The sequence below is a fragment of the Sander lucioperca genome, chromosome 4 (assembly GCF_008315115.2).
Source record: "Sander lucioperca isolate FBNREF2018 chromosome 4, SLUC_FBN_1.2, whole genome shotgun sequence".
In the NCBI taxonomy this organism is placed as follows: Eukaryota; Metazoa; Chordata; class Actinopteri; order Perciformes; family Percidae; genus Sander; species Sander lucioperca.
This window is the reverse complement of record NC_050176.1, coordinates 13,908,161-14,031,344: the sequence shown is the minus strand read 5'-3', so window position 1 is coordinate 14,031,344 and position 123,184 is coordinate 13,908,161. Positions and strand designations below refer to the sequence as shown.

Genomic DNA, 123,184 nt, shown 5'->3' with positions numbered 1-123,184 from the left:
GTGCTGAGTTGGAGCAAGGACAAGAGATGACCTGGTAATGAAGCATATAAGAAAAATGAGAGGAAGATATGCATGGGAACTACTGTGAATTGGATGATTCAGGTATTCCAGCATTAAAATGAAGTCTTATCATAACCTTCAGAAACTTAAAATATGTTTGAATTCCATTCCACATACTGACTGTAAACAGCAGTAGTGGAAGAAGTACATCAACAAAAAAATACCAATGCAACAATGTGAAAAATAATCCATTACAAGTTTGCCACACATATTATAGATGACATATATATATATATATATATATATATATATATATATATATATATATATATATATATATATATATATATATATATATATATAAATTAGTTAAACAAAAGTCATTTATTCATGTCCCTTGTTTCTTCTTTGTTGGTCCAAGACACCGTCATCCTGGTTTCGGTGGTGATGTATTTTGACCAGAGCACCCAGGGGAATGTTCTGAGTATATGGGTACATTTTCCGTTTCCAAACTGAGAACACAACAATAGAATAAAGCTCATTGGGGTATAAAAAATAAAACAAATTAAATCTGTCTCCCATTCATTGTCTCTGAAGCAGCTCCAAACTTTATACTTGATGTCATTACAAGTTTGAGAGGTTACTTCTCTAGTTTCTGGCTTTGAAAGAGAGAAGCTCATGTTCACAAATATTGATTGACCTTTCCTAGGCCATGGAAAAAAAAACATATTGGAATTCTTATTTAGGTGGTGTTTCCCTTTACGTGAAAGTGTTATCAACTAAATGTAGCCTACATAAAGTAGAAAAAGTACGCATTCTGCAGAGAAATGCCCCCTGTGAGATATTTTTTTTAAATGTTCATACATGGGAGGACTTCCGGGCAGCTGCATGGAGTAGACGCAAGACGCACGTGCTCCTCCTCGTTTCAAACCTTTTTGCTCCTACAACCATTTTATTTCACAACCATATTATTAAAGAATTTGCGCACTTATTTTATTTTACACGCACTTATTTTATTTCACGTGCACCTGTCTTAAAATGGCTTCAAAGAGTGGCAGATCCGGAAAAAAGAACGACTCGCCGACTAGCTTAACGATGGAGGCTATCTCGGCGCTCCTGGACCAGCACCGCTCGGCATTAGCAACAGACTTCAGGACCTCTTTTAGCCTGCTGGAAACGAAATTCGATCAAGTCCGGGCCACCGTGGAAGACCAGGGCCAACGTCTGAGTTCTCTCGAGCTTATTTCAGAGGACCTGAGCCAGCGTGTCAGTGAGCTAGAAAATGCATGCTCCAGCCTCCGTGAAAACAACTCCAAGCTAATGGCTAAAGTCATTGACCTGGAAGGTCGCAACAGACGGCAAAACCTATGCATCCTTGGCCTGGCTGAGTCTACTGAAGGTGGGCAACCTACCAAATTCTTCTCGGGTCTGCTGGGTGAGGTTTTCGGGAAGGGGATACTTCCATCTCCGCCAGAGATTGACAGAGCCCATCGTTCACTGGCACCTAAACCAGCCCCGGGACAGAGACCGTGACCGGTCATCCTTCGTCTACATCGCTACCAGATATAAGATCTTCTGATCCGTGAGGCTAGGACGGAGGGGGAAATTGGACTACTGCAGCCAGCAGATCTGCATTGTGGAGGACTACTGCCCAGAGATTTTGTCGCCGTGGTCGTTTTGCCTCCTCCATCATAGTCAAGGTAAACATGTCAATTAAAGCTGCGGTGATGTGAGTATTTTCCTTTTCTTTAAAGTCAACGGACTATCCTGTCTTGGTCGGAACAACACTGTAAAGTTCACAAGTATTTTTGCTAAGTAACAGTTTATATGTGTAGCTTTCTGTACTGTTTTCAGGGCCACATAGGAAACACTTTGGGGTGCTGCGTTTTTTCCCCCTATAGGGCGTGCGTTCAAAAAAAGATGTTAACATAAGAGCGTAGTTTATGTTCTGTATAATAACAGGGAGCTAAAGATGGTGCTACAGGAAGATTTTCTTTATGTGGATAATAGATGTTTTGAAGAGCTTGCTGCTATGTTCTTTGGCAGCTGTGTTGTTGTGGGAAGGGGAGGTGGGGGGTGGGTTTTTCAGCCACGCACATATTTTGTGTCATTTTGTGTTCAATATGTTCTTGAGACTGTTACCTGTGCTTATCAACCCATCTTTTCTGCTAGGGAGAATGGTTAGTCCCTTAAATTTATTGAGCTGGAATGTCAAGGGTTTAAATCACCCTGTTAAAAGAAGAAGGGTTTTTTCACACATCAAGCAATTTGGAACAGCCATTGCTTTTTTACAAGAAACACACATCCGTGGTTCTGACAATTCATGTCTGATGTTGCGGTGGGCAGGGCAGCATTTTCATTCCACTTTTCAGGTTAAGGCTAGAGGGGTCTCCATTCTTATTAACCATAATATTCCCTTTGAACTCCATAACGTAATATCAGATACAAATGGTCGCTATATCATTGTCTCAGGGAAATTGTATAATACTAAGGTAGCGCTCGCCAATGTATATGCCCCAAATGTGGACGATGTGGATTTTCTAAAGGGTTTCTTCTCTTCTCTTCCTGACCTGAGCTCATACCATCTCATACTTGGTGGGGATTTTAATTGTTGGCTCGATCCTGTGCTCGACCAATCTTCTCCGAACCCCGGTATAATGAGTAAATCTGCATTACTCATTCAGTCTTTCCTAGACAACTATGGTGCCACAGAAATATGGCGATATCTCCATCCAAACGAACAATTCTTCTCTCATTCCCACCATACCTTCTCTAGGATTGACTACTTTCTTGTTGACAATCAACTGATACCATTTGCCCGTTCCTGTGACTATCAGAGTATAGTGATATCATGACCCTTCCAGACCTCCCATTTGTAGAGAGACATTGGCGTTTTAATTCAACTCTACTGTCCAATAATGACTTTGTGAAATTTATGGAGGAGCAGATAACCCTCTTCTTTGATATAAATACATCATCTGAAACCTCCAGCCTGACCATTTGAGATGCTTTGAAAGCCTACCTTAGGGGGCAAATTATTTCTTTTACTGCAAATATGAAAAAAAGAGCTCAGAAAGAACGAATAGAGTTATGTAATCAAATTAAAGAAATAGATCAAAAATATGCTCACATCAAGAACCCTGAACTATACAAAAAAACGTGTGGAACTCCAAACTAGATTTGACCTCCTCTCAACACATTCAGTTGAACGGCAATTATTGCGGAGCAGGAGTCTATTTTATGTTCATGGCGACAAATCTGGTAAAATGTTAGCCAATCAGCTGAAGGGATTTAAGGCAAAACAGCACATCACAAAAATCCAGATGGATGACGGCAACATCACCTCAGAAACCTCTAAAATCAATGACACATTTAGGATTTTTTATTCCAGACTTTACACTTCTGACCTCCCAAATGACACATTGATGGAAAGTTTCCTAAATCGCTTACATGTCCCCACACTTACCCATGACAATATGACTAGGTTGGACGAGCCTATATCGCAGGGGGAGATAGCGGCTGCTATCTCCTCATTTTACCTGATGGGTTCTCGGCAGAGTTTTTCAAAACGTTTTGAGGGTATACTACCACTGATCATATCAGAGGATCAAACTGGATTTGTAAAAAAATGGCACTCTTATTTCAATATACGTCATTTATTTGACATTTTGTACTCACCCTCTGAGGCAGTTCCAGAATGCGTCCTTTCTCTAGATGCAGAGAAAGCATTTGACCGAGTGGAGTGGAAATATTTATTTGCAGTCCTAGAAAAATTTGGCTTTGGACCAAACTACATTAGATGGATTAAACTGCTATATACAAGTACAACTGCTTCTATCCTTACCAACTCTCAACGGTCTCAACCTTTCAATCTTCACAGAGGAACCCGTCAAGGGTGCCCTTTAAGCCCACTACTTTTTGATCTGGCCATAGAGACACTAGCAAACGCGTTTCGCAGCTGCAAAGATATTTCAGGGCTTTTGAGGAAAGGAAGTGAACTTAAAGTGTCTCTGTACGCCGATGATCTTTTACTTTTTATATCAAACCCAGATACCTCTTTACCTGCAATGTTGTCCTTACTCACTCAATTTGGCCAGGTTTTGGGATATAAATTGAATTTACACAAGAGTGAACTTTTTCCTGTGAATACGGAGGCACTTGCCTTAAAGTATACCAACCTCCCTTTTAAGATTGTGGGACATAAATTTACCTACCTCGGCGTTATAGTTACAAGGAAACACAAGTGTCTTTTTAAAGAAAACTTTCAGACTCTACTAAATCACGTGAAAGAGCGCTTGATGCAGTGGTCACCCCTATCTACATCCCTGGTGGGCTGGATCAATTCTGTTAAAATGAATATTCTTCCTAAATTTCTATATCTCTTTCAATCTATACCAATCTTCATTCATAAATCTTTCTTTGACTCATTGGACTCAATCATATCGGCTTAGTCCGACGGTTTGGCATACAGTGAGGGTGTGGGCTCAGTTCAGGAGGCATTTTGGTTTCCATGATTTCTCTCTCTTGAGTCCTATTCTGTCCAACCCTTTCTTTCAACCTTCACTATCTGATTCTGCATTCCAAGAATGGTGCAGAAGGGGCATCGAGAAGTTTGAAGATCTTTTTACTGGTAATAACTTTGCATCATTTGCACAACTGTCTGAAAAGTTCAGCCTACCAAATACCCATTTTTTCAGATACCTGCAGGCGGGACACTTTCTCCATTCTCAGATACCTAGTTTCCCTGAGGCAACCACTGCGACCACCGCCGATGTGTTACTGGGTCTGCATCCATTGCGCAAGGGCTTAATATCGGTCATCTATGACAAATTGATGGGCATAAATCAGGCTCCTGTGGACAAAATTAAAACTGCTTGGGAGCAGGAGTTAAACCTCTCACTGTCAAACGATGTATGGGATTCCATTTTCAGGCTGGTAAATTCAACATCTCTCTGTGCACGTCACTGCCTGTTACAGTTTAAGGTGGTGCACAGGGCACATATATCTAAAGTCAAATTATCTCACATGTACTCAGATGTTGATCCCTTGTGTGACACATGTAAGAGAGGTGAGGCTTCACTTATTCACATGTTCTGGACTTGTCCCAGCCTGGAAAGATACTGGAGAGATGTTTTCCAAGCCTTATCCCTCATTCTTAATCTTGAGCTAGAGCCCAACCCACTGATTGTCCTTTTTGGCACCACTGGGGTGGATGACACGCGTCTAACTCCAACCAAAAGTCGCACACTGTCCTTCGCTTCTCTTTTGGCTAGGCGAGCAATACTACTAAGATGGAGGGATGCTGCTCCGCCCATACACGCTCAGTGGCTTAGGGACATCATGTCCTGTCTAGACCTTGAAAAGATCCGCTACTCAGTTTGTAACTCAGGTGGGAGGTTTCAGAGGGTGTGGGGACCCTTTCTGAAATACTTTGAGTCTTCAGTCAAACTGAAGGTTTTTTCTTTCCTCTGTTTCGCTTCTTTGCTTGTCTTTCTGTCAGTTACATAGTCTATATTTGTCAATGTCTAAATCCGCCCTCTTCTACCCATTTATCTTAATTTCTCTGTCTATTCATTCTGTTTTTGTTTGTTTTTTTCTTTTTTTTTAATCAATCTATTTTTAATTTTTAGTATTTACAATTGCGGTTTGGTACTTGACTTCCAGCAGATTCCTGCAGTGTTCCAGGTACAGTGCTCCGTGGGAGGTGTCGTTTGTGGATGTGGCTAGTGGGAGGGGAGGGGGGTTTGTGCTTTGACACTTAGAAAGAAAAAAAAGGAAAATGTGCATTGTATGAGCATTTCTGTGTTTGTGATTGAACTTCAATAAAAATATCTGAGAGTAAATGTTCATACATAACATTAAAACATTGTTAATACATACAAATAGCATTTTAAAGCTGATTGATGTGTAGCCAGTATTGCCTGTTCTATATACATTTAGGTAGTTGAATATTTAATACTGCATTGTATTTTATTAGTGTATCATATTAGCCTGGGAACCAGACAAATCTGCGAGCTCATGTTTTATTTGCTCTTCCAGATGCGTCTGGTCCCCCTCCCGTTTACCTTGTAACCTCGCTGCAGAGATGTAGAAGTGTACATGTGGTCAGGACATTTTGACATCACTGTGGGATGTGGTAACCGGTGCAACTCAAAGATAAAGATAAAAAGTAATATTCTACAACATATACATCTATAGAGAATCAATTGTAGCCAATACTCTCATTTAGCATGTGATTAGTGTGTGCATTCAGGCAGCAGTGGTGCACAGTGTGGTTGCAGCTGTGGGGAAGAATATCTGTTCACAGTACAATACAATGATGTCGCTGTCTCTTGAAAACCTTGTGTTTCCAGTTTCTGTAATTGTTTCCAGGTTTTTTTATACATTGTAGGATTGCGTGTAGTCTATGCGACCCACTGCACTCATAAAATCTTTCCAAGTCTCATTTATATGTGTCAGAAATGCATTTTCATCCAAGTAACACCAAGGCTGAGTCTTAGCTCCTAAAAAGATGTGGATCTTGGGAAAAGGGATGTGGAGATACAATGATGTTACATGATGAATATATTCAGAGCAAGCAGTCACAAATGGCGTCAGCGAGCTGTAGTTCATTACACAAAGAGAAACCATTCACAGTGCATGTTTTAGTGGGACTCAGCGTGCCACCTTGCCAGCATGACAGATCACTCCTTCACACTGAGAGATGGTGGTGGTTGGAGTTTGGTGCTGCGGCTGAGGGATGATGCATCCCACACATTATACAGCAGAGCTGCTCCCACGGAGGAAGTTAATGTCCCCACCATGCGATAATGACACTCAGTGCGGTGTGACATATGATGTGTGTACAAACAGTAAGCACATAGGCTGGGCGGCCTTTTGACTGTTTTATGTGGGTCACACACGGTGTACTGGGGCGCAGCAGGGGAGAAAGGACGTTTTTCATGCAACCCATAAAGGAAGAAAAAACAATGCCCTTGAGATGTGACTGCTTGTCTCACAGAAAATCACCATGCAGAGTTATGTGGTACACGTCCATGACATTGAACCATTAAAAAAGTTGCGCTCTTATGTGCATGTTTCTTACTTTTCTACCCTGCATTCAGAAACCTTTTTCCCCTCTGAATGTTCTCTTTTCATTGAATCTCATTTTGCCAACCAGGAATGTTACAAGGGTCTTTTAACGAGGGGGAAAATGGTGCGTAAAGCAGAAGTGAAGTTGCACTGCAAGTGTAGGCTTTAGATTTTCCTGTCATATGGTTTGTGTTTCTCTTCAGGGAATGAAACAGGGCTAACATCACAACTTTCATCACTTAAAATGAGACTATTACTACAGCTACAGTATTATGGCAAGGACAGTTTTGGTCATTTGGTCATGGAGATAATAGCTCTTAAAAAGATGGAGAAGAGAAAAGAATCTGAAAAGTAAGAAAATAGTCAGTTCAAAAGAAAAAGCAGACAACAGAAGACAAGTGAGACCACAATGGAAAATAAGCCTTTGGATTTGATTGTGTTTTTATCCTCTGTGTTTTTTTAATGCTGGCCTATGTAGTTACTGCTATGCAGTGTTATATGTGGTTATTTTTTAATCATAAAAAAAAAAAACAGAACACTGGCATAGCAGAAAAAAAAAAACTTTTAAAAACGACTTTATTGAACAATAAAACAAAAAAAAAACCTGATCACATCAACATTTAAACAACAATTTATGGGAAAAGAAAAACATAAAATGCAAATTTTCTCTCATTAAGACAAAACATTAAAACATGTACATAAAAGAGCAGAAGAGAAGAGAATCGGTTGTTTTGGACAAAAACAAAGAAGCTAGACTGGAGGGGAGGAGAATTTTACAGTACAGAGGAGATGAAAGTCGGAGGGAGGAGGAGATGAAAGTTGAAAAGAGGAAAGCGAGAAGCTGGAGAACCAATGAATGCTCAAATTCATTTGTTCGCTGCCTCTGTCTACCTGGTTGCGCACATCTTCTCTCCGCTCCACCAGCCAGTGTTCAAAGCTATAAATCTTGGAGTGGCATTTTGGCCGGCAAGTCCCACGTAAACACGGCCGGCGAAATGTCAGTGCGGAAGGCATACAAGCCTGACTTAAAAAGAGGGAGAGTAGAGGCAGTAATGTCACCACACTTTAACGCACCCGCCATCAGTCTTCATGACATTTAAGAGATCTATCCCTCGATCCCTCTGGCCACAACACGTAATGGAAGAGTTTGGAGAGGAAGCTGCGAGGACCTGATGAGTCAGGGGGTTTAATGGGTTGATCTGATCACAAACAAAAGGCTATTGCCCTCGCTTCATGTGTAATCTTTCTTGTTATACCAGTCAGCAGCTTTCCTAGCCTTACAACTTAACAGCTACACATTCAAAATGAGAGGAAGAGTGCACTCTGGAAGGTAAGTACATGACGTATTTTTATTGTTATTTTTTACAACCATTTTCTTTTTTTACAACCCTCTCCTTAATCCAAGCAGGTCATTTAAGAACACATTCCTCACACAACACATGTGGTTTTGTCTGTTAATTCTCAGCCTAGCTTTACCTCTTCAATAAAACAGAAATGAGGACAGTCTGGCCTCCCAGGCCACAACATGTGTGACTGATAATAATTATAAATTTTCAGGCAAAAATAATACATTTGGAGAAAAGCTAATGTCTGTCTTATCTCAGTTCTTAATGTATTCTCAGGACATGCAATTTAAGAGACACATTTTTTTTTTTTAAATGTTTTTGCCTAACTGTTGGTATTTAAGCTAGCTGCAGGAGTCCTCGTGTTCCCGCCTTAGAGTCCAACTGTTTAGACTCTGTGTAGTCTATACGACATTCCACTCCGGAACGTCGTATCGTCCGAAATTCCGCCGGATCACGCTTTTTTCGTCCGGATGTCCGTTACCTTCCGCTTTCTTTGTGTTAGCATTTCAAACTCTGGTGGATTTATGAGGACTATGGTTAATTGCTCCTCAGATCTCTGCAGGGTAAATCCAGACAACTAGCTAGACTATTTGTCCAATCTGAGGTTTTCTGTTGCACGACTAAAACAACTTTTGAACGTACACGTTCCACCCAAACAAGTTTCTTTCCAAGGCTATTTTGCAGAGGCCCGGTGGCTCCGTGCGGTGCTTAGCACCGCCCATGAAGATTGTGATTGGTTAAAAGAAATGCCAATACACCAGAGCACGATTTTCTCCCATCCCGGAATGCTTTGTGGAATAGCCAGACCTTCCTCCGCAGCGCTGTGGAGGAAGGTCTGGCAAAGTGAGACTACACATTTAGGCTAGTCACTGTTTACATTCATATACTGTATGCAAGTGTTTAATGTATCACTGTGTCTGTTCTAGAGAATGGATACCCAACTGAGCCTGTCGGGACCCAACGGTACCTGACGGGCCGGGCTGGGTTCTGACAGATATTTAGAAATGATGTTTGGGTTCAGGTTGGGCTCGGTCACATCAGCGTGATAAGGCATTGAACATTTTAAATTTAAAAAAGCTTATTATGTAGGTGCGTGCCTGTGTTAACGTGCTCTTGTTGCCCCGTGTGTGTGACATTTCCGAATGCCTTCCTACATTTGCTTAATAAAAGCGGGCTTTCCACACCAACAAACGTACATGTGTCATTAGTATGAGAAAAAAACGAGATTTTAACTGGGTCGGGCTCGGGTCTGGCTCGGACATAAATATCTTAATGACTGTCGGGCTCGGGCCGGGTTCGGTTACTGCTCTGTCGGACGCGGGCCCGATCCGCACTCTAGTCTGTTCCTATGTAGAGTGAGCTATACACGTTGAAATGTATTTCATAAGTAAGACTTAATGCTCTAGTAGTATTTAGATAATTTAAAAAAAGTTAAAAAGATAATTTAGTCATGATAACTGTGGTCCTGACACATAGTGTGTTATGTGGGAAATGTATGGGTTTTGTTTGCTTTGTTAAAAATCTGACTCAATTCAGAGACGAGCGAAGTGCGATACGTGTGTTTATTCATCTCTTTCCCTTACTATTCTCCAGTTTAAGGGGCACAACCCATGCACGCCCTTTTTCTCAACATTTTTCTTTAAACAACTCTGGTCCAGAAAGTACAGTTAAGGCTGTTTGGAAATTAGCAAATGTAACGGGTCCCAGCTTGACACCCGTTAGCATGTTATTGAGATACTCCTGTAACAGCAGGAAAACCTACACAGAAAGAAGTGACACAGGACGTGTTGTTCTTTCTCCATTCAACTGGATTATGTTTATTTCTCACATGAATACTCTTCTTTCTGTTATATTATTTTTGCATAAATGCACTGGTCAAAACCAGATATAGCTCTTATAGCTCTTAACAAGAAAATATAGCGGTACATAGACCAATTTACATCTGTTACATTACTACAAAACATACTCATTCCTCATTGACACAATGATAAATCCCTTTTCTATACAAAACATATCATATATGTCTGTCTTTGTATATTATACCTTCATTGAGACTACTAATGCAATATACAGTACAGTAACACATCAACCTTCTCATTAAGGTGTGTCTAATGTGAATACTTTCACCATTTCTCTCACTAATAGTAAAACATTTACCTATTAACTGCCTAACATAGAGTAAGGCTGAATCTCATTTCTCTGTCTTCCCCCTTCCCCTTCCCATTCCCCCTACTCCTTCGTCTTACCCCTAGCCCTTGTCCCTCGAAACCGAGTGGTAAGGGGTAGGGGTGAAAACATACCCCTATGAAATGAGACGGCACTTGGTTACGTTTATGTCATCATACATACTTAGGTCTGTTTGCAATAAATATTTGTATACACACTGCATGGTGTGTTGTATATCTGTTTCAGTTATCACTGTTTTGAATATCATTGATGTTCAGAAACACTTTCTTTGTTAACAAAAAGCTGTCTTTATTGCCCAATAAATAAATAAACATAACATTATTACAACTGTTATAACCATAACTTACATGTCACACACATATAAAAAAGGCACTAAAACGTATAAAACTAAAAGAAGACACACAAGACCACAAACAAACAAAAAAACTACAGCTATTCTGAAATTCCAGATCACAGTCTGATGCCTGTTGGCCAGTAACCTTTCCCTCCAACTCCATTTCTTTAATTAGTGTTCTGTATCATAACCAACAACAATGTACAGGTGCATGAACAGGAATGTATTACACATGATTACAATAATACAGTACCAATACAATAATGAATGGCTACAACATGAACGCAAGAAACTTCTGCTCGTTTTCAGCCCAAAAGTGGATCAGCTGCCGGGTTTCCTCATGTTTCTTCCCTGTGTGATACAGGACGGTAAATGTAAAACACGTATCGATTTCTCCAAAGCAAGTAGTGTTATGCACTGATATCAAACGAAATAGGCTGCTAATGGAGTTTAGTTAACACTGTAGACATGCATGGAGTCCATTCAAGGCAGAGAAATGCGGGACAGTTGTGCAAATAAGCATTGTAACGTTAGCGTTAGCGTTAGTGTAGCAAACTAGCGATTTTAAAAACGTTTCAATTGCAAACATGGTTGCAAATATATATGTATGGGACTGCGTAGAGCACAAAACAAGACTTTCGTAATTTTTAAATCAATTCTTTAAGCCGAAAATACTTACATTTATGGGTCTCTCTGGTCAATCTGGTCGCCATTGTTGCCGGCTGCGCAGTGTATTCTGGGTACCCCTTGCTTTCAAGTAAGCTCGTGACTTTGCTTAAAACTAAGGGGTATCTAACCCTTCCCCTTAGCCCTACCCCTTGATCAAAACGAGAATTGGGATAGTCCTTACTCTCACGTGAACGCGCAAAACTAAGGGTAAGGGGTAATGAGAAATGAGATGCAGCCTAACTCTGTGACCCAAATACATGAGCAAGAAAACCTGGTAAGTCCATATTGAAACGACACTGGCGGGAACGACTAAACAGCAAATGCTACACGAACAATAGGCTAACCCATTAGCTCAAGTTACTGTAGCCGGAACAGGAATAGCAGTGATTAGCTTGGTAAACAACTATAACCTAATAATCATTGCGCTGCAATAATGAGCTGCTACACATTGACTTTTTTTATTTTACCAATGTCCAGGAGCCACTGACAGATAAAACACAGTAGAAAATAATAGCATGTAGCTAAATCGGAAAAATAACAAGTAGACATGACGCCATTACGGGACATGCGAGGTTACCGTTACTTCAGTTCAAGTTCACTTTTAACTTAATTAGCAACACATTAGCGTGCCGATATCATCTTGCTTATGACTAGGATCATCTTATAAATGTCTGTATTGTTTTATGTGGTAGAAACTAACCTGTAACAGCAGGAAAAAGTACACAGAAAGAAATGAGACAGGACGACGTGTTGTTCTTTCTCCATTCAACTGGATTATGAACTCACGTACGGCAGTCACAAAGTGTACCGGATGCTGTGGAAAGCTATTACTGCCACCTACTGGCACAATATGGAATAGCATGTCCTTATTTTTCTCATTACTTTTAAATTATCAACCTATAAATTAAGGTACCCAAAAATATGAAAACCCATCTTCAAAGCAAAACAATAAACTATTAAAAAAACAAATATACCTTTGTATCACAAAACCCTTTTTATGTGTATCACACAAGCATCCAGAGCTAAATAATTGATCACAACTTAAAAATGAAATCAGTTGAAATTCTATCATCATCGTTCTTTCTTTAACCTCCCTCGCTGCTGCTGCATGGGGGTTGTATTGATTTCCAAATGAATAATTGAGAAAGTCGGCTTAACTGCCCTTTTGAAATCTCCCTGGCCTCCTCTTTGATTCACTTTGCCTCCCTCCCGCTCGTCTTTCTCCCCTCATGATCTAAGTCTTTCCCTTATCGTTCCATCTCCTCCTTTCTCACCTACTTCTCTTGTACCCTTTTCTCTCTCCTCTTCTGACCTTCCCCTCCCCTCCCCTCCCCTCCTTTCCCCTTTCCCATCTCTCTTTTCTCTCCTCTTCTCTTGTGCACTGCTGATGTGGATCCTGTTCTGTGACGGGTTGTTCAGGAGGGAATGGGTTGTTCGCATGGCTGGCCAGCCGGCCTCTGAGTATCATCCGTCAGCAAGACACGCTGTTGTTTTAGAGTTCTGCTGGGAGCTGTCTCCTTGTCACTGTCTCTTTCACACACACACACACACACACACACACACACACACACACACACACACACACACACACACACACACACACACACACACCTCTCCTGTCTCTCTCTGTCTCCGTCTCCTTCTCAGTCTCCCTCCTGACTTATTTCCACTGTACATCTTAACTCGAACACAAAGCTGATCAGCATTTTAAAATCGACCCCAGGCTCTTTGCTCTGAGTGAATCGATGGCTGAGTTAGACTTGGACTGAATAATCCTAATGTGTTAATTCAACAGAGTGGGCTTGGGAAAATGTCTGATTTGTTTTAGAATAAAGCCTGTTAAAAACAACTTCCTCTTGTCTTTTTCCTGTACAGTTGTTTCAGTTTAATAAGAGGCACATTTTTTTTACAGGTGTATTGAATTTCAATTTTAAAGTATATTTTTGTATTGTTTGGTGTTATCTACAGTAAGCATAGACACAACCTCCTTTTCTCAGTTTGATTAGTTTGAACATTGTCATATTATATCCAATTGGGCATTGGACAGAGGTCTCACCCTTTACAATAATGTACATGAAGTCTTGATTTAGGACAAAATCAGATCAAATCAAATACACTAAATAATAAATATCCAACAAGTATACAAGTAACATTTAACAAGTAAATCGTCATGGTCGGTGCTAAGCGCCAGACGGAGCCACGGTGCCCCTGCAAAATAGTCTCAGGAAGGAACTTGTTTTAGTGGAACATGTGTCCGTTCAAAGGTTGTTTTAGTCATGCAACAGAAAACTCAGATTAGTTAGCAGTTAACCATAGTCCTCATAAATTGACCAGAGTTTAAAATTACAACACAAAGAAAGCGGAAGGTAACGGTCATCCGGCTGAAAAGAGTAACATCCGGCGGAATTTCTGGAGGCACCGGAGCAATCCTGGAAGTGGAACATCGTGGATATTGACTAGTGCCTCCTAAAACCGTTACAAATGACCAATACAACAACTCTTGCAAACTCTGGTTTAGTTTAGTCAACTAAAACTACTTGGTCACGGTCGACATGAATGACAATTTTAGCATAATGGTAAATGCTGAAACATAAAGTCAGCAAACTGACTCAGTAATGTCAGTTACACAGCAATATCTATCTAAAGTTTGCTAACACTAGCTACCAAAAGCTATACTGGTCTAATCTACGAGACCAAGTAGCTATAGCAGTAAACCCATTCAGTACAAAATTGAATTAATTAAACTTAAATTAAATTAAACATTTTTAAGAAGAAGAAAAATTACTCAAAAAAACCCAACAAATTCTCACTGGATTAAATTACTTTCCATTTGTGTAGCTCAACTAAAGTATCATCCCACCAAACATTAGAAGTAGCTTTGGCTGAGAATAAACCATTTAGTTTATGCACACACACCTAATTAAATTATCAAAAACATGTTAATCATCATATTTAAAGCACAAATGTGTCCCAAGAATTAGGATGGAGAAAGTGTTACGTTACCCAAGTATATAAACTAGCTGGCATGTGACTAGCCACTAAGCTAGCAAACTTGGCTAATAAACTCCAATAGTTTTACTTGTTTGAAACTGTGAAGTCATTACTTACGTATTAATGGAGTTTCAGTTTTATATGGAAATATTCCCCAGCATGGTAATTTTTTCCCAGCCTGGAAATAACCCAAATGTAACAGTTCCTAAATGTTAAGGACAGCATGATATTACATAATATCCTGCATTATATATCTGTCTGTCAGCACTGTCCAGAGACAGACTTATTCCTGTCATATGGCATGCACAAAAAAATCATGCTACAGCTTGCCATCACTGGTGTGTAAAGTAGTAACTGTACTATGAGACCTACCATCACCAACAATCTATTGGTTGGAAAACATGTGATCTTCTATCAACAAGATAGAAGATCAATGTGAAAGAAAAATACTGTTCCTTTTTTTCCTTGAGATTTAAGGTGGTACAAGCTGGTCTCTTTGGGCTACTGTAAATATATACAGAGACAATGTGTGGTCTACACAAGTGTGTGTACGGGTCAAATTTCCAGCCCAGTTGAACTTCCTAGGACACCTGGGGCATATTCTGGTTGAAGGATGGGTAAACAAGGGGGATGAAACTGCCAGATTTGTGTTTTTATGCCGGATTCCCCTACTGTTTCATGATTTGGGTCCAGACTTTGAAATGTACAGTCTGACTAGCACTGAACCAGAATGACAGGTTCTTGTATTTCTTCAAAGGAAATATGTCTCTTTGTCCAAGATCTATAAACCTTCTCCACTGTTGTTTTTATTTTTATTTTATTTCTTTAAATTTCATGTCTGCTTGATGCACGGCATATCTCTGCGGATGCTTTCCATTCTTCTCCTCCATACATACATTTATGAACCTGTGTGTGAACTCACATTAATCTCAGCTGGATTTCCTCACCTGTGGTCATGTATTTTCCGTGAGAGTAAAAGCTTGTCTCTACCACTCACTCACACACACACCTTGTACCAGCAGGTGTATAAGTGGAGACTCTACGAATGCTTTCCCCCAACCTCTCTGATCATGCAGCCTTGGCCCACGTACTTCTGGTGTTGTTATCCGTCAGATTGCTGATGTTTTCAAACCTTTCCTCACGTAACACTGGCACCCACCTGTCACCACTCACTGCTGCTCCCACAGCGTCTAGCACCAAGCCCTGCTACATTTCCTGCTTGCTCGCTCTCTTTGTCGTTGTCAGTGAGCTGTTGATAAAATATTTAATATTTAGCACCCACTCCAGCTCACAAGCGTACACTACCTTTCTTCTCCCTGGCTGGAAATATATTGACCCGGCAGTATAAGTTGGAGCTGTGCAGCATGGCGGTGCTTCAAAACGGATTTGACTGTTAAGGATCTTTTTGTAGTGTTTTCTAACGGATGTGCGGCTAAGAGCGTGCTGCGCTGCATGGAGCAGCAGGGGCGTGTTGGCCCTAGAAAATGATGTCATTATTCTGTCCACTAGAGAAGAGATAGGAGAGATAAGTGTCATTACCAGACAGCTGGTGATCAAAGTCTAACCATTTCCATCTCGTTTAAATCTTTTAGTGGCTGGTGATAGTGGTTTCAAATGGTAGTTTCCCCAACCCACAGTTTCAGATCGATTCTCATCTCAGCTTGAGTGTTTCACTGGCCACAGTGTAGATTTTTTAAAAGTCGCAAGGAAACAACATTTTCAGTGGTGCTGATGAATGTTGCAAGTAGGAATTGTTCAAAAGGGCATAATAGTGGGGTTGGACCATAACAAACACGCAGGAAGAAAATCAGTGAAGCTGATCGCATATTCAGTGTAGCTGATGAAAGAATAAATAGCCTTGAGCTCTCACAAATTCTTTAAACTGAATAGATTTCATCCTCTTGGATGCATCAATAGTGTCATAGGTAAAGGAACCCAAGTTTGGGGGCGTTCAGGGAAAAATGTAGCCTAGAAATCTAGACACACCCTAGCGACAGCAAATGTAATTTGCAGCCAGGGTCAGTCTAGCAACTCTCCGTTGGCTTGCGAGCTGGAAAAACCAAACACATTGTGTATAGAGTCGGTGGGTGGGCTTAACATAATGACGGCAGAGTTGCGATCACAGTCAATGGTTGCAACGGTTCCGCGTGAATTCCCTGTTACTTGAAAACAAAGAAGATGGCTGCTGCTGCTGGCGAACAGCGGTCTTTCGAATCAGCTTAGGCCGCAACTCTGGAAGACTTGGAGTTAAGCTTTTCTTTGAGAAACTAACAAAGAACAGCTCTGAAGTCATTCTTAAAAAAGGAAGATGTGTTCGGAGTTTTGCCGACCGGATACCGCAAAAGTTTAATCTATCAAATAACGTTGCTCTGGTTGGTTGTAGCGCTATCCTATTGCGTGCAGAGGGAATTTGAAAGACAACTGTTTATCCCGCCCCTCGGATTGAGCCCTGCCAATGGTGAGTTCCCACACCCAACATCTTGATGTGGGTCTGGCTTGTCAGGCTAGGAAAAATGCATTCGTCACTTTAAAAAGCTTTAGGGTGTTTGTGATTGAGGGAGGTTGTTAAAGACAGTGATGTGACTAAGGTGTGGCCTATATAACTTCAGTGCATGTGTCTGACTTTGATTGACTTAGTTGATTCTGAAGGTCTGAGGGCCGAAACTTCACCTAAATAAAATAGAGATATAAATAAAATAGAGCCGGGGGTCCAGCTAAGAACCAGAGCCTTGATCAAGAGAGCTAGAATAGTTTTAATATTAAGTCAGATCTGCATGTGCTGGTTAACAGTGGATTGACTCTTCTCGCCATCTGCGAGTTGGCAGGCCGACGGGCATCAGTGGCCAGATGGATCGGATTGACACCTGACTTGGCTGCCAGCTTCACGGTCAGACGGCCGCAAGTTTGACTGATAAAGTTTTCATTGTTTCCAAATGCAAAGTGGCTTTTCGAAGTCTGGACATCAAGCAAAGCACAATGTCTGTGATAGAGTTAGAATAATATCATTAAATATCAACTTCTCTGTTTTCTCTTCTCTGTTGCTTATACTATAATATATATCCTGAACTTTGCACATCCCTCAAATATATTTTTGTACATCCTGCACTAATCCATGCAGCCTCTTTTTTCTTTTTAATGTTATTTGTTATATGTATGTATTATTTGTTTCTGTATTCATTGTTTGTTTATTTCATATTAATGTTTAAATATGTTTATACGTATGCACCAAACCAAAGCAAATTCCTAGTAAGTGCTACTTAACTGGCAATAAATCTTTTCTAATTCTGATTCTGATTCTGATTCTGATGAAGTTATAACAATCAGCTCGATTTCATTTGACACACTAAACAACAATATTAAAGAAATGTTCTCCACATAAAACAATCATTTTCAGTTTCAGACATTGTCTCGTTTGAATGACCTTCATCTAGTTTTCCATAGATGGAGGAGGCTCCTAAGCATTAGCCACATAGTCTTTGTTTGAATATTGAAACTACAATTTCTTAATGTCATAAATCTTTGATATTTTGCATTCAGCGTACCATGAGGATGCTGGCTTGGTTTGAAGATAAGTGCCTGCAGAACAGTTTTGCCAGCTGGAATGTAAAACATCTTGATGCTCAGTATCTCAGAACTGCAGGCTACATAGCAAGAGGATGAGGGATGAAAGCTGAAATCAATTATCAAGTATCTCACTATTAGATGGGGGGGTTTAGTGACTTCAAATATAAGCTTATTACATTGAATTTAAGTAAACATTAGTGGAGAGAAGAGGAGTAATGTGCACATACCATGTATGATATTGTATATCACATTTATAATCTTTCATATAAGGCAAGTATACAGTATGATGGAGAGAAGCAGAAAGATGAGGGAAGGAAAGAAAATCAGAGGTAACAGAAGGATTTCTAAGAAAGAGGAGTGAGGAGACAGCATCACATAAAACCCAAATCTCCGTTGTTAATGAAACACACAATTATATCAAACAAAATAGCCTACTTTTTATGGTATTTGATGACAAAAATATTAGACCTATCATTTTACTAATTTGGAGAGAATCATAGTTTTCTTTTTTATGTAGAAATTATATTTTTTATATTCACAACAAATCAAATATGAACATTGAAATGCATCAGGGTACTAGTGCAGTAAGTAAAACCATACATCTTACACATCATCTGTAATATCAGTTAACAGTGGTGTAATACAATGAACAGGTTATCAAAAAGTAATTTTTCATTGTAAATATATTCAGTGGTGACAAACGTGGCTTCACCAGCTTTCGAGTGCAGATGGCCACAGCAGAGAGATGTCTATTATCACTGTTATTACAATCCTTCTCCGATTCAGGGGTGTTAATTAATCAGGCAGCATGTGTCATGAAGCTAGAGTTAAAAGCTGAAAATGATCATCAGGGTGTTTATCTGCCATTAATCCGAGTCATTTCCTCCCAACATCAGCAGGATAGCTTTTAGTGTTTCACATTGCAGTTGAGCAAAAATAATACCGCTCGTCCTGCCGCAGGTGAACAAGGTCGCACATTTTTCTTTTACAGCCGCCTTAACTGGCGCGCCCACACTTAAACGCAATGTATTTTTGCTTTTGTCACTTAAGGCCGTTTTATGCTTCTGCGTCAAATCAACAGCGTACCCCTGCAGACCCTGTCGGTACACGATCCGTTCTGCCTGCACGATCCGTTCTGCGCATGCGCAAGATAATACTGTTTTACCGAGGATACGACCTGCACGATCTGTTCCACGCTAGCCTATGGCTAGCCTCCACCGGGAAGCTAACATTAGTTTAGCTAACAGCTAATTCGGCTAACTGCTAGCTGACAGCTAGATTCAGTCTAAAATAACGTTAACTCAAACGTAATGGGAAAAGCAGGCTACAGCTAAATTAAGACTTCACAGTAATAACAATAAAGACAAGTATTGAGTAATTGTATTTTAAATGAGCACAAGCAAAGTAGAACTGACGTAACAGCTGTTATATATGTTAATGGTTATTTTCACGTTTTATTTTGAGGGTCTTTTAAAGTTATTACATGCTGTCTCAGCTAGCAGTTAGCCGAATTAGCTGTTAGCTAAACTAACGTTAGCTTGGTTGTCGACCGAAAGCGTGGAACAGATCGTGCAGTGTCGTAAATCCTCGTACAACAGCATAGACGCAGAGGGGTCTGTCGGTACACGATCCGTTCTGCCTGCACGATCCGTTCTGCGCATGCGCAAAATGTTCGCGCATGCGCAGAACGGATCGTGCAGGCAGAACGGATCGTGTACCGACAGACCCCTCTGCGTCTACGCCAGACCCTACGCCGTAGCCTGACGTGCACCTCTCGAAAAATGTAACTACACGTCGCAGCGACGCACGTCGCTCGGCCGTGGCTTAGTAGCGTTGCATTTCCCCCTACTCATTTCCTGGTTCTCCTTCTCCATAAACAACATGAAATCAAGGAGAGGGTTAACTGTTCCTGCTGAAGATGTCTCACCATGGTCAGAAAGCACAGGGGAGACACTTTGTTTCTCTCACTATGACTCTAGAGTCGGTACTCACTCCGAAGCTAATCGCCGTCACTCTCTCACTTTTCCCTCGCTCTATCACCCACTCCCCACACACACACACACACACACACACACACACACACACATATGCCGGCTCGACGCACACACCAGCGCACAAGTATAAACACCAGGGCACTTACGTAGGCTACGGCGAAAGCTCTGTGTGAAGCCTCCACAGAAGCATAAAGCTTTAGGGACCGTTTGGTATTTATGGAATGGACCACCGGAGGAAAATATGTATTCTTTGTTGAGGGGAGGGTCACCCAACATGTTTTAGTTTAAAAAAAAATTGTTTTTTAAACAATGAATTTTATAGATATCTTAAATAACACAAAACAACTAAATGGTGGTAGGTAATACATCTGATTTCATATACTGCTTTAGTAAAAAAAATATGACCTGGCTGGACATCTTGCCGTGCCAACCTTGCAGTAAAGGTTTCCTAAATGCCATGTATATAAATGTGATGTCAGCTTACTAATTGATTGCGGGTTTTGTGTAGATTTGGACTTCTATACGTTTATTCCACTTTGTTTAAACGGCGAAGTGGAGGCCTCGTTCACCTGTTTGGAGCTGGCTGGTGAATGTGACGCGCGTAGGCCTTGCTGGATACACTGTGACCCTTTTTGTGGATCTACTGATCGCTGTGGATTACTTTTTTTCGTGTCATTGGATTACGGCAAAATACAGATCTTTTTTCTCAACGTGTCTTAACGTTTTCTGGTGTGACTGCGCTTCGTTTCTGCGTTTGGAGAGGCATCTCAACAGACTGTAGGTCGAACACTCATTGTTCACTGTTACATTTTAGTTGAATTTAAGTGTCGGGGCATTCCGCCACCGTCTGTCTATTGCGTTCCATGACAGCCGTGCCGCGATTGGATTTCATAAGGGCGAATTGTTAAATTGTTACAATGTAATTTAAAATCTGCTTTAAAAATAAACATATATGTTTTGGAATATAATGTTCAGCTTCGGCAGCTTTATCTATGTGATAAAATATACAATGACTGAGGAAACCGTTTTAGCCTAAAGGTCCCAAAACTCCTCTGGTGGCCCCTTAAATAAATAACGAACAGTTCCTTAGTGACTCACTTACTTGCTTACTCAGGAAACACACGCACACGCACACGCACACGCACACGCACACGCACACACACACACACACACACACACACACACACACACACACACCAGAGCAAGTCAGGACTAATTAGACCGCCTGTCCCAAGTCTTATGGGACGGTAAATGAGATCTGTTGCCACTGTAGTGTTCCTTTGATCAAGAACTGTCAAACAATGTGTTGTGATAGAGAGCCTCTGGGACACACACACACACACACACACACACACACACACACACATTAAGATTCCTTTCTCTATTGACAGGTCTCTGCTATTGTTCTCAGAAGCTGTAATAAAAACAAGTGTAACTGCTCTTCATAGCTGTATTTATGGGTAATTAGAATGACTTTGGTTGCCCTGTTTATAGGAAGTCATCATTCATTTGAAATTCCCTGTGGCCGCATATTAGGGAGCTGTGTTATGAAGTGGGCGTCGGGTGAGAATCTCTGCGAGAGGACAATTGTTAAAGCTAATTTGGTGGAAAACATATGGGAGCAACTAGCTGTACCCACAGTTAACAATTCAACTACCTCAGTTTGACTGAGGGAAATACTTCAGGCATGAAGTGATGGGTAAAGCACAAAATGATTTCCAACTGTGAGGCGTATAGAGATTGGACTTCAGGGAACATCTCTAAAGTATTGAGTTTATAGTACAGAAAGTGAAAAGTGAAAAAAATATCTTCCTTTAAGCTGCTAAATGTTCATTATGTTCACCAGCTAGTTGCTTAGTCTGTCCGTTGTCTGCTGCTGAGCAGGGAGTGTACAGTGAGTTTTTTTGTTGTTGAAAACAGCTGCCTGCTACAACTGGAAACAATGAAAGCCGTAGAACTGAACCCAAACAGTAAAGTTGTGGGCTGTAAAAACCAAAACAATGAGCTGAAAGTTGCTAAAACGCTCTTTAAAGATGAGGGGAACAGCAGAGTTGGATGATAATTCTCTGTGGGATTGTCCCTATGAGCACTACTACTAACAACCACTTTGGCATTACACATAATTTGATCCATTGTTAATATAAACATTTTAATTAGTGCAGCTTTAATGTAAGTAAAATCACATTTTGCTAAGCCTGGCTTGTGTGTAAGCACTGGTATTTTCGAGACATACAATACAAGGAGTTGAAACAAATTAAAATCATAAAATAAGATTCAAGTTTAATGATTTGTGTGAGCAAATACACAATATACTGTCTTAAATGGATTATATTACCCAGTGAAATGGACTTGGACTATATTTGCAAAGCAACTTATATTTAATAAGCAATAGCAGAGTAATAGTGGAAAGATGCTTCAGCAGGCTTAATGTTTGAGCTGTTTTTCCATAGACTTTTATTTTCAAAAAGCAGTCAGAGAAAAGTAAGACAAGCCAGTCAAGTACAACAAAACAAATCCCTCAAAGGGAAGAAGAAAAAAAAAGAAAAGCTGATGAAGACAGAAGGCCTAATGATATATACAACAGCAGACATCTTTTTTGGTGTTGCAGTACCAGTGAATCACTCAACAAACTCATGGTATTCTTCACATAAGGTCAAAAACAAATAAAATAAAGGTTTTTCTTTTGATGGACAGAGAAGGTTCTAAAAGTCAGCTAAGGCACACAGAGCCTCCCCGGAACAAAATAACGGGGGAAACGTCAGTTCAGAGAAGTTTGTGCAACAGTTGCTCAACAATACATTCCAGCAAGAACAACAACAATCTGACATGTGATTTTCTCTGAGAGGCAAATAGGACACGGTTGTTGTCCAAAAACATTGAAAGAGGTTATGTACTTAGATCAATAAACACCATCAATTCATCAGTCATTTTACCACATCTGTATTTACATGTACAATACCTTTGAAACAATATTTCAATACAAAATACCTATGTACATCTTCGTCATTTGTTAATAATTTTGTTGCAAAATAGGACTTCCACATTGAGTTACATTTACTTAATTCACCTTTTTCCAAAACTGTCACTGAGCTTACATAATATTATGTATTGTGTGAAGTAGTTGTTCTGAGCACGGTGGTACGATAAGTTAAAAGGTGGCAGCAGAAAAAAAATAAAATTGTCCTCTACAACCCAACCTCCGAAACAGTGTAGATTTGAGTGGGAAGGAGTGATAGCAATTAACACATCCGACATAGAGGCAAGGTGAACTTGACATTTATGAACAGTAATGTCTCTTAATTAGCCGGTGCAGAACCACGCACTTGGCTCGTGTGGTGGCTAAACAATGTTGACAATCACAGATTGAGCTCCTAATTGGCTTCAGATGAAACTTATTTCAAAGTAAAACAAATATCTGAGCGTACCTCTTGTGGATGGGTGGATCATATTTGTGGATGGGTTGTGGTACAGAGCTTCCCTCAGTGTGATTAACTTGTCTCAAATGTCCAGGGATTGTCTTGATGGCAGAAAAGGTACTTTGATAGAGCTGATCTAATAAATTATGCATTTTGCAATCAAGACACGATATAATAGTCACTTGAAATTGTACAATATTGTCACAGCATGAAAATCACTACCACTCACTATCATTCTGAAACTGACAGGAACCATCAAACACCAAAAAAAGCACAGTTTCTCCTTCGATCCAGACGGTGTCCAATGTGTTCGGTTGTGAAAAGTGTTTTTGTTCACCTTCGCTGTTTGGTGAGGTTGTTAGCGGTAGCTGAACTCTGACCTCACAGGTCAGGGTGGCTTTCTCTTGTGATGCACTTGGTAAACAGCCATGTAAGAAACCAAGACAAGAAGATCTATTCAGACAGGACAACACTGACTAACACAGAGGTGCGGGCCATAAAAAGGTACAGTAAAAGTTTGGGGTGTTGGCCTTTGTAAATAAAGGCGGCTTTCTATACAAAAAAATATTTATCATGCTGCCAAGGCAGCGTCGCAGTTATTTAGTCACTGACTAAAAATATCAGTATTAATATAAACTTATAAATAAATAGTGACTCATGGACTCAACCCCCCCCCCCCCCCCCCTCTCATTCACACAACTTTTGAGACTTCTTGTATAATCATGTACTACATAAAATGTCATCGAAATGACTGAAAGAAAGTAAAAAAGATGACACTGAAAATGAGGATGAGTATTTTAAGGTCAGTTTGAGATAATTGTGTTTCAAGTTTGAGGCAGGTTGGTAAGAAAACCAAGACGCCCTCTGCCTTTAACTGTAAAAAAACATCTGGGTTTTTATTAAAAACAAACCTACACTATGTGGAGTCTTAAAATACTATTGTACAACAATCACAAATGAAGCATTTATGAATTTAGAACACTAAAATCTCTACATTAAATTTCTATTATAATCCAAATAGGTTTAATTATTCTGAGAAGGCCTCTGTATTTGCATTTCTCTATTTCCATATTTACGAAATGAGACTGCAGCAGATGGTTACAACAGTTCCACATCCTGATCAGGCACTGAACTAGAAGAAGTTGGGCTGCTGTTACTGATTTATTCTAATTTCTTTTAATCTGATTTACAAACTGAGCCACTGAACTATCAGAAACTCAAGATTTTCGAAGTAATTAGCTTTAATAATGCTAAAATATTTGTTCTCCATAAACGGGAAATTTGCTTTTAATAGTGCTGCATTTGAGTCGTATCAAAACAATCTTTTTTGACTGTTTGGGTATATCTGAACACTCAGATCTCATCAGATTTTGTTTATGTGTACTTGCACTTAAGGAGGAACATTTAATTCAGTATCAGGCTACCTCCTCGTGTATGTCTTACAGCTAAGGCCTTTTCGCAGCAGAACCTCGTCTGCTACCAGTGTCGCATGACCGCTGTGCCCCACGCAGGGCTTTAAAAGCTGACTTCATAATTCATTCAACGGCAAAATAAATGCTCGAAAATTGCAACGTTTGATCACAGTAAAACTCAGCCATGAGAAGAAAAATAAATACACTGAGAAACTGAAATAGCAAAGCCAGCATAATCCCCTAAAAGGAGGAACCCCGTGGGAGGATCTGAAAATCATTCGCCCCGTTTTCTGTCCAGACACCCTCACCAACCTCCCAAGGAAATCCACTTTTTCTTTTGTTTCCCTCTTCTCCCGAGACAGAGGAATAACACTTTTCCTTTCTCCACCTGCAGCAAACCCCTTAAATAAATAAAAATCAACAGTGAATCTCCTGTGCCGTGGCCTCCTGTCCAGCTGGAGGCCTCGCTGCTACCTGATGCGCCCGTTTGCGCGTGGGGTTCCCAGCTGGGATTTGGGGTCTGGGCTCAGGGAGCTCCAAGGGTTCTTAGGGCAGGCCTGCATGACAGGGCAGGCTGTAGGGCCCACGGCGCAGATGTCGGCAGCCTCCCACAACTCGCCCACCAGGCTGTCTAACCAATGCTCGAGCTCTGGGCCGGTCAGGGCCGCGTTCCTCTTGGCCTGCTCCACGTAACCCAGGCTGACAGGGATGTTGAGCACCGGGTTGAGGCCATGGAAACTCTGCTCCATGTAGCTGTTCTTCGTTGGCCCGTTGTGAAGCTTCAGAGCATCCTCTGGAGATACGTGGGAAGGAAGAAAGAGAGAACAGAGAAGGAGGTAGATGATGTGTGAAAAGTTGATAATAAGTGGTCAAGGGAGGGAATTGTATGGAAAGGAAGGGGAGAGATGGAAACAAGGGAGACATGAATGGTAAAATATCAAAGCAGAGGACATGATTTGCTTTATTATTTTGAAAAGCTTAGACTGGTTGCTAATTAACTTGGATTGAGTTTTACGACTGGACTCCCTAAATTCCATTCTTTGATGTGGTATGTTACGCCACTGCAATGCTGACTTTAAGGAAACGGTCAGACGCGCCCTCATTCTTTCTTCCCATGACGGTCAAACCCGGCAGGAAGACAGAAAACATAGACACAACTTCCCCTTGAAACACTGTCTCCACCCTGAGCTCCACTGGAGCTGTAAATTCCTCACTGGTACTCTAACTGGGGCGCTAGCCATCCTTTCTAAGCATGGCTGAGCACACATCAGTGCTTTTCATGCACTGGCGACAGAAAAGATGCATTCAGACATAAGGTGCTCCACCAGGCAAGTTGATGTCCATACCATGCCAGCTAGCTTTGTGGTAGCAGATAGTGTTACGGTATGAAGTCGTGCATCAGTGTAGAGTTCTGTGTGTGTGTGTGTGTGTGTGTGTGTGTGTGTGTGCATGAGTCTGCTGCTGCCAATGCGGGTGGAAGGCCTTGTCATAAAGTTTTACTGGCACTGCATGTACAGTAGGAGTGAAACCTGGTGCCAGACATGGCAGTAAATTAAAGGCGGGTGGATGGAACGGCTAAGACTAAAGCACACATTACAGCCCACAGTAAGCCAGGCATTCACGAGATTATTACATGATGACTATAAACTCCACTTAAAAAGTAGATAAGTCTATCTAATAATCTAACAATTATGTATCCTTAAATTATAAAATATATGTTTATGATTTAACCATACTTAAAGGTGCAGTAGGTAAGTAAGTCATATTTGCTTAAACTGATCCTATGTTCGAGTAGAACTACATGAAGCAGGTCATTAAAAAAAAATCTGGCTCCTCTGGCACCACCTACAGCCTGTAGTGCGATTTGCAAAAATCCACAGCTCCCTGTTCAGATACACCAATCAGGGCCACGGGGGGGGGGGGGGTCTAACTGCGTGTCAATCACTGCTCATGCACACGCATTCATTCTCCCTTGTGGGGGGAGGGGCTTAGGAGGCTTTAGCGGAAAGGGGGGAGGGACTGAGAAGTTGTCGATGTTCAAATTTTTTGGCTGAGTCCTGGATCTTCACAATCCTACCTACAGCACCTTTAATGTCAGCCATTTCTTATGGTGTTAATTAAAGAGTGTGGTCTAGACCTACTCTATCTGTTAGGTGTCTTGAGATAACTCTTGTTATGATTTCATACTATAAATAAAATTGAATTGAAATTGAATTAAAGGCCCAATCCTTAATCCAAATGTAAACCAAGGGTAGCCCAAACACCCATATATATGACTGGAGCCCGCTATCACTCCCTAATCCATTGGTATTGTAATACACAGTCTAACACAAGGCTAGAAAGCATCTAAAACATCACATGTTCTGATACAAAGTGTGACTATCACTTTTGCTGAACAGCAGCCACTGTGGCCACAAGTGGAAACAACAGCACATAGGAACATTGAAATTCCAATTATTTCTGGTGAGGATTGCTATGTTTTATTTTTGCGATAAAATTGTTTATCTGTTAAATGCTAAAACCTAGTGTAACAGTAGCACATAGAGATTAGAAGAGTCCTAAAGTCAGTGAACTGACTCAATAATGTCAACAATATCTATTTACCGTCTGCTAACATTAGCCACTATATACTATATACTGGTCATACCAGACCAAGTGAGGCTGTAGCAGGAATATTCTTCTATTGAATTGAATAAAGGTGCATTTCATTGTTTATGAATGCAACTTTTCATTTGTGAGGTAGATTGGGTTATTTCTTGCTTTAAGTATGCAATCACAGTAGTAAAACAGGCCTATATTTACTCCACTACTTTAATGATGATCAGAGTTAGTACTTTTGAGATTTAGTTTTTAAAAACCAAACCATGTTCACGGCATATTGGTCTACAGGAGACTAAGTGACACTCACAACAGTAAAATGCTGCTACACAGTAATCCAACATCACATATAGTAGTATAATAATCTCATTCTGCAACGAGCAGTCTGCATAATGAGTACTTTCCCTTTTGATACGAGTGAATTTACGTAGTTGGTAATACTTATGTACTTTTACTTCAAAAGTGTCAAGACTTAAGGAGGTGTTGATTCAGGGTATTTTGGGTTGGAGGCTGAATTGTGTTACTTCATGGTACGAGTGTTTCTATTTTTTAGTCCATACTGTACCATTTGAATCAATGAATCACAAACAAATCACCAGTGAATCCAGAACAACTGGCAACTGACCCTATCTGATGCTACTAATCTTACAACTGAGCTACAACACGATGCAAATAAATGTGTTACAGTGACACACCGTTAAATTAGTACCTGGCACATTTCTCCACACATCAATACATCAATAGGAAGCCAGAGCATCATTTTTTTTTCTTCTTTTTTTAAAGATAATTTTTTGGGCATTTTAGCCTTTAATAGACAGGACAGCTGTACACAGGAAAAGGGGGAGAGAGAGAGGGAAGACATGCAGCAAATGCCCGCAGGTCAAACTCGAACCCTGAGCCACTGCGTTGAGGATTGAGCCTCTGCATATGGGTGCCTGCTCTACCAAGTGAGCTACCCAGGTGCCCGGAAGCTAGAGCATAATTAACTTAAACAGCTGAAAACCCAGAGATGAATATTTAACTCGCACAACAGACCCTGAAAAGCCCCGCTGAGACTCAGGCCGAAGACAAAGCTGTAACTTTATTTGTCTCCATCATTATAACGGCTCAGTGAGATTATTAAAAGGAGAATGACACGATTATGCCGAAGCTAGCGTCTCAACTCTCCTGTGATTTCAGAGCAAACTGGCTGCTTACAGGCCGCAACAATGCTGTCTTGCCCCTTGTCCATGCTGGCTGATTGATTTAATTGTGTCATTGTTTTTGGAGGGCTAAGTGCGCTGTTGTTTAAAACTCTGTTAAGTGTGTATGAGCAGGTCGCTGGGTTATTATGGGTGACTTGATGACAAACTACCAGGCTCTGCAGAGGCCCAGAGGCTTGATTATAAAGGGCATAAATGCAAATACGAGGCTCTGTGTGGGTCTGCAGACATTTTAGAGCACCTAAACTAGCTATCGTTACTTCACAATGAATGCAAAGACACTCTGTGACACTATATTGGTCTGTCAAGCATAACCACTATGTGTATTCAAGCTCTGTAATTTCATTTTCTAACATCCTGTATTTGAACTACTGTTCTGCAGTAACGATTCAAAGCTAAAATGAGCTTGTCCATCATGCATTTATTATTAGTACAAGTAACTATGTATTCAACTCCACTCTGCAATAACTTCCTTTGTAATGCTTATAGTGCTGAGTTTGTGCTCAGACTGTTGTGGCTTGAACTGTTAACGATTTATGGTGCACGACAAAATATTAGTTCAGTTCAATTCAGTTCAATTTTATTTATATAGCTCGTTTAAAAACAATGATAGTTGACCAAAGTGCTTAACTAGCTAAAAAAAAAAAAAAGATTAGATACACTCCGGTGGAAGAAGTATGTAAGTAACAATACTGCACTGTACAAATACTCCATTACAAGTAAAGGTCCTGCATTACATTTTTTTACTTAAGTAAAAGTATGAAAAGTAAAAGTACTCATTCTCTAGAGTGGCCCCTTTCATAGTGTTTTGATATTTTATGTTATTGGATTATTATTATTACCTGTGCATTCACCTTCAGCATTTCGATGCAAGGTGGAGTTAATATTACTTTAATTTAAACTACTTTAAATCATATTATGATCATAGTATGTTTTACACTGCAAAAAAAAGAAAAACCCATCACATTAAGTTATTATCAATTAGTTACTGAGTCTTTTTTTTATTCTTAAAATAATGCGTTAACGCCAGTCTGGTTAGATTATTTCCGACTTGTTTCTTTTAGAAATCCACTAAATGAATAGAATAGAATGTTCTATTAATAAATGGGAGACTTTTGATGGAAGACAAAATAAATAGAGCCCATTGCCCTAAAATCAAGTAAATAATGGAATTGTTTTAGAAAGATTAATGAAACCAGTTGTATTAAAACAGGTCAAAGTTTTCCCAATGCAGTGACTATTTCTGTTTTCACTTTTTGTTCACATTGTAAAATATAACCTATAGATCTTAGGCTTGAAGAAGACGGAGATTTGTGATGTGTGTGAATTATAAAAAATCTTAATATACTGGTAACTAGTAACTATAACTGTAAGATAGATGTAGTGAGAGTAAAAACAATATTACCCTCTGACATGAGGAGCAGAGACTTTGGCATTAAGAGTAACACCTTAAGTACTTTTTTGATGAATGTTTATGTGTTAAGGAACAGCACAGCAGTGCATTAAGTCTGGCAAGGCTATTTGTACAAATAATACAATCAATAGTCATTTTGTGTTATGATGAAGCTACAACAAATGGCTGTTTGAATCTCTCTCTCACCTTGTCGTATTGGCTGGTGCTTGTTATAGGCCAACGGGGCAATGAGGAAGTGCATCTCAGCCACAGGGCTCCAGTGGTGCAGGATGCGGATGCTCCACACACCGGGCCGCAGAGGCTGGTTGAGCGGCGGGCGGTAGTGTGTGAACTCTGCGCTGGTGTCGATCAGAATGTCATAGGTGGCTGCTATGACATTAGTGGGGTCGATCCACACAACTGTGACGGTGACGTTAGGACCCTTGCTCCACTTCTGCATGCCCACTGTCTCGTCCATGGGGCCCATCAGGCCGCCAAAGTTTCTGAACATACGTTCTTTGGCATCCCACTCAGTACCGATCTGAGAGTGGAAAAAAGGAGAATAAGGAAATCAGAGGGAAAGAAAACAGGGAGACAAGAGTGAGTGACAGAATGAGGGGATAAGAAAGACAAGGAGAGGATGCTGCATGTGCACAGTGAACATAAATAAGTAACATACGCTGTGCATGCATTACCATTTGACCATACTGTTAAGACCAACCAATATCTGCACTGAATTATCATGGGAAATAATCTTCAGCATGTATTTTTCACTAAACAGCAGCACACTCCAGCCCAACCCTCCACACAGCCGTTATATAATGTTATAATATGCAGAAGCTGACAAGCCCGATTGTTTCATCCTGCACGTTACAGTCTATTTGTCCACAGTCGTTGGTACTGTATGCCAGAGTATATCTTTGACAAGGAACATGAGAGGCAGGCTGAGGACCATATCCCCTAGGGGTAAAGATCAAATGCATGTCTGTTTACGCTCTGAACACATTTCAGAGAGATAGAGTGAAGGAAGGGCAATGAACACCATTATTTGTCCTAAACATAAACTACAGTGGAGAAGATTACCACCTGACATCAGTAGAAAAGAAACCCAAACAGAGGAAGACACTGTACATACAGACATTATATGCAAACACAGCCTTCTGACGGAAAGAAAGGGAGTCTTGGGAGAAAACCTCCATAATAATGAGGTTTTAGTGCTTCAACAAAGAACCAGAATGCTGCATTCTCTGTGACCATTTTGAGATAAATAGGCTGAATATAAAAATGTGACAGATAATACCAAAGTCAAATATATATCTGGTGAGTTATGAGACATACAGTGCCTCTGGCTGCAGAACATGGAACTAGCTGCCAGCCTGCTGCACACTGGAGGACTGCCAGTGGAACATTGAGCCAATTTAAGATGATTACGTCCTGTAGGCTTACATAATTAACATTTAGCATACACATTTGTTAGTTTGATTAAACTGAGATGTCATGTCTTTTGAACTTATGATTTAACAATACAAGACTTGATTTGAATTGGAATGAAATATAGCCGCCCCCAAAAAAAGTACAGCTAATTGCCTTTAATGCCTTTATTGCGGTCAAGACTGCAACTGAAGTGATCTGTGTGTGTTGGATTGCAGAGATTGCAAAACCGTGCGGTATGCAAAATGAGACACACAGAACGATCGAGATTGATGGGGGAGATGGGGCACACACACACACACACACACACACACACACACACACACACACACACACACACACACACACACACAGAAAGAAAGATGTCTGGGGTGTTGGCAGAAATGGGAGAGGGATGGCGGCTTTAGGAAGCGCTCATCCTTACAATGGTAGCTGATTAACACAACCTCACCCTGCTGGACGATCAATGGCTGACTGGAACTGACTCTGTATTCCATCCTTTGAGAATTGAGATTGCGATGTACAGTATAAATAGACATTACTTGCATAAATGAGACAGTGTGTGTGTCTATCTTGGCCATCCGTAAAAGACACCTCACTTTCATCTCAATTATTGGACTGACCTCTGCCATTTCTGCACCTTGGACCTTGGTTCTTTTCTCTTTAAATTACTAATCAACTCTCTTGTCTGGCACCTCTGTAGCTCATCACTTTATTCAAGACTGACTCACTGGCACAGACTACATCCCCAATTGATTGGCAGCACTTTCGTTCTGAGCCCCAGAAAGAAGTGAAGGGAGTATTGGGAGAGAGCCTGCAAAAGGCAGACTAAAGTTAGAGTTGTCAGCGGGAGATTCTGACAATGTTCACATGCTGTGGGTAGTGTAGGAGGGGACCCCCCCCCCCGAGACTCAGTTCTGGTTCTGGCCCATAGTTTATTCAGCAACAAACAACAACTACTGTAAAATGCAACATAAATAATGTACAACTGGTGCGACAGTCCAAATTCCACTTTTTCGAGCAGTTTCAGGCCAGACGAGTGGCTTTTCACTTTTTGCACAAACACACACACATATGGAATATACTGTACGCACAGGCAATTCCTACCAAATCAAGTATAAAATACATAGTACTGTATATTGACTTACTGGATTTCTATGCAGAGAGCTTGAGGTCCTTATGCCCACTCAAATACACTGCACTACTATTTACATCAGCTAAAAGTTTGCAGAAAATACATTTACAAAGTTTATCGTTTGTAATTATTCTTTCTGTGACTAAGGTATCACTCTCTTGGTGATTAACTTCAATGAATATCTGCAGGTACTAGATGGAGCCACCAGTAGCAAGAAATCCTTTCTTCCAGTTTGAGAGTGGGTCAAACAGGGATTAACTTCTGGCCTATTACAGCCTCAGCCTCCAGCTTACCATGACCTCCACACTCAACCTGTCCCTTGCTCCTTCTCCCCAATAAGCTTTGGCTTAAGACCAATACCCAATCAAGCCTCATGACCGCTCACCAAGTTGGGGGCTTATGACATTCTTTTGCTCATAGTTATACTTAAAAGGAAATGCTTTTTGTGGAAATAATGTTGATCTGGCAACCTCATTGTGACCTCTATCCCCCTTTCCCCCATCTCTCTACTGGCCTGTTTACTCACACTGTTTACTCACTTGAACCAATTACTCAGATTTTCCCTTCATAACCAGCAATTACTGTCAACAACTGTTCATTTCAGCAGATTTAACCCTAATTTATCCTCTGCTGTTGACCTGACAAGCAGAAGGAGAAACTCATCGTTCGTATTGATTACCCATATTACATGTTTCATCCTCTGCTCAATTCTATACCTGATTTACCGGTAATAGAAAACATAAAATGCTCCCATTTCATAATCCACCTCTATTCCATTTCTTTCTTCTGACCTGGCAACCCTGCAGACCTTTTCTGCATGTTGCCGGCTTGCTGGCGCCCACACCGACATTAAAAAAGACAGGAGGTCAATTTAATCAGGCAGCAGCATGGACAACCTTAGTCTACATCTGGCCCCGCTTAAAACCAAAGGGCATCAATGCCCCTGGAGGCCTGATTCAGAGGCTTATTAGTGGCACTTTTTGTGAGGGTAATCAAAAACAGGTGCTCACCAGCAGCACCAGAAGACTCCCCCGGGACACGTTTACACTACTGAGGGACTATGGGTAAGACGGCTGGATGCTTGCTAATAAAGATACACTGTGGAGCGATGAATTAGGAAGGAAGGTTGGAGAACAGACAGCGCAAGACAGAGACCAGGAGATTTTCTGTGAGGCATCAAAACAGGCTTAAATAAATCGTTTGACATTTTGGGAAATGTGCTTATTCGCTTATTTACCGAGCGTTAGATTAGAAATTCGATACCGCTTTCTGTAAAATAGACATGAAGCCAGCAGCTGGTTAGCTTAGTGTAGCATAAAGACTGGAAACAGACAGCCTTTGAAATTATATTCGGAACAACAAGTTTCTCCTTGCAGATGAGACAGGAAGCAGTCACATTAAATTCTAAGTCCACCACATTTCAAATCACAGTATCCAATACAAAAGTGCCGTAACACCTTTTTGAAGCTCATTCATTGATGTTCAAATTTTCAGACTATGTCAGACAAATGTTGATTCCACTATTTCATAATTTTCGAGGCCGTAGGTTGCTGTACTGGAATACATAAAATTGTTATTTTGTCACCCCCTGTATATCCTCTACCACAATATGTATGTACACTGTGTTAGAGCAAGGACTAAACCATCAGTCAAAGTCAGTCATTCTACTGAAAAAGATTTGTCCAAAAAAGAGCAATATGCCTCTCAATGTCAAGTCTGACTTGAGGTGAAATACTAATTTTAACTGTGTGGGCAGTAAGTGGTCCAACACTAAATCATGCCTATAAAAGGCAGCTGGGAGGCGGCAGTAGAGGAGTGAAAAGAAAGACATATCTGTCTTCCTTTATATCTAAAGGAGGACAGGGAACATATTGTTAAGCCAACCATACAGTATGGTTTATCTGGCAAACTCCAGCGAATAGCTTTAGTATAATGGGTCATATCTGCTAAGTTGAGAAAAAGCACCGTTACTGCTGCTACGCTGTGCCGTCTTATTCAGTTTCTTTCTGCTCGCGTTTTGAATGACAGGTGGACAGACTGACTAACTGACAGCCACTGCACAGTGCCAGACAGTGAACGCTTTCTCAGGCTGAGCATCCAGATAAAAGCCACAGCCCACATCACTTCTCTGTCACTCAGAAACAGGCTAGACGCACACATACAGGGCTTAGTAAGAGAGACCTGCGTGGCTGTCTGGATCTTTTTGAACTCACATACAGACAGCTGGAACTTGTAAAACAGGGTCAAGGTGTGTCCAGGTGTACAACTGTGGTCCGCGGACACAAACAAATTCATTCAAGTTTGTTGACATTTCTGCTTCCTACAAAGCTGTGCACGATAAACCAGAGAATAAGGTCAATTTACATTCACTCGGTTAATTTTGGCCTTTTTAAAAAGACTCGGTGGCTGTCACATCATAGCCGAGCTGCTGTATCCTAAACAGGCGTTGTGGTAAACAGAAACACAGATTAACATAACAAGACAATCAAGGAAAGCATTCCAGTGTGAAGGTGAGAAGACGTTCTATTAGGAAACAACAAATAAGCAGCACATGAAGCGCTCATCCCTATAAACTTGGATGAATTCAATCAATTTACATTTTACAAGGCCATTACAGGCACCAGTTTAATTGTGTGGGGATGCGCGATGCTGCTTTGAGTCTTGAAAAGGTCGCCAGTGCAATGAATATAAAGCCACCATGGCAATGAGCTGTATGTCTCACCTCTAATTATATCCTGAAGAGCTGTGTGTTTCAATCATGTGTTTGTGATGATTGCTGTAGGGTGACCTCACAGATGTTTTTATGCAGATTTTTGTGTCATTCTTTCCATTCCAGATCTAATTTAGAAGGCATGGACTTATCCAATCGCCTCTCCGTCAGCTCCGCAAAATGTACGCAGACTTGTCTATTTTACAAACATTAGTTGTGCTTTATGTGGTTGACGTTGGACGGTGATGGCATGTGGCTATGAGTCCCCCATCAGGATGGGGAAATCAACTTGCCAGTCTCCTGCCGACTTTGCTAGCCTGGGCTAGCTAGCCAGCTAATCAGAATAAACACTGTGGAAAAGTTGGAGAAGATGAGCTCAAGCTAGCAAGACTATCTCTGCGTCCTCACTCATCAGGATATCAACTCACCAGTATCCAAGTCAAAGTTTTTCAAATGTAAACACACATCAGAGTAAACACAGAGGAAAAGGTGAAAGTGGCTATCAGCTACGACCAATGGCTACGATCCCAACTAACTCGACAAGAACAGACCATCTATCTTTACATCAGAGGAGGCACCAGACAAGCGTGGAGTAATTGAACACCGATTGCAACTTCTCTGCTGGGCATCCTGCTAGCCAGTGTGCAGGCGTCGGACAGTGAGCTGGTTGGCCTCCGTTGATTTAAAAACAGGATGTCGGGAGCTGTGGTGTACTTTCGCCAAAACTTGGCTGGATGCTGGAGTCCCAGTGCCATCCAAGTGACTGTTTTTCTATGTGCCGATCTGATGGCCACATTCTGCTTCATGATAAATCGTGCACCTCATACGATTTCATGTGACAAATACAAATTGATTGATTGATTATTGGAGCACGTGATGAAAGGAAAATGTCCGTGTAAACTGACAATAAAGTTTTATCTTATTTAATCTTACTATGTAGTACTTAGGGTTTCAATGTAACTCATTTCCTGACACTAGCAATGGCTGACTGATCATTTTGTGACCCATGCCAAACAAAGGACTTCAATGTAAATTAAAAAGAAATGCTAAACCACGCGGGCTAATATAATGACTCACCTCTGCGAACTGCAACCTGCTGAATGTGCTGCTGGGAGGGGTGGCTAGCTTAAAGTTCTTCTTGGGTGCCATCCAGGTCTCCATGGTCTCCAGCTTGCTAGTTGCCAGATTGGTGGCGTGGTGCTTGACCAGGTAGCCCTGGAACTGGTCCGACTGGAAGTAGAGATGCACCGACACTGGGTGGCCCATGGGGAAGTACCTGGCAGAACAGAGAGAGAGAGAGAGAGATCGAGGATCCATTAGCAAACCTGATACGTGCTGACCTACCCGCTGTGCTGCTTTTCAGCGCCAACAGTGTAAGGGAAGGTGAATATCTAGATTAATCTGGATAACGTCTGGAAGGAACCAGCCTTGGACATGCTAATGTGGCTGAATGCTAATGCATGCTCGCAGTGAAGATTAGTGGGGAGTCAATGTGCTCTGTGATTGTGTGACATGGTTGACATTAATTAAATGACTTTTAACAGAAAACCAATTGGTCAAAGACATGTGTCGACATGCTGATAATACCCATTAAGCATTGCTTATTGGTTACTATGCCCACGCATTTACTATTTTTATGCTTGTACATGACTATTGCAGTAGATCAAAGATAAGTAATAGACTATTGAACAGTTTATTAAAGCTTCTTCTCTGCTAATTATTGCTTTACTCATTGCTTCAACATGTGTTCTGGTTCTGAAGTGGAAATGATGGTTAAAGAAGACATGTGACAGTCGAAACCGCGGCGTTCTGCTAGCTACAGAAAATTACAGAAAAGTCATGGGCTAGTTGCTATGCTATTGGCAGCAGATTCAGATTAGTCAGAGTTCTGAACACACAGACAATCCCACTGAACACATTACAAGTTTTCGGAAACAAAGTTGAACTGGGTCAAATCCAGTCAGCTGAAGCCAAATGAAGGTCTCGCCCCTCTGACTAGTCTGTTATTTGTTTGTGTTTTGCTTCATATGTGGCAGAGGGCCAGCCCTCGGGGCAGCCAGCCCGAGTGACTTCTGGAAAAACGAAAAAGGGGCCAGGGTGGGCACTGCTGGGGAACACTCCACAGCTGCTCTCTGCACACGTCCTGACTCCTTCACGCCCAGATTTCTCAACCCTCGTCTCTTCTGCTTCTTCTGCTTGAATTCACCTTTATTCTCTCTCTTTTGCGCGTGCGCGCCCCCCCTACACACACACACACACACACACACACACACACACACACACACACACACACACACACACACACACACACACACACACACACACACACACACACACACACACATCGTCCCTCCCTGTTTCCCAGTGCCCATGGCCTCATCAGTATTCCACTAAAGGACCGGGAGTCAACCCGTCCCGGTAAATGCTACTCTGACAAGCAGAACAGCAAATATTTACACCCACAAGGATAGCAGAGCACAGTCCCTCCCCTCCTGCTCCCTTTCTCCTCTTCTCTATTTTCCCATCTGCCTTTTCCTCTTTGCTTTTCTCCTCTGCCCTCCTCTCATTCTTTCATCCTGCTTTCTGTCCTCGTCCCTTGACTCTTGTCCCCTCACCCCCCCCTGCCCCGTCGTTCCAAAAAGAGACGTGGCTGCCATTGTGAGAAGGGGTCAGGGCGTATCCTGCACATAAGCTCCATTCAGGCTTTTACTCCACAGCCTCTCCAATCGAGTCACAGAGGGCTGCTGAAAGAGCCAAATCCCTCTCTGTGGCCTTTTCCTTTCCCTTGCTCCAGTCTCACACTGAGGCTGACCCATCCATCTGTTGGTAACACATCTGAACTCTACATGCACGCAAAATATATGGACAGACAGACACACACACACACACACACACACACACACACACACATACACACACACACACACACACACACACACACACACACTATATGTGACCGTACTTGACCTCAGACCAGGACTCAAATAAGAAATACAGTACCAGTCAAAAGTTCGGACACATTTTCTCATTTAAGCAACTGTGGAAGTGTTTCCAAACCTTTGACTGGTACTGTATGTTGCCGAAGTGAGGACTTATCTGGTTAGTTTAGATTTCAAAGCAAAACCTTGATTTGTTTAAATTACCTGACTTGATCAGTACAATTCCAAATCAATAAAACACAAATAAGGCCACGTGAGAAAGGCCTTGAGCGGTCATGCCACACACACTGTGTATTTAATTCTTAGGCCTATAAATCAGGGTAGGGCTGAATTAAAAGAAAACCCTAACCCAGAGGCTTATTTTACCTTTTATTTCGCCTCTTTGTCCAGCTTGATCTAACCATGCCTCACTGCAGCTGTCACATTATTTATTTGCTAGTTCCCGATTTATTACTTCATAATGTAGTATCAACACATTGGAGATTATTAGCAATGCCTTTTTCTGTCTGTATATTACACAAATAATTATGAGAATTATGAGGAGTGTATTGTTCATGGCTTCCACCCAGTAATGTTGCAGTCAGTGATTAATTTATGACAGAACACGTCATAGACCAGACAGGACTGGTACGGCTGTCTGACAGTGTGGGTTCAATAATGACATCCTATCAAGCTTTGGAAAAGGTGGACTAACATATTATATGACAGCATTTGTAACAGATAACGATATGCGATATGTTGGGTTAGCCCCAGTTTGTGCCTCCTACGTATAACCATTACATTGAAGTCACAGAGCATCTGACTTTCTGATAAATAAATACCTTCCTGCTGCTCTGACGGTTTTCCAGAATTCTCAAAGACTGTTACTACTCTATTTCCTTATCACATATGTCCTTGCTCTTTTTGTACAACACAGTCAACATATAAATGCATTGTTGTGTATTAAAATATTAAATATTGGAAAGAAGCATCAATATTTACCAATATAACTGATAATAATAAGTTTGATTCCCATGTACAAATTAAGCAGATGCGCAACTTCAGGAATGGGTTAAAAATCTTTGTTGTTGTGCAGCAGACGGAATATTTGTTTATTCCAGATGGTTGCAGGAAAAAAACATTTAAATAGTCCTGCTGTGCTATTGGTCATTCCTGAAAGTCTGTACATACCACCTAAATCACTCTTTTTATTGTGAACCCGCCTTCTCTTCTGTGTTCAATTAGCTTCATCCCAAAGAACATTGAATGAAAGAATGTGGACTCAGCTATGTAAAAGCACCATTAAAACCCACCATTAAAGCATACAGACACCTCGTAGACTTCATCCTGATGTGCAGTTTGCATATGAGGACTTGAGAGTTAACCCAAAAGGCTTAATACAACTCAAACATAAGGTGAAACATCTGCATGCGTTTCATTTTATATGTATACACAAACACACTAACTGGATCACTCCTGGGATGACACAAAGACGCCCATATACACTTAAACACACACGCACGCACGCACAAACACACACACACACACAAGGTGTGTATAAGCAACATACATGTATACACAGACACATCAACAGTATCACTCTTGAGTTCTATGCATACACACTCAAACACATATAAAAAAAAACGTCTCTCTATTTCCTACCTTTTGACCTTTGGCCTCTCAGCTATGTAAAGGTGCTTTTACATGTAAATGTTACAGACTTGATTTGCTTGTTTTCCTTAAGGAAAAGCTTTTTCTCACAGGCTCATTTCCTGGCAATGACAGAGATTTGGAGACCCCACCCCCCTTCTCTCTGTTTATACATGTGCAAAGACACACACATATGCACACGCATGTATGTAACCACCTTTTCCCTGGTCTGCCCTCGCTCTCTTTTTTTAACAGATGTATGAGAAACAGCTGTAAGCCGATAGATCATTTTGAGGTTTGACAGATGGAAACATGTTTCCTTTCTCACTAAGCTTTAACCACAGGACTTTACAGAACACCCACAATGCAGCGGCAGGAGGGGGGGTGTGGGGTTGGCATTGGCATTGCCCCTGGACGCCCAGCCTACGAGTTGCAAACCATCACAGTAAGAGGACCATCTCAGCTGACACGAGGCGATCGCTTTCGCATTGCCTCCTAGATTTACTCTACAACAGCAAGCGACGCTGCACTCGAAGATGCTATCAGTCAGTTTACCTGATGATTTTTTAACCTTTCCTGAGTAGAACAATATGAAACGGCAGTTTGGATGACTGCCAACATAAACTACAGCAGGTCTGATCACAGTGTGTCTCCATACATTGTTAAAACGACTGCTTTTCTTCGTGATTTTTCCGTTATCCTGTCTCATGAGGGGGAAAAGTCAACTTATTGTTTATTGATGTCATTAAGATGAACATAAAGACGCCATCTTAATGTTTTGTGCTATTGTAGGTGTCATTTTTGTTGTTTTATCTTTTGTTTCGAGGTTAGATGCTTTTTTATGAGATAAACAGGGCTTTCTGTCACACATACACAGATTAGCAGTTTACACCTCTGCTTTCTGTTCTCAATCAGCATATTTCATTTGTCACAGTTTTTTTTTTTTAATCACTTTGCGTCTGGGTTTCATCGCTGTGCAAATAAACTAAAGGAAAGCTAACCTTAAATGCTCCTTCACCAGATGCTACTGAAAACATATGCTGTTAAAAAACCCTTACTGAAGTACAGTACATGGAGCCTAAATGTTTTATTTGGCCATTACGTATGAAAACATAGTGTGGTTTTCACTTTAATCACTTTAACCACATACTATATGTTAACAGCACTGGAATTCACACATTTCCACTAATAATAAACTGGCCTGAAGGGACAGCTTTCCATGCTATGACTCATTTAGCCTCATCATCTGGGGTACATTGTCATATCATGTTACTAAATAAATAGGATTACCCAGAGTTCCTTGTTATCCTACTTCCACGGCATGTGATGCCAGACAGACGATGCCAGACAGACGATGCATCGACACAAAAGGTTTTTATAGATGTTGTGGTTTCTAATGCCAACATGGGCGTGGCTGGCTTTTCAGAGTAAAAACAAACTCGAGTGCACCTGTGGATGTTGGTGCAGGTGTGTCATGATGCTATGATAAGCGAAAAAGCATTTGCATAGCTGAATGTGTTTACGAGACTAACCTGCAGCTGTGATCTTTTGGGTTTCCCTGCAGCGAGGCGGCAGCTCTGGCCAGGCCCAGCCGTGAGAAGGAGTGGAAGTACGTGAGCTGCGTGTCTGACAGAGTGGCCACGCCATCTGGCTCCTCGTACACGTTCTCCCAGTATGAGTTTAGGGCCTGCGTTCCCTGGGGAAACGGTCCAAACAGGTAGGTGTCCAGCTGGTTCACTATCTCCTGGTTCACGCTGGCTTCAAACTTCCTGGCAAAAAATGTGGGCCGCACTGTTTGCTGCAGAGGGAGAGGGAAGGAGGGAGAGAGGGGGACATAACAACAAAGCAGGGAAGGAAGAGATAAATAGAAGAAAAAAGGAGAAGATTAGGAAATGGTGGTATGCCAGGACGGCAGGGGAACAAATATGATGTTTTAGATGTGTGTGGGCAGAGAAATAAAAAGCGAAGGTAGAGTAGGGATGGTAGAAAAAGGAGGTAAATCTTTCCTGTATTGATATGTGAAGGAATTATTACAAACATTAAAGCCACAGGCAGAGATCACAGAGGTCTGGTACGCTAACTTCACTTGAGGCAATTTATCAGACTTCACACAGCTACCTCTGGATCCACAAATTCCAAAAAAGGCTTCATACATTTATTATCCCGTAATACACGTTTGTACCCTCCAAGACCTGTAAACAGATGTTTAAGATTGACGCAGTTCACCTTTAACCCTCATTTGTCCTTGGGTCAAATTTTACCCGTTTTAAAAATTTTATATCAGAAATATGGGTTTCTTTTTAACCAAATTACCAAGAAAAAAAGGATGGATTCCGTACACACTCTTTGCAAGTACAATTAATGATCACTTTTATTTCATTTTAAATAGTTTTAAAGCAGTATCCTCACTAAACTCAACCACTCAACATAATGATTCTCTGAAAAATGTTAGTTTTTTTGATTCAGGAGGACAACAGGTGCATGGTTGACGGGAAGACAACACAAGGGTTAAGAAAAGAGGAAAGCATGTCTTACATGGAGGCACACAATGATGCCTCAGAAGCATCAATACTATCCTTTTTTCACTTTTCTGTATTTAGCCATCCATTCATCATCTCTTTTCTCAATAGTTCCTTGTATTTATAGCTCTGTCTGGCCTCCTCCACTCCACCCATGTCTTTCTCACCCTCTCTGTCCCTGCCACACTGTTGCTTGTGTGGTTGATGGCGCATCATGAAATCTACCACCTCCACAGCTTGGCCTACACACAAAGACATCTTTTCAGTCCCAGACACAAAACTATTTGCCCATAGCGTTACCCAGCACCGAACACCTCGGTGCTACCTGCTGAAAAAGACCTAATCAAGTACACTTTTTCTCATGCCATAGCGACTACTGTGGGATGTTCGTGTGATGCTTTACACGGTACCCGATGATGCTTTAACCCTCTGTGATCGGCTACAGATATCAAATGAAACACGAAGGGAGGCTTTCGTTTTCCCCAGATTTTGTGTGTTCTGACATGCCCTCGGTGCAGTCAGCTGAAAGTACCAACCTGTCACAGCCTGTCTTTCCAACACACTTCCCAAATGCACCTCATTCTGAAACACATTACTAAACAATGATGCACTAAGACAAAAGGCACATCACCACTCTCCCTCTCCAGAACAACTCCTCCCCTGGTGAGTGCACTTCAAAACTACGATGCGGGGGAACTCGACAGTTGTACCTTGAATTATTTGTCTCATCTGCAAACCAAATTGAAGCCTCCTTTGCTTGTCTGTATCATCCCCAGTGCTAAGGTTCAAAGGGAAACTCGGATCGTGCGTTCAATGGGATATTAAGTCCTATTAATACCGGGGCCTGGCTGGCTTTTGGAGGGGTTGCTTTGTTCCCAAGGTTGGACTCCACTGATACCAGGGTGCCAACCAGACCCAGCGGCAGTGCCAAGGACCTGCGGTAATGTTTTGGCACTGAACTGCCACAGACTGAGGCGAGACAGGCGGCAGTCGGGTCTGGCGAAGGGAGAACTGAGGTCAGCTTAGACTGGTATTTGAAGGACAGGAGAGACAAAGTGAGTCACAGCGCTTTAATGATATGACTCAAAGTGATATTTAACTGTGGCAGAACATTTTCACTTTTTACCGCAGCACATTAAAAGTGAAACTGCGATACTGACTTTCTCTGGGGTCCTGGAGTAACTGCCACTCATTTGCTTTCATTTTAAAAAGCTAAATAACCCTCCTCTCCCCCTCATACTGCAAGGCAAAGAGGATCTAATTACTATTAATTCACCCAACCCCCCCCCCCCCTCCCCCCCCCACCTTCCTCTCAGGGTCATACTAATCGAGACATAATTTTGCACATATTGATTGTGAAGGCTGTGGGAACGGGCTGGATGCTGAGGTTGAAAAGACAGCCATTGAGGCCAGAGAACATAGTGATTGACTGCTGCTGATTTCCCAGGACATACTGAGGTGTGTGCTGCAAACATCTGCTTAAAGTGATGTATTCTTTTCATTTTTATATGTTTGTAGGTTCATCTGATCTCTCTGATTGGCATCTGCTGGAGGATATGGCCTTTGATCTGAGTTTAGCCCAGGGCCTGTATTTATCAAACTACTAAATTTAAAAATTAATTTTGGACTTAAATGAATGATAAAAGAAAAAAAAATCCTTCACTTTTACTCCTACTCACAGGTGTAAGAATAAAGCCTAGTGATCGAATTTATTTTGACGTAATGCTCTTAAATCTATCTTGAATTTTTATTCATAATATTTACTTTTAAATCATATTTAATTTTGTCTGTCAGCACAGCTACATTGCATTTCACTTAGGGCTGTCAATCGATTAAAATATTTAATTGCGATTAATCGCATGATTGTCCACAGTTAACTCGCGATTGATCACACATTTTTCATCTGTTCTAAATGTACTTTAAAGGAGATATTTTTCAAGTTTTTTTTCTTATCAACATGGGAGCAAGTGGTATTTGAGACTCGACGTACTCCGGTGGTAATTCAGTTCACATCGACAGTAAATGCAAATAACTTTAGTCTTGTTGAGAGAACCATCTGGAAGGGCTTTGAAACTGAACTTGCCATTCAAAAGACCCTTTTCCTTATCAAAAAAAAGGCAAAGGTTTTTACTCCTAAGCTAGCTCTTTGAAGAATTCTTCTATTACAACTTTATTGTTTATTAATATTTTCATGCTAAACGCATGGGTTGACATGGACAACACAATACTTAGTACAGGAACAGCGTCCTTCAGTGTCATATGCAACGGCTGACATCTTACAGGCACATATATAGTTGACTTTCCCAGTATTTTAGTCCTTTAAATAAAGGCCAATTTCTTAATTTAGTCTCACTGGCAATTGCAGTCCAATCATCCTTGGTTGGAGGGTTTGCCTGCAGCTATTTCTGTGTGATGGCTTTCTTGCTAGTATTTGAAAGAGATATTCAACCTGCAACAGAGGTTTATCAAGGTATTATGCAACTAAATTAACGGAAGACGCACAAAAAATATGAAAATGGTCAGCAACATTCGTTGAATCATTTTTTTGTTAATTTTAATTATAAAGTTATTTAGAGCAGGGGTCTTCAACGTTTTTTAGGCCAAGGATCCCTCAGCTGAAAAAGAGACGGAGCAGGAACCTCTTAATAGATATATTGTATAAAATTGAGTAGCATATTAAATTGGGCCTACAGTAAGGTGTAGGGGGGCCTAGAGCCACAACACATACATGCTTATGGTGCATACAATACTAAGCTATTAAAATAATAAATGTTGACATATTCATATATTTATACATCATGTTTTAATGTTAAAATGTGGCACAGTGAATCCTTAAGTGTAACTATATCTGTGGATGGCTACCTAATGGCTACCTTACCTATAGGCCAGTAAGCCTATCATCAATGTTGTGTGAATTGAAAAAAAAAATTATCTTTACAAATAATATGTTGGATTCATGTTAATGTATATATACATTTATTTTTTTAAACTATCAAACAATAATTTGTTGGCCCCCCTGCAGCAACTCTGAGGACCCCCTAGGGGTCCCGGACCGCCTGTTGAAGATCTCTGCTTTAAGAATGAAGTGTGATTCTTGATAAATGTGGACCCTGACCTACCAGCAATGCTTTTGGCCACTTGATTGATCATAGAAGGTTGCCTAACAAAATAATTTGTGTGTGTTATCATTACCTGGAAGCGGTGGAAGTCTGCAGGCTTGAAGTCATTAGGGGAGCATCCGCACCAGTCGACAATGTGCTTGTACTGGCACTTACAGCCCAGTTTGCGGTTCCAGTTGGTGATGCGCAGGTTGTTATCCACCATGCTCTCACAGTGGGCGCTGTTCTCCAGCACCGTATGGAAGAACGACTGGGTAGTAAGAAACAGGACAGGAAGACAGAGGGATAGGGGGAGGGGGGAAAGAAAGACACAATGATATATATATATATATATATATATATATATATATATATATACAATATTATACCTTTTTTTTTTGTTTTTTGTTACACCATTCAATTCACGGAGAGGAAATAGAGTAGCAGCCGAGACGGGAGATTCACCGTAGTTCATGATAAACATCCAATTTCCCAACAGAGATCATTCAATTCTCTTCTAATGCTTGAATACGGTTGGAAAGTCAGCCTTTACATCTTGCCTTCACTTGATATGATTTTATGTCCGCCTTGGACTTACTTTTTTCCCCTGCACGTCTAGCACAGCAATGAAAAGAGAACTGTGTATACTGTTTCTATACGCGATGCAGGGTAAGTACAAAGCAGCGCTCAACTGTCAGTCAAAGGTTAAAAAAGACTTGAACGTGTGAAAGCGGTGTCTGTGTGTGTGTGTGTGTGTGTGTGTGTGTGTCTGTGTGTGTTACCTCGGCTGGCAGCAGAGTGTAGGCGTAGAAGCGCTTCATGTTGGTGACCAGGTCGTCCTTGGAGTTGATGACATATTCGATGAACATGCGGTTGAGAAGGAACCAGTCGGAACCACCGTCCACTGAGATGCCTTCTGGGATTTTACGGTCACCCAGCCTCCACATGTGGGTGTCGCACTCAAAGAACAGACGGTCCAGACCTTGCTTACGGATAAACCTAGTAAGCACACGAAGATACGGTTATACCACTGACTTAATGAATTTAATTAAATATACAAAACAGTGAGGGCTATTTATTTATTTTTTTGTGAATTTACATGACAGAAAAACAAACTATAGTACAAACATGCAGGTTTTTATGACTTTTAAAACACCATTTAGGTAAAAGCAAGCACTCTGTTGTTCTTGTTTTACATTTAGAGGGAGACTTGTGTATATCCAGCAGCTCATTTGTATTTTCTCCCAAGATTTTGAGCTGTGCTGTGTCACTAGAGGCCCTTGTTGACTTCAGTGAACATTGTCCTCTTTCAGTACAGAACAAAATGTTTGAGTGCTTGTAATGAAATCAGGGGGGAAATCTGGATCTGCTCCTTCTAAATGAAATGTGGGATGAAAATTGAAAGAGATGAGCTAAAAAAAAAAAGAGTACACACTGACAAATATGCTCAGCTAGACACAACTCAACTGCTACAACAGATGACTAAAGAGATTACAGATTCATCATTTTAATCAATTATTGTGACCAGTTTCACTAGAATAGTGTAATAAGAATACTAGGGCTGAACGATTCATCGTTTTCAAATTTGAAATCGCAATTTGAAAGAATGCGATTAGCTATTCGTGAAGAACGCGATTAATAAAATATGCAATATTTAGTTGTATAAGTTGGTATAACATTTTTTATTCCTATTTTTATTATTACATTTAGTGTTATTTCATAAGATAAATGCTGGAATAATGTTACATATCACAGATTGTTCCATGAATTCAATGTTCCAGAAACAAAACCACTTATTTCTGGCAATACATATCTATGTTCTCATCCTTGCATATGAATATAGAGCAGTTTTGATGGCGTCTCGTGCTATAATGCTCCATGACGTGTTTGATCTGTTACACAGTGAATAATGAACTTTAGCTAAACTTAAAAAATAATAATCGCAAATTGAATCGCAATATCTGGCAGAAAAATCGCAATTAGATTTTTTCCCCAAATCGTTCAGCCCTAAATAATAATAATAATAATACTACAATAGTAGTACTATATATCCAAACACCACTTTCCTTTCTATCTTCTTGTCTTCTATCTTTAGCCTTAAATGACTTGAGACATGTGCTGTTGGCACTTGTCACTCCACGCTTTTATCAGCAACAAGAAGAATGACACCCTGCATATATAATGGGTGGTGTTACTGCTGTGAATGTATCGAGTGTTGGATAGATGGAGTCAAATTCAGGTCAACCAGGTCAGATTGTTCCCTCTGTTACCTGAACACTGTTGATGTACTTTGTGGCACAAGCACGCACACACACACACGCGCACACACACACACACACACACACACACACACACACACACACACACACACACACACACACACACACACACACACACACACACACACAGAGATGACTTTTCAATTAGCTTCAGCCATCCACATATATGCATTTACTGTAGCGGTGGTTTAGCAAGATCCTAATTGTTGTTAAAACTGAATTAAATCAGGAACAAAATAGCTTCACTCTCATCAAACGGCACTGAATAAAATACTGTGACAGCAAATAGAAAAAGGTACTGCTGAGTCACGCTGAGTCACGCTGACTCATGCATCCAAGCTGGCTGATTTTATTTTTCATGTGTTTCAGGGGTATTTTTGCCCAGAGTGTCGGACGATGACTGGTTTGTAACATGGTGTGATGATGCAGAAAGTAGAGGGAGGCCGGGTGGCGGCAACAGAAAAGGGGGTTCTGGCAGCGACCTCACAAGCTCACCCCACCAAGAAGGTAAATTAATGAAGTCACAGATGGGAGCTAATTGTATTTTGATTCAGTAACCATGGCGCGCGCTGTGTGTGCGCTAGGTGCTGCTGTGTGTGAGTATGAGAGACAAACACAGAGAGTGAGAGAGCTAGCCAGAGAGTAAGAGAAAGGTTGGGGTGTTGTGGGGGAGATTAAAATGAAATCTGAAAAATCTGCATCTCACCTGGCGTTGTCCCTGCCATGGGACTTGATGAAGTTCATGTCTCTGTATTTGGACAGGAAGGCCACCAGCTGGTTGTTGGTCCTGAAATGGAAAAAAAATGACTTACTCTTGACTGGGAAACATATGGTGAGGCCTAGCTGGAACACTGATTTTGCAGTACAGTACGTGTTATAGGTAAAATGCGAATTCTGGAGGAAGCTTATGCAAATGAATCCATCTGTTACTGGTGGTTATAAAAAAGTTACTTAAAAATGCAGTGAAAATGTCTTACTAGTTCAATTATCTTGTTATATGCTGCATCCAATCAAATGGGATTTGGGGCGACTAGCTAATCATGGCCCATCATTTAACAGTTGTGGGGGCCGCTGTCAGTCACATGTAACCAAACTCCATCTTCCTTATTGGAAAATCCAAAATCTATGAATATGCAAATATTTAATGTTTCAAAAGTTAACTACCAGACACAACATTCCTGCTTCACTAAAATGTCTATTCTCAGTGCATATGTACACTGGAGCCTTCAATTTTGCACATCACACTTTGCATACAGTTGCATACTGGACTGGGATTGGCTCTAAACTAGTAGTGATGTCACATATGACGCTGGTACATAACGCGTGTTAAACTCAGATTGGAGAACAAACTCAGCACATACATCAGTCTCCACAGTGAAGCTTAAACATCCAAGTGAAGTAACGATAAGCAGAACACATTTTGAGTGTGTGTGTGTGTGTGTGTGTGTGTGTGTGTGTGTGTGTGTGTGTGTGTGTGTTGGGGGTGTGTGTTTAATTTTACAGAGAAATACTTCAGATTTAATGATTTAAGTCACAATTAAAGACCTCGGCTGCTCTTAGTGTTAGCCCCTCGGTCCCTTCACGTCGTTAAAACTATTTAGGATTATACAAAAGATTGTGCGATTCATGATTTTGATGAATGACTTCATGCTGCTCTTACATTATAGAGCAGTCTACTCCCTCATACACAGGCCAGACAGGCTAAAAGCTTTGCTCTGCGGGCTATGCCACAGTCATTGGCTCCAACATTTCATCTGTGGTGGAGCTTTTCATGATGGCTTGGCTTGCCTTTCTAAAAGAGCAGCGAAGCCCTGGTAAAAAGCTTGAGGATCATTGGGGGGAGGTACAAGCGCATATTAACGTCATTTTCTCTTCAAGGAGCAATTTCACAGCCTGGGGGGCTTATCTTAGGAGGTCCTGAGCCATAAAGCCTAACTGATGATGTGCTGGACAGACACATGCAGTCTTCTCTGTCTCTACTCTCCCCCCCCACACACACACACACACGCGCACGCACACACACACACACACACACACACACACACACACACACACACACACACACACGCACACACGCATACACGCTGTGTATCTGCTAGCATGCACACCGACAATGCAATATACATGCACAGAGATACACAAATGCTTGTAGGCACGCAGCCACGCACACACACACAGAGCGAGGGGAATTCATGTCAAGCTCCAGATTTGCCACCTGAGTGGTCACCCCGTCCACTGGGTCTAGTTTGCTTACTGTCAGCCCTGTGGCTGCTCTGTCTCACAGTGGTATTCACACACACATTACTGTAACACACACACACACACACACACACACACACACACACACACGCACACACACACACACACACACACACACACACTACCTACAAAATGTACACATTTTCAATATCATAGCCATTTAAACTTACTCTTACTGTCTTACTGTTAAATTAATAATGTGTCTTTTTTATAAAATGTGCCTTTTTATAACACAGACTTTAAATATACTATTCCAAAGGGGAAATCCAATGGATTATAGGTACAACGCACACTCCAACAACACTCAAACAGATGAGAGATGGATCATACATCCCTTTTGTCCCGGGAAAAAAAGTTCAGCAACTTAATTAAAAAAAATCCTGCTAGTTTTTCAACAAGGTTTTTTTAATTTCAGACATTTTTAAAATTACATTTTCAAGATAGTTGGCTTAGTTCTGATGGGTTATAAAGGCTTTTTTACAACATCAGGAAATGACACCTTTCACTTAAGACACAGCTTTTTCCCTGAGATGGAAAGATGACAAAGTGAAAGAGATTAGAAGATATGACGCCTGCAGCCAGTTAATGTCTCAAAAAGCTCAGACTTCTTAAAAGCTGCTGTAAAGTCTATGAAAGATAGGTAAAAGCAAGGAGACTGTAGATAAAAGCTGGGAAAGAGGGTTGCACTCTGACAAAGCAAGCGTGTAACTCATCCTCTAGCCGCCCTGCACACACACACACACACACACACACACACACACACACACACACACACACACACACACACACACACACACACACACACACACACACACAGTTTATCTCCCCCTGGACACACAGCCCCTCTGCTGGTGTGAGGGGCTCTGGGTTTGCCTTTGAGAGCCATCCATGCGGCAGGACAGACATTATCAGGGAATTAGAGGGGAAATAATGCTTGTCTCCAGTCCCACTGATAACAACAGCAGTAGTCAGGGCAGAGCAGGGCTGGGCAGGACAGGGAAGCCCCCCCCCCCCCCAGTGCCTATGCAGTATGGGCGGAATGAAAAAAATGTCATTTAGAAAATCTGTGATAGAGCTGGGCGATATTGGGAAAATCAAATATCACAATATTTTTGAGCAAATACCTCGATATCGATACTGCAACAACATTGTAGTGTTGACTATTGGTGCTTTCACAAAATATTTACACAATGAGATTTTTGATAAATAATCATCAGTAATGTTGATATAATGACTAAGTGGATAAAGGAAAATAACAGAACAGTTACAACAGTCTGTTAAGTTCAGAAAAGTACATCACTTTACTGTAATGCAGCCTTTAAAACAAGGAAAAGACAACACTTATGCCATATTACAATATCCAAAATCTAAGACGATATCTAGTCTCATATCACGATATCGATATAATATTGATATATTGCCCAGCTCTAGTCTGTGACCAAAAATACTCTAATGTAAAGCTACTTTAAGGAAATACTGGTGAATATGTATTCATAATACATATGAACCACGGAGTGAGGTAGGTGTGAATGTCCAACATGGGAAAGGTGTGGGGGCATTGAGTTTCCGAAGCTATTGGACAATCCGACGCGCGGCTCTGATGAAGCACACTGGCAGCTTAACATATTTGCAGTCTGGCAGTAGCGAGGCATCTGCTTATTCCAACATCTTTTTCTGTGCTGTAGTGTGCTATTGTAAGTCCATAATGATAATGTAATGCTGAGCTGTTTATTTCTGAGGAAGAATGCTTCTTTCATCCTGATCCCATTCCCAAAAAAATCAGAAAGGATTATCAGCGACAAAACAGCTGAATGGGTTTCACTTTCTTGCTTGAGGACACTCGAGTAGCACGAATGCTCCCTTTCGCAGGGGCTTGAACCCAGGTCTGCCACTTAAAAGGACCACATTTATGTTCAACTCAGTAAATATACAGTGCACAGACTTGGTCAAATCCAAGCTGTGGTTACAAATGCACTTGCTAAGCACAGATACAAGGGTCCCATTTACATATTTACATATTGCATGGATCCAAAACATGCAGTTCCCTCTTTTTCCCGTACCCTAACTGCTTATTCTCGCTCCCTCGTCACTCCCTGTCATTTCTGCCTCTCGGCTCCCTCTTTCGCTCCATCAATCGTTTCGTTTCCCAAGAGATGGGGCTTAAAACCTCCACTGTCAGCCTTTTTCTCAACAACATCACCCTCATGTGCAAATGAAAAGCCAAAAGACGGGAAGGAAACAGTGTCTCGGTGCATGCACTCGCAAATACCTTTAATCATGCACTGACAGACTGACAGACAGGCGTACAGACAGGATAAATATGCACGCAGATAGGTGCAGAGACACACTAGACTGCAAGACAGGCATGCACACACTGCAGCAGAAACACAGACACAGACAAACAGACAGGGACAGCATGTCAGCAGCGTTCATTGATATGGTGAAAAAAAAATCCAACAAGACTGAGCCCGTCTGTGAACAAAATCCCCATTTGCCGCATCTTAGCTCCAGCTGTGGAGACATCAGATCCAGCTTCATTTTACCCAGTGGCCATTACAGCTTGTCTAAACTCAACTGGTGGACATCTGGCTGCGCAAAAGAGATAACTCTCTCCTTAATAGGAGGATTTTAATTGGCTGCTGCAGAGCTACATCAAAAACCCAGCAGACCCTGAACTTCCAGAAGGACTATAAACTCACATAAAAAAAGTACAAGTCACAAAATATATCCTCCAACAGGCTATTTCCATGACTTCATGTCCAGTTCACGTAGACATTGTGGCTTTGGACTGGAGAGATGACTTTCGGACCATACAGTACACAACAGGCCTGGAAAGTCAATAGGTATTGACTCTGGGCAATTAAATTGTAATCAGTTCACCATGTAACCCATTCAATTGAGTGCAAGCAAGAAAGCAGGGACTTGGAAGAGAAGGTATGAATGAATAGTGTTTGACAAAAGCAGAGGTTCTACTTCATTGATCTGTGTGGTTTGGATTGACTCTTTATTCAAAGCTCACAATTAACCGCAGGAACCCAGACCAGTGTGTATTGAATTTCTTCCATATCGGCTGAGAGCGGTCTACTATTGTTGTGCACGGCTGGTGACTGCCTTTGCCACCTATACTACTGTAGAGGCTTGCCCCTATACCTCACTTCATTTTCTTACAGGGAAATTACCTGACTGCCTTCCCCTCAGGTCTCCCCTTCTACCCTATACTGAACTCCCCTTTCTGTGAGATCAATCTGTGTTACCTGATGGGGTAGTCGGCAGCACTGAGGTTGATGAAGAAATCCCAGCTCCAGTCCCTCATGGCAAGCAGGTCAGCCATACTGCGAAGATACATGGTCAGCAGACTGGCACCACCCCAGATGGTGGCCATGCGCCAGGGTGTCACCCTCACATTCGGATACTGGGCAGCAATGGCGTGCACCTGCCTATGCAGGTAGTTAGAGCGCTGAAACAAAGCAAATGATCACACACGCTGATTAATATTGTGTCTGATGCCAAGAGATTACATTTTACAAGTTAATGTAATTGAAAAACAAAGAAAATTGAAATATTCTAACCAATCTTCCTTTGATAAAATGGTGGATTTAAAAGGCCTTGACTGCTTTCACATTAAAAGGTGCATCATGTTTGTTTTGGCTCTCCGTGGCTTACCTGATCAACATGTATGTAGTAGTAGTGCGAGGTGTGGTAGATGGCTTTAAAGAGGCGTTGAAACTGGCGAGAGGCTCGTCCATGGACCACCAGGACAAACACTATTCTGACTGGTTTTGATGGAAAGCTCTCCGCAGAGTCCTCATCCCACTGGACATTAGCATTGGCTTTACCTGTGAGGCCCAAAAACAACAATATCTATATTAATGTAATGGTACCAGAGAATATATATCTTGTGTTAACTACATCTAATTTACACAACATTGCGTGGATTCTTCATCAGTAATATAACCAGGGGTTTGCATGTTTGATTGCCAAATGTTGTTATTTATTTGATAATCTATGAGAGGCTGCACAGACAGCGCTATTAGTCACTATATAATGGGGAGCACCTATAAATATCTTCTAAGGACAAGGAAAGCAAATGCTTAATGGATATAGTTATTGATGACTGTTAAATGTTATTCTTTCATTCATTAAACAATAAACGGAAATAGCTAAACAACAAGGCTGCTAGGCAACATGTTAAGTAGCAGTTGGAGTGGTACTGTATGATTAGCATATTCATAATAATTAACTGTTATGTCCCAAGTGAACATTTAGTAGGTATTTTACATTGTCTCTAAGTTTGCCACGGTCTTAGTCTATATCCACAATGTTCTACTTCCGGGATTGCTCCGGTGCCGCCCGAAATTCTGCCTTCTTGTGGAGCTTAGCGCCGCCCATGACGATTGTGATTGGCTTAAAGAAATGCCAATAACCCAGAGCACGTTTATCTCCCATCCCGGAATCATGTGTGGACTAACCAGACCCTCCTCCGCAGCAATTTGGAGGAAGGTCTGGCAATGCGAGACTACCACAGTCTGAACTGAGGGAGTACCTGTTTTATAAACTACCAATTAACATAGCTCTGTTTAAGATATACAACACTATAATACAGCCACTATTCCTTGAAAAGTGCTGTGAAGGACAGAGGTGGTTGTATAATAATATAATACTTCCCTTTGCTCTTCACTGTGTCATCTAAATAAATCAGATGTTCTCAGGTGGCCACATTGGTCAGTATTATGCAGAAGGGAAGAAAGCCATGCTACAACTAAGATATCAATACATAAATGAATAAATAAGAACAAAAAGGCAAACAGCTACCTCAGCCCTGCTGTGGAACAGAAAAGCATAACCACAAAACCATGACTCCCTCATCCATTTTCTTATGTGATTGAATAGGAACTATGACAATTTCAACCAGACACTACACACACTGTAACTACTATCCTCATTCAGACAGGAATCCTATAAGCAAAATCCTCTGGGGCTTTCAGGGTAGAGCATGGTTTGACAATGTGCCATCATTCCTCTCAGGCAAAACTCCCAGAAGATGCCTTGAATTTCACACAAATGACAACAATAAGCATGCATGCAAACACCGCCCCGGTTGCGCCCTGCCAAGCCACTATCAAATTAAACAATTCCAACAATCTCTGGTGAGCCATTGGTAAACTCACATTGCTTCATTGTGTGGTTTTGTACCACCCTTAACCACTTAAAAACAGACACTTGCACTTCAGACCTAAAAAAAAAAACTTTCTCAAAGCAGTTCTGCACCATCAAATCCCGCAACATAAAACCGTTTGTTTTATAATCCTCAGTTATTACAGCACATGTGCACATGCATCTTATGAGCCATGTTTGTTCACAGAACATGCCTTAAGGAGATTAATGACTATAATTTGGGACTCCAGTTCCCAAGAGCTTGTCTGTGCTGAAGAACTAGAGGAAGATGGGGGAATACTGAGGTGGGAGCTGTTTATTTCCCTGAGGTGACGTTTCCAAAAAAATTACCCGCCCGGCTCCTCTCCTAGTCTGGCCCTAAGGGTCCTGTAATTACTCGACATTTAAAGGCAAGCGTCCAACATGTCTTCTCTTGATGAGTCGACAGGGACGGGCTAAGAAGCCAGGCTCCTCCCGTTCAACTAATCTCTTTCATTCAAATTTAAGGGCAGGTGTCCAACATGGCTTTGTTTAAAGGCTGACCACAAGGTTGTGGTTAATGACACGCTCCCTTGGCTCCGATTGGCCCACATTAGCCCAAATGTGCTGTGACTCCTGTCAGTCACTCATACTTATTTCTCTCTCTCTCTCTCTCTCTCTCTCTCTCTCTCTCTCGCTCTCTCTCTCTCTCGCTCTCTCTCCATGTGTGTGGATGCGTGTGTGACAGCTCAGGGGGGAAATCTGCTGTGGGCCGTATCAGATTGAATGGTAATTGGTGGCCAGCTAAGAAGGTTCACTGGTTTGCTTTGCACGGATAATTGGCCAGTCGCTTCACAAAGCACTTTGAGATTGTGTGCTATGCTAGCTAGCTGAACTAATGAGCACTGCTGTGTGTGTGTGTGTGTGTGTGTGTGTGTGTGTGTGTGTGTGTGTGTGTGTGTGTGTGTGTGTGTGTGAGAGAGAACCTAAATTTTACTGTCAGTTTTGTTGAGCATGAGTTTATCTGCAGAAGAGCTTCATCTGTAGTATTTTTTAACAGACTTTGCACCTGAAGACACCGCAGGCCTTTTTCCAAAAGAAAAAAAAAAGAAGCAGCTCCTCTTGAACTCATCACTCTTCATCATCCTTCCCATTGCCATCAATCTTTTAAACTGCTTTTACCTCATCTGCTATCACCCTACTCTCTTCCTCCATCATATTGTGTAACTTAGGGCTCTTACCCACCCTCCATCTTAACACACTCATATGAGAGGTTAGAACAAGAGCTGAGCTTTATCCCAAAGGGCTTGTACCAAATTGCATTTGAAAATGTCTCGGGGATAGCGTCTGCTCCCTCAAGCCATCCACAGAGGCAGAAGACATATAAATCATATCGGCAGATATTTGGCCACTTGGGGGCAGAGCAAATACAACACTGAACACAACACTGACATATTATCATATATTAGGTTGATATGGTGTACTTGTTAGCAGCCTATTTACACATCCAGCAGGCTAACCAGCTAACAACATGTTATGCAAACTAGCATGTTGCTATCATGCTGATCAACCCACCAAGTAACAACCAAACAATCATCCTCAGCTACCTTAGCAAGCAACAATCATATCACCAGCTAACAACATCAGCTAACAAGATGCTAGTCGACAATAACCTGTTGAGCGCAGTTTTTGGCTCTTTATCTGCTAAATGCTGCACTATAAAAAAAGCTTTAGAGCTCATAGAGCTGAGGGGATTTTCAGAGTTGGTTGCTATTTCTCTTTGGGTTTGTAACTACGAGCAACTGCGTTCACATTACACATAATTATTTGATGCATTGTTATTGATCATAGCAGCTTACATATGACGATATGATGATAGGAATATACAAATCCTTTTCAGTACAAGGCCATTAGGTTGAAGCTACATAGGGACAAAGTCACTGCAAGCTACCCCTGCTAGAGCAATGCGGCCCAATTATATCATTATTAGCCAAGTTAGCATATGAATGGCAAAGAGATTGAACATGGTCCTCCTGTATTCAATGATGCTAATATTACCAGAGCTATCACAATTGCTAATCTAGCCAAGGCCTCAAGGACAGCATACCGATCAAATCAAATTGGACAATTTTCTGCTAACAAGGTTAGGACGTGAATTGGGATGGGGGAACAGAGGAGGGAAGAGAAAGAGAGATAACACATTGGCAGGCAGCAGGCAGGCAGACGGAGAGCAAGAAAAAAGTGATTTAATTTAGCTGTCGTGTTGTTACAGCCCAGCCATCAGGGGAAAGCCCTTTTCAATTTCTTTGTCTCCTTTGATCAAACTGTCAGTTTGAGTGGGATAGTGAGTTGCTGTGTGAGATGACAGGAGCTTAGGCCTAGACAAACGATACTCATGCTCTTGGGAAGGAGAATGTACAAAAGTTGCTAAGTCACAGTGCCTCCTCGAGTTCTAATAACACGAGCGAGGGCCGGGAAGGTATCTGACTAGAACAGGCAGGATGTATAAAAGCTTTCTCCTCCTCCCATGCTGTCCACACTGCATTCAGTGCACTCCCATGAGTGTAAATGCATGTGTGTGTATGTGCTGTTCACTTCAACATAGTTGCTGATGCGTGCTGCCCACTGATGGCGGCAGCCACAACAGATTATTATAGAATCCACAACCAGACTGCAGATGTCCGTAAAAAGAAAAAAAAAATGAAAAGCCCAATGTGTGTTTGTGTGCGTCTGTTTGACAAAAAGAAAAGAAAACGTGTGTTCTGTGGCCAGATTGACAAGACAAATGAAAATTGGAAACCAATTTGGAGAGAATACAAGCAGCATCCCCATTTTCTCCAACAATTTACTTCACCAATTACCTAGGCCTATATGTCGGCAACAAAGACATTTCTTGCCTTTGACGAGAATTGTAATTACGAGAAGAGGAAATATTATACCATGTACTAAAGCCTGACTGGTCAGATGACACTCTTTATACTTATACTCTTTATACTTTTTTTGCTATGAAAAAAGGCTTGAATAACAGACAAACTATATGTGAAAACGACATTGACAACCTCTCAGCATTATTTCCAGTTGTGTTTTCTGTGTATCTTGTACTTTAGTAAGTCTGCTAGAATGATCAACTCAAGCTAAAAACTCTATTAGATTATTGATCTCCTGATACTGAATCTATTTGTGAAGTGATTTGAGATGAATAATTGTCTAAGGAGTGCTGCAGTAAGGAGCTCTTAAAGGGGCTGTACTCAAAATACTAAAGGAAATTGGGCTAGGATTGCCTCCACACAGCTCTCACAGACTGTTCCCTAACTCGTGAAATACCAACATTATGTCATGGCCCTCTTTGTCTGATATCGACGCATAAGGCGGAAAACACAAGTAAAGCAAACTCAGTAGGGACAAGGTGACTGATGGTCACAAATTTCCGTGCATCGATCAAATGAATCACAATGATGGACTTACCCTCGAGGGGGCAGTAGCGAGTGACCTTCTCAGGCATTAACTGCCCTTCCTTGTGTCTGCAGTACACCTCAGCGATCTGTTGCCGGCACTCCTTGCTCTTGGCTCTGGAAAGAGCTGAAATAGCTTCCTTCCCACTGATCTCACACTTGGGTGGCTGGTCATAGGTCACCTCCAGTGGCGCTGCAGTTGCCTGCTTCTTGTGCGGGTGCTGATGTCTGTGCTGTGACTGGGCCTGCTGGGCCTGTGAGGCACGGTAGTGTTGGTGCGACACTCCCGCGACGCCCTGATCGCCTGGGTAGGAGGCATTGTTGCCGACTGCCAGTGGCTGGTGGCCTACAGGCAGCACTTCGTTTGAGCTGCGGCCCAGACTCGGGGAGTTGTCCCGCCAGGCCTGCTGCTGGGCGTGGGCCTTCTCCTGCAGATTCTCCCGCTGCTGCTGCTTGCTGGTGGTGGCCCCTACAGACTGCCGGTGTGGCTGTGAGCGTGCACCAAAGTTACTATTGTCTATGTTCTCAAAGTCTTTGGGCACAGAGTTCTCGTTGTTGCTGTCCACTCTATTTTTCTCCTTTGGCCGGTGCGAGTAATATCCATCCTGTATGAAAAAAAAGAGGGAACAGAAGGAGGAAGACAAGGGAAGCGTTGGGTAAGTGGTGGGGAGTGAGAAAAAGAGGAGGAGGGAAAACACACACAAGAAAAACAAGATCAGAATTGAGTGAGCGCCGTGCATATCAAATGTCGGATTAACAATCAACGTGGCATGTATGAGTGGGCAGCGCTGCATTGAACCGCGAGGCATGAAATGAAGTAGCAAGGTATTGAGTGCGAGGACTACAAGGTGCGACCTAACTGGAGGTGATGCAGGGCCGAGGGCTCTGCCGCTCCGTGCAATCATCAGATTAGCCCTGGTTTCAATTAAATTCTCCCTCAAATGGGCCCAGTACTCCGTAAACAGATTACCAAGAAGGGATAAAGGGCCAGAATATAACTGTGAGTTTGTGTGGGTGTTTTGTGTTTATGGGCGCATGTGCATGCATGTGTACAATTCCTTTTTCAGTGGAGCCACATGAGAATGTGAAGAAATTGTAGTAGTGTGGCATGTGACTGGAAAGGCTTCACTTGTCAGCGCCGTGCATCTGCATATGTGAGATAGTGTGTGTGTGTGTGTGTGTGTGTGTGTGTGTGTGTGTGTGTGTGTGTGTGTGTGTGTGTGTGTGTGTGTGTGTGTGTGTGTGTAAATGTCTGAATGTACAATTTCCCTATCTTTCCAGCAGAATAGGCTTAAAGCGAAGGAAGGGGCACAGGGGAGAGCAGAAAGAGGGAAAAGGGTAATGAGTGAAAGTGGGGAATGCAAGGCGGTGGAGCGCTGACACGAGGCACGAGTTCTGCTCCCAGTAAGCGCTGGCTTGTTCCAGTGAAATGTGCCACGATGCATCAAACGGAAAAGTAGGAAAGCTGCCTGGCTGCCACACCACTGTTGCACACCTTGCTTGACACACAAAAGGAAGAGGAGGAGGGGGAAAAGTGAGGGGGAACGGAACTACAAACAGCAGCCGAGAAAAGATAGAGCTCATAACAACAGGGATCCCTGATGTGTTTCTCCATTTACAAGACACAGAAAAGAGGAAGGAAAAAGGGTGAGGGAGAGCTAAGTGCAATGTGAGGTATGTGAGACAGAATGGAAGCAGGAGAGGTGACAGACACATGGGAAGCAAGTGAGATGCTATTGTGAGCCAGACGCTCAGCATAGAAATGTTTCTCCATCCCTAAAGCCAGGTCTGTTATCAGCCCATCAACCTTCCCTCTCTGCCAACACCTTGTACCAGCACAATTACATAGGTGACTGGATGACACACTTTCACACTCAAAGAGACAGGCGGGGGATGATATTTTAGAAGTGAAACAAGGACCAGAAAACAGGATGAAAAACAGAGGACACAAAACAATATTGTCATTGTCAGCTCCTTTTAAGCTGCTTCCTTGGCAGAGGTCTGATACCTTTATGCTTATGGCTCTCCTCTCCTCTCTGACTATTCTTGATTCTTTGCTTCCCCCCTCTCCTTCCCTTCACACTTCTCTTCACACATCCCAATTCTGCTCTGCTCACCTTTCATCCCTTCTGCTCCACATCTCGCTCCCCTTCCGTCATCATCTGCTGCCTATTTCATGTCTCTTGCACCTCCTTTTCTCCCTCCCCTCCCCTCGCTTTCTCTCGCCTTTATTCTCAACTTGCCTCCTGCCTGTCAAAACCTCTCCCTTCCTTTCCTTTCTTCACCCTGCCTAGTTTAAACAGACCATGTTGTCTGATTAGCAGAACCTGCTAATCCTGCGTGTAACAGCTGCTTAGGCCAGTGATCACCTAAAAAGAAATCCCTACTTGCCGAGTTTCAAAGGGAATGTGTAAGGGGGCTAATCCATGCAGTGCAAGTCACTGGATGTTTGCAGAGGTAAAATGAGTCTGTGTGCTTTCAGTCTGCTTTATGTGTGTACAGTGAATGCTTGATGTGGCTTTTTTCCCCAAAGTGTTCATGTGTGTGTGTGTGTGTGTGTGTGTGTGTGTGTGTGTGTGTGTGTGTGTGTTTAAGGGAGGGAGAGAGCAAGTAAAGTAGAGGCAGCATGTGTTTGCCCTAGAGAAACGGATAGCCTACTCTTGCTTTGAGTCCCACTGCGAGAGACATGAAAAGATGAGGGACACAGTTAAATTGGAAAAATTCCCAAGCGAGCAAATGTTTAAAACAACAGCGGCTGAATGTTCCTCAACCCATCTTGATGAAACAAATCTACTTTGCTTATAGCACATAGATACTAAATGTTAGCCGATGAAGCATTGTCTATATTCTCTTATCACTTAAATCATAAAAATCAGCAAAATATACAAAATCTTTACAAAGGTATGCTAAGCCCAAGTTTACCCACATCTCCACAGCGTCTGTCGGTACTGTATATAGCAAAGAAAGGGATGATACAGGGCTGCATCAAATTATTATTTTAGGATCAATTAATCTATTGTTTTTTAGTAATCATTTAGTCTTAATAAGATCAGAAAACGTCCATCACAATTTCACACAACTGCATTTACTGCTGTATTTTTTAAGTGGAGGCGTCCCACCTCACCTATTTTTTTTTTTAGAAAATGTAATATTAGGAATATTATAAGGAATAGTCTGACATTATGGTCAATACAATTCTTCACTTTCTTGCTGGGAGTTATACAAGAAGATAGATATCAATCTTATATCCGTGCAGTAAATATGAATGTGGAACAAGGCGATTGTTAGCTTAGCTTAACAGACTGGAAACAGGAAAACAGCTAGCTTGGTGCTGTCCAAAGGTAACAAAATCTGTTTGTTTAAACCATAGACTATAAATAAAGTATATATATATATATATATATACTAGTATATAAAGTTGGACGGCGTGTTTACACTTTCTCCCACTGTACAAAAGTGAAGCCGAAATATCCCTGATACGGGTGCTGCTATCTTGTTATTTTTGACTCTGCGCAGTAGTGCTTGGGAAGTAGAGCCGCGGTATCTAAGCCCCACCCATACACCCGCCTGACCAATCGCGAATCAATCACATAGTATGTATCTTGTCATCCAACTCTTGGCAAGAGGCATTTCCTAAAATGTCTAACTATTCCTTCAAGCTACAGGGAAAACAAGCAAGCAGTGGCTCTACATCACACACCAAAGGCCATGTATTTATTAGGTAAGATGTTTTAATCCTTAAACTAAACTGATAACGTGACAAGATACATCTGATTCAGCTCAGCGGGTGGCACTGATTAATTGCTCGTCATATGTTCACTTGCAGTAACTAATCTTGTTGTTTTTGCAACAAACAGCCCAATTATTCACAATCAGGTGATCTGTTGTCATACCAACCCTCCAAAACCCAAAGATATTTAATTCACAATCACGTAAGACAGACAAAAGCAGCAAATCGTCACATTTGATAAGCTGGAACCAGCAAATGTTTGGTATTTTTGCTTGATAAATGAGTCATCAACAACTACTTGAAAACTAAAATGAATCTAGAATTTGAGCAACTGATTGACTGAATTTTAGCAATAGATTGCTGTGTTTTAAACTACTTCTTTGAATGCATCCCAGCTGGATATATTCTGTTGGGGGAAAAAAAAGCAAAGAGCATCACACAAATGTTGATTTGTTCCAAATTAATTGAGATAAGAGTTGAGGTTAGCCCCCATGTGGCCCTGAAGTGGAAATGAGTCGTATTTGTAAACTGGCACTAAGGAGATTCCTCTGGATAAACAATCTTCACACTGTGCTCCCTCTCCCCCTCCTCCTGTGAGAAAAGGACTCCAGTAGCTGTGTTGCTCTTTAATCTCAGGGACCGGGCTCTAAGCAGGAAGCGGTGAGGCACAGAATTAATAGTAGTGCCGAACATTGAAGATAGGAGCTGCGGTGGACTGCAGATGGAGCTGGGAACTGGGGGTAGCTATCGATTGTTACAGGGGATACGTTTTCTACTCCCTGGGAGTGTCGAGGAGGCCATGCCAGGATAGCAGTCACACACACACACACCTTCGTCCCTGAGCTCTGCTGAGGAGTGAGGAGGGGGTAAACGTTAATATCATCCATCACTGGTAGGTACATTTAGAGAGAGGTCTGTGGGGCTGAGACTTTCAGCAGACCCTCCGGGAATGGTTTAGTCTTTTTCTCAATACAGAGCTGGCCCTTTCCACTTTCCCCCCATTTCCTCTGCCACAGGGGGAAATATTTCACCTGTCTTTTTTTTCTCTCTTTCCCTCTCTCCCTTTCTCTTCATTCCCCCCAGCCTCCTGTGCAGAGAGAGAGAGAGAGAGAGAGAAAGAGAGAGAGAGAAAAAAAACCACATATCTCTCTCTTAGCACCTGTCCAGCTTTACCCTTCTTCTCCTCCCTTGGCCCACGAATCTTCCCTTGCTCTAGCAAGGAAAGCAGTTCATCTGCTCCGCCCCCTCCCCTCCTCCCTAATGCCATCATTTGCTGTTGCAGTCTCATGGTAGATTTGAGGGAGAGCAAGGTAGCAGCACATATCAGTTTCACCCCACCCTCCCAGCCCGCTCCCTTTAAACGACATCATTCCTACGGGGCCGAGCTGAGATAAGCTACTGCGTGTGCCAGCAGTGCGCACTCCGTCAACACAAGCTGGTGTACGGACAGCCATGCAACATAAACATACGTAAGTTTATTATTATTAAGAAGGTGGGTGTTGAGTCACCTCAGCAGCGTGCAGGCCAGCTTCTTCTACGACCTGCCTGCCATGTGGCTAACAAGCTCAGATTAATTACCTGGACTGAATCCCTGATACTCTAAGCAAGATGTGGCGTCTGGCACGACACGGGAGACGGATACGCTGACAGACCTAGTTCACAGCTGCTCTAGCACCTTAGGACACCTCACGGAGATATGAGCCAGGGTAGAGTGGGGACGACCTAAATGCTTAGTGACTTCTTAAAAGTCTTACTTACCATAGCTTATCAGCTGTGGTGTCTGGGGGCGAGAGCAGCTGCTCTTTTCTGCTTTTTTAGATGTACAATTTAGGTATCAAACACTATGCAGAAAGATTTACAAAATAAGAAGGCAAAGAAGACTGAGCTTCAATTCAGTTCAATAACAAATGGCATACAGTAAAGGGTTTCAAAAGGTCTAAACTTTACCTGACAAAAACAATCAAGTTGGAAACAGGGTGAAGAAATACAGAAATGAGTTACGGAGATGTATTTTTTGATTCTGTAAGAGATGTTGTGCTTGGGTTCACTTTCTAGGGTAGAGTTGCTGCTACTGCTCTCTTTTTTTCCCCCTTCCTTTTGTCAATCCCTTCAATCCCCTTCTTCCCCAACAGCTAAAACTGGAGGAATGCTGGTCACATGAAATGTAAGTGTGTGTGCACATGATTAGCGGCAGCTCCGAATGAACCGTTTGGGTTTGGTATGCACAGAAGCCATTTGCCCTGTGACAAGCCCAAGAGCAAAAGTGGTGAAAAGGATGTGTGTCTTTCTGTGTGCGTGTGTGTAAAAGTGCTACAAACACCTAGAGAAAACAGACATCGAGAACTAGGGGTGTCACGATACCAAAAATTCAGTAGTCAGTGCCAATACCAGTAAAATAACACGATTCTCAATGCCGATTTCGATACCATGGTAAAAAAAAGGATTTTCTAAGATTCCATGTACTTTAACTTGAAACATGAACTTCTTTATTAAAATATTTGAAAAATATCAAAATGTCATAACAAGACATACAAAACATGTGCAATAGAGCATAGAACAACATAATAAAGTGCAATTAATGGTCATAGTGCAACAACTAGTGTCCCCAGACATATTCCAGACGTCTTTTCAAAAGGTACTGTGCAAAAACAACAACAGTGTTTCTAACAGTTGCGTGACCAGAGACATTACAAACCCTGGGTAAATATTGGAGATGTATTTGAAAGATGGAGATAGCTAGAGCCCAAAAGGATGCCGAGTTGGCTAATTTCCTCCTGAACAGGTAGCTAAGCATTAGCTTCAGGCTAATTTATCACGGCTACAAGGGATGGGCATTTTATGTCATTTCAACATTTGTGTACTCACATTGAATTATATAGCTAGAGTACCCGAGTTGGTTACTCGCAAAAACAATTGAGAAACAGCCAGTAAAGTGATCCCGACAGGTCCTGGCTAACCGTGGCTAACGCCGCCATGCTAACCCTGCTAACGGCTAACGGCTAACGTTACCGGAGAACCAGGCAAGCGGGCCACGGCTGTTTGTAGCCTGTTCAGTGGCCGTAGCCGACAAGGGTGAGTTATTTTAAGCCAAGAGAGGGAGGCTGTAAATCGGAAAAAGAGGACCGTGACTTTGCAGTGAACATGCCGTTGTTAAGGTCGGGTAGAGTTGACTCCATAGACAGTATATAAGAATGGACCAACAGATCCCGTTGCTCTGGACGAAGACCAGTGAAGGCCATTAGAAGCACTTTTCTGGTGATGGTTGAGCGTTACTGCGCAGCCTCCAACTAAGAGAGAACGACATAAATGTGCCGTGAGCAACCTGTCTGAAAGTTGTAAGTCTTCTGGTAGCTGTGCCAAGAGAAATCTCAATCATTCCGAATCTTGCAGAGACGGAGAGTGTAGGTATATGTAAGGAGATAACATGGGCACAGGCTAATTATTGCTAACTAAAATGCTAGTTAACATTAGTAATTACACTTAAACAGCTAATGTGAGACGAAACTGCCTGCGCGCTTCTCCTGTACTATACGGTAATTCCTCTACTATGCGACAGTAAGTCACGTGGTTATGACACAATCGTTAGCCTATTTTTACAAAAACGTCTGCTACGGAGCCATAACGTGATGTACAAGGTAATGGAGCCTTTTATACATTGTCGTGTTTCTTTAGAAATAAACAATGGACAAATAGAGTCTTTAAACGCTTCAGATGTAAAGTTATTCGCTGTCAAAGTGGCGCCAAAATTAATGGCAGTCAATGGAATGCTAACGGGAGGTGATGGCTTGGTAGCATGAAAATGGCGGCATAGGAGGTTCGCGGTCCGAGGAGAAGCTTACCCCCTTGGTTGACTCTCGTTATGTACCGATAAAGATATGTACCGGAAGTGCCACTTGTTCGTGACCTCATCTTCTGAATATATCGACTGCAACACTCTGAAGTGTATACTGCCCCCATCAGTTCCGGAAGAGGCGCAGCACCGATGCTGCTAACACTGGCATCGTTGCTAATGGTGCCTACGGTGCTTCAAAAAAATGGGCATCGTCTGTGTTTTGTCATTTTAGAACCGGAAGGTACCGCAAGTATCAGTTCTCGTGACATCCCTATTAAGAACCTCTGAAAACTACTTAACGGCTTTACATTTACGGTAAATACATCTTTAAAAAGGATTCATAATCTGAAAAGGCAAGCAAAAATATGAACAAAATGCCTCTCCTCTAAGAATCTTTTTAAACAGACAAATTATTGCAAACGGCTTCTTACGGTTGAAACCACTCAACAAAGATCTAAGTCTTCCAGAGACAGTGATCCCGGAGTTGAGACTCGTGGGCATTCCAGAGGGCAGAGGTCGCTTCACGAGCTGCTGTTGAATTTCCACTTCTTTCGGATATTCTTGTATTGTAATTATATGGCTTCGCTGACTATATTTGCGTGCATGGATTTCAACTGGGCAAGGACACAAAAAAACCCAGACCTCTGCACTCATAACCACAGACACTAAGGAGATATATGGAGTTCCTCTTCCTCAAACAAATAACCTTTTTAAACACAGCAGAGCTCTGCATGAAAAACTCCACACAATATGAAGAAATGTATCAACTGTGGGGGATTCTCTAAAAAATACTTCCCTCACAATATGTTTGCATGCAATTGCAATACTTTTGGGATCTCTTACGATAGTTGTTTTCCCCCCCAGAGCCGTGCTTAATGGACAACCCGCTCTACCTCATGAGCCACAGCCGCCCCAAGATAACAACTAGATACAAAAGTCTAATTTCCTATTTATAAAACATCATATTCACAGGCTAATAACAAAGTACTTTTTACACTATAACATGTTAACCTGGAGCTAAATGGAAATTCAAATTAACATAACCCTGGATTATGAATTTATATTTAATGTTGGGCTAATAGTAAACAATAAAGTGGATATGTCCAGCCTGCTGTAGTGCTGTCTAATGTGGCTTTTTCACAGGAGACATTTTTATAACGTCATAAAAACACAGGTGTAAATAATAAAGTGCTGGCTCTCTGTCACACTTTACTGGGTCGCCTGAATAGAACGGAGCCAATGCTTCCTGAACTATCAACAGCTAGCATTACCCAGCTAGCCAAAGCTGACATAATCCTATGTGTGCTAAGCAAGCGCTATCAATGATAATGTGACGATAACTACAAAACTAACAGCTGGTGTAGTGTTTTCTTTTTTATCTAGTTACAAAGAAGTTTCTCTAACCTGCAACAGTGGAAATTGTCTAACCAACCAGTGGACAATTTCTAAAATGTTACACAGTGTATTGTCTTAAATAAACTAGCAGCTATTCATGCTAACATTTGCAAATTATACTCCAACTCCTCCTCTAGAATATTCTTTATTGTTTTACAGAGAAATGTAAACTGAAATCTTCGTTCTATCATTAAAGAAAACAGGACAGATTCGTTCCTTAGATGCCATGTAATGATATTACATTGAAAATTAAACACACTTCTCTCGAAATACTGTTAAAAAATGTTGTTAACAGTTCAAATGTTTAGTTTGACCTGTAGGAAGTCCATAATTGGCAGGGTTCACATCACAACATTTATGATAGATTTAGGTAAGTAGGCAGTTATAAATAGTCTCCTAAATGTAGTTGTTTGTTAGGTTGTCTTTAGCAACATTAGTGGGATAGAGTGGGTGGACATTGGGCCTCATTCATCAATATCTTCCTAAGTTTTCTCTTAAATTTGTTCTTAAGAAAGTCCCTAAGAAAAGTCTATGTCTGATTCATGACGTGTTCTTAAACAGCAGAATTGTTCGCAGGTGTGTTTGTACAATGATGAATCCCAATGTCTTCATAAATTGAAAGCTCGTGCCCGTTGCTCCTATTTAGCATAGGTAAACGCCCCATTAAATCCCATAAAAGGGCATGAGATGGCAGGGCCGTGTCTTGTGCACACTTAGAGAAATGTCCAAAAGATGTGGCAAAGACTGTGGAGGCCTCAACTCCAAAAGAAAGAAAAACTAATTCTGAAATGGAGGTACTTCTGCAAGAAGTTAACGAAAAACAAGACATCATTAGTAGCGTCAGCAGTGCATACTAAGCAGCAAATAAAACCGATGCATGGAATGCAGTTACTCATGCAGTGAACGCTGTATCTGGAGAAGGGCGCAGAACCGTTGAAGTAGCAAAGAAATGGTTTGATCTGAAATCTGAGGCAATTTTTTTTTTATTTCAAAACATAGAAGATACTCGGCGTATAAATAGCGTGATCAATCACTTATTATTGCATGGCAGGGTTCCCCGTTAACATAATTGATGTGAATTGAAGGCAAAGCAAGGCAAGTTTATTTATATAGGCCTAGCACAATTCATACACAATGGCAATTCAAAGTGCTTTACAAATGAGCAGTAGTGTGTATTTATTAAAACAAACAAACGTATAATTATGTGTAAAATAATGAAAATAATTAGTTACAAAATGGAGAGAAATGTTAAATTTTAACAGTTTTACAGTATAGCTACTTGTTTTGCGCAAACATGTCAGCTCTAAATTGTGTGTAAGAGTGCCCTTGAGTGTGCGTAGATTCTGTTCTTACCTAAGAACAAATCCCAAATAAGAAAACATTGGTGAATGCCAGAATCTTCGTGAAAACTGCGTAAGTGGGGTTTAAGAACATTAAACACACACATTTGTTCCTAAGAACGTTTGGTGAATGAGGCCCATTGTGTCTGGTTGTGAGTGCAGGTCACCTGAACATATCTGATCAGGGTCAGACACAGTTCTGACTTTAAAATAAAAGGATTTCAATCCAGAAACCTCACTGGTTACAGTCTAAGATTTGCAACTATATACACTTCCCACAATACAGTGATGAAATACTTCTCTCTAACCTCATTACTACTGTAGTCCATGTCCTTTTGTGGAGTATACAGTGGAATGTTATATGCCCACTCACTCCTGCAAAACCATCCTCTTTCCTGGTCTTTTATTCTCAAAACCACTTCCTGCCTCTGCCCTCCTCTGCCTCCCCGCTGGGTGAACCCTGGGAGTGACAACAGGAATCTAAATCATACGGCTTACATACAGTATATTAGGTCTATATCTCCCAAGGGCATGAAAGCCTGTTAACAAGCCATGAGAAGATACTGGCAATTCTCCTACTGTGTCCCTTTAACCCTTTCCCCTCCCGATACCAGCCTCTTATTTTCCTCTGTGAATAAACCCCAGAACTTTACATCTCCAGCTTTGAATGGGGCCCATCAAGCGATTTCTGAGCCATATCTCACAAGGGCATGAAAAAGCCCCCCCCACGTCTCGTCTCTGCACACCTCCCTGTTCAGCCATGAAATGACACCCCTATTTAATCAATTGTGAATCATGAAATTTTGCACAAGAGACCCCTTTTATTTGCACTTGACAGTGATTGAACTGCACAGCCATGCAATTCCATTCACCACGGCGATGAGAAGAAAAGAGTGGAGGAGGGGCTGTGCACTGTGCATTGTGTGTTTGTTTGAGAGATGAAGGTGATTTCCCTGTGACATCATGGGCCCCTGCTCAATGGCACTGCAACAGAGGGTCCTTCTGTGCATTGAAGCCACGTGGTCATGCAGCATAGTGGGATCCTACAGCTGATCTATAAGGGTGCAACGTAGGTGTCTGTGTGTGTGTGTGTGTGTGTGTGTGTGTGTGTGTGTGTGTGTGTGTGCCACAGACAAACAGCCCTTCTCACAAACATTTTATAGAGGCCCCCAAAAGACCATGGGTCAAGAATAACAGAGAAAGAGAAGAAAAATGGGTTTTGAGAGAGAAATTCTAAGTGGAGAAGGGTGGAGGAGACAGAAGTAAGATAAAGCCTGAGAGAAAAAGGAGAAAAGTGGATAAGAGGAGAAACAATACAGAGAGAGAGAAAAAGAGAGAGAGAGAGGTGGGGTAAGAGACCCCTGACTGGAAAGGCCCCCATTCCCGTTTCTTTCTTTTGCATGAATGGGCTGGTGGGAACGAATTGAATATGTGTGATGTAAGGTCTGCAGTGAGTGTGTCAGGGAACATAGCTGAGATTCCAGGCATCTGTGTGACATGTTGTGACCTCACCCGATGCAGAGGTCAGAGTGAGCCAGCTTCTTTATGTCATGGCAGGACAGAAATGACAAGCTCTGGATTTATGCAAGATCCATTCATTCTCTGTGTCATTCTTGTACAGGATGAGGAGGCTGTGTGTGTGTGTGTGTGTGTGTGTGTGTGTGTGTGTGTGTGTGTGTGTGTGTGTGTGTGTGTGTGTTTCTGTCATGTGCCTGGGTTTGAGTAAAGCATGCTAATGATGTGCAAATATATCACAGCGGCGTGAGCTTTTGGTATCACTTCCACAATGCAACCACAAATTCTCCCGGCAGGACAAGCCTCCAGAAGCACATTATTGTGTAACACAAATAATATGGAGAAGTGAAAAGATTATTCCCTGATCACCAGCTCGACTGAAAACTATTTCACATAACTATTTTCCTATTATCTAAGTAGTTTAAGCTATTATTGTTATTATAGGTCCCATATTATGCTCATTTTCAGGTTCATACTTGTATTTTGGGTTTCTACTAAAACCTGTTTACACGCTTTTTAAACATTTTTCCCATACTGTCTGTCTGAATATTACTGTATTCACCCTCAGTATGTAATTTTGTGCAGACATTCATGGTCTCCAGAGGATGAATCCTACTGACTGTTATGAGATATTCTAATTACTCACATAAAACAGTTGAAACATTACATCCTTATTGGTAAGTAAAGTCCAGGGGATTGCTTTAATTTGTTTTAAGTATTACCTATTACGTCTCTGCTGTCATGGGAATGAATAGAAGGCACCTGTTAATTACATTTATTAATTGTGTTTTGGTTTCCTGGTTGGTCTGGTGACTCAGATACACAACATACGCCTTAACATGGATTCAGATGAGGCTCATGTCTTGTCACACATCAGCTTTCTTTCTCTCATCCGTATGCAGAGTCAAACAGAATTCAGCTCTGGAAAAAAACACCTGAATGCATCAGGCCCAGGCAATAACAAGAGGCATTTTTCTAGGAACACAGTTTTTGCCAATTACATAAATGGTCAGTGACCTGTGTCATTCTAATAATACAAAGAACACATGTACTATGCACCGAGGTTAGGACCCTATCTGCTCTGTTTACACCTGCAGAGGAAATTAATTTCTGTGCGCTGATAGACTGATGTTCGGGCGAAAAACAAGATGAAAAAGATGGTGAAAAGGCACAATGTTTATCAGCTGAGACATTGAATGTGTAGACTTGAGCTTTTCATATGAGCCCAACTGCACAGAAGAACTGCAGGTTACTCAGAGAGCTACAGACTAGAAAGAGTTCAAGTTCTGTTCTTGATGTACTTGAAAGCACTTAAGATAAAAGGTAAGCCATGCTCAGTGAAGTAAACAGTGAAACAGAGGTCTGTTCTGTTTTTTTTTTTTTTTTACCTTTGCTGGCCACATATCTCACCAACAGTGTTGGCTATCTGTGGAATCTGAGGTTTTCTGTTGCACGACTAAAACAACCTTTGAACGTATATGTTCCACCCAAGCAAGGCTATTTTGCAGAGGCGCCATTGCTCCGTGCGACGATTGTGATTGGTTTAAAAGAATGCCAATAAACCAGAGCAAGTTTTTCTCCCATCCTGGAATGCTGTGTGGACTCGCCAGACCATCCTCCGCAGTGCTGTAGAGGAAGGTCTGGCAATGCTAGACTACTCTTTAATCAGCTCAGCTCTATCAAAGGTGCATCTAAACAAATCCTCCTCATCCACACGTCCCATGTAGAAATAGAAAAAGAGACATTGTGGTTTGATGAGCAGCCCTACAATTTTGGATGCGTTTACTGACCATCCAGCAGCTAGTTTAGCTTCTGCAGAAGTCCTGAACTCAGCTGCTTGGTTCACACACCCTCCATTTCTGAATTGCGGCATAATTGTGGCCAACGTTAGCAAGCCGGCCAAAAACACACAACATATGAATAAGACAACTTTAGCATTCAGCTCAACAGAACTGTATAGTGTTTAGCCATCATTTAAATAAGGGTGACAGCATGGTAGCATTCTCAGGTTAAAGTAAAAGCACCAGAGCCAGTCATATACAGTACAGAGGTGTCAAGCAAGCATTATGCATGATGCATTACAGTGTAACTGAGGACCCCATAGGTCTCCAATTATTTCCAGAGGGGATATTTTGAATTTGGTCACAGTCTTATGAACACTTCTTCTGTCAGACAAAAACTGTTCAGGAATCAGCAGTAGCCCGTGGAGACAGTTGTTGGTTGGGGGTACAAATCTGTCAGGGTGCAAAGCAAATGTTTACTGAAGCAGAAATACACAAAAAATGTCAATGGACTGTTTTTATATAGCGCTTTTCTAGTCTTAAATTTTGCATAGTACAGGAAGCAGTGACACGCTATGGCCGAGGCTGTCGTACAAGGTGCCACCTGCTCATCAGACACAGACATTTACACTCCAATGGCACAGCATCGGGGACAACTCCAGTTCAGTGTCTTGCCCAAGGACACTTCGACATGGGACTGCATGGCCAGGGATCGATCCCCCAACCTTCCGATTGGCAGGAGACTGCTCTACCACTGAGCCACACTCCTATAACAAGCCATGGTTTCAGAAAAACGTAGTTGATAACTTTCTAAAGTCATAAAAGTCTACAGATCTTATCTATGTGATGGAATGACAGGGAGATAAAGATCAGAGGAAAACAGGGAAAGCAGGGGGAGAGTGGAGAAAGTGAAGGTGAGGAGTTAAGCACCTAAGCTAGCAATAACGAGTGAAGAGACGGCTGATACGATCTTTTGGTCTGACACCCAGATCATTAAAGCAGCTAAATGATTGAAGGCCTCCTGTCCAGCACAGCACATCCTGAGACAGAAAGGAGATTTTAGACCTTAAGCTGTTTTCATAGTTTTAAGGACAAATAGGTCCAAAGAATCAACAGTCTATTTACTGGAAGAAAATGCAATCGTCTTTTGCAACAAAACAAGTCTTTAGTCTCTGTTTGACAGAATGAGTTTCTCTATTACAATAAGTACAGCAACTGTGTTTATCAAAAGAGCTATTGATTCATTCTAATCCCGTTTTGAATGATACTGCCAGAACTTTCCGTGCTTGATCCCAGTATTAATTTTGGCACCAGTTACCTACAGCTTTTTTTTTTTTTTGGCTATGATAACTGTTGTCCTAATCAAAGCAATAGATTTCTGTGGATCAAGTTATTTGATGATCATTTGGACACTGCAATGGTCACAATGACAATGTATGACTAGATTCCCAACCACTGCATTACTTAATCTTTTGTCTGACCGAAAAGACAGGCCAATAAGGCTTTTCTCAATTTTAGTGGCTATTAAATGTAATGCTTTTATTCAAATGTATTGAAAATAATGCAGGTGAGTGATAATTCAAAAGTGCAAACCAACATTACATCATCATAACATCATCGACAAAGAGAGAAAGAGATGAAGAAGTGGAACTGTTCAAAATCTGTAAAGCTTTTATTCAAACACAGATGTCTGAAACAGTAGCTATCTGTGGCAAATTAATATTAAAGTCACTATGAGATCATTAATGATTTCAGACTACTGTAAGGCTTTAGGCACAGCACTAATTTAATTAAAGTCAGAATGCTAACATGCTTACAATGACAATGCTAACATGATAATGTTTAGCAGGTATATTGTTTACCACATTCACCATCTTAGTTTAGCATGTTAACATTTGGCAAGCGGCAGTAGCTCAGTCTGTAGAGACTTGGCTTGGGAACCGGAGAAGCCACAGAACGACACATCCTTGCTGCCGCCACCCTGCTGTTAACTCACTATTCAGACACAAAGTCACATCAGAGCTGCTTCTCCTCTCTCATTCTATCATGACTCTTAATCTCCTGGCAGTGGCTTCTTTCAAATGTCAAACCCTGACTGGACAAAGTGGATTGTCTTCATTAACCTGTGGTTCAAATGTTAATTCTTAACTCCTTCTTGACCAGGACTACAAGCCCTATCAAGCCCTGAGGGTTATCTACAATACCAGCTCGGGGGAGAATTTGCAGGGGTAGAGATCATGAAAGGTGGGGGATATTGACAATGGAAATGTGCTGTTTTCTAAGATAAAAAATGGACAGGACAGCAAAGACTAACATAATGTAGTCATGCTGCCTTTTCACCATAGCATGTGATTTTGCTTGTCATCACCAAAAACCTACTTCTACTAAACTTTGTGAATATAAAAATATATTTAAACAATCATTCACAAGCAAACATCAAATTCTCCAGCATTTACAGCTAACCAGCTGAACTGCTGAGGTGCTAGAAGACAATAAGCACCATGTGTTTTTCTTCTCATTGTTGACTTTCCAACTCTAATCCCACCTCAGAGCAGCGTTAAGTCTCTCTAAAATCCCACCAAACCTTTTAACCCAGACATCACAAGACATTTGTTGCCAGCGGGGCTACCGGACCCGGCCACACCCAAAACAAGTCACAACACAATCTGGTCAAATTACAATGTTCACGTCCCCCATTTCTACCCTTAAAGTAAAGGGCACCTTAATACCCACCACGCCCTCCCCCCATTCACCACCTAGCTGGCCCAGAAACCCAGAGCTGAGCAGGGAGACACATCAGCAACATTTTTGGCTTTCATTTCCTTCTCCGCAGCGGGGGGTGCACAGGGACATGCCAGGGCCCCGGCTCAGATTGAAAGAGAAAAACATGGAGGTAGACAGGGAGTCTCTTTTGCAGCCAAAAATGTCTGTAATTTGTCTACAGACAGAGGAAAGAGGAGACAAAGAAAGGCCTACAGACACCCCTCATTCAGCACATTAAAGAGTAACTACCATTTTTTTCAACCCCATTTTCCCATGCATTTATGTCTAATAGATGTGACCAAAAATCTTTGAATTTGGTCCAGTATTGAGCGAGATCGCAATGACGGGCCGCCGCGAACCGAGCTACAATGGAACCTAATGGGGCAATTGTGGAGTCTTGCTTTTTGTCCAATAAAAGTGATTTTTTTTGCTACTGACAGGCTCAGATTATTACTAAAAGTGTCTGACAACATTATCGATCTCAGGACGTGATTTTATTTTGAAGACAGTGGTGTAAAGAGTTGAGCGCGACACGAGAAAAAGGCATTCAGGTAGTCTGCTGTTTCAGAGTAGGCTACAGAAATTATAGGCTCCTGATATCTAAAATATTTTCAATGTAATGGCTCAATATTTGTGGTTGTATTTATGTATGGACAGTGTGGATGAGGTCGATCCTGAGATTGATAATGTTGTCAGACACTTTTAGTAACAATCTGAGCCTGGCAGTACCAACAACATCACTTTAATTGGACAAAAATCAAGGCTCCACAATTGCCCCATTAGGTTACATTGTAGCTTGGTTCGCGCCGGATCGTCATTGCGATCTCACTCAATACTGGACCAAATTCAAAGTCTATTAGACATAAATGCATGGGGAAATGGGGCCCAGGTTGAAAAAAAACGGTAGTTACCCTTTAATGCGCTTGTGTGTTTGTACTCACGTGCGTGTGTGTGTGTGTGTGTGTGTGTGTGTGTGTGTGTGTGTGTGTGTAATTAGCAGCGCTGCCTTACAGCTCCCTTGCTTGGCTGCAGGGTTACTGGACAACAGGATTCCTTCTCCTCCTCCTTCACCTCCTTCATCGCCTCCAACTTCCATCTCTTGGCTGCAGATGTTGGATTTGGCACGATGACAGACCAACACAGTAGTGGACAGATGTTAACACACACATGCACACACAGATGGATATGTGATGTAAAACTGCACTGAATGTAATACGCTGCTCACAAAATCACTCACGGAGGAGACACATTCAATCTCTTTACTGTCTCTCCTCCAGTGGTGCCTGCTGGCCTTATATGGCCTCTACACACCCACAATATGCTAACTGCTGGAAGAGAGCTGTAATTTGTAAATGATTTAACCTTTTAATAGAGAAAAGATGAGGTTGGCTACAGTTGAATACCTCTGGATGTGAAGCCAGAGAAGAAAAATAAGGATTGGAGCTGTGATTTAGATATCATTTAATTGTACTGTCCAATTATCTGTGCGGTCCATGTACTGAATGTGATTTGTCTGTTGTTTGTCTGTGTGTGTCTGTGCACTTGTTGGTGGATTCTTACTTGAGGATGGATGTGTGTGCCTGCAAGTGTGTGTGTGTGGTCTTCAAAATAAGCTGGTGCCAAGGCTTAGCTGATAGGCTAATTAAGCTCACCACAGGGAATAAACGTTTCCTCTCTGCCTGCCATTTGTCACACCTGGCACGGAAATGTCACTAGGAAAAGACACACACACACACACACACACACACACACACACACACACACACAGGCCGCAGAAGACACACAGTGGGAAAGTGCTGAGGCGACAGAGCTAATGTGTGAAAGAAAGTGAAAGCAAAAAGAAAGAAGAAAAAGAGATGGAAGAGGGAAGAGAAAGGAGAGGAAAGGGGCCACAGAAACAGCAGAACAGAAAAAGATGCAGGGTGTTGGAGGGAGAGACATTTTTTTCGGAGGTTTGCCAGACAACAGCATTCTGTTGAGCCTCACTAGTTACGTTTTCATTACAAAGAAATCTCTACGCTAAATAAAATGTATATATCAAGTATCAAGTTGTATGCTTCCTTCAACTACTGTTGAATTGAATATATTCAGGAGGGCATCACAAGATTACATAATTAATTGAGCACCAGTAACTTTTGACATGCAACCAAGGCCCCTGTCTGGACTCGGCGCAGGCGAGTCGCAGTACACCCTTGAATTAACACCCCATACTTCTTATTCAGATACTGCAACGTCAAGGTGTAATACAAAAATCTGTTCCTACCTACCTACCTCTGTCTACTTTTTTCATGTTTTCTCTCCTTCAATATGACAACTTTTCCATCATCAGCAAGCCTAACTCATACTGTTTTTTCAGTTGATTGGTTCAGATTTATCTTAATACAATACATGTACTTACATGCCAAATATAGCTACATTAAAAGCGCTTATGGTTCTCTCTGTACTGGCTGTGAATTGATCTCTTACAGTTCCACTACAAAATCCAAAGTCCTTGTCTGGTGTAAAAACGCATTCTGAAGTTCAGCTGAAGTTAATTTGAGGCTTCAGCAGTCTGAATTAGCCAAATAAAGTGGTTTTAGTATGAACTTCTCTCTTTGTGTTTCCACATACAGTGTGTTCTTGCTGAGCTGCGGTGGAGGGATATTTTCTCTATGTAGGTTTGTTGCCTGGATACAACACGGCGTAATCCCAGTCATGTCCTGCCTCCTGCACGCCATACCCTCTACCCAGGAGCCACCCCTTGTCTAAACCAGAGGATTTCCAGTAAGTGAGAACACGTCTGAGACAGAAAAATCTCTTGTTGTTTCTACATGTATAAAAGGTACACTTCGGTCTATGTCTTCGGACATCTGATTTGTGGGACAATGTCCGGAGTTCATGTGTGAAAATGGCTTAGGAGTCTACACCCATGCTAGCAGCTCTGTGAGACTGTACTTTCAAATAAATGCTAACATCAGCATACTAGCATGCTCATATTAACAATGCTAACATGTTTTCACCTGCCCAGGGACTACAAATGGAAATTAGCTAGTAATCTAGTTGCTAATTAGCTAAATCTGATACGAAGGATCTTTTTTCTTTTTTTTTAAGATTAATGTATTTTTGTACATTATTCCCGATATAAATATATTTAATAATCTAAACTAAACTGATGTTTATCAGGTACAGTGTTTATCATGTTCACCATCTTAGCTTATCGTGTTAGCATGGTGACGTTAGCTAATAGGCAATAAACAGAAGCCATGCCAAGCTATGGCAAAACAATCAGAGCCTATGTTTTTAATGGGCAAATTTACAAAGCACATATCAAGAGGTGGATGGTACATGTATCAGAATTGAGACACACCTCAAGTAAAGCCAAAGCAGTCAGTTAGACCTTCTCCGGTAAGCTACAATGTTTGCCTTGTTATGCTTCAGATTCCTCTCTTTACACACACACACACACACACACACACACACACACACACACACACACACACACAGCCATTGTTACACTATTAGTAATACCCACCAACACAGACCCACTGCTGTATGGCACTGCACAGGAGAGCTGACCACCACACACCTACTGTAAGAGTCCACAGGAGATTTAAGGTTGGGATAAGGAATGATGACAGAAATTATGTAAAGCCTCCCCTGGCTGACGCAAGGTTTTGGGAGGAATTGAGATAAGAAGAAAAGAATAATCGTCCTTTGCTGCAACCTTCTCTTGTTAGATTGAAACAAACGACCTGCTGTTGTTGTTGTTGTTGTGGAGTGCAGCGCTGAAATGGATGCCTTCTGAACAAACACTTCACGCCTGGATTACACAGTGTGGGCCTGGGTGCTGGAGTGTGGCATGCAAACGTTGGGGGGGCAATTCACTTTCATTTCAGCTCACTTGAAAATATAAACTGAAATTGCTGTTCATTTGCAAGTGATTGTTGTCCAATAGACAAGATATAATATCATTTTCAGTGCATAAGTTTTTCATTTTTTTAAACTTTAATGAAATCCAACTTTTTGAATTGATTGCAATTTAAAGTAAAGTGAGAGCTTATTGCACAAACGAGAGTGCACACTGGTGTAATATTGTCAAAGCATGCAGAAAACGCTGTGGCTGTGCAAGTCAATGTAGGCTGTGAAGGCTCAGTATTAGGGATGCTGCATCAGACTTTTTTTTTTTTTCATCCAATGCTGAAATTCATGCATGCCACATGGTGTTATTTCCATGGATCACTTCAAAGGGAAGTGGAATCAAAGATCTTGTGCTATACTAAAGCACACTGGCATCAGAGGCTCACTGATACTTGCCTTTTTCATCTTTGTTCCATGGAGACCTCTTATCTGTCTCTTGTCAACATGTCACTTAGTCATCCTTAATCTTAATCTAACCAATCTTGGTACCAGCTGTCCTTTCTTCCTTTTCCTCCCTCCCTCTTCCCTCTCGTTGTTCATCCCATCTCTTCCCTCTTCCATATTGACAATCGACACAATCGCCATTGCCGTCATCTGCTCTAATACACTCTACATGCAGTCCGACAGCATCCGTATGGTCCCGTCCTGCCCAGCACAGCAGAAACATATTGGCCCCATATGGAGCCTCCCCACAGGGGGAATGTATCTGGGACGGCTGGTGGAAGTCAGCAAGGACGCTAGCTACATGATGCTAATAAACCGGTGGCTTTCATACTGCCGTACAGTAATGATGTGGAAACCTTAAGCTGCTTAAACCGCAAGGTGGGACTATTTTGATTAAGCTCAGTAGTTTCCTGTTTCACTCTCTTTTTCTATTGTCAGATTTCCCTTTTCATTTCAAAGTTTCCCCAGGAAGTCTGAAGAATAGAACATCAGCCGTGTCACTGTTTTTTTTTTTTTACTTGACACCTAAAGCTCAAAACTTTCTCAGTTTGAAACATCATTCCTTTTATTTTCTTGTATGTCATTGCAATCTATCTCCATGTACTCAAATGGTAATATTAGGGCAACACCAACTCACTATGTTGTTGTAAAAGACCAATGTTCCATGCAGCAGTGATAAAAGAGAGCAGAAATAAGACAGCATTCGAGCTTGCGCCTCCTAATCTCCCCTCCTCCGGCTCAGCCTAACTGACATTTTCTTAATTTATTCCTCTCAGGATTCCAGCATTTTAATTAGGTCACTCCAAATCTCCTCCCACGCAGCGTTATTCCGAAAAACTTTTATTTCATCATGTTTGTCATTTGCCTCCTTCGTCTCCCATTCTCTTTCTTCCTTTCTTTTTTTTCCGCACTTGTCAGTTTCACTCAGCGGGTTAGCTTACTAATGATGTACGGTGCTTTTTCCAACCAAATCCTGGTGCTGCCACACGTAAGTATTGCAGAGGTAAATATATAAATGAATCGCGAAATGAAGTAAATGGACAGGTTTAAAGAAAGAACTTCCTTTTCGGTGTCTCTGTGGAAGAAAATTAAGAGATTTGTAAAAAAAAAAAAAAAAAGTCTAATTTTACATGTATATATAAACTATATGTATGTATATAAGTATATGTTGTGCTTCAAGTGTCTGTATATGTGCCCATGTATGTTTATGTAGGTCAGTGTTTACAGTATGCGTGCATGTAAATTCAGATTTTGCACAAGTGTGTTCTTGAGACCTAATACAAGGTTCCTACTGCTTATAATATGCACACTTAACGCCTAATAACCCCTCCATATGGTGATAGTCTAGTCCAAACTTGTGTGTGTGTGTGTGTGTGTGTGTGTGTGTGTGTGTGTGTGTGTGTGTGTGTGTGTGTGTGTGTTGTTAGTACATTTGTTCTCTTCTTTAACAGAAAGTGTATATAATCTGTAAATTGTTTCTTAGTGTGCCAGGAGTCCTGGCTTATCTCCAGCCTCCATAGAAACAAGAGGAAATTACTTTTCTACAAAGCGTCTGACAGGGCAAAATCTTTTACACGTCTTCCATTGGCACAGCAGGACGTTTACTATAAATTAAGTGCTTTGCTGAGGGGGTCTTACACACAACTGAGGTACAACATTTCTGGTTGCAATTTTCTTTTACGATCAGAGCCAGTAGGTGTAAGCGCCCAACACGTCAAGCTGACTGTTAGTGGTCGTTGAATCACTTGTAGTTCTGGTGGTGTGTACAGAACCATTGGCTCTAGTCTGACTTTATTATTCATGATGATGATGTTTTTGTGGATTAAGAACATGGTCTACTGTTACTTAGAATTACACCGACCCGACCAGAGCTGTTCATTAACAATAATTGCTGCAATGTTTACACTGGAGTACGGGGGATGAGTGTATGGCATAGGCTGTATGAAATATAGACGTAGTCACCGCGACGTCACTCAAGTGTTTCTGAAGAGTTAAAATGAAGCTCAAAGAGAGCTGCTCCCGGTTGCTCCGGCCGTCGCCATCTTGGCAGTGCCTGAAATCATGCTTATTAAAAAAAATGGGCAGAGAGGTGTAGTGAATGAAGCAGGCAGTCTATGCTCGCCTCTAATGACAGCAGCCCACCTGTCTGTTTTTTCTTCTTCTTTTTGGGCCACTCCCAAATACAAATGTGTGTAATATTTTACATTGCACTGACTGAAGACAGGTTGGTATTTATGTGCACCTGTAAACCTTAAAACCTGTAACAATTAAAATTATTGTTCTCAGGAACAACTCTTCCATTTTAAAAGAATTTTAGTTGAACTGTTTTGAGTCTTTTGTTTTTAACTCAAGTGTTGTCTCATGTGAGGCAGTTGTTTTTATTTGGATGGAAGTTCCAAATAAAAGAACGGTATGGTTATATTAAACCACTTCTTAATTAAATTTACAGAACAATTACTGTTTCATGATATCCTTTGTTACCCTGAAATAAAACTATATATACTCTGACAGAAGATTTTGGTCATATCTTCCACCCCACTTTTAAGCAAAAATGGCAAATATTTGCTGCTTTGAGCTTCACAAATGTGAACATTGGCTTCCATATAAAAGTGCTGAAATAGTTCAGTTGGGAGAGTGTTAGACTGAAGATCTAAAGGTTCAATCCAGGTTTCAGCAGCAAATGTTGACCCATTATCTCAGGGCAGCAGTAGGCTTGCTAACCGAAGGGTAAAGTCGGTATGGAGTGTGGACTGCTAGCTGGAGAGGTGCCAGTTCACCCTTTAACCACTGGCAACATTAGCCTCTTTCCGACCAAGTAGTTACAGGAACGTAGTTATAGGAACAGTCCACTTCTAAACAGTTCTACTAACTACTCTCCCCCAAAACCGTTTTTTTCTATTTGCATTCATACTGGCAAGTGGCCATAGGAGCTGACCTTTTGTTATTATAACACAGCCATCTAACCACCACTATGCGGGAAAGAGAAAAGACCCTGACCTGAAGTAGGAGCTGAAAGAGTTACAGGAACTGCGGCCAGAGGAACTTAATAATCATCAAATTGGTCCAGTCGGAACAGGAGAAAAAAAGGGTTCTAGGAACGTTATGTTCTAGGAACTGCAAAAATCCCTCCGGTCGGAAAGCGGCTATTGTGAGATGTGTTGTCTTTCTGGAGTAAGCTGTAATGGTGAGACTGAGACTGAGACTGAGATAAAGCAGAGGGATTGAGATGAAAAAAGGAGATTCAAATTAGAAGAAAAAAAAATAAATGTATTTATTTAGTGGACACACTAATCCAGTTCCTTTAGATCTTACATTCTTGACAGTTCCGCTGTTACTCTGAAGTACAATGCAGGAAAAAACATAAGGCTGAGGAAGTCCCAATGTTTCATGAATGACTGCACAGAGAGACGTTCAATATAAGTATTTCCTGGCTGGGTTATGTCTACTTCTTTTCCTGTTATGGGGAACAGAATGTAGCCAGGGGAAATTCATGTCATCCATGTCCACTCGCTCATACACACACCACAAATATATATAAGATATGAAAAGGCACAGGCACTCAGGAACAGGCAAATGCATGTATACCTGCCATTCCCACGCACACAAAAAAAACTCATTAATTAGCTTCTTCTGTCTGGCCCTCTCTCTATGCTGGTCTAGCAGAGTGACTCTCCAGTCCTCTAGAGGAATGCCAGTAAGATCCTGTTCCACCACAGTCCGACCACCACCAATCACACTTTCCTACCACAACTCTGAGCAGTTCATACTGCAATACTGGTCTGGTGACTGGGCTCGACGATGAGAATGACTCAGAAGGCCCAAGAATTGCTAATCCATGACCTTCTTAGAAAGATAAGCTGAGAAAGTCGGCTCTATCTTCACCACACTGCAGTGAGGGTCATGAGGACCGAGCTCTAGTCTTGAAGTCTTGTGTGCTCAAGGGTTTGGCTAAAGCGGCTCCCTGCAACTGCAGGATCATGCTTCTGCGCTGTGTTGAGAAGAGATTCGGCCAGATGAGTGCAGTAATTATGTTGTTAACCTTGGCAAGTAGTGGAAGCTAGCTGATTATTGGTACAGCTAAAAGCCCGGAAGCTGAAGGCACGGCTAGTCGGCTACAGTGGTGCACTGTGTGGCAAACCGAAACCAGGCTGGGGCTAAACTCCCTCTGTCTGAGAGGAAACTGTTAAAGAGCCATACAGAGCCCCCTCTGTGTGTGTATGTGCGTGTGTGTGTGTGTGTGTGTGTGTGTGTGTGTGTGTGTGTGTGTGTGTGTGTTTCAGCAAGGAATACCTTTGCTGAGGTTCACTAGGTTCAGTCACACTGAGAATGTAAAGACTGCTTTGTGTGTATGTGTCTAATCTGTCACAAATTTACCAAATCACTAGCCAATGTCAACACAGATACACATATATACACTCCATTTGGATTAACTCAGAGCCCTCTTCATTGACGTCTGACATCTTTTATAAACTATTTTTAACCTCCAAAACCTCGCAGACTCTTGGTTAAAAAGTCATCCTGGACAAATCATTTACAAGCAAACAATCAAGCAAACCTTCTCTGTTCCCACTGTGTGTGGGAAAGACTTAACGATTATATCAAGTAAAACAAATTCTAATAAAAAGTGACAGATCAAGCCCAATGCTTACTTGTACATACGGAAACCATATGGGCCTGTCACCACAGTAAAGACAGCTTCTGCTGCACTAATCACTTTGACATAGCAGATGCACAGACTGAGGCATTATTGGCAAAATTAAAGCCCCTTTCACAGTGTGAAACAGCTGTCCAAAATGTGAGAGAACGGGCTAGAGAGAGAGAAAAGGGGGAGAAATGGAGAAAGAGAGGGTATTGAGGAATAGAGCAATTGCCAATAGCCAGACCCTGCAGCGACTCAGATCGGATCCCCCAGAGTTGAGGATTATGTTTTTTTGATCCAGATTTTAGGCTGGATTTAGGGATTGCTCCTCAAGCTGGGCCAATCTGAAATTCTGGGTTTGCTCGATGATGTCATATTTGTTTGTATGTGTGTGTTTGTGAGAAACAAAGAGCAGGAAAAGTGCTCACGGCCATCGCTTGGTATTCAGAGTACGTTTTCGGTTGGTGCCAGCCACAGAAGGAGCAGTTAGCCGATCTGGCAGCATCAATTTGTCAGCATACCCAAGCAAAAAATCCTCTGGGGCCCCTGGGAACTAAAGCAGGGCACTGGCAAGAGCACAGAGGGCCTACGGTGACCCAGCAGGTGCTAAATACACACAGCTGTACGCAGATATGAAAAGCACACAAAGATGGACATATCCTTCAACGAGTGCATGCATACTAACAGTGACAAGTTTATGAGAAACGTACATATATATTCCCACTTACACAGCCCTCTCCCCTCATCAGCGCAACACAACGGCATAAACACACACACACAGCTGCAGCGTTATATTAACAGCTGCTGTAGAGAAGGGTCAAAGACAGTGCATGTCATGCAGCCTGTGTCCTCTGAATCATCGGGCTCGCTGCAGGCTGGGACGCCATGTGGAGCGCACACACACACACACACACACACACACACACACACACACACACACACACACACACACACACACAGACACACGGGAGAACAATCACCTTCCCTGACCTTTGATGTTCAATGCAGCATGCACACATCTCCTCATCCACACCCCACTTCTATACACACATAAAGAGTGTGTAGAGCCACAGGGCATCATAAACTCACAGCCTTTAATACACTAAAAATAAGTAGCACAACACTGTTCTGGATTTCTGTACATGATATATATCAATCAATCAGACTTTATCAGCACTTTTTAGACATGCAAATCTAGCACAAAGTGCTTCATACAATAGTAATAGTAATTTCAGCAAATTCAGTAAAGTTTTTATTTTATTATTAATTTATTCAGTAAATTATAAGCTACATTCCGAGTCTATTAAGGAACAAAGAAAGAAAAGTGAGAATGAAAAAGCAGAATAGTTTTGAGAAGATAATAAACATCACTCATTAATCTCCACTGCTGCCACTGGACATGCCAGTGAAAATATAGTCCTATTTCTTTTGATTATTCTTCCCACCTTAGAGCAACACGCTCACATCAGGCAAATAGTTACCAACTCATTACAGTCCTCCTCTATTGCTGTTAAATTGCAGTCATTTGTGTCTCTTAGGCAAATAGACTAAGTGCTAAGCAAGCAGATGTGCCCTGGCTGAATTATAATAGCCTTGACCAAATCTCTTTCTCAGCCGTTAAAGACAATTATGTCTGCATACTCTATATACCTCTGGAAAACGTGCATATGTGCAGGAGGCAAATATTAATAAACACAGTAACTTAGTCATACATCCCTACACCTAGCCTGGTCCTACCAGACTCTCGTACATTTAATTTGTACAGAGAGTCTGGCCACTCTCCACTGACAAGTGTTAACTTCCTTGAAGGCGGGTACTCTGTTGAAGTTTAAAACTATTGGATCTGCCCAGAGCCACTCTGGTAGCTTGGCTCTGCCCTCCTACATACTGTCTGGTAGAACCAGGCTAACAAGAGGGGAGACAACAACAACTATCGGCTTAGGATCGCTAGCGTTCGCCTTAGCCAACTCCTCCACCACTAACGGAGCGAGCTGGAAAATCAAACTTTTCCCGAACCCCGTGGGGAAGAAGGCCACAACATCATGGCCACTAACAAAACTCAGCAAAGATTGTTCTTGCTCGGGCTTTAACTTCTGGATATTCGGCAGCGTTGTCACAATGGACCGCATCTTTCTCCGCCGCCATTATGGAACTACAACTCAAACTAGCGCATGTCACGGCCTCAACGTCATCGTTCTCAGCCACTCCCTTTGTTCGCTGATTGGACCACCAAATATTTGACCAGAGAAAATCCAAGAATATACCACAAACCCAGAAGGAGTACTGAAGGAAAATGAAAATTGAGCGGAAGTACGTAGGAGGGCAAAGCCAGGCTACCGTATACCCGCTATTAAGCTACTATTTTGCATGTACATGTATGGTATGTGGTTGGTGTACTCACATTTCAGCCCCATATAAGCAGTCAAGCCTTGTATGAGACATTACCAGAGGAGTGCAGTGAGACCTACTTGGCCCTCGGTGAAGTGAAAAAAAATATCCTTGTGGATAAAGTGAGTTACATAAAAAGATTGTTGTAGGCCTATTTGCCAGAGTAAGTCACAGCAGTTAAGAAACTTGGGGACAAAGAGAGAAGTGTCACCCCTCAGAGCTAGACTTTCAGGGGGGAAGAGTGAGAAAAAAAGAGCAGTATTGTTCTTTGTACACACACACACACACACACACACGTCTGGCTCTGTGTGTCTTGGAGTTGATTAACCCTCTGTCTTAGTTTTTTTCCCCTTTACACCACAAAGCCTTTTTTTATACTTTCCTCTTAGTTTTACCAACTTTCCAATATTGCTCAGCTACAATTTTATTAATTCTCATCCTTTCACACATTTACATGAACATGCAAAAGCACACACACTCACATTCCCTCACCTTTAACACACTGGTTGCAAATGCCATCGAGGGAAAAACACAGGCCTTTATGCCCTATGGACCTTTTATGTGTGTGTTGGAATGCATGAACAAGAGAATATTGTGCAACAGAATCAAGAGTTAGGAAAAAGAGAGCGCTTGTGGGTTCAATGTTTTAAGTGTATGAAATTCCAATCATTTTCCAAAAAGAGAAACTCAAACCGTTGAAAATGATCAACCTTCCCGCTTCCTGCCATAGAAGCATGAATGCCTTAAGTACGTTGAAAAAAAGCATTTGACATTGTGCTCACATAATCACCCATCCTAATTATCTTCTCTTCCTCCCCCCCTCCATCTACGCACTCACTCTTTTCTTTTCGTACATTGTAATTTCTGTATACCTCTGAGACATGCCGTCCAATCAAATGGAAAAGAAACGGGAAGGATGGTTGGAGACAGATGAGAGGAGCGAGTAGTGGTGAGGACGGAGCGAGAGAAAGGTGAAAGAGAGAGGAAATGGGAGTAAAACAAGTGGAACGAGTGCAATTGACGAGAGAGAGAGAGAGAGAGAGAGAGAGAGAGAGAGAGAGAGAGAGAGAGAGAGAGAGAGAGAGAGAGAGAGAAAGCGGGTTGACTCCGGCGGCGGCGGGGTTGAAGCGTCTGCCGAGCGTTGCTGATGTGATGGCACGATGATGATGGTGATGATGATTCACCGCTGGTAGGAAATCAGAGAGGGAACGTTTTATTACCACAGAGCTCAATTACAGCGCAATTTCTCCCCGCAGCGGCAGCCTCTGCAGGGCTCCTCGTTGAAGCTGATTTGGGAGGCCTGCGGCGTCTGGAGGACCAGTGAACAACTCAGCGGTGCGGTGAGATGTCCCCACTCGAGACGGGAGAAGAAGAGGAGGCAGGAGAGGACGCCCGGGGAGTGGAGGAGTTGGAGCAAGCGGGGAAGAAGAGGGTGAGGAAGCAGTCAAGGAGAAGGACGCAAATGAAACGGCGTTAAGGCGTGTGTCTGCGTTAAGAACTCGCGAGCAGCTCTGCCCTCGAGGTGTTCGGCAGAGTGGAGACAGGCAGGAAGGACGGACAGGATCTAAATGCACTGCTGAGAGAGAAAACACCTGTTCAGTAATGAGTACGAGCTCTCCGGCTGCTGCTGGTGGTTTAACATGAATACTGAAGAGCAACTATTCATGTGGTTCACAGAGTGTTTTATAATTGTATTTACTCTCAAAGTGTGTGTGTGTGTTGTGCATAAGCCAAGGAGGAAGGAGCATGGAGATAGAGGCCTTTGTGTACCTGCAAGCATGTGTGTTTGTGAGAGGGAGAATGTGTGGGTGAGTGTATTATTGTGTAATTTTTTATTCTATGCATTCTGCAGGTGTGCGCCTTTAGCACCGAGAGGACGCTGAAGAGTGTGTGTGGGAGTGTGTATGCACTTGTATGCATTGGTGTGGATGTTTGCAGGTGTGTACATCTAACTACGTCCTGGCTGTCTCCAGTGTACCTTCCAAACATCCCGTACAGAGGCTGCCCTGAGGCAAAGGCATCTGCTGCACTGACCTCACAGCGAGGGATTATTTAACACAACCTTGACCATAAACCCAAACCTCAATTATTCTCTCAATCTACCAGGAACTGTGTCATGTGTATGTACCAGTGGCTGAAAAATGAGGTAATTCTGTAGCTATTAACTTCTAGGACAAACACCACCCTTCTACTACTTCAATTAAAGTGCTTATATTATGCTCATTTTCAGGTTCATAATTGTATTTAGAGGCTATATCAGTAGGCCTGCACGATAAATCGTTCTAAAATCGCGATCTCAATTTACCCCTGTTCACGATTTAATTTTTAAAGGACTTAAGATTTTTTTTTTCGATTTTAGTTTTTCTCCTTCAATTAATTTATTAAAAGCATTTGACATTGACATTAACATGTTTTAATTATGTAAAGACATGTTCAAGGAGTTCAGATAGAGCCTGTATCAGGGCCATATTTAGTTCAATGTGTTATAGGTCACTATTTTTGGTAGCCTACTGTAGTTAAATGGCCAGTATGTACTTTATTTTCTTTATTCATTGAAGCCTTTATGTTTACAGGCTTGTGGTGATGCGCAATGTGCTATAGGTGCCAAAACAAATCGTGGCAGAGAATCGTGATATCAATTCTAAGCTAAAAATTGTGATTCATATTTTTCCCAGAATCGTGCAGGCCTATATATCAGAATAGGTTTACATGATTCTATTTTCAAAAAACACCATATTTTTTGTTGCAACATTGCTGCAGCTCCTCTTTTTGAGCTCTCTGTTTTAGCTACAGAGTGAGGCATCTCATTTCTGTTCCATCTTTGTTGGGAGTTGCTAGGTAAGGACTACTACCCAGCCAGAAGCAGAGTATGAAGGCGTACCACGCTAGCAGCTAGGCAAGCATTATGACGTTCGTCACGGAAGTAAAGGCTGGACTACAATAGAGCTGTTTGGAGCAGTTTGTGAACAGTGTTTTCTGTTGGAGATGGTAAGTCCCTTTGGGGTGGACTTTGGGCTTTTTCACTTTGTAAACCTATAACATGCACAAAAAATATATATAACACAAATGCCAAAAAGCATAATATGAGCACTTTAAGGTATTCTTAACGGAGACTGGATACTAATGTTACCAATGTTTCCTTTAACCAGCCTTTTAATCAGTATTTTTACATTAACAATAGAACAAATGACTGAGTAAGGTGAAAGGTGTGTAGTGGCAAACAGATTATTCACTCAGAATATTCAGAATCACGACTCCAAATGAATGAAAACGTCGCTCTGTAACTGCTGTACGTGTGAATAAGCTACTGTCTGCTAACAACTTGTTCACCATATCGTTATAAGGTGATCATATATCAGTGTTGTCTTTACAGTATGTCAAACTGCTCAAAGGTTAAAAAAAACAAAAAAAAACAATTAATGCAGGTTTAAAGTTGTATTAAACATTTTTCCATATTTTTTTAGACCAGGGGTCTTCAACGTTTTTTTAAGCCAAAGACCCCTTAACTGAAAGAGAGACGGAGCAGGGACCCCCTACTACATATATTGTATAAAATGAAGTAGCATATTGGGCCTACAATAACGTATAGGGCGGCCTAAAAGCCTTTATACATACCATTTTTGCATAGAATACTAAGCTATTTAAATAGCCTTTATAATTGTTGCCATTATTTAATAAATCCTGTTTTCATTTTAAAACATATATGTGGCACAGTGAAATCTTTAGGATTGACTGTATCTTTGGATGGCTACCTTAGTGACTATATCTTACCAATAGGCCAGTAAGCCTATCTTCAGTGGGGATTTATAGTTGCTAATAATATGTTGGATTATTTCAAAAACTTTCAAAAATCAACAATCATTTGGAGGCCCCCCTTCATTGACTCTGAGGACCCCCTAGGGGTCCCCCCAGGGATCTTCAACCCCCTGTTGAAGATCCCTGTTTTAGACAATGTATATATTGCTTATCTGCTTACTCCACATTTTATTTGAAATTTCAGTTGGAGTGTTGGTGCCAATTTGCCTGGGTCCAGAACTTTGAATCTGCCCACTCCACCGAGTTCACTGATTCGTCTGGCATCATGACATGAAACAGCAGTTGAAAAAGGAATCGATCCTATGAGCACCACGGGTGGGACTAACGGCGTTTGTCAAGCTGTCTCAATACGGCCCAACATCGTACAGTAGTTTGTTTTTACTTCGCTCCGCTCCATTCAGTATGTTGGCATGGCTATGCATCAGTGTTAATTTAAGATTAAGTTAGATTTAGGTGGAACAGTTGGTCTGTTGTGACTGGTTAGGGAAAATTGAAAACCCCCTCACCCATGGATATCAGTTAAAGTGTAAGCAATGTCAGACTGATGATGGAAACAAAGTGTAACGAGTTGACAATTCTATATATATTTAATTGGGTAAATATCAATATGCTTTTCTACAAAGAAGAAGCCAAAAGTTCTGAAATATTGAATGTTGTTCAAACACAAGTAGACATACATGAACATGAACTGTCTGATCAGATTCAATAAGATTCATAAAAAAAACAACGACCAGACATATGATGCCAAGTTACATTACTTGACAGTTTTCGATACTCGGTGCTACTCGCACATTTCGGTAACAAAAAAAAGCGTTGAGGTTCAAAACCCGACCATTATGGAAAATTGTAAAAGCCTTCACATAATTGTATAGACATTTCTCTGCATTTATGATGATGATTATTATCATTGGCCTTCTGTACCCAAGTTCCCCTCATTTTAGGGCATTGGACTCTCTGTGTTGTTATCATGTCATGTCATGTTATTCAGATGTGGATAATACAAAGAAATATCCAACAGAGGCAAGTGTCCATCAGGGTATATATTTAAACCTGTGGAAACACAACCCGTTTTAAATGGCAGTGCAGAACTGGGATTATTGGGCAGATTGCCTCAACCATCCTCTTCAGAGTAATCCTGAATCAGAGCTCCGATTTAGAGATGCTTGAAAAAACCAGCTTGATCAGTGTCTTGGCATCAGCTTACCTCTAAATCCTAAACTTCACCAACAGAGGGGAAAATTACAGACCTGATCCTTGCACGCTTGGAGGCCATTTGGCCATTTGGAAGTTTCCAAGAGACGGTATCCAACTACACAGTCTTTGCCAGCCGGGCCCAAGCTACACTAACAAGCCTTCAAACCAAACCGGGTTCCCCTGAGGATTATGCCGGGATTTGAGTCAACGTCGGATTTGTAGAAGGGATGAAACGTTTATCTTTTCTTTTCCCCCCCAACATTTCTTCCTTTGGCTTTCTTCTGTCTTGCATATCTGTCTCTCTTTCTCTGCCTGTCTCCATCTCTCTTTCTCCTCTCACTTTCTCTTCTCTTCTTAATCACAGATAGAGACAAGTCTTCTGGGCTGTTGGCATTCAGCTCCGGTACTGAGAAGAAGAAAAAAGGAGGAGGAGGAAGAAGAAAAGCGCTGCTGTCAGATCCTCTCCTCTTGCTCCATGGGACTGGAAGGACAAAAGCTTTCTCCGACAGGCCGGATCGCCCCTACCCAGCCGACGTGTCATCACCCTGTGTGCTCACCACACTGCCACGTACTCTTTTCTGTTTCTGTCACAAACTCCCCTGTCTTATTAGAATAACACAATACATGAGGATTAGTGCATGGTGTGTTGAGGAGGAGATAGCAAGGCATGCTCAGTGTCATTAGTCTGTGTGGGTGTGATTACATGTTCATGTGCATTTGGGTGTTACATGTGGATCAGTGTGTTGCATGTCAATGTTGCGGCACTGCAGCAATTTCGGAGAAGTGGGCAATCTCCCGTATACTTCCGCATCGACATGGCTGTCAAGTGTTTTTCACTGTGATGTGACCATTATGGTTGAGAGACAAACACATCCTCTAGTGTCTAATGAACCCCTACAGAAGTATACTCACTGTGAATGCTGTCAGGGCTACATTATAGATGCTATAGATACAGTACACTCTGTGATAAAAGCTGAAAATCTGCAACAAAAAGGATATATGCCACTACAGTCAATTTGACCTGATGGGAATGCAGCTTCTCATCATGTCCCGCCTTCCAGCTTAGCAGCTTTACACCATAAGAAGAAAATTCACTTGTTGTGTTCAATTATAGAAAAAACATGATCCTCCCTAAAATACAAGTCTCCACAGAATTTGTGTATCAAAACACAATCAATAAAACACTACATTTTTAACAACTGGTGCCCTTCTGCTGGCTATAAATAATGATTAGTGTTAGCCGAGGTTATATTTTAGCTACAATAATTGTCATGTTTTATGCTAATGAGGAATTGGTAAAAAAAAAAGCATTTGTTGAATACTGCATGTTACCTCAAATTCAGAGCTTGTAAGGCATAATTAGAAATTAAACTTAAAAGAGAATTCCACATAGCTCTGTTTGGAAATTTGGAGTGCTGGCAGTAGCAAAACAAATGAAAACAATCGGTGCTGCCTACACCATGTTATCCCCCTGCTAGCGTTAGCACCTAACAGGCTTAAACAGGGCAAGTTTTAAACATGTTTTTAGCCTCTAAACATGCTTGAAATGTCATTACAAGTTACTACCCATGTGCAGTGATTCCTTCTGAGGGAACACAGCAAATTTGACTGGAATATTGGATTGTATGAGTTCGACAATCAACTAGTGTGGACTTGACCGGAAAACAGGAAATAAACAGAGGTATGTGCACTGGCTGGATTAACACAATTTTTATGCAAGGGGGTAAGCGTCTCCTCACAACCCAAACCTCCTATGGCGCCATTTTGATGCTAATAAGCCATCACCCCCCGTTAGCATTCCATTGACTGCCATTCATTTTGACGCCACTTTGACAGCGAATAACTTTACATCTGAAGCATTTAAAGACTTTATTGGTCCATTGTTTATTTCTAAAGAAACACGACAATGTATAAAAGGCTCCATTACCTTGTATCTCACGTTATGGCTCCGTAGCAGACGTTTTTGTAAAAATAGGCTAACGATTGTGTCATAACCACGCGACTTACTGTCGCACAGTAGAGGAATTACCGTATAGTACAGGAGAAGCTCGCAGGCAGTTTCGACTCACATTAGCTGTTTAAGTTTAATTACTAATGTTAACTAGCATTTTAGTTAGCAATAATTAGCCTGTGTCCATGTTATCTCCTTACATATACCTACACTCTCCGTCTCTGCAAGATTGGGAATGATTGAGATTTCTCTCGGCACAGCTACCAGAAGACTTACAACTTTCCGACAGGTTGCTCACGTCACATTTACGTCGTCTCTCTCAGTTGGAGGCTGCGCAGTAACGCTCGGCGCTCACCGGAAAAGTGCTTCTAATATCCTTCACTGGTCTCCGTCCAGAGCAACGGGATCTATTGGTCCATTCTATACTGTCTATGCTTTTATGCCTTTCTGTCACATCTACTGCAGTCAGATTCGCTGTGTTCCCTCGGAAGGAATCACTGCACATGAGTAGACACATTTCGAGCATGTTTAGAGGCTTAAAACACATTTAAAACTTGCCCTGTTTAAGCCTGTTGGGTGCTAACGCTAGCAGGAGGATAACACGGTGTAGGCAGCACCGATTGTTTTCGTTTTTTTTGTATCTGACAGCACTTCAAATTTCCAAACAACAGAGCTACGTGTTGAAATTGACCAGAATTCTCCTTTAACAGTTTGAAATTTAAGCAACGTACCTTTACTTATGATCTTAAAGCCCCTAAAAACTTCATATCTTAAAGAGATACTCCAGGATTTTATCATTGCTGTTCCATGTGGATTTATGAGACAGATTAAAGAAAGAAATCCAAATCTGTGAAGCAGAGGTCGAGATCCTGATTTTTAGTCCCTAGTATGGGTCAAGATCCCAAAATGCTGGAGCCTACATTTCCTGTTATGCAACTGGAGTCTTTTGTGAGACCCTCCCTTGTTGGTAAACAGTCACTTATTTCAAGCTCCACAGACTTTATTAATTTCCAGTCTCCAAGCCCAAACTGAGATAACCCTAATGACACCACGATGACATCATCAGGGCTATTTTCTCAAAGCTGCTGCAGAGCTACAGAAGAAGACATTATACAACCGTTTTAACAGTAGGAGTGAACTATCCACATGGAGCTGTTCTCCTTTGAGTATTTCTTGATGACATTAAATATTCATTATTAAATATATTAATATTTAAAATCTATAAAGAAATTATTACGTCAAAAGTAATTAAGTTGATTAAGTCAAAAACTCAGTGTATCTACTTCCACAGTGTGTGGGTGTGAATTGACAGTGCTTGCAAACAATCCAACAAATGTCATCACACTTTGATTTAAAACTGCTAAACTGATTGGTGCACAAATACATGACACCACTTTTCCCCAACTAAGCCACGTCTACTTCAAACCAGTTTGAAGACAAAAGCACAGACACAGTGTGGGGTGGTGATGGCGCAGTGGCTATGACACCTACCTTTGGTGTGGGAGACCAGGGTTCGATTCCCACTGCAATACATCAACCAATGTGTCCCTGAGCAAGACACTTAACCTAAATGACATGTAATGTAACACAGAAATCTCTAATGTGAAATAACCACATCTGTTCTAACTTTGTCAGACTGCTTTGCATTTATTTAGAAAACTGTTGCTCATAATAAGAAGCTGATTGAAAAAATAAGTTTTCAGGGGCTTCAAATTCAGCCTTTTTCTCAGTTCAGATTAGGCTCTGAGACTCTGAGGCTCTGTGCATGGTCTTAAAAATAAGAGTAATAGATAATAATAAGAGTCTTAGTTTTCACAAGCTATTTCATTTTGTTTGTATTGAAAACTGTACCTAAGGACCCAATATCACATCCCATCTGAAAGCCCAGTGGCTAACGGAAACTAGTGTGTTCTCCCACATTCAGAGACTGAATCTTTAAATCTGTACGTAGATATATTTAAGTCAACAATAATCTGATTAAAGTTCAAACCACGGCAATTAATTTACAATAGTGTCCATTGAGTTAGTTTTTTTAAATGTTTTTTTTTAAATGAACGGTTCAATGTGATGATTCAAAATTCTGTAATTCAAGTACAACAGTTCTTACTGATCTCAATTTATAAAATACAGGAGATCTATTTAAAGGGATAACCCTGTAATTAGTAAACAGCAAGGGAGTTGAGCTATTGGCCTAATAACCCCTCCATATGGTGATAGTCTAGTCCAAACGTGTGTGTGTGTGTGTGTGTGTGTGTGTGTGTGTGTGTGTGTGTGTGTGTGTGTGTTTGTGTGTGTGTGTGTGTGTGTACAGCCTTTTATCCCTGCACTAAATATCAACATGGATACCCGACTTCAGATAAAACTAATTCAGCTCCCCATCAGCCTCATCTTCCTCTCTCTCTCTCAGGGCTGTCTGCTAAGCCTCTTACCTATGGGATTATTGGCAACGCTAGGTATTATATAGCTTCATTCATCTGGATGATGCGTTATTAATGTGTTGGGGAATGAAACCATCTGTAACGGCAGCAAGGGATGATGGGTGGATGAGGGCAAGATTGGGGGGGGGGTTGGGTAAGAGGCAGGCTGTCTCACAGAGGCAGGAGAGACGGCTGGACAGAAGTGGTGGTGATGATGTTGTGTGTGTGTGTGTGTGTGTGTGTGTGTGTGTGTGTGTGTGTGTGTGTGTGTGTGTGTGTAAGGGGTATTTGTAGTATTTCTATGATTTGTTTGAATAGACCTGACAGATAAACGGTACTCATGATCTTTGATTTTTTTGATCAAGCTGAGCACAAAGCACACACAGACACGCAGGCATATACACAGTCTAAATGAGGAGAAAGGATAGTAAATTGCGGCTGTGTTACTGTAAGCCTTCTCAGACATGCATATTACTCTGTAAATGTACTGTCAAAAAAGATCCTGAGTTTATTTTCTTATCCTTTCCTGCCCCTTTCAGACATGACATCTGTAACATTTCCATGTTCATATATCTGTTAAAGTAATGGGATTTGGGTGATATCTTCAAATTGTTTTGTTTGTCTGACCAACCGTGCAAAACCAATGCAGCCCTGTGTATTCAAACTCAAAATATGTCATTCAGATGACATAAATTGAAGAAGAATAAAAAAATCTATTGCCTCTGTCGCAAAACTGCCAAGTACTGAAAGTTGACACTGACTGCTTGGTCAGAGCGCTTGCCTTCTCATGCTCTAATCGCACATGAAAAGCTCTTGTATGGAACTTTTGATGAAATACTGAATACTAGGAGCCATTTATTATGTAGAATACTGTACATTGTGTGCTGGTGATACACCATCAAAACACTGTTTGCTATTAACTTGACGATGCAGTTATCCATTTGCCCTATTAAATATAATACTGTAATGGAACTTGCTCTCCTCTCATCTGCTCAGCAAGAGTCAACATACTTGGCATGTCTGTGAGTCATGCCAGCATGTTTTCTGCTGTATTTGTAGTATTTCTAACATCCCGACCCTTTTACACTCAGAGAGACAGCGGAGGACAGTGAGAGAGACAGAGAGAGAGGCTGCTGCCTGTGCTGTCAACAGATTACACGGATACCACACTGAAGAGGCCTGCAGTACTTTCAGCACCTGTGCTAGAAGTGTCTGTGTTGTGATGTTTGAGCTGCTATGGCTACCTGAACCTCGGTCTACAAACAATCTATGGTCTTTTTAAGGATTCAACTGATATTTTGCATATGAGGAGGATCAGCTCAGTAAAATAACATGACAGGGTTCTAATGGTATACTGCATTATGATAATAAAATGTTTTTCCTTTGCAGGTGTTTGAAGGATTGTGTCATGTATACAAATTACACTACAACATCAAAGTGTGTCTGGGTTTTCCTTGTGTCTCTTTCAAATCTGAGGTGCGTACTTCCTCCCTCAGATCTGAATACGTTCCCACCTCTCTTCGAGACTAACGGCACTTGAAAAAGAAGCTCTCTGTTTGCGAAATCACGACAGATGGATGGCCTGATGGGCAGGCTGTACTTTACTTTTCCCTCATTGCAGGTTTTACAGAGTAACACTTTATTGATGTAATGATTGGGACGTTTGAAATTTCAAATCACACAGTGCATCTTCTGGGTGTCTCCTGACTGTAATTACGTATTTTCAAAGGTCTGTTTAAAACAGAATGGCTAACACCCAGAGACGATTTACTTTCGGTGAGTGCCAATTTAACTGCCAATTACCAATGCTAAAGTGGCTTTGCTATGATACAAAAAACAGCACAGACAGTGACTGGCACATAAAATGGCACTGGAAAAAACTGCATTGCCTGGAACACAATGTAAGGATCTAAAACATGTGGGAAAGATGAGAAACATGGTTTTGTTACAAGGTGAATGAAAAGACTTTGAGGGAATGAAAAAAATGAGAAGGCTGGATTTCAAAAAATGGAGTACAAGTAGGGCTGGGTATTCGTTTAAAAAACTCAACTCCGTCAAATACACCACGCTGGACTTCACCACACCACATCACATTAAATCGAAGAAGGCTTGTGGTAATTGGCTGCAAGCAAAACCATATAGTCATTTCTTTTTTGATCTGGGTACAAAAAGGATTGAATACAGGTATCATTTGACTGAAGAAGTTTCTATACAACTTGGTATTAGAACTAAAGATTAATTGATTAGTTGTCAACTATTAAATTGACCAACTATTTTGATAAGCGATTAATCGTTTGAGTAAAAATTATCTGATTCCAGCTTCTTAATTGTATACATTTTCTAGTGTATCACTCCTCTTTAACAGTACATCATCTTGGGCTTTGGAAAACACTGAATTTTTTTTTTTTACAATTTTCTGATATTTTATAGACCCAACAACTTATTGAGAAAATAATCGACAAATTAATCGACAATAAAAATAATCGTTAGTTGCAGGCCTACTTGGTACTGGGTTATTTTGGCGACACCTTAAAGATATTGTGTACCCATACCTAGCCTTAAGTACAAGGCACAACCTGCTTATATACTGTACATTTTGAGCATGGAAGCCCATGTGGATACATTTTCAAAAAAACTAGTACATTTTATCACACATGCTGTGAATTTGGAATTCGAACAGTTCATTACAAACCGAATACTTGATTTATTCCCACGTAATCCCACTTGATTTATTCCCACGTTCACTGGGGAAAAGGAAATTGAACTGTGTAACTATAAATGTGTATGTGGGTGTGCGTTTGTGTGGAGCTGCTTCCCTGCATCCACGTATGGACATCATTTTGGGTGTTTGTGTGAGTCAGCAGCTCTGTGATCATGGACACAGTGGGATGAATCACATTGTGGTTGTGGTGGTGGTTGGAGAACAGAATGGTAGCAACAATGGATTTCAGCAAAGCTCCCAAATGCAAAACATATGTACAGTGCATTGTTAATTGTACTGTACAAGATTAAAATTCCAATTACAATCCCAGCATGACCGAAGCGTTTCCAAAGTTCCCTTTAATGTTAATTCTGACGGTCTTTGACAAACATCTAAGAGCTCATTTATTCTCATTAAATCATGAAAAACAGCCTCAAAGACTTATATTGTAGTTAGTATAAGTTGCCACCACCATATAAGAATAAGTGTTATCTGAAGTTACATGAGAACATTAATATCTGGCTATTTACAGTCACATATGGGAAACCCCACAAAGCTGATTTCTTCCATTTTATGCTTCTCTAAATTTAGTGTTTCTCTCTTCGACACAGTGTACAACATGTTCTGTCAGTCTCAAACTACCTCAAGTACCTGGCACACTTTTTTGCATCTGCAGCAAGTGAGCCACTGTAAGAAAATACTTGTGGGGAACATCTTTAAAATAAAATATAATGTAAGCATGTCATGTATGTATTATCACCATACTGTGGAAACATGTAGAAAAAAACTCAGAATGTGCATTCTCAGATGGATTGTAATCTTTGCCGTAGGAAACCATTACACATTAAAAGTGTACATCAGAGGTAATGTTACATGTAATACCATGACTAACAGGGAAACTCTTTACAACATGTGTGAGCTGGACACCCGCCGGGGGGCACATGGGGATCATGACAGTATACGACTACCGCCGGCAGATGGAAAGAAACTGCTGACAACCAGATGTGGATTTTGGAGTCAGACGCTTTTTTTAAACCTTTACTCATTCTCCCGCTGAAAGTAGGTTGGTTTAATTCTGGCACATTAACCGTTTTTCACACCGTCACTCGGACAGCCTTAATAAGCACCTATTAATAATAATTGTGATGCTATCTCCTGTAATAAACTGATGCCAGGCAAAACAAGACAGAGTAGTTAATAAGTATAGGATTTTTTATGGGGAATTTGCAACAGTTAGCCACAGCCAAGACTTAACACTCACAGCTAACATAATGTCATTGATGTGATTATTTCCAGATACATAAGGCAGTGGCGATGTGAACAATAAGCTGTGGTGTCTGTTGGACTAGAGAAGAAAACATCTTCGCTCTCTGGCAGCATTTCCCTCAAGAGACACAACAGGAGACCACTAATGACAACTGTAGCCCCTGCCTGCTGGGATCACAATAACACATCCAAAGCTATGCATAATATTTCCATCCAACACAAGTTATTACACAGAAATTCTGCTATTGTCATACTGTAGCTTCTGGCTCATTCTATTCTGGATCAAAGTGCTGCTATCCCTTCTCTCAGGCATAGTGCCTCATATAGCATCAGTTGGCGCCTATGCGTCACCCTTAGGCTGGACATCTCTGTCTTGCCAAGACATACAGACACACAGACAGACACACACAGACACACAGACAGACAAACACAGACACACACACACACACACACACACACACACACACACACACACACACACAGTAAGAAAGAATTAAAATGCAGTGATTAACCAGTTGAGGGAACGCATGGGGCCCAGGGCGACCAGTTGAATGTTAAGAGTCTGGGGGCCACAGAACTGCAGAGAGCTGGTTGACAACCTGACAGGCAGGCAGCAGGCGAGCTGACTGGCTGGTTTACTGACTGGTATACAGGCTGTGTGAAATGCCTCAAGGCAATGGAGGGATGAAAGCTTTTCTTTGAAAAGGTCATGGGTGCTGATCCACTGTGTGTTTTAACAGTGAAACACATGTGGACCAACCGGTGTTGACGCAGTGTGAATAGGTTCTGACACAACTGATCCCCAGCTCCTGTTAAGTCACTGTATTACTAATTCATGTACGGAGCAGGAATATTGCAGTTATTCTGTACAGCAAATAATAACAATACCCTAAAGTGTTATATCACTAATGAGTCCCTGCAGGACTATTACAGGGATATTACAGTGATATTTATTCAGAGGATTCTTTAACTGTTAGGGAAATAGACTCAAATATATCCCGTCCTTTAGCATGACTTTGTGCTGTGGAGATGCCGGCAGGTGGGACAAACAGTCCTACCAGATGAAGCGAGTGAGTCACTGTAAAGTCTGCAAAGGAGACAGATGATACAGTGCACAGCTCCGAGTGACTGACTGAGCGCAGAGGCCACAGTGTATCACACTACATCAAAGCCGGTTATCTACTGGTTGCATGGTGGCTAAGGAGTAGGCTATACTTGAATGGCTGGCAGCTTTGCAAAGGGAAAGCGCTGCATGCTTGCCAGGAAACAACTGTGTCCAATTTCTTTAGGGCAGCCTATTGCTTGAGAGACCACGCAAACAAGAAGCTTAATTTTGGAGAATTTAATTGCAGAGATCAGGTTGTGAAAATTAATCACATGCTGCGCAGAAGCACTGTACAAATTACATGACCCGCTCTGTGTGTAGCCTCCAGGGACAGGTGGAAGCAGTCAGTGGAGTCTACAAATACACATTTGGATTTTTGGGAGCAAATTCTGAAATGTTCAATGAGCAATGCATGGTATCAGCTCCTCTACTTCTAAATGGAGACAGTTCCTCAGGCTTCCACTTTAACTCAATTTATTCGTTATGTGGGTCTGTATGTTTGCTGTGGCTCCACAATCACATCTATCTTGACCTGTGTGTCTCAGGCTGCCACTACCAATACAAGGGGTTGTGTTTTCACAGACAGGTGACTAATCTTTGTACACTCATCAAAAACAACTCTGAAAATTAGGTTATGTTTCAATTTGGCCTCGCTCAGACAGTGCTGCTGAGCCATGCAGCTACTGTATTTGACTATAAATACCAAATAGACCGTGACAGGTATGGGCTACAACCCAGTGACTCCTCAGCTACTATCTTATGGAAGAATTTACCCTGTTGTGCTATCATTCTGCCCTGGAGTGAACTAACATGCTGAGTTCAGATTTCATACTCAGCTTTGGCATTTTAATCTGGGCTGAAGTGCGTTCATTTCAACGGCGCAATGTGGCTCCTGTCCTCAGCAAGCATTCAGCTGAGGATGCTCGGAGTGAAAAGGGCTCGCTTGCATCTGTCTTGCTTCAGACACGCTATCATTTCCTTACGAGGCAGCCTCCGTTCAAGTGACAACAGTCAAACATTCACTCATTTTGAGGCCCGGCCGTGCTTTTCTCCTTAAAACGCAAACTGAAGATGTTTTGAACTGCCTGCCAACCCCTCCGCGCTTCATCCCCGGCAAGACAGTCTATTTTTTAACTGGGATATGATATGAATACGTCGGTAGCGCATCTGTCTTACCGGCTGCTGTATGTGGCGAGATGTCCCCTTCCCAGGCGGAGGAAGATGCTGCCGCTGCCGCGGGACCCCGTGCTGGAAATAGTCGCTGCCAGCGGCTTTGTTGCCTGCGAACCGGTCCCTCTTCTCCCGCACATTGGAGCCTCCGTTTTCCCTGTCTTCGCCGGAGTCGAGGCTGCTGAAGTTCCACACAATTAGCGTCTGCACGAGCAGCACCGTGAGGGCTGCTATCAAGGCGGACCGCGACCGGCGGGCCAACCTGCGTGCACACAAGCCGCCAACCATCTTCGCACCGGGCTGTACGGAGCTGGAGGACCGTCTGCTCTGCGCAGCGCGACGGGAAGAAGCAGTGGAAGTAGAGGGAGGACGAGGACGAGGAGGAGGAGGAGGAGGAGGAGGGAGCGAGGCTGAGCTTTACGGTGGCGGAGGCGAGGAGGAGCATCGAGAAGGAGAGGCACAGGGCCCCCGTGTGGTGAAAGTCGGCGAGAGGATGTTATGATGCTCTAGGCTACTGTAGGCCTACCACTCACTGTCTGTTCTCTCTGTGAGTGCATGTGTGAGGAGGAATTAGAACCTACGTTTTCATTTCCAAGAGGGGATTCTGATAATGACCAAGTAGACTACCCTACCTGCAAATGTGAAATTTACAATGCGTAGGCTATATCATGATTACAAGCCAGAGAGCAGCACTATTTTTCGGAAAGACGCACTGATCCCAACATGGGCGTAGCCAGGAATTCTGGGTTCCCCTGCCCTGATGCAATTGCCTCGGGCACCTTTTAACTAACTCAAACATCCTAATGAAATTTTTGTAGGGCTTCTCTAACTTTGGAAAGATTATTTCCATTTTACACCCCACTGGCTGGATCCCAACTGGAATCCAATAGAGCTGGTAAGTCCCGCCCCTTCCGCTAATCGCCCTGGACCTCAAAGTGGAAAAACCGTCAATGCAAGTGAATGGGAGAAAATAATTATTTTCTGTACCCGTTTGAATTTTGCCATGAATGTGAACATATGTTGTGTGTGAATTTTTTATATAATTTTTCGTGTAAAGAATGCTTCAATTTAGCGGGTAGAATTTTGATACGGTTAGACTTTGTGTGAGAGCACTTTGTGGACTACAGCTCTTCGCTGCTTTCGACGCGTTTTATATACGTCACCACCACTAGCACATGGATCCCGCTAAACATGGCTGTGTCTTTGGTGCACTTCACCGCATTCTTTCAGGGAGAGGACAAACTAATTGAGCGTGGTGAAAACCACTTCAGGTCTGGGCATGTGGAGGGGTTTAAGTTCGCAAGTGGGGAGATGGTCGGCGTTGTCCACGCCAGTCGAAGAGAAAAGCGTTATAATGTTTCGGTGAGTTTAATAGCTAACTAGCACGTTAGCAAAATGCTAGTAGCAGTTACTGTAGCAAAAGCAAAGCTTGTTTGAATGGTGACATTTGGGTACAAAACACACAGGCATCTCGATCTGTCTTCATAGATTATCGCACCGTGATTTATGGAGGGAAAATGCGTTATGGGGTGACGTCACATATGCGACATGTAGTCTTTCTAGTTTTGTCTTTTCAACAACGGCTAGCCGAAGAATCATGCAATATACTGTCAAACTCGTTACATGAAAAATTATATAAAAAATTCACAGACAACATATGTTCACATTCATGGCACAATTCAAACGGTACCAGAAAATAATTATTTTCTCCCATTCACTTGCATTGACGGTTTTTCAACGTTGAGGTCCAGCGGGGTTTTACGGAAGGGGCGGGACTTACCAGCTCTATAGGAAAATGAACTTGTTCTTCCCCTGCCTCCCAGGATGTAAGTTACAGCTGTGTGGTGGGAGCTATAGTATGAATTCAGAGATTTGTCCCCTGTGACGCCCTCCCTGGTTGAGTGTGCCTGGTCATTTGTTCTTGCTCCTTTGCAGATAACTGTTAGGCAGTGCTGTCACTTCCAATTCTACGAGCTAGCCTACTATAAATGATACCACTTCACTTGGTAAAACTCCCTTTTGCGTTTAGTTTCCTTATCCCCCACCCCAACATCACATTTTTTACATATTTGTTTCCCCATTTCAGACAGTGCCACTTACTTCAATTTTAGGCAGAGTAATGACAATTTTAAAGTCATTAACTCTCCTCCAATAGGGCTTTTTCACAGCACATTCGACATGTAATAAAGAAATACAGGGATTATTTGGCTCCTTCACAACTGTAATTGAGTTTATTACACCTTAGTGCTTCAACAAACCACATGTTCAATCATTCCTCTGTCACTTGACATGATTAAAAAGATGCTACTCAAACAGGTGGTCTCCTTGGATTTGTAACTGAATAGATCACATAAAATTATTTTTCGACACATTACATGTTGACATTTGATCCATTGTTCATATAAAACATTAGTGCATCTTTAAAACCTGAACACACTACACCAATCTCACCCCATGAGAAAACTATAGTCCTCACCACACTGAGTGACAACTGTGACACTGTGATATCGATCTAAAGGCTTTGAGTATGCTAATAGCAAAGTTCTACCAACTAACATTGGTTCACCTAATCACTCACAGCAGACATCTGTGTGATGTTGATGTTACAGTTTCATCTGCCTTATATTCAAACAAGAACTGAAGCTTTTAATGAAGGCTCCTGTACTGTTGGAGGAGTGTTTTCCATTTACCAAGATCTGACACACAAGGGATGGTTACATCAGACTCTGTGTTGGTATATAAAAGAAGAGACTGCCTACACCAAGCATTTATCGTTTACTCTGTGGTGTTGAATAAGTGATTGAGCTTTAGGCTACCAAAGTCTGCAGATGGGATAAATGACTATTAGCCAACAAAATAGCCACATTTAATGCGGTTTGAACTGACTGCAGAAGACAAACAATTGATGTACTCTCTATTATGTTTGTTACACGTTTAAAAAGGTAGACCTTGTCTAACTCAGCTCCCTACAAATTTGCGAACCAAAGCTCAGAAAGCTTTGGGACACAGTATTATTTTAGACGAAAGAAACATAATACACTCAATACTTCATTTAATAATGCTAAAGGAACACACCGACACTCGTGGAAGAAATTCACAGTCAAAGGTTTCTTCATTGAGGTGAATAAATAAGATTGTAGTCCTGAGACAGCAGATAACTTTCTGACACATTGATATCTGGTTGCATGTTGAATGCCAAAATTGGGGGTCAGAAAACATGAAAATAGCTGGATGCTAATTTTGACACCAGACCAAAGTTTAGCATTTCTCAACCCTTGGATTGGGAAGTGAGTTATATACTGCCGTGGCTGCAGAAACACAGAAAAAGAAGTTATAATTTTGAGCACCGCACTGTGGTCTTTTATCTCCAGAAATGCTGCGACTGACACACAGACAAAGCATAGTATGCAAAGCCCAAAACAACAGCTCTATAGGAGACAATGGCAGATATTTCAGAGTGCTCTGACCTTGTGGTTCTTAAATCGACAAGGCAATTAGACATTCCTGCCTTTTTACAATAGCAGTTCATTTTCAGCTTAACTGTGTGTTAAGCTTATCCCTGTACTCTTCTCTCCTATTAAAGAGTTGGAAAAAGAAGCAATTGAGCACGTCTATCCAAACTTCAGGCAAAATAAGGGAGAGCAATTCGTTCATGTCACCCCATTTTTCAGGCCATCACATCACTGGCATGTAATGCTGGATTGCAGCGCTTGTCACAAAGAAGAGTTGCTGAAGTATTCTTCCATCCATGTCCAAGTGTTTAATTTGTATTCTCATCACACTGCATTCATAAAGTGTTTTAGCATTTGAATTGCAGCACAATTTATTAACTTGGTGGTATTTCTGCAGGCAAACAGAGCCAATGCTACAGAGATAAGGCTGCAGACCACAGGATATATGTTGCATTGAATTTCAAAATGTCTATATGCTTGACACTCCAGATATTTGAGCATCTTATAAATGTTAATTCTTACTTCACCAGGGAGAGCAAGGGACAGGAGCAGAGAGAGAGAGAGAACTGTGAAGTTGCTAATTACAAGAAAAATGAGAGAGAGGAAGAGAGGAATGAGGGAGGAGATGCAAGTCACTGCCATAAATGAGAGGACAATGAAAGAGCAAGATGAAGAATGGTTAAAGGACAAAACTAAATGTAATTGGAAAGTAGGGGTTTAAGTCAGAAAACGGGAGAGAGAATAGAAAACATAATCAAAGCGTGGCAAGCACGCCTATAGGTCTACTAAATTAGTCAAGAGCAAAAGAGATAAATGAGGACAAAATCAGAGGAAGAGAGAGCAGATAAACAAAACAGTTTATGAACTCAATGTAAAGAGATTAAAGACGGAAAATAAAATGAAATGGAGAGCAGCGCATGCTCCTCTGGTAGCAGAGCAATGTCTTTTCCTCCCATTAGCTGTAGCTAGCTCTGTTGCTTAGGGGACCGAGTGGGCTGACTGTCGCCCTGACAATGGTTACCATTCCCTGCAGCACAAGTGCTGATTTTAATTAGAGCAAACCTCTTTCACTCGGAGAGACGGACACACATACTGACCAGAGTAGCTCGCTTGGAGATTCAAGCAAGCATGCACCTGTCCTCACTAACACCATGGGCCGAGTCTTCTGAGCTACAAATAACAGCGAGATAGACAGGTAGAGAGCGAGACAGATGAGCAGGCAGCTGGTGGAGTGAGTCTGGGACAGGAGAGAAGGGAACTTGGGTGGGCACTGCACAACATGACTGTTGAAGCCTTAGGCGTCCTGCTGTAGGACACTTTAATGCATTCAGTGTTTTATGTAATCAGGCAGCGTGCTGACTGGAGTGTAGTAGAACAGCGAAACACAGCAGCAGACAGGTGTCCTTGACAGCGATGCCCCAGGGGACCAGAGGGAGCCTTTTTTTCTTTCACAGTGATACAACAAGAGACTCAAGCAGCAGACGTGGATGATGGTGCTGATGCTACTGCACAGTTTTTTTTTACATAACTGCATAAAAAGCTACTAAAAGTTCAAGCTGATATAATATAAGACGGCCCAGAAATGTCATTGCTCTTGAGTTAAAGGCCTGTTGGTTCTGGTAAAGCTGTTTTAATTGACCGTTCACTAAACATGGCCCAAACAACAATTATCCAATCATGGCTTAGTAACTGTAACTAGACACAGCAGGCAGGACAGTCAAGCTTTGGATTTCTCCACATGTCGGAACCGTGTGCACGGTATTGTCATTTGTTTTTTCCATCCGCTTTAACCTAAGCTGCAAACGTTAGAATGCCTAGCTAACTAGCTTACTACCCAGAAGTACGTTATTTTCAAGCAAACATGTATTGCGGTTACAGGTCAAGAAAAAAAACATCCACCATGTGGGAGCCAAGATGTCCCTATATCAGAGTTCAGACTCTGGCCACACAGTCATCTTAAAAAGTTGTAACCTTGTGCACTCACACTTTTATTTTCTTTGGCATTTTTTCTTTGGACACATACATGCATGCTTTTGTTTCAAACATTTACTAATTAAAAATAATTTACAGGACACATGGTTTTTGTTTCACATACATATTTTATTTATTTAGCCCAAAGTATCTTTTGTAGCGAGCACATTTAGTTACTTTTGTATTGTCTGTTTCTTTCTTATAACTTATTTCTTGCTGGGCAAAAAGTTGGTGGTTGAACCAAAGAATTTCTAATAAGGGAAGAAGTTCCACTCTCTCGATACTTCCGGCTTCTGAACTGGTTGCAGTTCCACTCTGATTCCATATAGGGGGCGCTCACAGGCGAGTGCAGAATGAATGGGACTCTATGGAGCTATACCCTGCAAAATCCACTTTTCTCAGGATATATTTTTTTGTCTAGTAATTTGAATGTTGCAGTCGAAAGGGGAGGCTAAGAAAATACACACTGCTGGGTGTTAGATTTTTTTAAAGTGGCTTTTTTATTCTAAAAAACCTTTTAAAATGTCAATGACGTCATACCCATCGTACGGCCAGAGATACTGCTTTACGGCAAGCTCTGAGTCGCTTCCTTTTTTCTCTCGAGGCATCGACAACACAGCTGACAGGTTAGACTCTCCCTGTCAATACACGTGCTAGAAAGAGGTTTGCTAATGTTTTAAAGACCACGCCGAAATATTCACTCTGACATTCTGGTTCTGCTTCGGATGCCATCAAGTGGGATCTCTTGTCATAATCAGTCCTTCACTGACCAATCAGCATTCATTAGCAGAATGCTAGCGTGTTATGGGCAACAACGACTCAACCTGTAAGAAATCGAAAGGACATAAGTACTCGTTCATTCAACTTTCGACCTATAATCCATGTTGAACTTGCAAAAACTACAATCAAATCTGAGATTTGTCAACGGCAATCAGGCGAGGGAGACAAATTTAGCCGTCTAGCTCCATAGAGTCCCATTCATTTTGCACTCGCCTGCGATCACCCCCAGTAGAACTCTGGTGAAACTGCAACCTAATTCGGTACAATGGGGCTAAACAGGGAGTGAAATGGCTCTCCGTAGGACGGCTCTGGTTGAACCAAGAGCTGCTTTATAGGGGAGGCGGCCAAATTGGACACTAGCACTACTCGCCATGCCATGGGGAAGCTTCATTCTTTCTTTAAATAACTTCTTGCTTGATTTATTAAGGCATATCATGGAAAGTATGTAGCCATCATGAGCATATTTAACAAGTTGATGCGTGTCTCATTTTAAAACGAATAATCTGGAAACATTAAAAAGTCAGCCTACCGACTAAGGGACTGTTCGGTATTTATGGAATGGACCACCGGAGGTAAATAGGGTAGTTGAAGTAAGTAGTTGAAGGGTTGAAGTGATGCAGTAATGCAGGAAGTGTGCATATAGTTTCCATGCTTATTGTGTTCCCACAACAATGTTAGTGAATAAATCTACTGAAATGGTCACCACACCATAACAGAGGAGTATGATGCGTAAGATGAGAATGAAGAGTTTTAGCCACATATATCATGGCTGTTTAAAAACAATGGTTATCTGTATGTCTTTACCAAGCACAAGCCAGTACAGAAAGTACCAATAAATAGTTGGGGAGGGTACATGTCATTTTGGAGGGTCATCCAAAATGTATTGCTGGGGAAGGGAGGGTCAGGTCTATTTTGACTGTAGATCCCAATACTCTTTCTGTGGCCCCTGAAATAAATAGCAAACAGTTCCTTATTGAGTTTTAGTGTTAGCATTAGCATACACTAGCCAGCTACAGCTGATAAAATCTGCAAGCAACAGTTGTAATTTCAGCTGACAAAGGTGGGTCTGTGAAAATGAAAGGCCCAAAATGATTTGGTGATTTTGATGGTTCATCTGCCACCGTTATTATTGAAAAACTGCCTGTGTGCCATACTACAACGGAAAGGATTAGTAGGCCTACTTGTCACTGTTCTGTGTCCCTGAGCACCAGCCACCACAGTCAGGGGTCACAAAAGTCACAGCAAAGTTATTAAAAGGTCAGGGTGTTGAATCAAAATATTCCCCTAGTGTGTGACACATCCTTGATGTGACAGTGCCATCAGCACACTGGTGACAGCTTGCTGTTGTGATTGGCTCATTTGGTAGCTGAGCCCAGTGATCTGAAGGCAGTTACCTTATCCCATATGGCGAGAGGCTGTGTGTCAGTTTCCACTGGCACATGTGCACGTATGCGTGAATGTGAGCGTGTTTCCTGAGGAAATGGATGTATTCCTGGATACCAGGCTTTTCTCACATCAGACAGCTTATCCTGGAGGAACACAGCACTTCTTATCATGTACAAAGCTGAAATAACCACCAGGGAAAACAGACCATCCAGTACAATGTGAAGCAGCAGCTTCAAAAGGGCAAATGGATGAAGAAAAATGAAGCCAGATGAAAGAACATTTTAACATGACATGCATTATCACCATATATTTTGTAAAGTGGAAGACCATCAAAAGATGTAAACACATATTTGCACATCAGAGTGGTGTTTTTTGATGTGTTTTTTCGGAATGTGTTTGGTTTCCATATTTGTAGTATTAAGGGGTTTTATGTGCCTTAGCAGAAGTAATATAATGACCATAGCAACCATTTCTGCTCCCAATGTTACTGTAACTGTCAAGTTAATAGAAGGTCAGGACATTACTGTTACAGATCTATGATTTTGTTGCTAAGCAACAAAAACAGCATGTTGGGTACGCTAGCAAACACTTACACTTCTTTTTAAGTGATTGAATTTTCTTGTTGACTTACTTGGATAACAATATTTATATTTGGCATGTTATACATTGTCAGAACAGCATAGGCTAATTTGAGTATTCTCCTCTTGATGCTATCAATCCACCAGTGTATTTGCTTTATTCAGAATCTCTACTTTAGGTCTATCTTACCGGGAAGTCATAATATACCGGCAAAAATAATAAATCATATGTGTATTGCTGTTTTGAGGGCTTTTTCACCTGTTAGTATTTCTGGAAACTGGGGACACACGACTAATGTCTCAGGTGCATTAGCACAATTATACATCTTTAGTTGCCTTATAAAGAATAATACCTGCATGGTGGTACTGTAAGAATAATACACCATGGGAGCAGTGTAGACAGTGTGCAGGCTTTCTATTTCCTCCATCCTCCACCTGTGAGAATGTGATATTCTTTTTTTTACGTTTTTTTTTACTTTATTTCACACTGTTAGAGAGCTTCTGGTGGCAGCGAAGAGGCAAAACAAAACTGCATGCAAAGTGAGAGAACACATGCACACACAATATCACAGAATCCAGTCCCTGCAGAAAGAAGCTAATTCTGAAATGATTTTTACTGAAATAATAATGGCTTTATTAAACAGTAAAGTACCACGTGTTGTTTAAATGACCAAATACTCAAGGCAGCAGTATGCCTATTTGAGAGAGGGAATAAGAAAGAATTAGGATCATGGCCTTGAAAAGAAAAGGGCGTTTCTAGTTCCTGTCCTGTATAATTTAATTTGTGGTGGAGGAACATAATCATATGTAATCTGTACTCATTTAAAAAATGTAATGAGGCTCGACTACAAATACATCAGTGAATTAAGTCTTGTCATGCGTTAAGGGTGATGTGATAGGAAGCCAGTAAAATTACACTGGTATCATTCTTTGTAAATACTCACTTGAGAGGAAATGAACATTTTAATAAAAAAATTATATATATATATATCCATTATACAGTTTAGATGGGTTTAGTCAAAAACGCTATGAAATCAAAGCTTACTTTTGTCCCTAATACTAGCAGTTAATAGGTAGTGTCATTTTTTCAGCAGCGCATATCTAAATGTGAAGCAAAACGTACTGAACAGACCTGGATTACCGGCTGCGATGATTATGACTATGATTTTCAGTGTGACTGAAGCCATCCACAGTTGTCTTTTGTTCTAATATTGATATTGATTTGTTCTTTCTTCTTGGTGTGAACAATTCTTGTCCATAAAATACTTCTTTTTTTAAGTCAGGGGATCACCAAAGTCATTATCATTCATCATCTGAGAACCATGTTTGTGCCAATCCATCTAGTAGATGTTGAGATATTACACAGAATAACCTGCTGGTGCTGCGCACAAGTCAGGGGATCACCAAAGTAATTTGGATTCATCCTCTGGGGATCATGAATGTGTACAGAATTTCATCCATTCAGTCTGAACCAAAGTGGTAGACTGTCCGACATTGCCATCACTGGTGCCATGTCACTAGCATGGCTGTAAACATTTTGGTTGCAAATGTTTTGGAAAGCCTATAGAAATCTGGGATATCTGGTAAATGATTTGAATGACATTTAAATCTAGCAGCTTTTGTCTGTCAGCACTCATGTTGTCTATTTAGCATGTAATTGGTCGTGGTCCCTGGTTGTCACCATGATGGAATAACGCCGCAGAAAGAGGGCACCTTTGAATCTAACCTTTCCCCTCTCCGAGCCAGACTGTATGGATGTCGTGTCATGTAACCTGTCAGTAGCATTAACCTTTGGGGAATAGTAGCTACAGCTCTCTGTAGCTTTACATCTATTAATATTGATATTCTATGACCTACAGCTATTCTGTTTGTCCCGAGTCATTCAGTGAACTTCCTCTCCCGGGGACGCGCACCATTTTACAGAGCATATTTACCCCCATGCACCTTCATTAAAGCACTGAATAATTTATCCTTCCCAGAGCCAGCCCCGCCTGATTTGTTTTTGCTGACTAGACAGTAAAATAGGTTTGAATGGGTCTCCATGTCTGACAGACAGAAAATTACTTTTTGTGCATTGACGTCTGCTCCTCTCCTCCGAGCATGAGTTATTAATATGACATGGAAGCCAGTGGACTGTATCAAATGGACTGTGTGTGGCCGCTATGTAAATAGGAAGATATTGTATTTCATATGACCTGTCCCCCTTCAGAGCCCGGCTGTGCACAGTTTTTCTATGAAAATTGAAATCATCACCACAAATGGTGTGGATACTCTGAACTTAAATAAGGTTTTGGTATTTTTCTATCACAGTCTTATGCCTCTGAAAGTCATCTTGTACACAGACAATATATTGCTAAGGTAGTGTGTTTGCATATATACAACATATCGCTACTGTATTAAAGTGCCATATGTGTTATTTAACCCTTCGTTTTTTTGTACAAGTTAAATGAGATATAACATGTTAATTCGGAAGCTTTAGAGGTGCTGGTAGGTGGATTTTGTAACCCTTGGAAAGAGCCAGGCTAGATGTTACCCCCTGTTTCCAAAAGCAACTTTTCCCTGCCACCCTCACAGCCATGTCTGACGTCTCAACAAAAAACTAAAATACTATTACATTTTTGTATGTATGTATTTTGTCTAAAGCTTCTGTATAACAGCATAACAGTACATCAACATTTTGGAAAATACACATATAGATAGATAGATATATATATATAGATAGATAGATAGATAGATAGATACTTTATTCATCCTGAAGGAAATTTTAGAGATATTTCAATTTCTTGCCAAGAGTAAGATAAGGAGATCAATAGCGCTCTCATTTCTGTCGTTAAATATGAAGCTGGAGGAAGGACAGAGTTTGCTTAGTGTAAAGACTGGAAGCGGGGAAACAGCTAGCCTGGCTCTATTCGAAGGCAAAAGATAATTCCTAGAAGGATGACACAAATCCGAAATGATCATCAGTTCAAATAGTTGCTCAGTAGTTCTACTTTATTCATAACATTAAAGTCTTTTTTTTTTACTTTTTTACTTTTCAAAGGTTAAACTTTTCTTCTCCAAACATCACCACACAACCCAGATTTGAACCTTGATTTTCTTCATATTCACTCAGCTCCCGGCTGATTCTTTTCAACTGTCTTCAAGGGTTAAGAGTTTGTCTAACCATCACTCTGTCTTCTTTTTCTCTATCTCGGGGGGGGGGGGCGCCACTTTCAGCCCCAGGGCCCTTTGCTCTTGGGGGATGGCGTAACAGAAGAAGTGTGTCTGCATCTTCGATTCTCAGTGAACATTTCTTTCCTTCCCTGCTCCCCACAGTCCTCTGCGACCAAGCAACCTTGTTAGATTGGTAAAAATAGAAACACCAGCGATGATTTGAGAGAAGCAAGACTGTGTTTATAAAAAAAAAAGGCAGAGAGAGAAAAAGAGATGGAGGGAAAGGAGGCAGGTAATGAAGTAGAGAGAGCTTGGAAATTGTATTTGCCACCTACAGAAGCCCTCAGAGCGGCCCAACTTTCAACTGGCTGATTAGCAATGACCTCTGCTACAGAGGCTGCGACATCGCAAATGGTAGCCTTTACCTCTTCATCATCATAGTACACAACTGTGAAGCCTTCTAATTTGAATATTATAGGCAGGCTTTTTTACTTACTTTTCTTTACAAGAAGTACTTATTGGACCTTTCTGTAGGGAAAAGATGCAAAAAACAATAAAACATTCAACAGATGGCCTGAAAGACAAATCTTCCCTGTTGATATTTACAATCAGTACAACCTTGGAGACGACATGCTTTTGAACACAGGAGAGAAATATCACATCTGTTTTCAAAGTTTCATCTGAAGTTTCATCTCCTGACCTACAAAGCACTAAATGGTCAAGCACCATCATACATAGAAGAGCTCTTAGTACCTTATTGTCCCACTAGAGCACTGCGCTCCCAGAACTCAGAGCTACTTGTGGTTCCTAGAGTCTCTAAAAGTAGAATGGGAGCCAGAGCCTTCAGCTACCAGGCTCCTCTCCTGTGGAACCAGCTCCCAACTTGGGTTCGGGGGGCTGACACCGTCGCCACATTTAAGAATAAACTGAAAACCATCATCTTTGATAAAGCTTATAGTTAGGGAGTGAGGAGTTGCAGCATAGTAGAGTAGAGTAGAGGGAGGCAGGAAGTACAAGCCCGTTCCGGCAGGGGAGAGTACGAGCCCGGTCCAGGGCCCCTCTCTTTAGCCTGCCTCTCTTAGTTATGCTATTATAACTCTAGACTGCTGTGGGAAGCTCCTTCCAAGGACACAATGAGCCGCTCCCTCTTCTCTCTTTTCACTTGTCTCCTTTTGTGTGCATCTTAGTCCCAGAAATGCCTGTTACTAACCTAGCTCTGGGGAGTTTTCTCCCCGGAGTCCCTTTGCTTCTTCTTCACCCAGAACATCGCCTTGGAATTGGGTGGCACCTACACCGGGGTCCTGGGTGCAGCTGACGCTATGGACTTACTACACCCTGCTACGCTCTGCGTTTCCCCGCAGTGTCCGACTGCGTCCTGCCGCGTCCAACCGCGTCCACCCAGGCTGCTGTGCCACACTACACCCCGTAACGCCCTGCTGTGCCCTACTATGACATGAACTACTATGACTACCATTGTGATCACTGTTTCACTATCTTTATTATGACTATTATTGCCACCATTCACCACTCCCCCAACTGGTGCCGTCAGACACCGCCTACCAAGAGTCTGGGTCTGTCCGAGGTTTCTTCCTAACAAAAAAGGGAGTTTTTCCTTGCCACTGTCGCAATAGCTACTGCTAATGCTTGCTCTTGAGGCAACCACTGTAATAGTTGGGGCTTCGTAAAGTACAGAGTTTGGTCTAGACCTACTCTATCTGTAAAGTGTCTCGAGATAACTCTTGTTATGATTTGATACTATAAATAAAATTGAATTGAATTGAATTGAATTGAAGTTTGGAGCGAACCTCACATGGACCTAAGGTCAAACTTTAATGCCATGTCTGATATTTTTGGCAGAGGTGGTGGTGACACTGCAGAGAAATCCCTGCTGAATTCAGCATTAAAACACTAATAGTTTCCACCCAACTTGTCCTCAATCAATAAGATGCCAGTGTAAATGTTTGCTCTTGAATGAATAGGGAACTCATATTGTTTTGTCCCTCCTCCTCCCCTCACGACTCTCCGCTGCTGTTGTGCTCCCGCTATTGGTGCTGGTGGTTAACTTTTCCGCCCGATAATGGAACAGAGTGGACTGCTTATCGATTTCTTTGTCTCAGTGTGTGCTCTCGGTGGAGCAGCGCTGTTACATTTCTTTGTATTGTGTGGCGGCCTGTGATGTCGAAGCTTGAAATTAGGGAGTGACAAGAGGATTTGGAAAATAGGCCACATGTCAGCTAATGACAAACATTGTACATTTTCAGCCAATTTGTTTTCTTTGGGTATTTGATGAGGTCAGTGATGAATCTAATCTATGAAGTGCCCCTTGCACTGACAACGAGCAATAAGTCTTTGGCAGGGAGCGCTGTATGCACAAGGTTGGTCTTCCTGAGTGAGCATTGTGATGAATGAGAGCTATTATAGTTGATGCATGTGATTTCTGCTCCATGTGGATTGCTAATTTTGGACTGACCCCACAAATGTATGTGTTTTGTTTTTTCCCCCAGCCCTATCTCCCTCACTTGATCTGGGTTACATACACCCGAAGAAGAAGAAAAGAAGAAGTTCAGTTCATCTGATATCCAGGTGGCTCGGTTCCAGCAACGGGGCAAAGAGCTATTATGCGATAACTGTAGTTGCCTTTTAGCCACAGGAGTGCAGGTGCATGTGCTCAGAGGATGGCATATGGAGGTGTGTGTGTGTGTGTGTGTGTGTGTGTGTGTGTGTATGTGTGTTTGTGTCTAAGGGTTGGGGTTGTGTGAGGCTTTCATCTCAACAGTGCTTTAAGGCCAATATAGCAAATGGCGCGGACTGACCAGCTGCTTGACGTGCTGTTCAACCGCCAGCAATCCCAACTCCCTCCAGAGCCACCACTGGCATGCTGCCCATATCTCTCTAGCGTTCTCTTTCTCTCTCCTTTTTTTATCTCACCCTCTGCTGTCTCTCTGCTACTGTCATGCTGCTATCTTGTTCTCCGTACTGTCACTCAATTAAAGCTTGCCTTGTCTATCATTTTATCTCAGTCTTTTTTTATTTTAAATGTAAAAACATTTGACTCACCTCACTGCTACTTGTTTCTGAGCCTGCACAGGTTGCCTACGTTTCAGAAAGTTGTCTCCCCGAAGCCTTCTTTATCTAATTCTACGCTACGGGCGCAATCATAATTGTCTTGACAGTCACGCGGTGAGAGAGGCCGACTAGTCAGTGTGGGTGGAGGCATCCTTACACTCTCACAGATTCAGCACTGTCAAGGTCCTCTTGTCCTTAGCCCATAGCCTCTGGACAAGGCTGGTCCTGTTGTCTGATCAGATTAGCACAGCACAGCAAAGCCATGCTCAAACAGTAAAAGCATACACACATGTGCACCCATATGCACGTTGAAGACACGTACACACCAACACAGTACAGGCACAAGCACTGTGACGAGGACCAGGTTGTGCAAGGTTGCCGGGGCACTGCACGATGCACGTCTCTGCAACTTGGCAATGAAAGACATAAAAAGGTTAAGATGATTCTTGACTTTTTGACAGGTTGAACCAAAGCTGTGTTTTGGGTTGGAATATGGTTATTTGAGTCGATGAGTCAGTCCAGCTGAGCATCTCTCGCCTTGGCAAACAACTCCTTCATTAATCTGACAGACAGCAGTCTATTTCTGATCAGTGCTCTGCAGCGTTTTGGGGAAGAAATTGAGCACATCATTTGTGAATCTGAAACTGAGGAACAATTTGCAGTGGAAAGTGGCCTTTATAAATATAAACAAACAACAGCAGGGTTTATGCAACTAGTGGAGTCTGCTTGGCTTATAAATTAAGTCTAGCTCAGACATAGTCATTAAAATGTTGTGCATCACATCATGCCAAAAGGAAATCAGATCCCCATTGTAACAACAAGCCAAATGATAACAATTACAAGGGACAAACAAGTGCAGCATTCAAGTAGAATAGATTAAAAGCATTCTGCTGTCACATGCAATATATAAAAAGTATAATCAACATATAATGCAGCCTGTAAAGGAATACAAAAAAGTCTTGGTGCACTTGACAGCACTGTGAACACTGTGGACTAATCTGTAGTTTACAAATGGAGAAACATAAATTTAAAATGTTGCTGTTTAGACAACTGACATGCCAATAGTTAAATGTCTGTGCATGTTGTGCAATTCATCTTTTCTCTATGATTTCATCTTTTCTCAGTTGCTGTGAAATCAGTATAACTCTTGGTGTGTGTTTTGTCTTGTGTAGGTGTGTATAGCACAGCAGGAACAAAAATACTTTCAATAATTCCAACAGTCTAACCTATACAGCCTGTGTGTCAGGCAATTAACCCACACCCTCCTCACCCAGTAAACAACAATAGGTTGATTGTGCAAACTGCTCATAACAATGTTGTTGTTAATCTGCAAACTCTCGTGGCCATAGTAATTACTGCGAGAGTTAACAAGGAAGTGAGGTGACAAAGTTTAACAGCACCAAATTCCCCATGAGGAGGGTGATTAAATGGCATTATATAAAATGCTCATAATTATTGTTTTGGGAGTCACTGGAAATAGCCCTATTCTGTCATTTAGGTATGAGGGTGTGTTGCATTACCTTACATTACAAAGTCTTGTATCAAAGGCAATACATGGCTCTGATATGCTCCAGTCATTAGCGCACTACGGAAGTTGAGAGCGCGTTTCCTAGCAACGCTGGCTCTCAAATGTCAGTCAACTGCTGCCACGGGAAACACTTACACAAAGGTTTGAATCTTAGATGCAGTTTCCATAAATATGTCCAAAAATCTGCTCTATGTAATTATAGTTTATATTTTTGTTTTACACAAAAAGTGAGTAGAACTCAAATTTCAATTTAACCTTAATTTACTGGAGTGTGATCTGTATTAAACACTGTTAAAGTGACCCCTGAAACACTCTTTATGTTTTCGGTTGAGACCATCAATGCTCCAATTTGCCATCTGCGACTTTTAAGGCAGACTGAGCATATGTTGCTAAATTGTTGTTGTTCTCGCTGACTTTGAAGCAAGGTAATGACACAAACATCACTCAAAATGCAATTACACCCCACCCATTTCTTTTTGAGACCCAATGGAGTGGTAAAGTGAATGAAGGGAAATGTAGTGTGAAACCAGTGAGGCTGCCGGAATAATGCAAGCCACAAATGGGTCGGACAGGAACCAGTCTGTCCAAGAGGATGCCCCCCCCCCCTCCTCTAGTTCTTTTAAAAGTCACATCATGCTCATGGAGTAAGGACTCAGTCAAAGTCAGACGGGAAACAGAGAGGAATTGAGGACATTTTGTAACATGACAATTTTATCTGAGCTGGGAGTTGGGGGTAAGAGTAGGAACATCTATCCCAGGATGTGTTGTTACAAGGGGGTCATGACTTGAATGTGGATGCTCTAAATGAGCTGTAGAAGATGTGTGTGTGTGTGTGTGTGTGTGTGTGTGTGTGTGTGTGTGTGTGTGTGTGTGTTTAGCCCATCTGCGTGTGTTGGGGGCATGTCACTTTTCATTTCTTTCACTTTGGGCACCGTTTTACCGACACAAGCAGCATTCTCTTACATGCTGCAAACCGCTGAGTGTGCGGAGACAGCTTCAGTTGTTTTCCTCTGAGGGACGAAAGACATACAGAGACAGCGAGAAAGGAGAAAACTGTGGAAACATGGTACACACAACACAGAGAAAACCAGAAGGAAATATAGAGGCTAAAAAACTAATAAGGGAGAAAATATTAAGAGAAGGCGGCACATCTCTGCAGAGAAGCCGTTCTCCCAGAACCACCAAGGGAGAGTATGGAGAGAATAGCTTGTATTGTTTTCCCTTCCCTTTGATTTTCTGCCCTCAGCAATAACACCCCCCTACAACACACACACACACACACACACACACACACACACACATATACACATACACACTTACAGTGACAGAAACATTCAGGGTTTGTTCTTTCTGTAACCAAAGATATTTCCATCTGGTTCTTCCCTCTGTCTGTGAAAAAAGAAATGAGTGCCCTTTTTGTTTGCTTCTTACATCTGTTATGTCTTCCAGGGATGAAATACATATCTCTCTAAGCACCGTTTACAGTTTTTATTTCGATTTCTAAACGACAGTGGGCACAACTGGAGCCCCATGTGTAAAACTCTAACTACAGTCTGCACTACCAACAGTCACCTGAGCTAAACAGTTCACATCAGCTGCAAAACTCATTCCAAGCAACACACCCTTCACACGTCTCGAAACAGGCTCAGTGCAGCCAAACACTATGAACAATCCTCATCTAGATAACACACCATCACTCAGAACACACTGAGAGTAAAAACACTAGCATCAAACACCAATATAGAAAATACAAACTTTTAATCTTTACAGTTTGAAAAATGTAAGGGATTTCACACTAATCAGTTTCTTTAAAGAAAAGAGTGAACTTCTTTCACATTTTTATTTTATATTATGCCAGTTTTTTTAGGAAACAAAAATTAATGAAAATCAGCAGTTTGCTTCAATAGATATATAATTTTACAATATTTTGCCTGTAGTAGTTTATGTAATGACTGGAAAAGAAGTTAAAAACTAAAGGTACGTAATAACGAAGAACATTGGATGTTCTGGCTTGCCATGCACCTGCATCATCTCTAAATACAAATGAACGTGGTGTTCCCATTGCTTCCACCTCCATTACTTTCTTGAAAAACATTAAGTCACAGTTTTACTATAGTAAAGGTAGTGTTTTTCACATTTTTTTTATAGCTGTGTATGTAACCTCAGACATCTTACCTGGACATGTTGGTATCTTTGCTCTTTTACCTGTTCACTGTTTCTCTCGAACAGTATAGTGTATAAATGATTCATTCTTATTTGGTGTTTCTATATTTCCAAAAAAAGTCTTTCGGAGCTTTCCCTATATATAAACTTAGCACAAAAAGTAAGGAAATTTGTGTTTAGTAGATTATTTCTCTGTGGTAACAATGCTTTTTAGCAATACATTTTATACCGTTGGAAAGCCTGTTTAGTTCCCTTTCAAATGGTGCCCCATTTGTAAGGAACATGCATTTGTGGGATGAGCAGCAGCGCTGAGTATGTGGGTTGCGCCCATGAAAAATTTGCCAAATCTTCTCTGCCAATGCCAAACAGCTTATTCTGCCACTGACTCGTTTGGTGTTTGGTGGATTGGATGATTGAAGTTTGAAGGAACAAGACATATTGACAATTTAACAATTTATTCATTTCACAAACAGGAGCCTCAGTAGCGTGTGGAAGAACCATACACAGCCACAACAGCCTGGCACCTCCTCCTCATGCTGGTCACCAGCTTGGTCACACACTGCTGTGGGATGGCATCCCATTCTTCAACCAGCATTTGTCGCAAGTCAGCCAACATAGTTGTGTTGGTCACTCTGGCACAAACAGCACGCCCAAGCTGATCCCACAAGTGTTCAATGGGGTTGAGGTCAGGACTGCTGGCAGGCCATTCCATCCTCTTCACTTCCACATTCTGGAGGTAGTCTCTGATAAACCCTGCCCTGTTGGGGCGAGCGTTGTCATCTTGGAGGATAGAGTTCGGTCCCAGACTGTGGAGATATGGGATTGCCACTGGTTGCAGAATCTCATCTCTAAATCAGGCACCTGATTGGCAGCACCTGGGGGTACCAGAAGCTCAAAACAAGTGTCAATAGCAACAGCAAAATAACCTGTTTGGCATTGGCAGAGAAGATTTGGCAAATTTTTCATGGGCGCAACCCACATACTCAGCGCTGCTGCTCATCCCACAAATGCATGTTCCTTACAAATGGGGCACCATTTGAAAGGGAACTAAACAGGCTTTCCAACGGTATAAGATTTATTGCCAAAAAGCATTGTTAACACAAATTTCCTGCTAAGTGCTAAGTTTTTATATATATATATATATATATATATATATATAATATAAAAATATTAGCCTGCCTCTCTTAGTTATGCTATTATAACTCTAGACTGCTGTGGGAAGCTCCTTCCAAGGACACAATGAGCCGCTCCCTCTTCTCTCTTTTCACTTGTCTCCTTTTGTGTGCATCTTAGTCCCAGAAATGCCTGTTACTAACCTAGCTCTGGGGAGTTTTCTCCCCGGAGTCCCTTTGCTTCTTCTTCACCCAGAACATCGCCTTGGAATTGGGTGGCACCTACACCGGGGTCCTGGGTGCAGCTGACGCTATGGACTTACTACACCCTGCTACGCTCTGCGTTTCCCCGCAGTGTCCGACTGTGTCCTGCCGCGTCCAACCGCGTCCACCCAGGCTGCTGTGCCACACTACACCCCGTAACGCCCTGCTGTGCCCTACTATGACATGAACTACTATGACTACCATTGTGATCACTGTTTCACTATCTTTATTATGACTATTATTGCCAGCATTCACCACTTCCCCAACTGGTGCCGTCAGACACCGCCTACCAAGAGTCTGGGTCTGTCCGAGGTTTCTTCCTAACAAAAAAGGGAGTTTTTCCTTGCCACTGTCGCAATAGCTACTGCTAATGCTTGCTCTTGAGGCAACCACTGTAATAGTTGGGGCTTCGTAAAGTACAGAGTTTGGTCTAGACCTACTCTATCTGTAAAGTGTCTCGAGATAACTCTTGTTATGATTTGATAAATAAAATTTAATTGAATTGAATTATACTCGAGCAGCTAACATTAGCCTACCGCTAGCTAGTAGCTGGATTAAACACGGTTAAAATGATGACAGCTAACGCTAAACGGTGTAAAGTTTGACTGTGTTTTACTGTAGAGGATTCAACAGCGGGATGTAACAATCTGCATTTGCCGTCGGAAAAACAACACAGACGTTCAATGAAACTGGTAAACTACAGCCTCGTGGTGTATTTGAAGTTATTGTAAATGTCCTTTTCCCATCTGGTGGTTGTTTTTGTCGTTCAACAGCAATTTACTAGTGAAATAAGTTATTGTTATTGTTATACATTATTATTAAATCATTTAATTTTGACCATATGGCCTTAGCAATAAACAAGCCGTTCTTTAATGACACCGACTGTTGTTTAGTACCCTTTTTTTTTTCCTTTCTTAAAAAGTATCGGTTCAGGCACCGTTAATTATGTATGTGATTAATTTCGATTAATTAATCACAGAGTATGTAATTAATTAGATTAAATTTTTTTAATCGATTGACAGCCCTAATATATAGGATATATATATATATATATATATATATATATATGAAGAATGAGCAATGAAAAAATTAAAAACGAATTAGAGTTTAGTTCACATGAACTGCTGCGGTGCAGACTGTAGTTGGAGTTTTGCACATGTAGCTCCAGTTGTGCCCACTATCGTTTAGCAAGAGAAAAAAAACTGTAACAGCTAATATTCAAGACACTAAGGTTTCAGCATGTGACATGGACACTGTTGTAGAAGTTCATCAAATATGACAAAAACCTCAGAAGGTTGTTTTACCGCTGTTCTGAAAGTCTCTTCTAACATAATAACCTTCTCTTTTTTCTAATCCAAACAAAGATAATGGCCAGAAAGTACATATCTCCTTGCTCAAAAGAGATTTTACTATCAGTAATGTTGGTGTATATTGATTTTTCTTTCCAATATTTAATATTTTCAAACACAATAATGTGTTTATTTGTCTTGAGCAAGGACATACATCATTTCTGGCTACATACCTAGATAAGGAAATACAGTTGGAACTTGGGAAACGGTTTTGTCATGTCAAGTCTTGTGTCATGCAACAGACACAATAGGCTATGTATGAGACTGTGAGGACTAC

General features: G+C 41.6%; 1 protein-coding gene and 1 long non-coding RNA gene across 2 annotated transcripts; one reads left to right on the top strand and one right to left on the bottom strand.

Annotated features, from left to right (window-relative positions):
- Positions 1–12,265: 12,265 nt before the first annotated feature.
- On the top strand, positions 12,266–26,809 carry LOC116042844. The gene is made up of 3 exons (XR_004103323.1): positions 12,266–12,276; positions 26,339–26,349; positions 26,745–26,809. It is a non-coding gene; the product is annotated as an uncharacterized LOC116042844 (long non-coding RNA).
- On the bottom strand, positions 23,483–102,518 carry LOC116042843 (xylosyltransferase 1-like). The gene is made up of 11 exons (XM_031289245.2): positions 102,112–102,518; positions 58,775–59,366; positions 53,840–54,012; positions 53,431–53,633; positions 48,624–48,704; positions 46,421–46,637; positions 45,733–45,909; positions 41,554–41,819; positions 36,531–36,729; positions 30,385–30,718; positions 23,483–25,777 (listed from the first exon to the last, which is right to left on the bottom strand). Exons 1-11 carry the CDS (start codon positions 102,391–102,393, stop codon positions 25,455–25,457), a joined length of 2,847 nt encoding a protein of 948 aa, XP_031145105.1. The 5' UTR covers positions 102,394–102,518; the 3' UTR covers positions 23,483–25,454.
- Between the last annotated feature and the right edge of the window lie 20,666 nt (positions 102,519–123,184).

Bases quoted from the DNA above. Each gene is read 5' to 3' on its own strand.
- LOC116042843 (XM_031289245.2), bottom strand. From the start codon at position 102,393: ATGGTTGGCGGCTTGTGTGCACGCAGGTTGGCCCGCCGGTCGCGGTCC. The intron at 41,820-45,732 runs GTAATGATAACA...CTCCCTCTGCAG, and splicing joins CAGACTTCCACCGCTTCCAG to CAAACAGTGCGGCCCACATT. The intron at 25,778-30,384 runs GTGAGAGAGAGA...ACGTATCTCCAG, and splicing joins GCACCAGCCAATACGACAAG to AGGATGCTCTGAAGCTTCAC.